The sequence below is a fragment of the Ctenocephalides felis genome, unplaced genomic scaffold, assembly GCF_003426905.1.
Source record: "Ctenocephalides felis isolate EL2017-DRISC unplaced genomic scaffold, ASM342690v1 CF-g0.4_SCAFFOLD_03570, whole genome shotgun sequence".
Lineage (NCBI taxonomy): Eukaryota > Metazoa > Arthropoda > Insecta > Siphonaptera > Pulicidae > Ctenocephalides > Ctenocephalides felis.
Window position 1 is genome coordinate 26,650,705 of NW_020539724.1, and position 144,179 is coordinate 26,794,883.

The 144,179-nt window shown below is 30.6% G+C and overlaps 3 protein-coding genes and 1 non-coding gene across 4 annotated transcripts; 2 read left to right on the forward strand and 2 right to left on the reverse strand.

Annotated features, from left to right (window-relative positions):
* Positions 1-31,918: 31,918 nt before the first annotated feature.
* LOC113383690 lies at positions 31,919-69,782 on the forward strand. The gene is made up of 4 exons (XM_026621940.1): positions 31,919-32,072; positions 65,668-65,831; positions 66,556-66,712; positions 69,715-69,782. Exons 2-4 carry the CDS (start codon positions 65,670-65,672, stop codon positions 69,780-69,782), a joined length of 387 nt encoding a protein of 128 aa, XP_026477725.1. The 5' UTR covers positions 31,919-32,072; positions 65,668-65,669.
* LOC113383984 lies at positions 63,050-63,261 on the reverse strand. The gene has a single exon (XR_003367932.1). It is a non-coding gene; the product is annotated as a small nucleolar RNA U3 (small nucleolar RNA).
* Positions 69,783-70,813: 1,031 nt separating the features above from the next.
* On the reverse strand, positions 70,814-79,171 carry LOC113382759 (serine protease HTRA2, mitochondrial-like). The gene is made up of 5 exons (XM_026620990.1): positions 78,651-79,171; positions 72,832-73,060; positions 72,606-72,773; positions 72,161-72,344; positions 70,814-71,023 (listed from the first exon to the last, which is right to left on the reverse strand). The coding sequence occupies exons 1-5, from the start codon at positions 79,155-79,157 to the stop codon at positions 70,861-70,863; spliced, it is 1,251 nt and encodes a 416-aa protein (XP_026476775.1). The 5' UTR covers positions 79,158-79,171; the 3' UTR covers positions 70,814-70,860.
* A 52-nt stretch (positions 79,172-79,223) lies between these two features.
* Positions 79,224-99,753, forward strand: LOC113382760 (mitochondrial E3 ubiquitin protein ligase 1-like). Its single transcript, XM_026620991.1, has 7 exons — positions 79,224-79,327; positions 79,402-79,586; positions 89,398-89,713; positions 92,220-92,357; positions 95,617-95,749; positions 97,225-97,432; positions 99,634-99,753. The coding sequence occupies exons 2-7, from the start codon at positions 79,482-79,484 to the stop codon at positions 99,751-99,753; spliced, it is 1,020 nt and encodes a 339-aa protein (XP_026476776.1). The 5' UTR covers positions 79,224-79,327; positions 79,402-79,481.
* The last annotated feature ends 44,426 nt before the right edge of the window (positions 99,754-144,179 follow it).

Here is a 144,179-nt window from a genome sequence, read left to right on the forward strand (position 1 = left end):
TCAGGTGTGGATGTTATGATGCTATGTGTTTTATTATGCTATAAACTAAAGTTAGCGACCTTTTAATAATGCTTAGATCAGTATTGAAAATCAAAATATTTCGAAGACAAAAGTATCAAAATACAAATAAAATGTTCACATTTATATTTATTACTTGTCAAATTTAAAAAGATTGTAAATGAATAAATTAAAAATATAAAATTTGTAGATCATTAAAGTTTCACTTGCTGAGTAATATTTTTGAATTGCATGTTTGCGCTTTTTTGTCCATTTAGATGAGTTCAACAAGAATATTTTTAAAATATTTAATTAAAGTACTGAATTTCTAAGCAAAAAATCAGACTATCTATTTTTTTAACCTACGATGCCATACACTAGCTTCTCTTCACTTTCAATCATTTTTTGGAACACAGAAATATTTTCAAAGAGAACAATAAATGTTTACAGGTTTGATATTTGCATATGTTATGAAACACCTAACAATTTATAATATTGATTACACAAAATATATTTTGTTTGCACTAGCCCGTTAACCATTTTGCAACACAGTAATGAATGCATATATTTAAAATGTGTTTGTGATTCATCTCAGTAATAAGGGAGGACAAAACAACTCTAGTATGTTTCCATTCATTCATTCATATTGTTTTGAGATAAATTTAACAGGGCAAGTTGCATAATTGTTCAATATTGCTTAACTCGAAACAAAAAATAACTAGTTGGTATTAGTATTTTGCCCTGAGGCAAGTTACATGAACTTTCCGATATGTGTAAATAATCGACTTAATCAATGAAAAATAAATTGATTTATAAGTGATTAAAAGTATTCCGAGTGGATTTATTACACATAATTGAAAACGAATGAAAACGTTAATTCGGAGTACTTTCTAAAAGCAAATTTTCAAAAATCAATAATTTTTATAATTGAACCAGTTTCCGTATGACTTCAATGCTTTGGTATGTTCATTATGACCTTATTAAGGTACTCTATCGTTGTATCAATTAAATCGTCTAATTTTAATTTTAACAAACGTCAAAAACAACGAATAAGACAAAAAATCACTAAATATCACGTGGGGAAGGGAGAGATATAGTAAGAAATCACGTGTATTTATTTTTATCTGATTTTTTTTTAATCCAAACATTCACAACAAAACAAAAATTTTACATTTTTTCGCGGAATCAAAAATACACGTGATGTTTGATTGGAAAGGGGGGTTAATTTTGAATATTACCACGTATCACCAAGGGGGAGGGGGGGTCTTAAATTCTCTAAAAAATCGATCACTAATGGACGCCCCCTAAAAGTTTGCTTATGGGATTCGAAAGGCTTGAACAACCATATTTACAAACTTAAATAATTTTTATCGAACAATAACATAGACAATATGTTAATCTCCGAAACACATTTCACCGATTTACACCATAACATACGTTTTTTAAACTAATTACTATACTACACTAACTATCCGGGTGGCAGACCAATTGGCGGAACAGCAGTTATTATCAGGACTAACAGCGAATATTACGAGATGGAACCATTTAAAATAATAAAAAAACCATAGCACTTAAAAGAAAATTAAGAAAAATTTGGCGAATTACCAGATCACCCAAAGACAACAGACAACAAAAATGCAACAGAACATGCAAGAATCTCAAATCTTTAATAATAAATTACAAAAATGATTCTCTCAAAAAAAATTTTACATAATAATTCAGGAAGCTGTGATACAAACTATTACCACTGGTGAGCGACCAAAGATCTTTAACGGCCCACATTCTTGGCCAAGGAGACTAAAGAAAAAACTGACAATCTCGCCGAAGATTTACGCCTTACTTTCCAGCCTCATCCGAGCAAATGCGATCCAAAAAACATCCATGTTTATTTTCAATTTTCTTCAGCACTCGCCGTCGACCCTAACCCAGACCGTTAAACATTTTACTGTAAATGAAGTAATGCAACTAATTTTAAATGCAAATACAAGAAAATTACCAGGACTCTCACCTAGTGTCATCTTATAGACCGATCAGCTTGCTACCTTGCATTTCAAAACATTTTGAAAAACAAATTCTTTGTCTAATGGAAGAGATACCGCTAGACCATAATCTAATTCTAAACCATCAATTCGGGATTCGCCACAAACATTCAACAATAGAGCAAGTTTATAGAATTGTAAACATAGTTAATAATTTATTACAGAAGAAAGAATACTGCCCTACGGCCTTTCTAGATCTTACGCAAGCATTCGACAAGGTCTGACATGCAAGCCTATTATATAGAGTTGAAAGTTGCTTGCCAGATACTTTATTTCTATTAATAAAATCAAATTTACAAAATAAAAAATTCTTTGTCAGTGTCGCCGATTCCATATTTAATATCACCAATATAAATTCCGTTCTCGCCCCCACACTGTTTCTAATCTACACATCAGACTTTTCAATCTCAACTAACGCGAGCTTAGCCGCATTTGCCTATGATACGCGTATCATCGCCGCAAACAAAGATCGACTGACAGCATCAAGTAATCTTCAGCAACATCTCAGCATAGTTGAAAAATGTTTCTCACTATGGAGAAAAGAAGCCAACAGCACAAAATCGGTTCATCTGACATTCACGCTTAGCAATCAAAGTTGCCCAGCAGTTAAGCTTAATGATTCAGTTATTCCGACCAAGGAATCTCTAAAGTATCTTGGGATTTACTTAGACCGAAAATTAAATTGGAAAATACATATAATTAATAAAAGGCAGCAAATAGATAAATCTTTAAAAAAAAATTACTGGCTACTAAATAAAAATTCTGAACTTTCAGTATACAATAAACTGTTAATATACAAGGTGGTACTCACGCCTATATAAACCTACGGTTTCTAATTTTGGGGTCCGCAAAAAAGAACAACCTAAACATCATCCAACGTGCTCAAAATAAAATCCTAAGGCAAATATTATTAAGCATTAATAATATATATTAAGCATTCCTCGCAACACCCCATCATGGATCATCCACAACGACACAAGCTTGCTCACAATAGAAGATCAAATTACAGTGGTTGCTTCTAGAAATAAAAATAAAATATAAATAAAAATGAAACGAAATAAATATAAATGCCAATAAGTAGAGACCGGTAACTATAAATATCTTACAATATAAACAAGAAGATAGTAGCAACGCCCAACGGCGTGTTACTAGGTATATATAACACATATTAATGAAATAACAATATTTTATTAATATGTGTTATATATACCTAGTAGACACGCCGTTGGGCGTTGCTACTTCTTCTAGTTTATATGGTAGGATATTTATAGTTACAAGTCTCTGCTTTTATTGTTCATAAAAAACAGATTGCAACATGAAATTAAATAAAAAACTAGTGGTGTGTATGGCATCGCGTTTTAAGGCAAATTGCTGGAACTTCCCGTACCGTAACGAAACGTTCGAAGAATATTAAATGTTTTCAAAAAGATTATTATAAATAAATACTGTAACATTGTCTAATATTTCAAATTTAAAAATATTTGTTTAAAATATATAAGAACTTACGTCAAAGTTACAATTAAAATCAGGATTATTTTCTATATACAAAAAAAATATTTTCTGAAAAAAAAAATTCTTGAAAAAAAAAAATTGAAACAATTTTTTTTCCAAAAGCAATTAATTTGTTAAAACAAGCAGAAAGTTCTTTGAACCATTCAAATCGGACGATTAGTTCTCTCAAAAACTGCCATTTATTGCACATTTAGCTTTATATCTCTGAAACAGCTGGACCTGCCTTTGCCAAAAACTAATAACCACTTCTTCCAATCATGCTCCGTTCTCTCAAAAACTCGATATCTATTTTCTGCACTCTTTGCTCTTTATCACCGTAACTGCTGGACCTGCCTTTATCAAAAACTAATCAGCACATCTCCCTATCAATAGGAATCGAATGTTCTTTGAACCATTCAAGTCGGATGAAATAAAGAACTTATTTGACCTAATTTGGAAATTCTGAACTTTTTTTCAGAGCAAACGTACAGCTTTAACAGCATAGAGACGAAATATAAAAGCGCGTAAGCGCCGCGTCGCCGTCTAACGGAACCGATAGGAGTGTAAACAAAATTTATACTTATTGTTAAAATCTCTATAAAATATCTGATAATTTGATGTGCATATGACTAATGATCATTTTTGACCGCAAAATGACATTTTTTTTTTACTTTTTTTATTGGATCTCCGAATCCGCTAGGCTTGACTTCACGAAAGTTGGATCAATTCTTCATCTTGTCAATACAAGTAAAATGTTTTTTGAATTATTAAAATCGGACGCTCCGTTCTCTTAAAAATTGAGTTACCATTTTTGGCACTTTTTGCCCCGTATCTTCGAAACGGCTAGACCTGCCTTTGCCAAAAACTAATCAGCACGTCCCCATATCAATACGAATCGAATGTTTTTTGAATTATTCATATCGGTTGATCGGTGTTTCCAGAATCGCCGACGAAAATTTGTATCCGCACACACACACACGCACACACACATACACATACACACCCATACATACATTTTTTCTAAGGTATGCCAAAATATTCAGAAACCTTTGAAACAAAAAGATAAATAAAAATTTTCATTTTCGATTTTTTTGCGATTACAATAACTTGCCCTACGGGAAGTTAAAAAATTGTATCCATAAATACATACACACACACATTCATTTTTTCTGAGGTATACCAAAATGTTCAGAAACCTTCAAAACGTCGAGAAATGCAAAAATTTTCAATTTCGATTTTTACAATAACTTACCCTACGGGAAGTTAAAAAGCATTCAATTTGTAATGATAGGGAGAAGGAGTGATTAGTTTTTGGCAAAGGCAGGAGCTATTTCGAAGATACAGAGCTAAATGTGAATCAGATATCTCATACAAATTTTAGTAATAAGTACAAATACTGTTTACATTTATATGGATTCTGTACAAGATTTATAATGTTCAATCGCTAGAATGCGACGTGGCGCTTATGCGCTTCCGCATTTTACCTTTAAAACAGCTAAGCAGCGAGGTCATTTTGAAAAGGAGTCAAAATTTCCAAATGTTAAAAGAAAAAGTAAAATTTTCAAACAGTTTCAAAATTTTCAAAATATTTTTTTTTTCAAAATTTTCAAAAAACTTTGAAGCTTTTGAAAAGAATTAAATTGCATTACAGGAATTTACCATAAGGCACAATGCCTTGCACCACTATTTTTAGAGTTTTGCAGCATATATTTAATGAACGATTTTTAGTAGTTGTTGATGCTGTGCGGGTATACAACGTGAATGTTTTTGAAGTAAAACTTCTTTAGGCGCGACTATGGTGTAAATCCGTACAAATGCGACGAAAGTTCGTTACGCCCGAACAGTTCGTCATTCGCTCTCGATGACTCATTTTTATTCGGGTCGATTGTGATTAGTAGTACAAATCTTGATTTAATGAAAAATGCCTGTATCAGAAGAATATTTTACCCTGTTCCTTGAAAATAATAAAACAAATTAAAGATTTGGGCCGTGTGCTAAACGTAAGTTTATTGATAAGAGATTATTCGTAATTTCAATAAATCTTTGAAGTTATTATTAAAATGGAAAATATTTTTTAGGCAAGACAGATGACATTATATCGCCAGCAAAAAACTAAAATAAAATACAAGCAGTCAATGAATGTATGTTAATTTTAATTACATGAAGTTCTTCAAACACAATTACAAGATGAGTGAAGTTGCAAAAACAATATTTGTTTAGGCGTTGTTTAACATAATCCGAACGAACGTGTGAACGAACATTATAGAATATATTAATCAGCACTTACTTCATTTCTCTAACGAAGGTTCATTTCTAAATGATGATTACAATAACAAACATATCATGTCATATTTGAAGTAAGACTTTAATTACATTATTGTTTTTAAATATATAATTTATAAATTATCATTATTTAAATGTGTATAATGGTTGACACTAATAAATGTGTGCACCACGAGTGTTACCATATTACTAATAAACATTATTCAAAATTGTTATACGATGTATTTATTTTTACTTAAATGCCATCTTGTACAGAAGCAAATAAGTTTTACTTCAATCGCGTGTGAACCCTACGCGCACTTTTTTTTCTGTGCGTAGTATACTTAGTTTAGCTAAAATGAACTAACTTTTTGAGCTTATGATTACAAAACTTTTAAACTGTATTCAAAATTAATGCCCATTAATAAACGATACGAACATACGTAATATAGCCGGTTTCCCTATCAAGTTTTATCTTCTTTTATGACCTATATCAATGTAATAATTATAAACTGAATGGATCTATTTCGAACAAAGTGAAATTGCGTAAATGAATGTTTATGTTCCATATATAAATGTTATGTACCTTATTTATTAGTTATAAAAGTGTCACTGAGCATCAGAAATTATTTTATCAACATCCCGAATATGATAAATTACAGCCGTGCCGAAATATATAAAAAACAAAAATTTATTATGTTTTCAACTTCATTTCACATAATCAAAAACTCGTTTCTATGAATTGGACTGATGAAGTAGGCATATATGTAAATGATTTCTAATAAAAATATAAGAAGAATGAAAATGTTGATATTTGAAGCTACTCTAAATTTCAATATATTTGTAAATTATCTAATAATATATTAAAAGCTTATATAAATCACGGTTAGACATGTGGTAAAAGTGAGCCAAAACTAGCAGTGTATGGCATCGTTCCTTAAGGCAAATTGCTGGAATTTCTCATACCGTAACTAAACATTCGAGAAATAGGAATCAAAGCAACAATTGTTTTAAATATTTTCAAATAGATTATTTATTATAAATACCGTAAGTTTATAGGTGCTCGTAAAATTGGGCGACGAGCGTATTCTGCAAACAACTTATGTGTATATTCACAAGAAATTTGTCCATTTTTTTAATTTTGAACAATTTTAAAAAATTTCAAAACATTTGAAAAAAATTCATTATAGAAAAAATGCATTTTTTGTAATTGTTAACTTCCCATAGGGCAAGTTATAGTAATCGCAAAAAAGTCGAAAATGAAAATTTTTATATATCTTTACGTTTCAAAGGTTTCTGAACATTTTGGCATACCTTAGAAAAAATGAATGTATGTGTGTGTGTGTGTGCGGATACAAATTTTTGTCGACGATTTCGAGAACACGGATAAACTGATTTAAATAATTGAAAGAACATTCAATTCGTATTGATAAGGAGACGCGCTTGTATTGACAAGATAAAGAACTGATTAAATTTTTGGAAAGACAGGTCTAGCAGTTAAGGACTCTCAATGGAAACAAGTTAAACTAGTGGTGTGTATGGCATCGTGCCTTAAGGCAAGTTGCTGGAACTTCCCGTACCGTAACGAAATTTTCGAGGAATATTAAATGTTTTCAAATAGATTATTATAAATAAATACTGTAACATTGTCTAATATTTATAAAAATTATATAAACTGAATTGCAACGTTGAAAATATTTGTTTGAAGTATAATAGAAAATAAGTCAAATTTACAATTAAAATCAGAATTATTTTCTATATACAAAAAAAATGTTGAAAAAAAAATTTGAAAAAAAAAATGTTTGTATCATAAAAACATTTTTTTCCAAAAGCAATTATTTTTTTAAAACAAGCAGAAAGTTCTTTGAATCATTTAAATCGAACGCTTAGTTCTCTCAAAAACTGCCATTTTTTGCACATTTAACTCAGTATCTTCGAAACCGCTTAACCTGCGTTGCCAAAGACTAATCACCCCTTCTCCCCGTCATTATGAATTGAATGTTTTTTGGATCATTCAAAACGGATACTCCGATCTCTCAAAAACCTGATATCTATTTTCTGCACTCTTTGCTTCATATCTCCGAAACGGCTGGACCTGTCTTAGCCAAAAACTAATCAGGACATCTCCCTATCAATAGGAATCGAATGTTTTTTGTACCATTGAAATCGGTTGATCCGTGCGCCCGAAAACGTGGACAAAAAATTGTACCCATACATACATACACAAACACACACACACATCCATTTTTTCTGATGTATGCCAAAATGTTCAGAAACCTTCAAAACGTCGAAAAATTAAAAATTTTCAATTTCGATTTTGACGATTTTTGACGATTACAATAACTTGCTCTACGGAAAGTTAAAAAACGCCTTCTGGCGGTTAAAAATAATCATTAGAAATATGCATATCAAATTATCAGATATTTTATAGAGACTTTCATAAAGTGTACACATTTTATGTAATTTTTTTTTGGGGTTCCGTACCAAAATTTTTAATTACGGTACGGAAAGTTCCAACAATTTGCCTTAAGGCACGCACCAAGTCATAATTCCATGAAAACTATTCACTATATTCTTTAGATCTATTCTCATATCAAAAAAGATGCTCGTTGTAAAAAATTTTTGCCGAATGAATAGATGATGCCGAATTTTATAGCAAATTACAAATTGAATTACAAAAATGGTCTCGAAAAAATCGAAGTTTTCCATAATTGGTATATCATCTTTCAAAACTATATAAAACTGGTTGGAATTGGTATTTTGCCTTGAGGCAAGTTACATGAACTTCCCAATATGTGTAAATAATCGGCTTAATCAATAAAAAATAAATTAATTTGTGAGTGATTAAAAGTATTCCGAGTGGATTTATTAAAAACGAACGAACACGATAACTCGGAGTATTTTCTAAAAGCAAATTTTTACAAATCAACAATTTTTATAATTGAACTAGTTTTTGTAGGACTTAAATGGTTTAGCATGTTCTTTAAGACCAAGTACTCTATTGTTATACCAAGTAAATCGTCTAATTTTAATTATAATAATAGTCAAAAAAACTACTCATTCGATGCAGAAATGCGGGCTAAAACGTGGACATTTTTTTTCACTTTTCTGCTATTTACAAAGAAACGGCTTGGTTGATCGTCCCGCAACGATTGATAAACGTCCTCATCGCAATACATCGAATGGCTTTTAAATTTTTAAAATCGGTCCAGCCGTTTTTGAGAAAACGTCGATTTACGACCAAAAATCTGTTCACACACATACACACATACTTTTTTCAAATTTGGTCTCATTCGATTCAGAATGGCTTGAAACGCCGAAAAAACATACAATTAGTACAATATTAATAATACAATTACCGGATTTTTTTTATGAAAACATAAACTTCTCCTTCGGAAAGTTATAAATCGTTTTCTAAAATAATAGCAAAATGTTTTTTAAATAATTCAAATCTGATGCTTCGTTCTCTCAAAAACTACCGTAAAGAGTGCAAAATGGCTGAACCTGTCCTTGCCAAAAACTAACTAACGTCTTCTCATCAGTGGGAATCGAATGAATATTCCAAATCGGTTGATTCCCTATGCCCGAAATCGTAAAGGAAAAATTGTATCAACACAAAATACACACACGCTAATACAAACACATATCCATTTTTTCTGAAATATGCCAAATAAATTATGCAAATGAATTCGATTAGATTTATTACTTAACAATTAACAAAAAAATGTAATTTATTTTGATGTCCTTAATTTTAAAAAATGAATTATTGACTAGTATAGTATGTCTTCGATATTAAACTTATATATTAGAAAGTAGTGTTATCTCAGTAAATTTAACATGCCAGATATTTGGAAGATTTCATACAACTGCTACGAGGTCGAAATGAAGAGACAAGATATACTTAAATATCACAATGATTTATTGATTGACTCATTAATTTTTAATTAATATTTGAAAAGTAAACAACCTAATTACGTTGGTTTAATAATGTAGAGGGAATATTTTGTTTGTTTTTTTAATAAATATTTAATAGATTAGCCAATATCATAACAAAATCAATATTTTGAATCATAATTGAATCTAGAAATGGTTATTTTCGTATCTCAAATATTATTACAAAATTGTGTTTGGACAGTTTTATTTAGATTTTATAGACGTTTGACATTAATTATTGGGTGCATTCGACTTGGACGCTTACGCGCTGTGAGCGCTCACGCTTATAAGCACGAATTTTTAGCGTTCGACTTGGCCGATAAGCGCTCAGAATCGATAACTAAATTCCGTTCGTTTTGGAAACTGTGAGCGTCAATAAGCATCAAAATGGCGGTAACGGTAATTGTGTAAATTTTATTACTTTCTGGATCATTCAGCGGGATTATAAAGAATTTAACAATTAATAAATAAATGAAATTTGGTTAGCTTATGCTTAATTAATAGTAATATTAAATTTAAAATTATTTAAAATTAATTGAACTTAAAATTAATTAATTTAATATTAATATTAATACTAAAAAATAAATGTGATACAACTCGGCATTTTTGCGGGATTATAAAGAATTTAACAATTAATAAATGAATGAAATTTGGTTAGTTTATGCTTAATTAATAGTAATATTAAAATTAAAATTTAAAATTATTTAAAATTAATTAAATATAAAATTAATCAATATTAATGTTAATATTAAAAATAATTGTGATATACAGCTTGCCATTTTTGCGGGATTATAAAGAATTGACAATAATAAATAAATGAAATGACAGATAGTAAAAACAACTGACGCTCACGCTCACGCTGCCCTACCTCTGTGGCGTGAGCATATGTGAGCGCAAAATATGTGCTACGAGCGTCCCACGATGGTGCTACGAGCGTACTTATGTGACACTCACAGCGCCAAGTCGAACGATGAAAGCGCGCTCACGGCGCGCTCACAGCGCGTAAGCGTCCAAGTCGAATGCACCCATTATGTTTGTGAAAAACATTAATATACTCTAATTTGAATTTGTTTAATGTTATTTTCAATAATGAAAAAAAACAAATAAATTGTTTCTGCATAGCATTATGAAAAATATTTCTTTCAAAATTCAATTAAAAAACTAGTGGGGTGTATGGCATTGTGCCTTAAGGCAAATTGCTGGAACTTCCCGTACCGTAACGAAATGATCGAGGAATATTAAATGTTTTAAAATAGATTATTATAAATATTGTAACATTGTCTATTTATATTTATAGGAATTATATAAACTAAATTGGAAAGTTGAAATTATTTGTTTAAAGTATATTAGAACAGAATAAAATAAAAATCTAAACTAGCTGTAAGTGGAATTCTGTCTTAAGGCAATTAAGGCATCGTGCCTTAAGGCAAATTGCTGGAACTTCCCGTACCAAAAATTATTAATTTTTTAAAAACGATTAACATTTTTGAAAAAAAAGTACTTTGAAAAAATAAGATTTTTGAGAAACTATATATATGGACAAAAATTACTTTTTTTTGAAAAAAAAAAAAATTTTTTTTTTTTTTTTTTTTGAAAAAAAATTTTTTTTCTTTATTGTGACATATTGTGGAAGATCTGAACTTTTTTTTTCAAAGCAATCGTACTGATTTAACTGCATAGGGACAGATTATAAAGCGCGTAAACGCCGCGTCGCTGTCTAACGCATAAGCATTGGTACGGAACCCATAGAAATGTTAACAAAATGTATACTTATTGTTGAAATCTCTATAAAATATCTGATAATTTGATGTGCATATGTCTAATGATAATTTTTGACCGCCAAATGGCTCATTTTTTTACTTTTTCCTCCATATCTCCGAAACCGCTAGACCTACCTTTATGAAAATTTTATCGGTTCTTCATCTTGTCAATACAAGTGAAATGTTAATTTATTTAAATCGGACGCTCCGTTCTCTTAAAAACTGAGTTACCGTTTTCGGCACTTTTTGCCCCGTATCTTCGGAACGGCTAGACCTGCCTTCGCCAAAAACTAATCAGCACGTCTCCTTATCAATACGAATCGAATGTTTTTTTAATTATTCAAATCGGTTGATCCGTGTTCCCAAAATCGTCGACGAAAATTTTGTATCCGCACATACATACACACACGTACATACATACACACACATACACACACACACACACACACATACATCCATTTTTTCTAGGGTATGCCAAAATGTTCAGAAATTTTTGAAACGTAAAGATATATAAAAATTTTCATTTTCGATTTTTTTGCGATTACTATAACTTGCCCTAGGGGAAGTTAATTATTTTCGATATACAAAAAAAATTTTTTTTGGAAAAAAATAAGAAAAAAAAATTTTAAGCAAAAAAATTTTTTTTCCAATATCAATTATTTTGTTAAAACAAGCAGAAAGTTTTTGGAATCATTCAAATCGGACGCTTAGTTCTCTCAAAAACTGCCATTTTTTGCACATTTAGCTCTGTATCTCCGAAACCGCTGGACCTGCCATTGTCAAAAACTAATCACCCTTTCTCCCCGTCATTACGAATTGAATGTTTTTGGGATCATTCAAATCGGACGCTCCGATCTCTCAAAAACTCGATTTCTATTTTCTGCACTCTTTGCTCCGTATCTCCTAATCAGCTGGACCTGCCTTTGCCAAAAACTAATCAGCACATCTCCCTATCAATAGAAATCGAATGTTTTTTGAAATATTCAAATCGGTCGATCCGTGCGCCCAAAAACGTGGACGAAAAATTGTGTCCATACATACATACACACTCACACACACACATACACATCCTTTTTTTCTGAGGTATGCCAAAATGTTCAGAAACCTTCAAAACGTGGAGAAATATAAAAATTTTCAATTTTTATTTTCGTCCCATTACAATAACTTACCCTACGGGAAGTTAATTAATCATAATAATTCTTTTGATTTCAAACTGTGATAGTTGTCGTTGAAAAATATTGAACCAAACAAACATAGTTACTAAACTAATTCACAGTTTGACATACGCAACTATGGATTACTTTGTTTGTTATTAACTTCCCGTAGGGTAAGTTATTGTAATCGTCCAAAAATCGAAATTGAAAATTTTTACATTTCTTCACGTTTTGAAGGTTTCTGAACATGTTGGCATACCGCAGAAAAAATGGATGTGCGTGTATATGTATGTATGGATACAATTTTTAGTTCACGTTTTCGGGCACACGGATCAACCGATTTGAATAGTTCGAAAAACATTCGATTTCTCTTGATAGGGAGATGTGCTGATTAGATTCTGGCAAAGGTTGGTCTAGCCGTTTCGGAAATACCGATCTAAATGTGCAAAAAATGGCAGTTTTTGAAAGAAATAAGCAATCGACTTGAATGATTCAAAACCTTTCTGCTTGTGTTGTCGAAACGATTGCTTTTGCAATTTTTTTTAACATCCCGAAGGACAAGTTTATGTTTTCATCAAAAAATCCGATTCGCTAATTTTATGTTTTTTCGACGTTTCAAGCCATTCTGAATCGAATGAGACCAAATTTGGAAAAAGTATGTGTGTGTGTATGTATGTGTGTGCGTGTATGTGAACAGATTTTTTGCCGTAAATCTACGTTTTCTCAAAAACAGTTGGACCGATTTCAAAAATTTAAAAGCCATTCGATTCATTTCGATGAGGACTAGCGTTTCTGAGTTTTGTGTGACGATCGGCCGAGCCTTTTCTTTGTAAATCGCAGAAAAGTGAAAAATTTTTCGTTCACGTTTTAGCCCGCAATTCTTAATCGATTTTGAAAATTCGAAAACTGTTCGAAAGATATTGGTTGGGAATCGTGCTGATTAGTTTTTGGTAAAGATCGGCCGGGCCGTTTTCTTGTAATAAAGTTTTTTTTAAAAAAAATTCGACTATTCGAAAATTCGATTATTATTATTATTTTTTGACTGTAGATACCATAGTCTTCTAGATCATACTAAAATATAAAAGCCCCACGACAACTCGTTTAGCTTTAAAAATTAATCAAAGTTTGCAAATATTAGTATCGTTCTTTTGGCATTTGTCAAAATTAGACCTTTGATCGACGTTTTCTCAAAAACGCCTGAACCGATTTCAGAAATTTAAAAACCATTTGATGTATCTCAATGAGGACTACGGTTTGTCAGTTATGTGAGACGATCTGCCAAACCGTTTCTTTGTAATTTGAAAAAAAGTGTTAAACTCTTCGTCCACATTTAAGCTCAAACTACCGAATCGATTTTAAAAAATCAAAAACAGTTCGAAAGATATTAGTTGGGAATGATACTGATTAGTTTTAGGTGAAAATTTACCGAGCCGTTTTCTTGTAATTAACTGTTAAAAAAAATTTAGGCCAATTTTTATGGAACTTTTTTTGGCGGTATAACGATAGAGTACTTATTGTTAGTCTTAATGAACATAATAAACCATAATAGTCCTAAGGAAACTGGTTCAATTATAAAAATTATTAACCTTTGAAAATTTGCTTTCAGAAAATACTCCGAGTTAACGTGTTTGTTCGTTTTCAATAGTGTGTAATAAATCCACTCGGAATACTTTTAATGGCTCATAAATTAATTTATTTTTTATTGATTAAGTCGATTATTTAATCATATCGGGAAGTTCATGTAACTTGTCTCAAAGTTTTGTTTATTTAATTTTCTGTAAACATATATAAGTTACAAAATTTAAAAAAATAATCTATTTAAAAACATTTAATATTCCTCGAATATTTAATTACGGTACGGAAGTTCCAGCAATTTGCCTTAAGGCATGATGCCATTCACCACATGTTTTACTGTAAGTTGAACATTAGTAGTTATTTACCAGCATTTAGTTTTTTGCTTAGATAATTTATTTCAGCCACGATGACGATTTGTTTTTAAAGGTGTGCGTTGGATGCGGTTGTGACAAATTTTCAGGGGATGATTTGTGATGTATATTTCTCGTCCTTTTCGGGTAAAGATTAAATAGATAAAAAATCTATCTTAACTAAGTCGAAATACAAAAGAGAATGGAAAATTAATATACAACATAAGAAAAAAAGTTTTCACAAAGAATTCTTGTTTACTTTGTTTAAAAAAATATGTGGTGAGGATCACTATGATTAATTAGATATTATTCGGACTGTAAATTATAAATATTCCATTACCATAAGATTTTTTTTATTATTTATTTTTTATAACCAATCTGAACCTTGGGTTCAATGTGGTTATTTGCTGATAGGTACAGTGCTTTAAGAAATTCCTCCAGTGGGGTATTTCCTTACATAAATATATTGAATGTTAATTTATTAAATCTTGTGGCCACTTTCTTTTTAATCTTCTCATAGGAACTTGTTTTTGCAGGTCTTTTATTAGAGTTTTGAGTTTTGGATGGTATGCGCTCTTTTGATGATATTTCGTACTTCTCTCCTTGATAACCTCCTGTACATATTTGTTGATGTTTAGGTCTCGATGAATTGTTTCGTTGGAGACATACCAGGGCGCGTTGACTATAGCTCGTAGTATTTTTGACTGTGCTGGATGGTTTTTATATTGGACGTGCTCGCACATGCCCACAGCTCAATACCGTATGTCCATATTGATACTATAATAGCTTTATATATTAGGATCTTGTTCTCATATGACATCTTAGGAGCTTCCTCCAATTACCAAGTAAAGTTTACGAAATTTTTTGTCCATTTGCTTACGCTTTGCCCTGATGTAGGTACTCTATGTGAGTCCTCTATCGACGTGAAATCCTAAGTATTTTACGGAGTTGCTTTTTGGATTCTCTACATTGTTGATTTTTATATTTGGGCAATCTCCTTTTCTTTTGGTAAAGGTGATATGGGTTAATAATAATTTTCCATTTATGAGTTTACTCCTCTAATTTGTGTATATAATTTTGCAGCTGTTCTGAGGCCTTTGCGGCGGCTTCATGAATTGATAAAACCATGGTATCCAAGAGTTATTTTGGGATCAGTTGGTATGTCGTTAGTGCAAATTAGGTACAGGATTGGTCCGAGTGCACTACCCTGAGGTACACCAGCTTTTAATGTTTCTATATCAGATGATTCATTCTGCATTCTGTCCCTAAAATATCTGTTCGAATATTAGGACTTCATTAAAGATGATAGTTCATGTGATAGACATTGATTTATTTTGTAGATCAAACCGCGGTGCCAAACCTTGTCGAATGCTTTTTCGATATCAATAAATATGACAGAGCAATATTTTTTATTCTGCTATGTTATAGGTATATTGTTTATGACCCTGTCCATGACCATAAGATATATGAATAAAACCACTATTTGATTTTCAAATTTTGCAATTTGATTTTATAACTAATCCATTGAATTTAGGGACAATATTTCAGAATTTGGACATTTAATTTGCTTTTCGCACAGCTATCTGATAAATTAACATAATTATACCTGATCATGAACAAGTGGAACAACCGTACCCAGTCTTCCCTACTACTTCCTTAACATTAACCTAAACTGCAGCATAAATGCAATTCTCTTCCCCAAGACACGACTATGAAGGAAAGGCAAAAAACTCCAAAGGTTTCCAGGAGATATAGAGCAAGAAATACAACAAATACCATTTGGCGGTCAAAAATGATTATTATACAATGGCACATTAGATTGAGATTTCGATTATAAGTACAAATGTTGTTTATATTTTTGTGGGTCACGTACCAAGATTTATAATGTTGATGCGCTAGACTGCAGCTCTTGCTCTTAAATATTTAGTCTCTAAAACAGCTAAGCAGCGCTAATTTAAAAAAAAACTCCAAATTTTTTCAATAAACTAAATAAACAGTATTTCTAAAAATTTTTAAATCTTTCAAAAAAAAAATAATAAAATGATCAAAAATCTTATTTATTTTGTTTTCAACAAATTGCCTTAAGATGCAATGTACCCCTAGTTTTATTAACTTCCCGTAGGGTAGTTACAGTAATGGACCGAAAATCAAAAATGAAAATTTTAGCATATCTTCACGTTTTGAAAGTTTCTGAACATTTGGCATACCTCAGAAAAAATCGATGTGTGTGTGTTTCCAGATTCGATTCCTATTGATAGGGAGATGTGCTGATTAGTTTTAACCTGATATCTAGAGTGGTGATATCATTTGTGACTTAAATATAAAGATCAAATATATTTTCCAATTGAATATAGCCCATTTTTGGGTACTACGGTGTTAACTGTCAATGAGAAATCCCTGACACCATTTTTCCCTCGCCAGCTCGCTCACCTGATGTAGGGCAGAACTGCAGAGCACCCATTAATATATATTTTGATAAGTTATTTAGAATCGGGCAGTAACACCAAGTAAAAAAAAACTAAAGTAGTTTTGAAATACTTTATTTATCCATACGTTTCGGTCTTCATCGAGACCGTCATTCAGTGGAAAAAATTCTTATAAAATTTAAAAAATTCTTATAAAAACAAATATGAAAAATTATATCAACAGAAAGTAAAAAAACGAATATATATATATATATATATGTATATATATACATATATGTATAATATATATATGTATATATATATAAACATACCATTTATATATCACATGATTTCATATTACTGAAATTTATCACATAATACAAAGAATTTCGGAACGGAAAAGATTATATGAGAAAAAGAATTATGTCTATAATATGAAACAGTTAATATAAGAATTTATAATACAGACATAACACACACACACACACACGGACACATAATATATATATATATAATATATATATATATATATGACATCTTTATATTATATTAATAAGAACATTATTACTCCGAAGTTTCAGAATGTGAACTATGAAAAAATATATGAAGCTTTATGATGTCTGTATTTAAGAGTAGAATTGTAAGTGGCATTTTGCCTTGAGGAAAGTAGCACAAACTTTCTGATGCGTGCAAATAATCAATAATAATTTAATTTGTAGAATATACCGAAAACATAAATAATAAGAGTTATTGGCATGTGTCTGAAATTACATTTATTTCTATTATCAGATTCAATAAAACTTTAAACTTTAAAATAACTTTAGACTTGGCGTTTAATTTTATTTCAATACGCTTTGACACGTTAATCAAAATATTGAAAAACAAAACAAATGACCTTTTTAGATAATGTCGCTTTTCAAAATTTTGTCTCAAAAAACTTTGCATCACTCCTTGTTCAAGTTACAACAGGCTCAACACTTGCCTAAAATCATTGCCATTATAGCATAATGTTGAAAAGATATGGGAGACTGGTTTCGGTTGTGCCACTTTTTTTTGATCAGCCATAATTTTGTTAATTTACCATATGAAAAAAGTAAATTAAATGGTAATTTGAATATTTGCCTACGTGAAAATACTGAAATATATGTCCTTAAATACGATATGGATAGTCATGCAATACAAATAAAGTGCGAGTGTCACAAAGGTCCGCACAACAAAGACGTGAGTTTGCTGAAGGTTAATTTGTGCATTCAAATGTTTTGAAAACCCGTTGAAATAGCCTCAAAATAACTCATAGAAAAAAAATATCAAACCAATTTTGAATTGAGAACCGAGATTGAACAAATATTTTGCGATTATGTGTGTATCACGGGAGTAGCTTAGGAAAATCTCTTTATCCGAAAAATAGAAAAATTGATTCATCAAATCTGAAACATAATAGTTGTTGAAGAATCCTACAAATTTAAAGCAAAGCCTCTTCTCCCAATCATTACAAATTGAATGTTTTTTAGTTTAGTTTTGAATGATAAACATTCAAATCGGATACTCCTTTATCTCAAAAACTCGATTTTCTGCACTCTTTGCTCCGTATCTCCGTAACGGTTGAACCTGCCTCTGCCAAAAACTAATCAGCAAGTCTAAAATCGATTGATCCGTGCGCACGAAAACGTAAATGAAAAAGTGCGGTCACTCAAAACACACACACACATCCATTTTTTCTGAGGTAAGTCAAAATGCTCAGAAACCTTCAAAACGTAGAGAAATGCAAACAAATTCATTTTCGATTTTTGGCTCATTACTATAACTATCATACGAGAATTTAATTATAAGCGGAAATCTTTGTGAGCGTGCACTGTTGCATTTTTTGTATTGGAGCAGAATTTGCATATCACTTAATGGAGCTATCAGAATGCCGCCAAACGTAATTCTTAGCAAAATTGCTAAACTCAATATAATTAATTTTAGGTAATACATAATACTCAAAAATGACGAATGAGGAACCACACAATATTTTCTTCTGTAATCGTAATAATTATAGTGCGCAAACACTCGCCTAATCTATATAATCTAAATAATCTATAAATGCCTTAAAAGCACCGTCTGTTATTTTGAACTTCAATGATTTTTTATAATACAGCTCTTGTTGAAGATCTTTAATATTTTATATAATTCGTTTTGATCATAATAAGTTACATTAAATACGCAAAAAAATGATTTAAGGGGGTTGTTCATTTTTTTTTTCGATTTTAAGATTTTTTGATATTATGAAAGCTAAAAAGCTAAGAATTATTTTTAAAAAAATCATCTCAACATCTCTCTATGTATGATCCTCTGAAACCGTTTTTTTCATCGCTCCGCGAGCTATTGTATGCCAGCTGTTCTCTTTTTCATTATAATACCTCATGCACATTACCTTTTTAATGTGTCATCATCTCTGAACACCATCGTGTATTTAGTACATTAAATTAAATGGTGCATTTAGTTCATTATATTAAAAACTTTAAATACGTTTTTCTCAAATTGACTTTTTTCAATGCGGTGCCAAAATAAAAAAAACTACAAGTCGGATCGACTTGCATTTTTCTAATTTGTTCACCACTGCAACACCTAGTCCCCTACCTCAAACAACTTGATAACATTACGCAAAAAAATTTTGCGAAGCTTCTCGCCCAAAAAAAGGCCTTTTTTGACACTTTTTTTAAATAGCTGCCATTTTTTCCCTTCTTGCTTTTTTTTCATTTTGGTAGGGGGACTGGATTTAAACTTCTTCTTCAACGTAGTTTCTTTTTCTTCGTTTCAAGCGATGCGCAACGGATTTATCTGTAGCACCGCAAAAGAGATCGATTTTGCAAGGCCGACTTTGGTTAAAAAATGACAGCGAAAAAAAAGAAAATTTCGTAATATTCTATGATTTTGTAATTTTTGTTTAAAAAAAATTGCATATCTCTATGATAAATACATTTCGAGAAAAACAAAAACAAATACCTTGCATTTTTTGTAAAAAAAAAACAAACAACATCCCTTAATTTTAATACGAGGAAACCGCAAAGTCGATTTTGTCGAACAATTTTTCAATTGCTCAATAGTTTATTTTTTATGCCAATCAAAGAGACGGCTCTGCTGATCGTCTCGCAACTAACGCTAGTTGCTATTAAGTTTTATCGAATGACATTTAATTTTTTAAACTCAATTCAGCCATTTTTAAGATAATATTGAAGGAAGGTCAAAATTTTACTTAAGCGCTGTCCATTTCTCTCAATTTTGATAAATTTTAAACTTCTACTACTTTTTGTAAGATAATATTTTAATAAGACCATAATCTCTATTATCACAAAACATGTAAGCATTTGTAAACTAATAACGAAGAATTGGTCCTTCTGATTTTCACTCATAACTAATCAGCACGATCTACCAATGTTTTGAACAAGTTTGCGAATCTTCAAAATCGGTTCAATTTTGCCTAAAACATAGAATTTTTTTGGCAGTTTTTAGGTAATTTAAAAAAAAAAGTGTGATCGAATATAAGACAAAAAGTTAATCATCGCGAATCCTTATTGAATTAAATGCTGAAAAAATCGCTTCAATTGTTTTTTGAGAAAACCTCAAAAAAATGTGTGTGTGTATGTGTGTGTGTGCTTTACTCGATGTTAGGAAAAATTGACTATGAAAGTAGATAGATAAACCTAGAAACTGTTAAGGTATAACTATTTAAAAAAAAAAATCAATTATTTTTAATTATAAAAATTAGAAACTATGGGTTTTCTGAAAATCATTTGTTCATGATTGTGCCAATTAAGAAATCGTAATTATTCCAAAATTTGGATATTTGTGCAAAATGTTCTCATGTAATTTTGATTTACATTGTATACTTAATAGATTGATAACTATCAATCTATAACGAATTGAGTGTAAGGGACCTATAAAACACTTTATACTAAAACAAAATCGATAATCTTCAAATCTTTAGTCGTGGTTTCGGATATCTGATATTATTACTCGACATTACAAGGGTCCTGATGACATTTGTTGTAATTTAATCCTGTTTCTATTTTTACAACAGACTATCGATAAGGTAGAGGCAATTAATTTTTTCTATTTTAACAAACATAACTTATTGTAGAAAACTTCGCTGAACTCATCAATTGTTGGTTATTGCGGGGCTTAAAGGACCCCGGGTAAAAAGGTCCACTACCAATATTTCAAAATAAGTAAAGTTATAATAGCTTACATGTGGGAGTGAACATTTACTTTGGCAAAGGAGTAAACAACAAAAAAATGTAACAAAAATGTAAATTCAGTTGAAATAGTAATTTTGCAAAGCAGAAAATAAATTATAAATTATCCCAAATAAATATATGCAGGGTTATCATAGTACAAAATGTGCCAAAAAAATATATTTTGCATTGTTTGTAAATTACTTTAAAATTAAATTTAATACATTGAAGGCGTTTGCTTCTAACTGTCGCATTTTGATTCGTCTATGTTTTAAAAATGGCCAGATAACAAATTTTAGAAAAATATGTAGTAAGAAAACACATTTCTATAATAAGAATTAACTAAGAATTTTAGGGGATATAGGATTGTTATCGCAATAAGATCAAAGATACTTTTTTGAGATATTATTGATACTCTCGAATTTTAAGTTTATATATTGATTTATTTGCTATTTAAAAACAATCGGGCTTTATTTTTGAATAATATCGAATATCTTGATGGGTACACCAAAATTTCAAAGGTGAAAGTGTTTTTTCGCTTACTTTTCTTACCAAATCTCGAATTGATATTGGTAATGGAATTCAATTTTTATGTTTTTAATAAATGTTAAACTAATATTAGTGCTGAGTATTGCAATAAACGCGAAATTTTCGGGAAGGTGCCTAGTAAAAAATTTAAAATAATGAAACCACAAGAAATGGAAATGCTGATGAGCTTTCCAAGAACGAGTATGATGCACTTGCAGTCAGAGCAAAAAATAACAAAGAGCCCAAGAAAGCTACTATTAGGCCGCAGCCATATAACTCAGGCATCCAGACCGAGTCACCTCAAAACAGTACCGCAATAGAGGAACAATTACGTCAATTTTACAAAAGGGCAACTGGAACTTAAGATCATCCGATATATCAAAGAACCACAAAAATAAACTCTAGATACCAAAATCCGAAAACCCATATGCACAAAATGGTTTAACAAGAAGTTAAAAAATTGCTTCGAGAATGCCATTATCAATTTTACACTCACACTATGCAGCAAAATTTAACCAAAAAAATTACCATACCCAATCATATCGAAAGCAGAGGTCTGCAAAGATTTTCTGCTAAAAGCTGCCAAAGCGAAACAAGACGTAAAAAACGTTATCGGATGGCAGTCAATATAAGCTGCCGATCAACATAGTCATCCTAGACAAAGATCAAGATCTTGTCGGAACCGAAACGCATCGGTAAATTTGAGAGGAATATCTTCTTTTGGAAGACCTATAAGCCGCAGAATTAGAGCGTTGCAGTGCTACAAATGCCTCGATTTCATCAAGCAGCAGCCGCGTGTCAGAAAGTTTCAACTGACGCGCCGATGTGTGTCAACTGCAAGAGTAACCATCCGGCCAACAACACCAAATGCACTGGACACCTCAATTACAGGAGAATAAAAACATACAGACCCCCACCAACACCAGTACCGTTGACGAGAAGTTTATTGTCAACTTTATATTCCACCACTATTGGCCCCAATGCGAAACCTGCGTATCCTCAATTCCTCGTTCTATGGTCATCATTCCAAACTCAGATTCAGTTTTCACCATCACCGATTTGGCCTACCACCGGTTGGATCCAGACTTTAATACATCAGAGGGTCTGTTTGCTGCTATGGGTGAGAGCAGAAAGCTGTTTGCAGATCCAGAGGTACAATAATTTTCAGTGAACTTTACAAACTAATAAATTCACTAAACACCAACATGACGTTTAGCAACAAAAACGCCACCATACTTAACTTCTTAACAATATGTCCATAAACCACACGCACACATACACTTGCACTTTAACTCGAACGGACTCAAAAACAACGCCGACAAACTAAAACAGACAACAACAATTTTTGACTCGGACATTGTACTAAATAACAAGACACATTTTAAATCCACAGACAGCGTATACATTAACATTACAAAATTTACAGAAACGATAGACAGACAGGCGCACGCGGATTCGCAGACACTGATCAAGTCTTGCATCAGACACGAGCAAGTGCCAGATCTGACAACAAATGCTTCAAAAATTAATATAATTATTATTTACAGGAGATGTTAAAAAGTAACTATCGTGTCTATTTATATCGGCAATTGGACTACTATAGACGGACATACAAAAACTACTCTGCTCAAACACAAACGATTTAATAGCAGAAGACTTCAACCCACAACACTTCAACGCACAGCACATCTCTTGAAACTGCAACAACTCGAACGGAATCAGACTTTACAAATATCTGACCGAACACAACATCAGAGAGCCACAACAGCGCGATTCTGACATTCCCACCAGATATGCCACTGTATAATAATAGCACAATAGACATTTAACAAATTTACATGTAACTTTGGAACCGACAACAAGAACACTTTTTAACTTTTGACTTTTTGATCAGACTTTTGAACGTAAAATTTTAGATTACTCCAAAGACAACTGGCCTCATTTCAGAAATATAATTACGGTCAATAAATGACACAAAATACCAATGCAGACTTTGAGGAGGCTGTGACAAGCCTGACATAGACGATCACACCCACAGAGATAATACTAAAAATTAAAGTAAAAAATCATACAAAGAGACTATGGCAATGTGCTGGTGACAGACAACTAAAGGAACACGTGAACAGACAAAGTTTGGTCCACACAAAGTATGGCTAACCGCTAAAAAACTGATTTGGAAAACAATACCTATGCCACTCAATACTCTATATTAACTACCCTATATTAATTTTTGAGTTATTATAAATATTCAGAAAAGATAACAACTACGCCGCGACACCAACAGACAAATCGAAACTATTAGCAACAAACTTTGAAAAAATCTACAAACAAAATGACAGTATTGACATATTTTGTCACGGACGATACAAACACGAATCTCTTCAAAATTTTACTGAACAATTTAATGACGAAGACTTACGTATAGACCCTGTCACAGTTTCCGAAATTAAAACAATAATCTTAAGAAAACCGAAATAAAACTACCCAATAGTAAAGCACACAGCTTAATGAAAAATGTCAAATATATTTTCAATATTGAAGGCAAAAAAACATCCAGACGTACGGTAAAATTACAGTCAATCAGCTTCGTCAATACCACGAGTAAAGTGACGAAAATGCTCAAACGACTAAACATATGCATAAGACGCAATAAAGTTATACCAGGTACACAATGTGGATTTTAGGAACAGAACTTTACACTAATGACACATCTAATTGAAAACGCTGTACTCAATTTCAAAAGACGAAACCATATCTGATTTCACCCTACATCACAAAAGTAATTTATTCATACCTTACAGACCGCAATTTTACAGTTCAAATAGACAAGATACACTCGGTGTCCCGCAAGGTTTAATCTTTGGACCTACAAAATACATACATGAACAGACTGACGCACCGACGATACTTGACCAAACTAGTGGGGCGCATGGCATCGTGCCTTAAAGCAAATTGCTGGAACTTTCCGTACCAAAAATTATTATTTTTTTTGAAGATTAATATTTTAAAAAAAAAATTACTCTGAAAAAATTAGATTTTTGAGAAACTATAAATTTTTGACAAACATTTTGACAAAAAGACTTTTTGAAGAAAAATTTATTTTGAAATATTTTGGAAATTCTGAACCTTTTTTCAAAGCAATCCTACTGCTTTAACTGCATAGAGATGAAATATCGAAGAGCGTAAGCGCCGCGTCGCCGTCTAACGTATAAACATTGGTACGGATCCCATAGTAATGTAAACAAAATTTATACTTATTTTTAAAATCTCTTAAAATATCTGATAATTTGATGTGCATATATCTAATGATCATTTTTGACCGCCAAATGGCACTTTTTTTACTTTTTTTACTAGATCTCCGAAACCACTAGACCTGCCTTCATGAAATCTTGATCAGTTCTTCATGTTGTTAATACAAGTAAAATGTTTTTTGAATTATTCAAATCGGACGCTCGGTTTTCTTAAATCCCATATCTTTGGAACGACAAGACCTGCCTTCGCCAAAAAACTAATCAGCACGTCTCCTTATCAATACAAATCGAATGTTTTTTGAATTATTCAAATCGCTTCATCCGTGTTTCCGAAATCGTCGACGACAATTTGTATCCGCACACACACACATACAAGCACATACACACACACAGACATTCATTTTTTCTAAGTTATGGCAAAATGTTCAGAAACTTTTGAAACGTAAAGATATATAAAAATTTTCATTTTCGATTTTTCTGCGATTACTATAACTTGCCCTACGAGAAGTTAATAAAGAAGCTCACTGGAAACTTTTACCTTAATATATGGATCACCCCAGTAATAACATCCAAGCTCTTGTCCAATATACGTCAGAAATAGTAGAACTAGTGGGGCGCATGGCATCGTGCGTTAAGGCAAATTGCTGGAACTTCCCGTACCGTAATTAAACATTCAAGAAATAAAAATAATAAATTATTGTATTGAATAATTTCAAAAAGCATTCTTGCACATCGTCTAAACAAACAAAATATTTTTTGAATTAATCTAATCGGATGACCCGTTCTCTCAAAAACTGACTGACCATTTTTATACCTTTTGCGCTCCATACCTCTGGAATTGCAAAATGTGCCTTTTGCAAAAACACCTCGCGATCAAGTACAAATAATACAAATCAGTTATTCCATACTGACGAAAATGTCAAGGACATTTCGTTGAACCATATAAATTAACTTCAAAATTAAAAATCTTGGTACGGAATCCAAAAACATGACACAAAATGACTAAGATATATTTTTCACCGCAAAATGGCATTTTTTTACATTTTATTGGGAGTCCATAACCGCTGAACCTGCTTATCCAAAAATTTGAACTGTTCTTCGTTTAGTGAATACAAATGAAATGTTTTTTGAATTATTCAAATCGGACGCTTCGTTCTCTCAAAAACTGTATTACCATTTTTTTTTGCCCCGTATCTTCGAAACGGCTCGATCTGCATATGCCAAAATCTAATCAGCACGTCTCCTTATCAATACGAATCGAACGTTTTTTGAATTATTCAAATCGTTTGATACATCTTCACGAAATCTTCGACGAAAATTTGTATCCGCGCGCACACACACATATATCAATTTTTTCTAAGGTATGCCAAAATGTTCGAAAACCTTTGAAACGTAAAGATATATAAAGTTTTTTTTTGGATTTTTTTGCGATTACTATAACTTTCCCTACGGGAAGTTAAAAATATCTATACCCAGCCATCATCTTGATTTTTACGCCTTTGTTATCAGAAGGAAAACATTAATGGTATAACGATACAGTACCTGGTTCATTGAGACCAGGTACTGTATCGTTATACCAAGTAAACCGTTTAATTTTAATTTTAACAAACGTCAAATAAACTACTCATTTTCTCAAACTTTAATAAATTTTCAAAATTAAACTACTTGTCGTAAGGCCGTAATATTTCAGTAAGTTCTATAAGACCATGATATATATCACCAAAAAAAAGTTCCATAAAAATCGGCTCGGAAGATTTTCACCTAAAACTATTTAGTATCATTCCCAACTAATAAATTTCGAACAGTTTGTGAATTTTCAAAATCGGTTCAGAATTGCGGGCTAAAACGTGGACAAAAAATTTTCACTTTTTTGCGAATTACAAAGAAACGGCTTGGCCGATCGTCGCACAAAACTAATAAACGTTAGTTAATCAAGATATATCGAATGGCTTTTAAATTTTTGAATTCGGTCCAGCCGTTTTTGAGAAAACGTCGATTTACGGCAAAAAAATCTGTTCACACACACATTCCAAATTTGGTCCCATTCGATTCAGAATGACTTGAAACGTCGAGAAAACATAAAATTAACGAATCGGATTTTTTGATGAACACATAAATTTCCCCTTCGGAAAGTTAAAACTACTTAAATTAAAATTAGATTTCAATTGCATAAATTATATATTGAATAAAAATTTGATTATATATAAAAAACTTTTTTGATATTGTTGTATGATTTTACGAAAAATCTAAATGTTTTATGGAATTAAGTACGCAATATGCAATTGTTTGTTAAGTAATGATACATAAATTCAGCTTTTCATAGAGATCTCGAAATTAGACAAGCTCTTGGAATCAACAATAAGGGTATTTTTACTAAGACTTTTAAATATATAATAAATATTTGCATATCATTACAATTCAAAGGTTTCTGAACATTTTGGCATATCTTAAAAGAAGTGTGTTTGTGTGAATATGTATGTATGTTTGCATGTGTCTGTCGTATATACATGCGGATACAATTTTTCGACGATGATTAAATATTGAGAAATCCGCCGAGAACACAGATCAAGCGATTTGAATGATTCAAAAAGCATTTGATTCCTATTGGTGAGGAAACATGCTGATTAGTTTTTGGTCATGGCAGGTCCAGCCGTTTTGAAGATACGAGACAAAAAGTGCAAAAGTTTTTGAGGGAATAGGGCATCCGATTTGAATGACTAATACTAACGAAATGAAGAACAGGACAAATTTTTGGGAAAGCAGGTCTAGCGGTTTTGGAGATCCAATGAAAGAAGTAAAAAAAAATGTCAATAACTTCGAATTATATTCACATTTCTATATGTCCCGTGTCAAGATTTATAATGTTTAACCGTAAGCCTGGGACGCCGCTCTTACGCCCTTTAACATTACGTTCCAAAACAGTTACGTAGTGCAATTGCTTTTAAAAAAAATCAAGATATTCAAAAATTTTAAGATATAAGACAAAATAAATATTTTCAACAATTTCAAGAAGCTTTTATTTTCAAAATTAAAAAAAAACTAGTGAGCTTAAGGCAAAATGCTGGAACTTCCCGTACCATTTTTTTTTTCAAACATATTTTAACATTTTAGAGAAAATTTAACTTTGGAAAAATTAGATTTTTGAGAAACTATAAATTTTAGACAAAAATTTACTTTTTTTAAAAAAAAGACTTGTTGAAAAAAATGTTTTCTTTATTTTGAAATATTTTGGAAATTCTGAACTTTTTTTCAAAGCAATCGTACTGCTTTAACTGCATAGAGATGAAATATCGAAGCGCGTAAGAGCTGCGTCGCCGTCTAACGGATAAACATTGGTACGGAACCCATAGAAATGTAAACAAAATTTATACTTATTGTTAAAATCTCTATAAAATATCTGATAATTTTATGTGCACATGTCTAATGATCAATTTTGACCGCCAAATGGCATTTTTTTACTTTTTTCACTAGATCTCCGAAACCGCTGGACCTGCCTTCATGATAATTTAATCAATTCTTCATCTTTTCAATACAAGTAAAATGTTTTTTGCATGATTAAAATCGGACGCTCCATTCTCTTAACAACTGAGTTACCGTGTGGCACTTTTTGCCCTGTATCTTAGAAACGGCTAGACATGCTTATGCCAAAAATTAATCAGCACGTCTCCTTATCAACAAAAATCAAATGTTTTTTGAATAATTGAATTCGGTTGCACCGTGCTCCCGAAATCGTCGACGAAAATTTGTATCCGCACACACATACGTACACACACACATAGGGCCGTGCCTGGGTATGTGGCCGCCTGCGTGCAAACATATATATGGCCGCCCTTGAAAATAATATAATAGCAAAATATCAAATATATTCTCACGAAAAAGTTCGACTTGTAATTTTTATGTTTTCTTGACCTTTCAAGTCCTTCTGAATCGTTTTACACAAAATTTGATAACAAAGTGTGCTTATGAGCCGATTTTTGACTTTCGCTAACGTTTTCTCAAAAATTCTCAAATCGATTTCAAAAATTTAAGTCATTTGATGTGACTAGGTAAGGACTAGCGTCTTAATCAACAGAAAAGTGTATAAATTTTAGTTCACGTTTTAACCAAACATCCTACATCGATTTCAGAAACTGTTCGAAAGATATCATTTGGAAATCGTGCCAATTAGTTTTGAGATATCGGTCGGGTCGTTTCTTCATATTTAATTGTTAATTTTTTTTCACGATGATATTTAATATTTATTTAAATTTAAATTTATTGCCGATAGAAATCATGGTCTCGAATATACCTAAATGTTTCGACAGTACGATATGCCGTTTGTATTTCAAAAATACTATAGAAGTTTGAACTAGCTGTAAGTGGAATTCTGTCTTGAGGCAATTATGGCATCGTGCCTTAAGGCAAATTGCTGGAACTTCCCGTACCGTAACGAAATGTTCGTGGAATACTGAATGTTTTCAAATAAATTATTATCTAATTATTTTAAAATAAATAAATAAATTATTTTCTAATATTTATAAGAATTATATAAACTGAATTGCAGAGTTGAAATTATTTGTAAAGTATATTAGAATTATAGTAAGAACTAAAAATAAAATCTGAAATATTTTCGATATACAAAAAACTAAAAAAAAAAAAAAAAAAAATGGAACAAAAATTTTTTTTCCAAAATCAATTATTTTGTTAAGACAAGCAGAAAGTTCTTTGAATCATTTAAATCGGACGCTTAGTTCTCTCAAAAAATGACATTTTTTACATATTTAGCTCCGTATCTTCAAAATGGCTGGGCCTGCCTTTGCCAAAAACTAATTAACACTTCTCTCAATCATTACTAATTGAATGTTTTTTAGATCATTCAAATCGGATACTCCGTTCTCTCAAAAATTCGATTTCTATTTTCTGCACTCTTTGCTCCGTATCTCCGAAACGGCTGGACCTGCCTTTGCCAAAAACTAATCAGCTCTTTTCCCTATCAATAGGAATAGAATGTTTTTTGAACCATTCCAATCGGTTGATCCGTACGCCCAAAAACGTGGGCGAAAATTTGTATCCATACATACATACACACACACACACACACACACACACACATCCATTTTTCTGAGGTATGCCAAAACGTTCAGAAACCTTCAAAACGTCGAGAAATGTAAAAATTTTCAATTCCGATTTTCGGCCCATTACAATAACTTACCCTACGGGAAGTTAAAAAATAAGCAGCGCTTTTTTACGTGAGAAAAATTTCATCTTTAGTCGATGTTTTCTTAAAAATACGCAATCCTATTTAAAAAATCGATGAAATTCGATAACCACTCGTGCTGGTTAGTTTTGCCTCACAATCGGCCGAGCCGTTTCTTTAGAATTATCAAAATAGTGTCAAATTTTTGGTCCACGTTATAGCCTAAATTTGTGAATTGATTTTGAAAATTCAAAAACCATTACAAAAGTATCATTTGAGAATCGTGCTGATTAGTTTTAGTCAATGATTGATCGAGTCGTTTATTTATTTTTAGTCGTCAATAACCGAGTTATTGATTAACATTTTTTTGGCGTTTTTGGATCCTCTTCTTAATGAACATACTACACATTTGTTTCTTGTTCAATAATATATAATTTTTTAACCATTTTTAAAAAATAACTAACATGTTTAGAAAATTTGTACAAAATTGAATAATCTGCGATAGTTTTTCACATTGCAATGCACTCATGAATTAATATATTTTGTATAGTTAAGTCGATTATTAACCCATTGTTGCGCCAATTTTTGAAAATCTATTCGCAACTCTTATAAAGACCGTGCCTATGGCGCTAGACACAGGCAACACACAACAAAAAGCCGGAACCTTCCGAAGACTTCCGAAGCCCTTCCAATCGAAATCCGATCGAGGACGACGAGGATCGCTTTCTCTCTTGCACTGCGGACTTAGAATAAAAATACATATAATCTTCGTCTTACAAAGTATCTGATATTATTAAATAAATTCGACGTTCTTGATATATAGTTGTTGGTGTTTGTTTTACATACTTTGTTTATTAAACTTTCTCAGTGATAATATATAATAAATGGCACAACACCATATTGGAAAGGGCAACTTGCTTGAAGACAAAGTTCCCCTTACACCGAGTTTATACATGATTTGGAAACCGAGTTTATATATAATGATTTGGAAACAAAGCCTTCAATAGCCGCTTTTTGATTCAAACTCGCTTTCAATACGGCCGCCTTCGGCTGATTTTTACTAAGGTCGTCTTTTAACTTAGCGGACTTTCAATACTGCCGCGAATTAATTCGGCGGATTTTAATTTTGACCTCTTAATCCAGCGGTCTATTAACTTGGCCGCCTTTTAATTCAGTGGACTTTTAATGCGACCGCTTTTTATTACGGCCGTTTTTTGATATGGCCGCCTTTAAATATGCTCTTTTTCTGATTTGGCCGCCCCTCGGCCGCCTCAAAAGGCGGCCGCTTGCGTGCGGTGCACGCACATACAAACATACACACACAGATCATCAATTTTTTCTGAGGTATGCCAAAATGTTCAGAAGGTTTTGAAATGTAGAGATGTATAAAAATTTTCATTAACGATTCTTTTCCGATTACTATAACTTACCCTACGAGAAGTTAACAAGATTAAAAAAAAAATCAAAAAATGAAACAAAATCAAATTTCCCAAAAATTTCTAGAAGCTTTTATTTTCAAAATTAAAAAAAAATTATAAATTAAGGTACGGTGCGAAAAGTTTCAGCGATTTGCCTTAAGGCACGACATGCCATGCACCACTAGTTGCTGATGCGATGCAAATCGAATTTTTATATGACAAAAATAATATTGTTTTATATATTCATTTGTAATTGTGCGTTTTATCAATTGGACGAGGAAGGGATAGATGTCAGAAGGCGTGGTTAATGCTTTAAATAAGACAGCGCCGTCAGCCAGCGCGCCAAAACTCAAAGAACAGCACAATACATTGTTTACCAGAAAGTGAAAATATCTGAAAAAAAATAAGTTGATATCTTGCAAGTATTATTTCATAGTAAAAATTCATTTCAATCTTCTTATTTAAGCAATATAGAGTGGTGTGGTATTAGTTTGTGCTTTTCCTGGAATTAAAATTCAGGTATGTTCAGGAACACTTGAATTCAAAATACATTTATTATATAGCGGATATTTCATGTAAATTGCACAATTTTAATTCGCAAATTATATTTATCATTTTATTTATTACAAAATGTTTTTTCGCAGTTGATTTGTGAACAAACTTTCTGAACAACAATTTCCATATTAAACTAAAAATGTACTTTAAGTGAGTTCATTTTAGGAGTGATAAAATATTAAAATGTACGTACTGTAGTAAAACGTATAGGAGCTATTCAAAAGCATCTCTTATACTACGATCTTGTAAATAACTAATATCTTTTACACAAAATATTTAGTATAATAATCATATTTAAAATTATATGGTTGATATATCAATATGTATAAGTTATATGCATTTTTTAACAATTATTTAAATCTATTCTATAATTAGAGCAATTGCAAATGTTAATTATAATATAAAATAATAAATTAAATAAGCATTCTTACATTTTTTCAATAACTTTTTAACTTTAACTAAGGGTAGTTATAGTAATTGACCGAAAATCTAAAATGAAAATCTTTGCATTGCTCGACGTTTTGAAGATTTCTGAATATTTTGGCATACCTCAGAAAAAATGCATATGTGTGTATGTGTGTGTGTGTGTTTTGTATGTCCGCATTTTTTTGTCCACGTTTTTGGGCGCACGGCTCAACCGATTTGAATAGTTCAAAAAACATTCGACTCATATTGATAGGGAGATGTGCTAATAGTTTTTGGCAAAGGCAGGTCCGGCCGTTTCGGAGATTCGGAGCAAAGAGTGCAGAAAATACAAATCGAGTTCTTGAGAAAACCTGAGTATCCAATTTGAATGATCTAAGAAACATTCAATTTGTAATGATTGGGAGAAGAGGTGATTAGTTTTTGACAAAGGCATGTCCAGCCATACAGAGCGAAATGTGCAAAAATGGCAGTTTTTGAGTGAACTAAACGTCCGATTTGAATTATTCACGGAACAGAATAATTACTTTTGGAAAAAAATGTTTTTAAAGATTTTATTTTTTTTTCAAGAAATTTTTTTTTTTTGTATATCGAAAATAATTCAGGTTTTAATTTTTATTCTGTTTTAATATACTTTGAAAAAGAATTTCAACTTTGCAATTTAGTTTATACAATTCTTATAAATATTAGACAATATTACAATATTTATAAAAATCTATATAAAAACATTTAATATTCCTCGATCATTTTGTTACGGGAAGTTCAAGCAATTTGCCTTAAGGCACGATACCATACACCACTAGTTGTTTTTTATAATACTAAATATGAGTTGCACATAAAGTTTAAAAAATCAGTTTATCATTTCTACTTTCTTTTAATTATTAACTTCCCGAAGGAGAAGTTTAGAAGTTTAGTTAGGAACATTCTAATTATATAATTTGTCGAATTTTAATCCATTCTGATAGGTTAAATTAAAAAATTGGAAAAAGAGTGTAAGCATGAGTATGTGTGTCTGTGAGCCAAAATGTTGCCTTATTTTTCATAAACGGCTACACCAATTCTAAACATTCAAAAGACATTTGATGAAACTCAATGAGAACTAGCGTTGATTAGTCTTGTGTGACGGTCGACCGAGCAGTTTTTTTATATTTAGCGACTAAGTGCAAATATTTTTGAAATTTGACATGTTAACCAAAAGATATCAGTTTTGAATCATATCGTTTAGTTTTTATTAACAACTAGTGGGGTGCATGGCATCGTGCTTTAAGGCAAATTGCTGGAACTTCCCGTACCGTAACAAAATGTTCGAGGAATATTAAATATTTTCAAATAGATTATTATAAATACTGTAACATTGTCTAATATTTATAAGAATTATACAAACTGAATTGCAAAGTTTAAATTATTTGTTTAAAGCATATTAAAACTTTAGTCAGAATTAAAATTAAAATCTGAATTATTTTCAATATTCAAAAAAAAAAAAAATTTTTGAAAAAAAAATTTTTTTTAAATTTTGAAACCAATTTTTTTCCAAAACAATTATTTTGTTGAAACATGCAGAAAGTTCTTTGAATCATTCAAATCGGACACTTAGTTCTCTCAAAAACTGCCATTTTTTGTACATTTAGCACTGTATCTTCGAAATGGCTGAACCTGCCTCTGCCAAAAACTAATCACCTCTTTTCCCAATCATTAAAAATTGAATGTTTTTAGATCATTCAAATCGCATAATCCGTTATCTCAAAAACTCGATTTGTATTTTCTGCACTCTTTGCTCTTTATCTCCGTAACTGCTGAACCTGCCTTTGTCAAAAACTAATCAGCACATTTCCCTAATAATAAGAATCGAATGTTCTTTAAATCATTCACATCGGTTGATCCGCCCGAAGACGTGAACGAAAAAATGCGGACACACAAAATACACACACACACACACATCCATTTTATCTAAGGTACGCCAAAATGTTCAGAAACCTTCAAAACGTCGAGAAATGCAAAAATTTTCAATTTCGATTTTTGGTCCATTACTATAACTGCCCTACGGGAAGTTAAAAACTAAATCTCTATTTTTGAAATAAACAGTTATAAACATTTTATCTTTATATCTGAAAGAATTGTTGCTGCAATTTCAATAATTATTAATATTATAAAGTTGATTATTTAACGTCGGGAAGTTAATGCAACTTTTCTTGAGTGAAAATGCGACCTGGTTTGAAAAATTATTCATTTAATACAAATTTCAAATGGTCTTATTTTGACGGGTTTTCACGTAATATTTACTATTATCACTAGTTATTATTTTCCATTTTACATTAAATTACTTTTACCGTTTTGATTCTTTATTATTTTAAAATAGAGATAAAAGATCTGAGTGTATTAATTTTGTTTGAGATATATTATAGAATCTACTACAGAAATATAATGATGGTTATTTTTACCAACTTGTTTTTATTAAGATGATCAAAGCTTTTTATTTAATATTGAAGTGCTAAACTAAAAGACGCAAGTGGTGATTGATATCAATAAAACAAAGTTGTTTTAAAATTAAGTAAATCTCTTTGGATATGGAAATCTAGAGTATTGCGTACATTTTAAACTTAGTCTTAATGGGTTCGTGCAAACATTTATTATTGAAAATAAATATTGTGACGTATTTTGAATACACCATAACGTGGAAAAACCGAAACTAGTGGAGCGCATGGCATCGTGCCTTAAGGCAAATTGCTGGAACTTCCCGTACCAAAAATTATTATTTTTTTTAAAAACGATTAACATTTTCGAAACAAATTTTCTTCGAAAAAATTAGATTTTTGAGAAACTATAAGTTTGACAAAAATTAATTTTTTTTTGAAAAAAAATGTTAATGAAAAAAATGTTTTCTTTATTTTCAAATATTTTGAAAATTCTGAACTTTTTTTCAAAGCAATCGTACTGCTTTAACTGCATAGAGACGGAATCTCAAAGCGCGTAAGCGCTGCGTCGCCGTCTAACGGTTAAACATTGATACGGAACCAGGGGCGTAGCGTGTCTTGGCGGGGCCCCGTATCAAAATTTGTTTGGAGGCCCCCTCATGAAAATTTTTTTTTTCATAAAATATAAATTTACATAAAATGAAAAGAATATTTATTTATCATTTTAATTATTTATCTATCTAATTCTCTCTAATTTTCTGAACTTTTTACAAATGATTCCAGATATTTATTCACTCTCCTTGCTTTTTTTGAAAAACTGAATTATTTAGTGATTTTAAATTTTATAAAGATTCTGTCTATAGAAACATACATGTCTAGTAGACGTTTCTGTCCTAAAGTTTTTAAGTAATTATTAATTAGTTTTAATTTTAAAAATATCATTTTAAAGCAGTTGCTATTGTAACTGCAATGGCCAAAGCTATGCAAACCGGTGCAAGCCTATTGCATTCATCATTGTATCTTAATAAAATAATTTTTTTAGATTTATGTATTCAAACCTATTTCTTGAACCATCAATTGAAAATTTATACTTATTGTTAAAATCTCTATAAAATATCTGATAATTTGATGTGCATATGTCTAATGATCATTTTTGACCGCCAAATGGCATTTTTTTTTACTTTTTTCACTAGATCTCCGAAACCGCCAGAAAATTTGATCAATTCTTCATCTTATCAATACAAGTAAAATGTTTTTTGAATTATTAAAATCGAACGCTCCGTTCTTTTAAAAACTGAGTTACCATTTTTGGCACTTTTTGCCCCGTATCTTCGAAACGGCTGGACCTGCCTTTGTGAAAAACTAATCAGCACGTCTCCTTATCTAGTAAGACATGACATTGCGTTTTAAAGCAAATCGCTTGAACTCCGTGTACTGCAAATTAAAATATTCATTAATATTATATTAAAATTATTTTAAAACTTTGAAAAAACTATATTGTTGAAAATTTTGAAACTTTTGAAAAAAAAATACTTTTGTGAAAGAGTTTTTTTTTAACATCCCGTAGGGTGTTGTGTGTGTGTGTGTTTTGTATGTCCGCATTTTTTCGGGCGCACGGATCAATCATTCGATTCCTATTGATAGGAAGATGTGCTGATTAGTTTTTGGCAAAGGCAGGTCCAGCTGTTACGGAGATACGGAGCAAAGAGTGCAGAAAATACAAATCGAGTTTTTGAGGGAACGGAGTATCCGATTTAAATGATCTAAAAAACATTCAGTTTGTAATGATTGGGAGAAGAGGTGATTAGTTTTTGGCAAAGCGGGTCCAGCCATTTCATAGATACAGAGCTAAATGTGCAATAAATGGCAGTTTTTGAGAGAACTAAGCTTCCAATTTGAATGACTCAAAGACCTTTCTGCTTGTTTCAACAAAATAATTGCTTTTGGAAAAAAAATTTTGGTTCTCATTTTTGTTTCAAAAAACAATTTTTTTCAAGCATTTTTTGTATATCGAAACTAATTCAGATTTTAGTTTTAATTCTGTTCTAAATTAGAACTTCTAATATATCTTAAACAAATAATTTCAAGTTTGAAATACAGTTATATAATTCTTATAAATATTAGACAATGTTGCAATATTCATAAATTTCTATATGAAAACATTTAATATTCCTCGATCATTTGGTTACGGTACGGGAACTGAAAAAACTGAATAACCATTTTTGGCACTTTTAGCCAAGTATCTTTGAAACATCTATCTTTGTCAAAAACTAATCAGCATATCTCCCAATCAATACAAGATGACAAACGTGACAAAATTTTGAAAAACAGAAAAATCACATTTCAAACACCAAAGTCCAATATGACTGAGCGATTATATTGTGAAAACCAAACCAATTAAATCACAACAAAAACACATATTAAACAAATAACTATCTGACTATGTAGTGAAATTAGCTTTTCTGCTGCTTTTTTGAAATCTGTCAGCTGGCCCTTTTGCCTAAATGCGACGGCCAGGAGGCAAACAAGTCCAATGTCTAATTTTTAATTTGAATGGGATTTACGAAATAATGGCTACATTATTCAACAAGTTCAAAATATAAATTTCATGAGTATATTTTTTACAGAGATAACACTGTATATATCCTTGATCTGGTATTTTGTCAGAAATATTTATCAGCAGAGTTGAAATAACCATTTATTTAATTTATTTCTTGTAAGAAAGTATTTTTAACTTATTTTACTTCTTAATTTACTATTTTTTATTGATTACAATTTACCAGGTCAAAAGTTCAGTTGGTTCTTTTTACCCCCCCCCCCCACGTGGAAGCTTTTATAGAGGTTAGATAACAAAAACTGTTGAATCTATTTTAAAGTTAACAATACATATAATAAAACTAGTGCTATATGGCATTGTGCCTTGAGGCAATTTGCTGGAGCTTTCCGTAAGGTAACGAAATGTTCGAGGAATATTAAATGTTTTCAAATTGATTATTATAAATACTGTAATATTATAAGAATTATATAAACTGAATTGCAAAATTAAAATTATTTGTTTAAAGTATATTCGAACTTTGGTTTAATTTTAATTATTGATTAAATTAAAATTCTGAATTATTTTTGATATACAAAGAAAATTGAAAAAAAAATTGAAAAGGCAATTATTTTGTTAAAACAAGCGCAAAGTTCTTTGAGTCATTCAAATCGGACGCTTAGTTTTCTCAAAATCTGTCATTTTTGCACATTTCAACCATTTGCTTCGAAATGGTTGGACCTGCTTTTGCTAAAAACTAATCATCACCTCTCCCCATCATTACGAACAGAATGTTTTTTAGATCATTCAAATCGAATGCTCCGTTCTCTCAAAATTTCGATTTCTATTTTCGGCACACTTTGCATGAAATCTCCGAAACGGCTGGACATGTCTTTGCCAAAAACTAATCAGCACATTTCCCTATCAATAGGAATCGAATGTTTTTTGAACCATTCAAATCGGTTGATCTGTGCGCCCGAAAACGTGAACGAAAATTTGTTTCCATACATACCACTAGTTCCAAATTCATTCGATTCAAAATAGCTTGAAACGTCGCAAAAACATAAAATTATCAATATAAATATTATATACCATACATACACACACACACATCCATTTTTTCTGAGGTATGCTAAAATGTTCAGAAACCTTCAAAACGTGAAGAAATGTAAAAATTTTCAATTTCGATTTTTGGAGTATTGTTATTTCAGGCTATGGAAAAACCAGATTAAATGTATTTCATTTCGTGTATTTTTCGGTATATACATTCCTGATTGCCATCATTCATGGCCGAAGATTGTCGTAGTTATATGAACCCTTACTATTCAATAAATTATACATTTAAGCTATTCACACTTGAACACAATTTCATGGTCCTGTATTTTTTAAGTATTTTTTTTTTGTATTTTGGAAAATACACAATGGCATTATTTTGACTCGTATACCTAAAAGGTTATAAAACTGCCTGTGAGACGAGAAAGCAACCGCTTCCTTTCCAAAGCAAAAACGCCAAAAACATTAAATGTTTGCACGAGTTAACAGATTTAATACCAGTTCAGGAAAGTCGGATATGACAAAATCTCCGACACAACTCCGCTCGGATTCACTCCGGAGTGAGTTACACATCTCTAGTATATAATAAATCAGATATAAGAATCCTTCCATAGAGACAATAAACAATAATTTTTACATAAACAACTCTATTTTCGCCAAGTCGAATATATACCTAGCAATCTATACTCGGTATTAATATTACTTTAATGGAAAAAAGTAATTTCATGCATAACTTATATGTTAAGAAATTCATATAAATGAAAACTAATTTTAAATAATCTTTTGCTTGATAAAAAGTTGCAAGAAGTTATAATTAACAAAACTAATTATTTGAGATAATGAAATTAGATATGCGTAAAACTAATTATTATTTAAAAAATGTTACAAAAATATAAGGAAACAAAATAATATTTTAAATTATGATCAAAAGTAATATTCCACTGAAACGCTCATAAATATAATAAAAATAATTTTTAGCTAATGTCTATAAAAGATTTTGGAAACTACACTTTTAATTTAAGAACAAGATTATATAACTGTGATAAAATATTTTATTGCGACAATAATTACAATTCATTTATTAATTTCCCGAAGAAGTTTGTTTTCTTAAAAAAATTCGATTCGATAATTTTATGTTTTTGCGACGTTTCAAGCTATTCTGAATCAAATGGATTTGGAACTAGTGGTGTGTATGGCAACGTGCTTTGAGACAAATTGCTGGAACTTCCCGTACCGTAACGAAATGTTCGAGAAATAGATTATTATAAATAAATACTGTAACATCTTATCTTATATATAAAAATGGAACGCAAAATGTGTTGGTAAGCGCATAACTCAACAACGCCTGGACCAATTTGGCCAATTCTTTTTTTAAAATGTTCGTTGATGTCCAAGGATGGTTCTTACGGCGAGAAAAATTCCAATAATTGCCGGGAAAACCCTAAAAACAGCCCTTTTCTTTTTTAATCGAGTAGGCAACGAAATTTGTAGAAAAAACAATGATCTATGTCATGACATTTTGTGTAGTTTTTGATAATCTAATTTTTAATATACAGTAGAATCCGATTAGTATAACGCCGGATATATTGACAACCGCTTATTATGACGTAATTTTAAAGGCAGTTTGGTTTTGGAGGACGACCTCGTGCAAAAAATTAGTAGGCTCATTCTTGGTGTTCGAAATTTGGAAGCGATAACATCTGCTATAATTTACTGAATTAGTAAAGTTCTATATTTTTTACTATTTTTACCCAGTAATTAAAATTCAAACAAAAATTACAGATTTCTTACATTAAAAAATGCATTGTTATGTCATATTTTTAATTAAATTTGTCAATTTGTCAGTATGTGTCATTTTTTACCTTAATTTTTGTATTAAATTACTGAAATTAATAACATATTCGCCAAAAATTGTTTTTTTTTTCAGTACGCTTAGTATGACGACCGCTTAGTATGACGATTTTTCGCCGTCCCTTGAATGTCATACTAAGCGGATTCTACTGTATTTATATAAACATAGAAATATCTTTCTATTGATTAACAAGCTATATTGGCAGCCAAAAACATTGATGTAAATGAATTAAATTTCGAAATTCAAGAACATATTACAGGCGAATCAGTTGATTCGACAACTAACCAAGACGATCCACCGGAGTTTTTAAACTCGCTGGATTTGCTAAGATTGTCACCTCACAATCTTCAATTAAAGATTGGATCGGCAATTATAATATTGCGAAATATCGACCAACCGCGCCTTTGCAACGGCACAAATTTAATTATTTAATTATTTTTAATTCACACCGAATTTTTACCAGGGTGACGGTTCTGTTCAGGATAATTTTTTGCAAAGAATAGAAAAAAGTAGGAACAAAACACCGCCACATTACAATTTTTTTTGAAGTCTGTCGGGTCGGCTAGTTGTCTAATATTTATGAGAATTATATAAACTGAATTGCAAAGTTTTATATTGGTTTAAAGTATTTAGAATTAGAATTGCGGGCTGAAATGTGGACAAAAAATTGGTGGTATTGGAAAGCAAAGGCAGGTCCAGTGGTTTCGGAGTTACCGAGCTAAGTGTGCAAAAAATCTTCCATTTTTGAGAGAATTAAGCGTCCGATTTGAATTATTCAAAGAACATTCTGCTTATTTTAACAAAATAATTGTTTTTGGAAAAAAGAATTTTAACTTTTTTTTTTCATTTTTTTTTCAAAAAAAATTTTTTTTGTTTATCGAAAATACTTCAGATTTTATTTTTAATTCTGACTAAAGTTCTAATATACTTTAAATAAATAATTTTAACTTTGCAATTCAGTTTATATAATTCTTATAAATAATATACAATGTTACAGTATTTATTCATAATAATCTATTTGAAAACATTTAATATTTCTCGAACATTTCGTTACGGTACGGAAAGTTCCAGCAATTTGCCTTAAGGCACAATGCCATACACACCCCTAGTTCTTCATTGAAATTGTTGCAGTACAAATTAAATGATTTCAATGTATAAATCTTATTTTTTCAATACGTGCAAACGTACATGATTGATTCTACCATAATATTATATAAATATTTCTCTATTCCGTGCCACCCACCGAAAAGTAAATATGTGCAAGCATGAATACTTCATTGAACGAAACCAAACTGACTGAAATAAGCATTTAATTGACATGCAAATACAAAATATCAAAATAATACATATTTTCCTAAAATATAAGGAAAAATATTGAGATCTTGCTTCAACATTGTTAAGAACCGATCGCTTTCAACTTTTGTAACGATCGAGAAACCGGATATATTGTGGCAATAAGACAAGATTTTAGATTATTTTTAATAATATCATTTTAATAAAAAAATTTCAAGAAGGCCAAATGTTGCTCAAAATAAGGTTGAAAGTGACATTTTGCCATAAGGCAAGTTGCAAAAACTTTCCGAAAAGAGTAATAATTTACCTAATCAACCTAAATTGAGATTATTTAGATACCTACAATTTTAAACTGTTTATCTCGAAAATCAAGTTTTCATATTTGCCATTTATATGTGCTTGTACTTTATCGCCACGTTAAATTTCATTATAAACGTCGAAACATATTTTTTAAAAACTTAATAAATTATTTGTGAAATATTATGCATCTGCTATAAAAAAATACTAGCACGATTAGATATACCATTAATTGTAAATGATAGTAATCGACCAAAAATCGAGTTTTTGAGAGTACTTAGCATCAGATTTGAATGATTCGAAAAATATTCAATTCGTAATGATGGGGAGAAGTGGTGATTAGTTTTTCGAGAAGACTGATACTGACGGAGATATTGACGAAACGATTATTTTTAGGGAAGCCATTTTTTTTAAAGAATTTTTTTTTCTGAATATAGAAAAAAGTTTGGATTTTTATTATAATTTTAGCTAAAATTTTGGAGCTCACTTATATACTTGACATAAGTAATTAAAACTTTGCAATTTAGTTTATATAATTCTCGAAATATGAGATAAAATTCTTCATACTAACTCCGTTTTGTTTATTCACATATTAAATAAACTCATACTAGTTGTGAATGGCATCGTGCCTAAAGGCAAATTGCTGGAACTTCCCGTACCGTAACGAAATGTTCGAGAAATATTAAATGTTTTCATATAGATTTATTATCAATACTGTAACATTGTCTAATATTTATAAGAGTTCTATAAACTAAATTACAAAGTTAAAATTAATTATTTAAAGTATATAAGTAAACTTTAGAACTTCAGCCAGAAATAAAACTAACATCCGAATTATTTTCGACATACAAAAAAATGCTTTTTTAAAAAAAAATTTTGAATATTTTTTTTTGCAAAAGTAATAATTTTGTCAAAACAAGCAAATTTTTTGAATCATTCAAATCGGATGCTTAGTTTCTCTAAAAAACTGCAATTTTTTGCACATTTAACTCGGTATCTCCAAAACGACTGGACTTGCCTTTGCCAAAATCTAATCACCACTTCTCCCCATCGTTACAAATTGAATGTTTTTTAGATCAGTAAAATCGGATGCTCTCTACTCTCAAAAACTCGATTTCTATTTTCTGCACTCTCTGCTCCGTATTTCCGAAACGGCTGGATCTGCCTTTGCCAAAAACTAATCAGCACACCTCCTTATCAATATGAATCGAATGTTTTTTTAACTATTTTTACCAAAAGTAATAAAAATTGTATCCAGACATACATACATACACACACACATACACACACATCCATTTTCTCTGAGATATACCAAAATGTTCAGAAACCTTCAAAACGTCGAGAAATGTTAAAATTTTCATTTTCGATTTTCGGCCCATTACTATAACTAACCTACAGAAAGTTAATTACTCATTGTGAGTGCTTAATAAGGTGGGAGTATGAATGAAAGAATTACGTATAATTGTTCATGTAGAAAATAAGGTACGACCAAATCTGAGGAGCATATATAGGATTAACAGAGAATAGAAATATTAATATATCTTCTACACTCACAATTTCATTTTTTCATCAGTTTTTGACTAAACAATCGTGGTTTCAGCAATCAATTGTGCAATATGCAGTAGCATGCATAGCAAATCCTGTAAATTAAAAACTTAGTGGAAAATTTTACAGCATTATCATAGATTTGTGGATGTCAAGAATGTTGAGATGTAAATGTAATACTATATGTAAGTATGTCAAGGTTCACAAAAAAGATTCTTAGCACACATTTCAATTTTCCGATTGGAACTTTTCTACTTATAGGTAATTGAGGACCTCAAGTTAAGGTATTTTTACTATCGATGTTGACTTTGTACCCAATTGTTCTAATATACATGAACTTTTGCTTATGTATATTACTAAAAACTAGTGGGGCATGACATCGTGCCTTAAGGCAAATTGCTGGAACTTTCCGTACCGAAAATGAAAACTTTTAAAAAACCAGTTTGAAAAAATGAGATTTTTGGAAATTTTAAAATTTTTGAAAAATTAAGAGTTTTTGAAAAATTTGAATTTTTTTGTTTCGATTTTTTTTATACTTTGAATTTTTCTAAAAATGTTTAACTTTTTAGCTTCCCTAGGGTTAGTTATAGTAATAGCAAAAAAAAAAAATCATAAATATTTTTTTATATATCTTTATATTTTAGAGGTTTTTAAACATTTTGGCATGCCCAAGAAAAAATAGATGTATGATGTATGACTGATTTCGGTTCGGTTCAACCGATTAGCATGATTCAAAAAACATTCGACTCCTATTGATAAGGAGATATGCCTATTAGTTTTTAAATGAGACAGGTCCAGGCGTTTCGAAGATACGGGGCAAAAAGTGCCAAAAACGGTAATTCAGTTTTTAATATTTCAAAAAAATTATACTTTGTATTGATAAAATGAAGAACTGATTAAATTTTGGGGAGCAAGTCTAGCGATTTTCGAGATCGACTATAATAAAAGTAAAAAAAAGCCATTTGGCGGTCAATAATAAACTTTGGAAATATGCTAATCAAATTATCGGATATTTCAAAAACAATTATGATTACATTTCTATTGGTTCCGTAACATTGTTTATCCATTAGACTACGACGCGGCGCTTATGCGCTTTGCTAATTCGTCTTTACGCAAATAAAGCAGCGCGATTTCTATGAGAACTATTGAATATTCCCGTTATAAATATGATTCAATATATCAAATCAAAGAATAAGCAAAATTAATGCAAGAAATTTATTCTTAATGAGGATAATGAGAAAATCTTCGTTCTCTCAAAAACTGAATTATTATTTTTGGCTTTTTTTGCCCCGTATCTTCGAAACAGCTAAATCTTCCTATGCCAAAATCAACTATTTGTAACAATAATAATAATTTTACGTTTTCTCGACGTTTCAAGGCATTCTGAATCAAATGAGACCGAATTTGGAAAAGGTATGTATGTGTGTATGTGAACAGATTTTTACACTAAATCGACGTTTGCTCAAAAACGGCTGGACTGATTTCAAAAATTTAAATGCCATTCGATGTATCTCGATGAGGACTAGCTTTTATCAATTTTGTGCGACGATCAGACAAGCCGTTTTTTTGTAAATAGCTTTGTAATAAAGTGAAAAATTTGTCACCCACGTTTTGGCCCGTAATTCTGAATCCATTTTGAAAATTCAAAAACCGTTCGTAAGATATTAGTTGGGAAAGATACTGATTACTTTTTGGTAAAGATCGGCCGGGCCGTTTCCTTGTAATAAAGTATTAAACAATTTTTTTTCGACTATTTTCATGATTTTTTGTTGACGGTAGATACCATAGTCTTATAGATCATACTAAAATATTACGGACCTAAGACAAGCCTTTTAATTTTAAAAATTCGTCAAAGTTTGCAAAAATTATTATCGTTTTTTTGGCGTTTAATTGTCAAAAGTCGAACTTTCATTGACGTTTGCATAAAAACGTCTGAACCGATTTCAAAAATTTAAAAGCCAATCGATATATTTTGATGTTGATTATCTTTTCTCAGTTTTGTGCGACGATCGGCTGAACCGTTTCTTCGTAAATAGTAGCAAAGTGAAAAAAATTTAAAAATTCAAAAACTGTTCGAGAGATATTGGTTGGGAATGATGCTGATTAATTTTATGTTTTCTTGAATTTAACTGTTGAAAAATAATTTTTTCCAATTTTTATGAACCTTTTTTTGGTAATATATATCGTGGTCTCATAAAACATACTGAAAATTTACGGCCCTACGACAAATAGTTTTATATTAAAAATTCATCCAAGTTTGAAAAAATATTATAGTCAAAATTTGTGTCAAAAGTTGCTTCTGTGATGTGATGAGTCAAACATTGTCAATTTATTAAAATTTGTAATATTAAACTACAATTTTAGGACTTATAAGTATTTGCCTGTGCAGTATAATTAATATAATTACAGATAATTTAAATCTGTTTGAGAAAAAGAAAGAAACAATTTTTTTTTATTGGAAATCACAATGTGTGGATTTAAAGATAACTGTATTTTAGAAATAAATAGTTGAAAATTTTATCTAAATATCCAAATAACAATTTCGGTCAACTCACACTATAGGCGGGCAGCGTAAAAATATACGTTCTGCGAGGACTGCTGCTTATCGGCGGGCAAGGTATTTTTACACATTTCGAGAAGTTCGTGCAACTTGCCTTAAGGCTAAATGCCACTTTCAACTAGTTATAGTTATATGGATTGCCCCTGAATGAAGGCTAAGATGCTAGCCGAAACGTATGGATTTTAAATAAATTTCTAAAAACTCACATACGGATGAAATGTCGGACTTTTAAACTCAGATAATATATATATATATATATATATATAAATATATATATATATATATATATATATATATATTATATATTTATATAAATATATACAGGAAATAAATCAAAGCGTCTGCCGTCAATAGCATTGGCGACACCTTAGTTAACTAACAATTCTGTTGCAGCCGAATAATTGATAAAGCACAAGTACAGAGCTATTGCGATAAATTTTAAAGAATAAAAAAAAATTAATCAAAAAACTATATGCAATAGTAATACAATGGTTAATCTACTAACTACTTTAATAAATTTGCTAGATAATAAATATTGTATAATACGTTGAAAGCAGCTATTCATTGCAAATATCCAAACTGTTTCAAAATGTATAAATTATTTATTTCTAGATAATTCTCATGATTATGTGATCAAGTTGAATCAAAATGATAAGGTTTTGAAATTCGGATTTTTTGACAAATTCCATAAGTGCGCGCGTTTCAAGAAAGATACTAGCAAAATTATATATAGGGGAGCTAGGGGCTATTTCTAATAAGGGTAACTAGTAACATGCGTTACCTAGCTCCCCTATATGAATTTTGAATAATAAGCTACAATTTTAGGACATACAAGCTCGTGTCTGTGCACTATAATTGATATAATCACAGATAATTTAGATGTGTTTTGAGAGATATCAAATTGAAATTGTATGTTTAGATTGAAAACAAAAACTTTATTTTCGAAATAAACAGTTGAAAATTTTATACAAATATTTAAATCTCAATCTTGGTAGATTAAGTCAATTATTACACATTTCGGGAAGTTTATGCAATACGCCTAGAAAGCAACCTGATGTTTGATCTATTTTATTATTAGATTTTCTTTAGTAGTGATGATTTTTAACATAATTCAGCAATGTCAGAAAAGAGCTATTTTCACATGGAAACATATCATCTATATTTTCAATTAAAAACACCTGTTCTTCCGCGGATTTTTTTTCACAATTAAATTGTAATCACATGTTAACTGATGAGAGCTGAAAAACGATTCGGCCAGAGAAATAGATGAAGTAGTTACTTGTTTAATTTTCACTTACTAGAACATATGAATTAATTGATACAAATCCCAAATAAGTTTTATTGCCAAAAGCGTTTAGAGGCGTTGCAAACACTTGAGCAGAGACGATATGAACTCTATTGAACAAAATCACTATCATTGCATTGATAGAAAAATACAAAAATAGTGGGGCGCATGGCATCTAGCCTTAAGGCAAATTGCTGGATCTTCCCGTACCAAATATTATTATTATTTTAAAAACAATTAACATTTTTGAAAAAATTTACTTCGAAAAAATTAGATTTTTGAGAAACTAGGAATTTGACAAAAAGTTACTTTTTTGAAAAAAAATGTTTTCTTTATTTTGACATATTTTAGAAATACTGAACTTTCTTTCAAAGCAATCGTACTGCTTTAACTGCGTAGAGACAAAATGTCAAAGCGCGTAAGCGCCGCGTCGCCGTCTAACGAATAAACATTATTACGGAACCCATAGGAATGCAAACAAAATTTATACTTATTGTTAAAATCTCTATAAAATAACTGATAATTTGATGTGCATATGTCTACCGCCAAATGGAATTTTGTTTTACTTTTTTCATTTTTCATTCTCAAAAACTAATCAGCACGTCCCCTTATCAATATGAATCGAATGTTTTTTTAATTATTTAAATCGGTTGACCGAAATCGTCGACGATAATTTGTATCCACACACACACATGCACACGCACACGCACACACACATACATCCATTTTTTCTAAGGTATGCCAAATGTTCAGAAACCTTTGAAACGTAAAGATATATAAAAATTTTCATTTTAGATTTTTTGCGATTTCTATAACTTGCCCAACGGGAAGTTAACTAGTGGGTATTGGTATTTTGCCTTGAGGTAACTTACATGAACTTTCCGATATGTGTAAATAATCGACTCAATCAAAAAACAATCAATTTCTTTTATGAGTAATTAAAAGTATTCCGAGTGGTTTTATTACACATAATTGAAAACTAACGAACACGTTAACTCGGAGTATTTTCTAAAAGAAAATTTTCAAAGATCAATAAGTTTTATAATTGAACCAGTTTCCGTAGGACTTTATTGGTTTAGTATGTCATTAAGACCAAGTACTCTATCGTTTAGCCAAGTAAATCGTCTAATTTTAATTTTAACAAACGTCAAAAAAACTAGAAACAAAAAGATTCCAAATGACAAAGAAACGGCTTGGCAAATCGTCGCACAAAACTGACAAACGATAATCCTCATCGAGAAACATCAAATAGCTTTTAAATTTCTGAAATCGGTTCAGGCGTTTTTAAGAAAACGTCGATGAAAGGTCTGATTTTGACAAATGCCAAAAAAACGATACCAATTTTTGCAAACTTTGACGAATTTTTAAAGTCAAACGAGTTGTCGTAGGGCCGTAATATTTTAGTATGATCTAGAAGACTATGGTAATTACCGTCAAAATAATAATGATAAAAATCGTCGAATTTTTTTTAACACTTTATAACAAGAAAATGGCCCGGCCGATCTCTACCAAAAACTAATCAGCACGATTCCCATCCCAATATCTGTCGCACGGTTTTTGAATTTTTATAATCGATTCAAAATTGCGGGCTAAAACGGGGACGAATTTTTTTTTTACTTTTTTGCAATTTACAAAGAAACAGCTTGGCTGATCGTAGCGCAAAACTGACAAACGATATTATACAACGATATATTTTCCAAATTTGGTCTCATTCGATTCAGAATGGCTTAAAACGTGTAGAAAACATAAAATTAGCGAATCGAATTTTTTGAGGAAAACATAAACTTCTCTTTCGGGTGGTTAATTATTAGAAATTCATCATAACATTTCAGGTCTGATGAGTGATTATATTCAGAATCCAAATGATGCATCATAGTCAATTTAAAGCAAAAGATTGTTTCAACAGCAAAGCAATAATTCGATCGACAATGTCAATTGGACCTTACATCATAATATTTAATCAACAATAACTTTAATGATGAATACATACATAGGCACGCAGTTCTGAATGATTTACGTATTATTATCAGACTAATAAATTATATCGGCCGCATATTGTTCGAACGAAAGAAGTGACAAGATTTTGCGATCAATTAAATGGTAAAACAAGTAGCGCGGCGCGTGATGGAAAATTATTCTCATAATATAAATTATAATGTGCCTGTGCGTGTGTGAGTTTTATTTTAATTCATACTCTTATTATCAGTGGCGGTAAAACACAGTTTTGATATAACAAATTCATTAGGTACATAGTTAAAGTAACTAACGTTTGTTTAATATCATATTTAAAATGCAATTAATTTCTCAGATTAGGTGGTTTAAATTACATGGGTTACGTTTTACGTGCTGTGATAAACTGACAAGATAAATTAATTTGTAATGTTTTGGAAAATAATACTGCAGCATTGAAAAACATATTAAATTTTGCGTATTTAAATAAAATATAAATTTATAGATTAACATAAACTTAATTGATTTTTGAAGTAAAACTTCTTTATGGGTGTCCGTACAAATGCAACAGAAGTGCGTTACGATAAGATAAGAGTCGAGTGCCAAAGATTTGCCATTCGATTTCGATGATATCATTTCTATACGGGTCGATTGTGATTAGTCGTCGCGTATGTGAATAGAGATCTGTCGTTGTATGCGTGCCGGCCTCAACGTTGTATGCGTACCGGCGTCAACGTTGTATGCGTACCGATATCAACAAGGAAACCGGCATAGATAAATAAACATTTTAAGGTTATATCGTAGTACAAATCATGATTTAATGAAAAATGCCTGGATCAGAAAAATACTCTTCTTTTACTCTGTTCCTTGAAAATAATAAAACAAATTAAACATTTGTTCCGTGAACTAAACGTAAGTTTATTGATTAGAAATTATTTCTATATTATTCGTAATTTCTATAAATCTTTGAAGTTATTAAAATGGAAAATATTTTTAGGCAAGATAAATATTACAGCTGTTCAAAGAATGAGATTATATCGCCAGCGAAAAAGTAAAAAAAAAATACAAGCTGTCAATAAATGTATGTTAATTTTAATTACATGAAGTTCTTCAAACACAATTAATGTGAATTACAAAAGATTAGTGAAGTTACAAAAACAATATTTGTTTAGGCATTGTTTAACATAATCCACTGTGTGAACAAATATTAAAGAATTTATTAATCAGCAAGTACTTCATTTCTCTAATGTAGGTTTATTTTAAAATGCTAATTACAATGAAAAACGATCATGTCATATATAAAGTATGACTTTAATAACATTATTGTTTTTAAATGTTAGACATATTTTTAAAGCTATTATAAGTATATAATTTATAATTTATCATTATATAAATGTGCATAATGGTTGACACTAATAAATGTGTGCACCACGAGTAAAAATTTTGATTTACTTGTTTTGAAACATTAAACACCCAATTACGTCAACTCGATCTTAATGGTGGGAAGTATTCAAAAAGGACAGAAAAAATTTAAGTATATCCGTTCAAATCAAATTTATATCCAATTAAGTTTTTTATAAAAAAAGTTGTTTAATGTTCTTCCTGCTGACATCATCATAAATAGAATGATGATATGCAGGGTGTCCCAGACCATGAAGTCAAACCAAAATGGGGTCATAGTATTGACCTTAACTGTCCTAATAATAACATAAAACTAGTGGTGTATGACATCGTGTCTTAAGGCCAATTGCTGGAACTTCCCGTACCATAACAAAATGTTCGAGGAATATTAAATGTTTTCAAATATATTATTATAAATACTGTAGCATTGTATAATATTTAAACTGAACTGAATCACAAAATCAAAAATATTTATTTAAAATATATAAGTGAGCTTTAAAACTTTAGCCAAAATTAAAATTGAAATCTGAGTTATTTTTGATATACAAAAAAAAAATTGAATGATTTTTTTTTTCCAACAGCAATTGTTTTGTCAACACAGGCAGATTTTTTCGAATCATTCAATTCGGATGCTTATTTCTCTTAAAAACTGCCATTTTTTGTATATTTAGCTCTGTATCTTCGAAATTGCTGGTCCTGCCTTTGCAAAAAACTAATAGCAATTTCTCCCGATCATTACTAATTAAATGTTTTTTAGATCATTCAAATCGGCAACTCCGTTCTCTCGATTTCTATTTTCTGCACTCTTTTCTCTCTATCTCCGTAACGGCTGAACCTGCTTTTGTCAAAAACTAATCAGCATATCTCCCTATCAATAGGAATATAATGTTTTTTGAACCATTGAAATCGGTTGATTCGTACGCCCGAAAACGTGAACGAAAAAATGAGAACACACAAAACACACACGCACACACACACATCTATTTTTTCTGAGGTATGCCAAAATGTTCAGAAACCTTCAAAACTTCGAGAAATACAAAAATTTTCTTTTTCGATTTTTGGCCCATTACTATAAATACCCTACGGAAAGTTAATAAATTATCACACATTCTTTGTAAATTATGAAAAAAGACCTTCTAGTCGTTACCCCTGTTGTAATAAGCCTAACACTTACCTACCTTCTAAGATAGCTTTTTGAAATAATCGTTTTTTTGTATTATTGATTGCATACAGTTTCCTGTTAACATTCTTTAATTAATTTTTTTTTCGCTTGTACTATTATCATTAGTTTAAATTCGTACTACAACCATTTATCAGAAAACAGAATAATCACCCAGAATTACTCACGTAAGCAATTTATTTGAGCCTGCAAAGCACCCGCAAAAAATAGCACTTACTTCTTTATATACTTTATACGATTGTACGCCGTTAATATCAAAGTAAATAGAGTGAGCTATTATTATATAGCATTTGTGTTCTTTCTGAGAGATTTTCTGACATATTACATTTGGTCTAATCACTTGATCCAAATGTTTATGCAAAGAAAATGATTATTGTGTTGATATTTTGTGCAAAAATGTTTATCAACTATTCATTAATATAATGAAAATTTTACGAAGCGAATAGAGAAATCAGATTTACAATGAGCAAAGTGACTAAAAAGTTTTAACTGTTAAAAATACTGTTTGAACGACTATGTAGACACATAAGACGCAACAAAATCATACCAGACACCCAATATGGATTTAAAAAACTAAACTCTGCACTACACACACTGACACAACTAATTCGAAATTCCGTACTTAGCTTCAACAGACAAAACCATAGATTGGTGTTGCTCGACTTTGAGAAGGCGTTTGACACAATCAGAATGGTGGAACTGATAAACAAACTCATAATCCTCAATTTTCCACAAAACACAATTTCACCGTGCAAATAGACAACACACATTCGACAGTTAAACAGGTGACGGCGGGTGTACCGCAAGGTTCAATCATAGGACCGTCACTGTTTAGCGTCTACATCCATGACATTCTCATTGATGCCAACACAATACTACTGGCATTCGCTGACGACACTGCCATTTCTACATCATCTAGATGACAGATCACAAAAATACAGAGACTCATAGATACATTGACAGATTAGGCAAATCAAAATAAACCCCCAGAAGACTGAAGCTATTTTGTTTACAAAGAGCTGTAAGTCTACTATATTGACTGACTTAGACAAAATCAAAATAATATACCACGAAGTTGAATGGTCCCAGAATCTCAAATACCGTGGAGTGACCTTGGACCGTAGGCAGAGCTTCAAGAAACATGCTAACATCAAAATTGGACAGACGTTTGGGATGGTAAATATTGTGCTGAGAACTCTATTGAACCATAACAGTCCGTTGAGCATGAACAACAAGCAAACACTTTACTCGACATTAACCCACAAAGACTATAGACTATACAAAATAAAGCTTCACAACTAGTTCTCAACAAATAAAGAGATCCACTGACGACACTATTACTCTTAAAAATACATTCATGAACAGGCTGACGTACCGACAGTACTCGACCAAATAAAGAAGCTCACTGGGTCTTGTACCTAAAATGTAGGAATCACCACAAATTTAACATCCAAGTCCTGGGCCAAATACGTCAGAAATAGTTTGGTATGGCAAACACTCCATGCCAAACTATAACCTGATCGATCCTTAGCAATCGGAACATAATTTTTCATTATGAACAAACACATTGTTTTGTAATCTTTCTTTATTCTCAAACAAAGCAACAGTTACTAACTAAATAAAATAACCTATAAATAAATTGATCAATTTCAATGTTAATTTCAATATTGCACAGTTGTAAACACAATTTTTTTTTAATCTATTTTAATCTATAATTATTACTTAAAGATAAAAAATTAAAAAATGTGACATAATATTTATAAATAAAACGATGTAAGATTTCTAAAATATAATATGTGACATTACTTAAATATTAATCAACTTTCTAATTCATATAAGCACATAAAATGTATCGTGTGCCTGGCAATTTTCTGTAAAAGCATTTTTTACACACCGTCTACTCAAGCAAAATGTTTTTTGAATGCCTCGCGATCGAGAATAAAATATCCGCATGTTTTTCAATCATTCAAATCGGTTATTCCATACTGTCGAAAATGTCGAGGGCATTTCTTTTATCCATATAAGTCAACTTTAAAATGAAATATCTTAGTACGGAAACCAAAAAAATTTATCTCACTATAAAATATGTGATAATTTGATGTGCAGCTGTTTAATGATCATTTTTGACCGCCAAATGGTTTTTTTACTCATTTTTCTTAAAACGTCTTAACCGCTGGACCTGCCTTTCGAAAAATTAAGTAGATCTTCGTTTAGTCAAAACAAATAAAATGTTTTTTGAATTATTTAAATTGGATGCTCCGTTCTGTCAAAAACCATTTATTGCCCCGTAATTTTGGAACGGCTAGACCTTTGCCAAAAATGAATCAGCACGTCTCCTTATCAATACAAATCGAATGTTTTTTGAATCATTCAAATGGGTTGATCCATGTTCCCGAAATCGTCGACAAAAATTTGTATCCGCACACACACATAGACTGCTCCCGATTCTGTACATATTTGGACTGCGCCCGATGGAAGGTTAAAAACGGCTGGACCGATTTCAAAAATTTAAAAGACATTCGATGTATCTCGATCGAATCGTTTGTCAGTTTTGTGCGACGATCGGCCGAACCGTTTCTTTGTAATTTACAAAAATATGTTGAACTTTTAGCTCACAAATCAGAATCGATTTTAAAAAATCAAAAACTGTTCGAAAGATATGGTTGGGAATGATACTGATTAGTTTCAGGTAAAGATCGACCAAACCGTTTTCTTGTAATTAATTGTTGAAAAAATGCCGATTTTAAGAAACTTTTTTTGACGATAGATATCTTGTTCGTATTACCTACTTATCGTACTCCTACGATAAGTACTAATTTAATTTCAATTTTCAAGTCAATTAGAAATGGCTCCGGAATTAGCAAAAAAGTAAATAAATGAAAACAAAATTTCTCTAGTTTTATAAAAAAAGTTGCCATTCATTTAAATCTTTGAATAATATCTAGAACTACGTACATGATTTTCGCAAACGTGAAGTATCTTCTTATAGCATATATTATAAGGTTTTAGTTTATGCAGTAAACAGTTCTACGAAAATTGGTTGAATTATATAAATCAATTTTGGAACAATAAGCTACAATTTTAGGACATACAAGCACACGTGTCTCTGCACTATATTTAATATAATGATAGATATTATAAATGTATTTGAGAAAATTCACTTGGAAATCGCAATGTTTAGATTTAATTAAGAGCAAAAACTTGAATTTCGACATAAACAGTAGAAAATGTTATCTAAATATTTAAATCACAATTTCGGTTGATTAAGTCAATTATTACACCTATCGGGAAGTTTTTGCAACTCGCATTAAGGCAAAATGCAATTTTCAAGTATTCAACTATCAACGCTTTCCAAGAATTGAACTATCTGTCTATAAGCATAAGAAACTCTTGTACGTTTTTATTGTAATGTTTGAGTAAAATCATATACGTATTAAAAAAAAAACAAATGTATTTTGCAGTAAGTACAAGTAGATATAGCTCTCGTGATTTTCCTATACTACCTTGGGTACATCGTTGAATGCAAAACAGTTAACCTTACATGAAACGTTCATATTTTTTTATAAATTCTTCGTGAAAAATAAACCTACATGTTATGATATTGACTCGACATTAGAATTTAGTTTGTTTTGTTCTTCTAAATAAACTCGATATCAAAATATTTTTAGGTAAAATGAATATATTTATCAATATGATTTTCAAGAATACAACGTGCTTACGAAATGATATCGTAGGTAGCAATACGTTACATAAAAATTACCTACTCTATAAAATCTTAACTAAATTGTTAATAAAATATTTAAATTTTTGTTTTGTTAAAATTTATATTTCTCAAGTTTTATGCAGTTTACCAAAGATCAGTATGTGGTAAAGTTCTATAAAATAAAATTTCAAACTAGTGGTGTATGGCATCGTGCCTTAAAGCAAATTGCTGAAACATGATTTCAAATGGATTATTAAGTCCCATAACGCCGGACGGCACTAAACACCGGGCACTCTATTTAACACGTATTATTTAAGCGAGTATAAATCTTTTCATTTCAAAATACAAGTGAAAGGGGCACAGGGGGCACAGGGGGCACACAGGTGCAGAATCTCGCGACAAGCCTGTGACGCACACGGCCACGGCGAGAGCAACCTTTTCCTGTTTTTGGCGCAAAATCACGGCATCACCTAAATATTAATGGAAGTAATTCTAGCATATTTATGCATTTACATTTGAGTAAAGCAAAGATAAAAGTTGTACTTGATTGTTGTCCGTAAAATGGTAGAATATTATTAGATGTTTTAACCAATTTTAGTAGGTGCCACCAAATAAACGAAAATGTCTGTCCTTTAGCACCGGACACTAAGTCGTCTCTTAGTGCAGTAAACATATTGATATTTCTTGTGTGAATTTACGTAATTTATTCCAATTATTTCATTTTGTTCTGTATGATAGCTAACGGTCACTGCATACACCAATCTTCGTATTTCATAGTCAAAGAATGAAAATTATGAATCATCATTTTATGATGAATGCTCCAGCTGAGAGCATCGGTGTGGCCCAGCCAAAAGGGTGAATAAATAGTGATTTTTTTGCAATGTCTCAGAATATTCAAAGGCACATGTGCAAACATTCCAAAGTGTGGAGATGACTACATATGCGATCAATGCAGGTTATTTTAAAATGTCCGGTACTAGGTGCCACTGTTTAAAATCAAATTTTTTGATACCAAAATTTGATTGATAGGATTAATTATTTTTTAACAAAGATTGCGCTTTTGTTAATTTAGTTTGATTTCTAACTTTGTTATCTAACATAAATCATAATTTAATAATCATTTCGTAAAATATTTTTTGATTTATTTATAAATAACCTTAGGTGTCCGCCACTAGGGGACTTGCCCCTATGTTTTCATAAAAAAATCCGATTCGCTAATTTCGTGTATGTGTGTGTGTGCGTGTGAACAGATTTTTTGCCGTAAATCAACGTTTTCTCAAAAACGGCTGGACCGATTTCAAAAATTTAAAAGCCAGTCGATGTATCTCGATGCCAGTCGAGGACTAGGGTTTCTAAGTTTTGTGCGACGATCGGCCGAGCCGTTTCTTTGTAAATCGCAGAAAAGTGAAAATATTTTCGTCTACGTTGTAGCCCGCAATTCTGAATCGATCTTGAAAATTCAAAAACTGTTTGAAAGATATTGGTTGGGAATCGACCTGATTAGTTTATGGTGAAGATCGGCCGGGCCATTTTCTTGTAATAAAGTGTTACAAATATTTTTTTCGACGATTTTTATAAATTTTTTTTTGACGGTAGTTTGCTTAGTTTTATAGATCATACTAAAATATTACGGTCCTACGATAAGTCATTTAATTTAAAAAAATTGTCAAAGTTTGGAAAAATTAGTATCGTTTTTGGGCGTTTGTCAAAATTAGAACTTTCATTGACGTTTACTCAAAAACGCCTGAACCCATTTAAAATTTTTTAAAGCCAATCCATGTCAATTGATGTGGATTATCTTTTCTCAGTTTTGTGCAGCGATCGATTTCATCCACATCTAAGCTCATGCCACCGAATCGATTTTAAACTAGTTGGTATTCGTATTTTGCCTTGAGGCAAGTTACATGAACTTCCCGATATATGTAAATAATCGACTTAATCCATGATAGATAAATTAATTTATGAGTGGTTAGAAGTATTCGAAGTGGATTTATTACACATTATTGAAAATCGAACACGTCAACCCAGTCGCAGTATTTTTTAAAAGCAAATTGTCAAAAATCAATAATTTTAATAATTGAGCCAGTTTCTTGTAGGACTTTAATTTTTTACTATGTTGTTATTATTTTTCACTATGTACGACAAGTAGTTTAATTTTTAAAATTCATCAAAGTTGGAAAAAATGAGTAGTTTTTTTGACGTTTGTTCAAATTAAAATTAGACGATTTACTTCGTATAACGATAGAGTACTTGGTCTTAATGAACATACTAAACCATTAAAGTCCTACGGAAACTGGTTCATTTATAAAAATCATTGGTTTTTGAAAATCAAAATCAATCGCTTTCAAATATGTGTAATAAATTCACTCGGAATACTTTTAATCACTCATAAATTAATTTATTTTTTATTGACTAAGTCGATTATTTATACATATCGGGAAGTTCTTGTAACTTGCCTCAAGGCAAAATACCAATACCAACTTAAGTCTTGAGCAATATCATATGTGAAAAAATAATTTACAAATTACTGTTATGCTATAAAAGTTAAATAAGTGGTGATAATGAATAGTGAAATGTTTCTAACTTTTTTCTAAGCAAGAAGTCAAATTATGAATATCCAAAAATATCGATTATATTCCTGATGCGTGAACTGTTATATACGGATGACAAGATGATATATATTAAATTCATTTCTTTATAATTACATGTTCCAATGTGTCAAATAAAATAAATTAGAAAAGTGTCTGCACTCGTCGATCCTATTATGATAATAAATACTTGGTTGAGATGTGTGTATAAAAATCATGCATTGATTAAACGCACATAAGCTAAACCGTATTCGAATCACAGTCTTTGTATTTACAGTAATACTTCCATCGAGATACATCGACTGGCATTTAAATTTTTGAAATCGGTCCAGCCGTTTTTGAAAAAAACATTGATTTACGGCAAAAAATCATACACATACTTTTTTCCAAAATTGGTCTCATTCGATTCAGAATGGCTTGAAACGTCGGGAAAGTATATAATTAGCGAATCGAATTTTTTGATGAAAACATAAACTTCTCCTTCAGGAAGTTAATAACGTGCGCCCCATAAATATGAACAACAGCGAATATTATCTCTTTTTTTAACTTCCCGTATGGTAAGTTATAGTAATCGCAAAAAATCGAAAATAAAAATGTTTATACATCTTTACGTTTCAGAGGTTTCTGAATATTCTGGCATACCTTACAAGCAATTGATGTATGTGTATGTGTGTGTGTGTGTGTGTGTGTGAGCGTGTGTGTGTGTGCGGGTACAAATTTTCGTCGACGATTTCGGGAATACCGATCAACCGATTTGAATAATTTAAAAAACATTCGATTTTAAGCATAGGCAGAAATAGCTGTTTCGAAGATACGGGGCAAAAAGAGGCAAAAATGGTAATTCAGCTTTTGAGAGAACGAAGCGTCCGATGTGAATAATTCAAAAAGCATTTTGCGTGAGTGCAAAGATGAGTAGACAGTGTACAAAAAATGCTTTTACGGAAAATTTCGTAATTTTAAAAATTCTCAAAAAAAAATTGAAAATTTTCATCATCTAAATATTGAAAAATCTCAAAAAATATCAAAATTTAAAAAAGAACAATTTCATACAACAATTTGAGAATATTTTGAAATTTTCAAAAAAATAGAATATTTTCAAAAAATTTCAAATTCTCAAAATAATAAAAAAATACGTTTTTCTTTTAAAAAAAATCAAATTTTGAAATTTCTAAATGATCAAAAAAATCAAATTAAAAAAAAGAATATTTTTTTATAAACTTACACAAAGTTGTTCGTAGAATACGCTCGTCGCTCAATTTGTAAAGCACTTATAAGTTTACATGTATTTATAATAAATAATCTATTTGAAGTTATTCAGATAATTATTAATTGTTTGGATACGGAAGTTCCAGCAATTTGCCTTAAAGCACGATGCCATGCGTCCCATTATTTAATAATTTAAATCGAAATTTTTAACTGTACAACAGAATACTTGGTAGACTTGTAGCGCATATAATAATGCTTCAGTATAATAACATTAATTAAATATATTGTTAAAGTAAAAATTATAAGTTTTAAACAGGTAATAACATTTCATTGTTTAATTTAACTTTTCATAGTTTAAAGTAATCACAACTATGAATGGATAAAAAAGTTTAAAATGCCCTGAAAGAAATTCGTAATGAAGAAAGCGTTTTCAATTCTTGTGAAACACCTAAAATGCATAACTTTATACTTCAATATTATGCCTCAGATATATGAGAATTTTGCATTGCTGTAAACTCAGAATAAATATTTTTTTAAACTATTCTTAATGATTGTTAAGTTCGTGACTTGTTTCTTTAGAAATAAATATTACGGTCCAAGAACTACAGCCATTTCTTCATAAGAATAATACTAGGGGTTAATTAATATAAAAGTTGTATAATTTAATTTAAAACATAAAAATAATGCTATAAAGGATCTGAGTTTTCTCAAATACATATGAAATAAATATTATTACTATACGTTTTATATATTATACGCATAATGTTAGTAGCGTTTCTGGGAAAACGCTTAGTTTAACAATAACATTGACTGAATAGTGCAATTGTAAATGTGTTACTAATTAGTTAGAGGAAGTTTAGTTTTTGGCAAAAGCAGCCCAGATGTAAGCTTTTAAAGTGGTTATATAAAAAACTGTTGAATCTCCCTTAAAATTTAACATTAACCCTGGCGATCACTACCTAAAAAACTAACAACGAAAGAAAATACTTTTATTATAGTTTTTCAAAGATTACCGTTTATCTCCCGATAGCAAAGCCATGAGAATCAAGGTTATAGCTGGTTATACAACTTTTTCCCTCTACTTTCAAATATTGCTATTGAACAATGCTTAACTTTACTTTGAGATATCGGTGGTGGACCATATTAACCATATTAAAAATTAGTGGAAAATAAACATTAGTGAATTATATTTTACATTGCATTATCAAATGGTTTAATTTAATACAAAATTCCAGTGCTGACGCTTTTCATATTTTTCAATTTGTAGAGTAGTTTAATGAATCATGATGGATGTCTGACTTTGTCTACAATGTATAGATTTTGACATTTGTCAAGCCTTTAAAAATATATATACATAGACTATGTAAACGTGATGTATATGTATATGTGACTATGTAACATAGTGAATCATTTTTTGATAAACTCCTTCTAATACTGGAACTGTTGATACATTTAATAGAATGCGAGCTTTATCTTCAATTTTCAAAATATTTAATTCCAGAGAGCAGAGAACTTGTAATTTTGTGTAATTTTACAGGTGTGTGTTACAAAGTTATATATTATCAACCAAATCTTCTTATTCAAATTGTTGTCTGTTAGTTTTTGAGCGATTCCAAATTAAGTAGGTTCTTAATTTAAATGACAAATAATAAAGTAATATAATCTAGAAAATGTTTTATAAATACCAATTAGTATAAAATTATACAAATGAGTTCTTTCAGAGCACCAAGTTTGAGAAAAATATGATTTGCAACTGTTGCAACAAAAGAGTGCTAAAACGCTAAAAAGTGCGTTTTCATATTAGGTTGTCAAATATCTCCCTTCCGCCGTTTTGTATTAAACCAAGAGCAAAAAAGCGGAAGGGAGATATTTGACAACCTAATATTAACATTTCAATAAACTTGATATTATGAGTTTCTAATATTACTTGCGGTCTGTTTCATAACTTGTGTATAAATAAAACTACAAACAAAACTACTTACTACAATTAAATAATATTCATCTAAAACATCCTATTAAATGTAATTGAACATCTGCCAAAATCATTTGACATTTGAAGCCATCGTCCTTTAAATTACGCTACGACAAAAAATTTCATATTAAAAAATGTAAAGATTCTACGCGGTTTTGAAATAATATCTCACCTTTTGCAAAACCTATGGATTAGCACGAGTTTTTCAAACTAAGACTGGCCAAATCCGTACAGCCACTTTAACGTTTTACCATACATTTGGTCGAGCTCCATTTTATATATATATATATATATATATATATATATATATATATATATATAGCATCGTTATCTTGATTTGAAAATAGATTTGAGGGTCCGCTAATGTGCGAAAACGTCAGTTGCACAAAATCGGCGAGGCAAGCGGTCACATGACTGATCATTATTTAGAACTTTGCACGTTATTTGGATATTTTATATAATATAAATTATAATTGGGTCGTAACGTAAATTACATAAAACAACAACCAAAATATAAATATAAAACAAATGTTTTAATTGTTGTAAAAATGCAACAACTATAGTTACGGTTCCAAATAAAATATTCAGTTTCATAATTCCATATGTAAGAAAAATCGATATATTCTTTCTTTATGTGATATATGTAAATGTTTTCCACTTTTACTAAATGAGATGTCAATACACATGCAATTAAAAAGTTATAAGAAAAGATTATTTTTGTCTACCACTTTAGAATAGATAAGCTGACTAAAACAACATTGTTATTAATCATATCTAAAAAAAGTTGGTTATATAAATTATTATTTACGTTCTTTGACGTACTTCGTCATATAAAAACAATTTCCAAATATTGTATAGCAAATTAAATAAACTTGGAAACCGATAATAATAGAAAATGGTAAATCAGTGTTATGGGCCCAAATGTTTCCATTGTGATAAATACATATTTACAATCAACACTTGCATAGGTACGTTGTGTTATATGAAAATACTGACTACATTGATGATACTATTTCAATAACTAGTGGGGTGCATGGCATCGTGCCTTAAGGTAAATTGCTGGAACTTCCCGTACCGTAATTAAAAAAATTGGTACGGAACCCAAAAAAATTACGCAATATGTGTATACATTTTAAAAATCTCTATAAATATTTGATAATTTGATGTGCATAAGTCCAATAAACATTTTTGTCCGGCAATTTTTTCTAACTTATTTTTATTGAGAGTTCATAACCGCTGGACCTGCCTTCCCAAAAATTAGTTGTTCATCTTGTCAATAGAAATAAAATGTTTTTTGAATTATTAAAATCGGACGCTCCGTTCTCTTAAAATCTGAGTTACCGTTTTTGGCAATTTAGGCCCCGTATCTTCGGAACGGCTAGACCTGTCTTCGCCAAAGTCGACGAAAATTTGTATCCGCACACATATACATGCCAAAATGTTCAGAAACCTTTATATAAAAATTTTCATTTTCGATTTTTTTTTGCCATTACTATAACTTGCCCTACGGGAAGACAATGACTGCCCATTTTTGTATATTGCTGAAACTTTTACTGCTCCCGAACGTCTTCTATCACTCCACTCATTCTACACTTTCTTCTATGATTCTTTTGAATATAAATGAAACATAAGGAAGACCAAGTCATTGGCGTTGTTTTTTGAATGCACAAGACAATAACGTTTAAAGAGACCTCTCAGAAAGCATCACACCATGACCATAATTCACGAGGGATTTCGGCGAACGGTCATCGATGATGATCAAACTCCAAATGAAGTTCGATCACCTTTCTCACGCTCAGGGTGCGATGCTATGACTCATCGTCGAGGTCGCATCAACTCCACTTTTGAGTGAAGAGATTGTGAAGACATACTACAGAAATGATCCTGTGAAGTATGATCTTGACGAAACGACGTTTCGACCGAAGCAAGCCAATTCCTTTCAGGTTTGTGCGGCGATTGCAGGTTAACGTGACCCAGGTACACGAGGCGGAGACATCTAGCGTTTCATTTTCAACACTTATTGTTTATAGAAGGAGTGTTGGGCGCATAGATAAACAAGTATAAGGTTGGGCGTACAAGCGCGTTTATGCTATAGTTTGAACGTTTCTTTGTAAATCAAAGAAAAGTGAAATTTTTTTCGTCCACGTTTTAGCCCGCTATTTTGCATCGATTTTAAAAATTCAAAAACTTCGAAAGATATTGGTTGGGAATCGACCTGATTAGTTTTTGTTAAAGATTCGCTGGCACAATTTCTTGTAATTAACTTGGACAAATAAAACACTGGATAGATTATTAACCCTCCGTCGGTCGGAGTGGTCTGGCCAGACTTTTTTCGACTTCAATTTAAAAAAAAAACTTCTAGTAATCCTATCGACTTGAAATTTCTTGACTTTTCCTAAAATGTCATTAGCTGTCGATCAATGAAAAAATCAGGACAAAAAATGTACAGAAGGATAATTATAAGAATATTAACTTTTTAATGCTTCAAACGGTCCGAGTGGTCTGTCGCATTTTCATCAGTCTTTTGTCATTTTCTCTGGTATTTTTCAACCTATCAAACTTATTGGTTATCGCAAAGATTGAAAATCGGATAAATAATGCGCACACAAATTTTCCACCCGTACTGCGTTCGAAACTAGTTTTTGGATAAGCTTTAGCCATAAGTATGCAGTTCAATTGAAATTATATTTTCACATTGAGTTTTACAGCTCATTCCAAAGGCGACGCACCTCATTTCGTTTTCATTTGAATTTCACATTCATTTCGAAGGCGCCAAAGAAGAATAAATATTGTTTTTATTGATATAAAATAGAAAAATTAACAAAAAAGCAAGGCTTTTTTTATATTCCATGATTTTTATTTTGAAATATTTTTTTTAGAAGCAAGCTCAACACATGCAAAATACGGTAAAAAAAGAAAAAATCAAAACTATAAATATTTATTACCAATAATCGTTAATATATAACCAAAAACTCATTTATCCCGTTTAAATGCATATAAAATGAATGGTGGTCCAGCCAGACCACTCCGATCGTTCGAAGGTAAATAAATATTCGACCGACGGAGGGTTAATATATATACACATATACACACACAGATACATCCATTTTTTCTAAGGTATGCCAAAATGTTCAGAAACCTTTGAAACGTCAAGATATTTTTTTCAGCAACTAGTCCCCGGTTTGCTGGTTCGATTCCCGCTATAATCGCCGTAGCCCGATATCAGGTAGCTTGGATGTCAAATTTCCACTTGGCGTTATAGATCACAATATAATTCCAAGTGGAAATCGTCCATCGTGCACATAGCTGCAACATCCAATCATATGTTAACTACTAGACGTAAGAGCTAATATCAAAAATATCCCACACATAAGAGAATGGTTAATCGATGGATTGCCTCTCATGAAATACATAAAAAAAGAAATACAAAAATAATTTCTATGAGCTAAACCGTACATTTATATAAGTATGATATTATATAATATAATCCAGTGATATATCTTACTTAGTTTATATAAAATCGAATGGCCATATCATTTTCAGTCTTTTATTGTCATGCGGTAGTAAAATGTCTGCAACTATTGGGTTTGGGTGGGTTTATAATTTATTTCTGTGGATTAAGGCCCGCTCTTGTATTGTTGGCCGGACTGTTAACATTTTCAGGTTATTGTGTATTGTAAAGTTTGTCACGTACCACGGCGCGTTTAGAATTAATCTTAGATTTTTATTTTGCATTTTTTCTATTATTGCAATATTTAATTTTGAAGCAGTGCCCCATAACTCTACGCCATATATCCAAATTGGTTTCATTACACATTTATACAATAGTAATTTGTTCTCTGCAGACAATTTAGTGTTTCGGTTTGTTAGCCAATATAATTCTTTGACCTTTTGTGAAATTTGATTCTTTTTTTATTAATATGATGTCCATGTTAATTTCGTATCTAGATGCATACCCATAGTACTTTACCACATCTGATTTTGGAACTGGTTTGTTGTTTAGGTAGACTGTGGGGAATGCATTTATGACGTCAAGATATATAAAAGTTTTCATTTTCGATTTTTTGCGATTACTATAACTTGCCCTACGGGAAGTTAGAAATTTTCCTAATTGACAAGGGTGTATGCTTATCTTTTTTAGAAACAAATTTTTAAACTATGTAAATGACTATATTATATAGTTTCGCAGGATATAGTCTAAATCCTTCGCATGAATTTATGCTATTTATCTATTTTGTATAATTTTGAATGTATATGTAAAAATATTGGGAAAATAACATATTATCAAATATTTCTCTTTGTTTCAGAAATGCCGCCTACCTGCCCTTGTATTCTTATGCTGTTTATGTACTCCCTCTGTACTATGGCGCAACCTCTGACAGTCGAGCAAGTTGCCATTCTCTCCAAGGCGCTTGATTCTGAATTGCCGATTTCTAATGAAATTCATTCAATTTATGATGATATAACTGAGGTCAGTGAAAAATTGACTTTTATTGTTATTACTTACCTTCATCTCTTTTGTCGGTTCGTGGTTAGAGCTTTGGAATTTTAATTAGAGGTTCGACACTCAGTTAGGACCGATTGACGTTAGGCAGCAGTGACATCGGTTTTCACATGAAAATATAGATTTCAATACATTTATTATTAAAATTCTCGTATTACAGATGTTTTTCATTGATGACAATGAGCCATGTCACCTGTAAAACCGTCGTAATTTATTAAATCAAAAACATCATAGCAGACTACAGGACTTTTAAGTTCTGATGGCTGTTCAAATAATAATAAAGAAAGAAATATTTACCATCAAATATTGCATACTTCATTATGCAATCATGTGATTCACTCATTTCAATATACTATAATAGAACATAGAAAAAACCAACACATCGCCCATAGTCTAATAATGACACCCCTGATCACATTACTATTTAGTTCAAAACCAAGAATTTTTTGAATGCTAAAACTAATTAAATGTCAATTACTTTTACTCTCCTTTTTCAAACATTTAATTATGCCGTGCCATATATATATTTAAACAATATTGTTGATAATTTAATAAAAATCAATGGGCATCCAGTGCTTATTAAAAATTAGTACAAACAACCGCTCTGTGCGACAATAAAAAAAATAACTTTATATGCAGCATCGTATAATTGTTTAACATTAATTTAAACTAATTGTATCAATCACTCCAGAACGACAAAGAGGACTTGTTCATCAACAAGCACCGTTTACTAGAGCGCTTAAAAGAGCTATCTCGCGAACCTGCATATGAAGCTGAGCAACCTGCTGCAGTAGTGCCCGTTAGAGACAACACGCTGCATCGTGAAAGCCGGAGACAACAAGGGCCTTGTAAGATTTCTTTTATTGTTTTGTTTGTATGCTCACTAGAGTTACTATATCCGAAGTTGAATCGGCTAAAATATGATTCTGTTCGAGGGAGAACGCCCCGTTCTCTTAAAAACCGAATTGCAAGTTTTTGCCCTTTTTTCTCCGAATCTTTAACTTTTAAAAATTAACCAGTACGTCTCCCGACCAATAAAGTATTGGCAATTGGAACCGAATATTTCTCCAATCATTCAAAACGTTTGATCCGTGCTACTGAAAACAAGTTGTATGCCCAAATATATGCACACTGCCATGTATGCCAAAATTTTTAGAAACCTTTGAAGCGTTTAAATATGAACATATTTTTAAATTGAATGAAATTATCTTTGTTTTATGTAAAATTGAGCTTTTTCAAAAGCTTTGAATTGATTGAGCTTTTTTTTTATTATATAATAATTCGTACAACATAGGGGCTTGTGGTGAGAGGGTAAAATTTTATATTTATGAGTTATGAGTTATGTGTTTTTATACGCATGTTAAAAAAATACCTAACAGAGGAAACACCTGAATAGAAGATACACCAAATACCTAATAGGAGATATACCTAACTGTTTTCTATTTTGACGGAGATAGGATGATTGTAATGGTATATGAATGCATCTATTCCCAGTAAACACCGTGTGATATGAAGGGCGGTAGCAATCTGAAATTCACAAAAGTGCCTTCAGCGCTGTGACATCTATGTGGAATCCATGTGGATTCCAGATTGCTACCGCCGCTCGGTGTTTACTGGGTTTTCATACGTGGAAGATTGTATTCAATTCAATTAATTGTTAGATTAAATTAATTTAAAACTGCCTCGGGCGAATATTACAAATAGCAATCGATTCTTGCTTCAATCTTCAAAATATTGATAGTACGTCAGCATGACCTTTTCTTGAACAGTAATCAAAACTACAATCTTCAAAATATTGATAGTACTTCAGCATGACCTTTTCTTGAACAGTAATCAAAACTACAATTAAGGCCTGTTCATACGACACTTGTTTTCTGGACTGGACAGCATGCTTGATTTTGTCGCGTTAGATTTTATGATATTGTTTCAAGCCATTCAAATCACACGATGCGAGAAAGCTTGTTTGCTTTGATAAACCACATGTCAAAATACTGCTTCTCTCTTGGTTCGAACGAACGAATCCATGACGGCGGGGAGTGTGGCAGAGATCGATCCTGAGACCGTCACTGTTTAACGTCTACATCCACGACATCCCCACTGACGCCGACACAACGTTACTGACATTTGCTGACTACACTGCCATATACAGATCATCACGATCATCTACGCTGCTGACTACAAATATCTTAAGACACACATAGACAAGCTAACCGAATATACTGATGAATGGCAGATCAGAGTCAATCCGCAAAAGGAAGCAATTTATTCACAAAGAGCCTTAGGTCCATTACACTGACTGACTTGAACAAACTAAAAGTAATGACCACAAAGTTGAGTGGTCCAAGGATGTCAAATACCTTGGTGTGACCTTGGACCATAGACTCAGCTTCACAATACATATTAACACAGCAGTTTCCAACCTTTTCTTCCTTGCGCCCCTCTTTCGAATGATAAATTTATTGCGCCCCCCTCCCATTCTTATTTTTCTAACAATTTAATTTAAATATACTTAATATAACTGAAATTATGCCAAATAATACACAGTATTATAAAAAATATACATACAAACATAACTATTTATTATAAAAATTTTCTGTTTCACATAAGTAAGATCTCACAAATGGTAATAAAATTTCTAAAGCATTATTTGCTAAAGTAGGAAAATCGTCCTTTACTGGTAACCAAAACTTAAGAATATATTTTCGTCCTGAAATATCTGCGTCAATGTGCTATCACTATCTACTTAGATAAATCAATTATCATTTTCTGCTCTGCTGTTGAATGACTAAAATTATCATGTTTCTCAATGACAAATGGATTTCTAATCCATTCGTATTTGGACGTAATTAGATAAAGTAATGCGAAAATTAGTTTCGTAGACTAGTCATATGACTGATATAATAATAAGATCTTTACTTACTTCTTTCATCAGTTAAAGTTATAAAGTTATTTGATACTAGCTATACACAGTTCTAATTTTTTCATTAAAGCCGTAATTTTGTCTTTCTTAACAAAAGTACGAATTTGAGATCCTTGCATTGATTTAATTAAATCGCTAAGTCTTCAAAAAATATCAACTAAATACGCAAATTTTGCGAGAAACTTTGTGTCCTAAAACAAGATTGCTCCGTCTCTTTTGTTATCAGCAAGAAATATAGCAATTTCTTTTTTGAGTTCAAACACTCTTAGAAGTACTTTAAGTATTTTGATGATTTGTTTTTGGCACTTACTCAGCATTTAAAAATAATATTTTTGAAACAGCTTCGCACCCCCCCTGAAACGGTATGGCGCCCCCCCAGGGGGGCGCGCCCCACAGGTTGGAAATCACTGTAATTAACATGAAAATTGGACAGGCTTACGGGATGATAAATCTACTGAGACCTCTCTTGAACCATAACAGCCGTCTAAGCGTGAAGAACAAGCGGACACTCCAATAATTTAGCTCAGTCATAACGATGGTTCTTTTTAAAAGTGTGCATTGAGTACGGTTGTGGCATGTATTTTTTGTACTTTTCTGGTGAAGTTAGAAAGGGGAAAAATTTTCTTAACTAAGACAAAATACGAAAGAGAAAGTGAAAGAAAAATTCAATATAAGATAAAAAAAATGTTTAAAAAATTATGTTTTGTTATACAAGTAATTATGTTAATAATATAATAGTAAGGAGATTAAATTAATTTTCCTATAATAATCATTATTGAAAAGATTTTCGCTACAAAATAAAGTCGCTTTTGTCTGTAGAAACTAAAAAAATGATAAAATATTCACTAAACATTAATAATCTTTTTTAATTAATATTGCATACTGCTGCATTAAATTAATACAAAACTAACATTTTATTATTATTTATAGATATGACTCTATGTCACTTCAAAATTTGTAACATGGGAAAGAAACGGTCGCAACACTATCCCCAGTAAGTCCAATAAAATTTACAGTTTATTCAAAAAACTTCTATGTAAAAATTTGAATTTAAATAAATTAATGTTGCAGTCAATACCGTATTTCAGTTGATCATGAAAGTGTTTTCCTTTTCAGTTAAGTCTGGGAATTCAAAACACTCGACTAGGAATTAAGTATCAAAAAAGTGATTTAAAATTAATGTATTAGTATTTTAATGTGATCCTTGTTTATGTTATGAAGTATTTTTTACAAATGATTATGTATAATTTATTTTTAATTTTTACTGTACTGAAATTTTATGCAATAGATTGTTAGATTGAAATATTAATATTGTTTGCTAAAAGTTTCTGTAGATTTCTTAATATAATAGTTTTGTATATACCCTGTACAGAATGTGCATTTGTGGATAAGGCAGATAGGTTTGAAGTCTTTAGACTAATGGAATTACTTGAATAAAGTATACTTGTGTATTACAAAGTTACTTGTGTTAATATACTAATTTTAAAACTTAGTTCATTATTGGATGCAAATTATTTTTATAATACAAGTATATAGTTGTTTTAAAGTATGACTTATTTTTTGTAAAATTAATTTATTGTATTAAATATATGAATCAATAAAATCGTGCATTTTGCAATACAACTACATATTTGAAATCCATGAAAAATTGAATTTGTATTAGAGTTTTTGGATAAGGATTAGACTAATTATCCTATCAATTTTATAAATTATTAGTAAAACTAAAATCTCGATCCATAACTTACTTGAACCAAAAAATATACCAGACAAATTGTCAACTATATTGAAGAATTGGTATAATGATTGAATAAATATTGAAGTACATTACATTTTATATTGGTTTGAAATACAAGAAGCTTGATATATATTCCAGCTGTTGAACTGAAATCAACCAATAAAACATATATTATACTATAGTTCAAAATAAAAATATTTAAAACACTTGAAAATATAAAGTAAATAAATTTCTTTATTAAAATAAATTTATATTAGAACTAATACACAACAATCTATTTATTTTAAACGGCGATTATTTGAAATACATTACTATTTTAGAATCACAGCTATTTAAAAAACTCACGTTTCTTCAGGCCTTATAATTACTGTAATTCTTTGCATAGCTCTCACAACTGTCATTTCTAAAATTTGATGTGCGGCTAAGGCAGAATAAATATCTGATGCAGTTCTTACAGGTGTTTTATTAATGTGAGTTACAATATCCCCTGGATGTAAGCCACCACTATTGAGAAACAATAAAACAAGTAAATATAGAGAAATTATAATATAAAAAATTTAAATATTAATCAATTAATATAAAATGCTGGTAAAATATGATTGAATTATACCAAATAAAAAAGTTGCCAAACTGATAGCAGAAAATTATTAGAAAAAAGTGTTAAAGAATTCAATTTAAAAACATGTGTCCACATGTATTAATAATGTCATCAAAATTTTATATAATGAAAGTATTTAAGAGCATGAATTTTATGTGAGTTTTAAGAATACTGAATAAAGATAAATAAAAATTAAAAACAGATAAATCAAATTATATTAAAAGAACATTGTTCATAGTGACAATAAGCCTATAAAGAAGATTCTGTAAAGATTTCAATTAAATCATCAAAATGGATATCGTATCAAAAAAAAAACAGTATCACATAATAATAATATTTTGATTCAAAAACTTATTATTTTGAGTTTCTGAATCTAAACATTAAGTTTCACAAATTGATTTGACAACTTCCAATCCAAAGAAGTATTATAGCGGTATAATAATACAAATAAATAATAATTAAAATTTTGAAAAATCATCTAACGTATTCTTGAAATTACCTAATCAAATTTTTGATTTCTTAAAACTACTAGACCATAATACCCCCCATAAAGTATACTGAATAATTTTAGTTATCATAGTTTGTGAAGCTTCAATTTATGTATGGCATAGGGTACATAGTCAGTACAGTGTAGAATAAAATCAGCCTCGCCCTAGTATTTAAATGATTTATAAACTGTTTTATAGGTGTTTTGTCTAAAGTATACTATTTAAAAACAACCACACTGGTAAGAAATACAAAACGAATAAATATATTTCCCTTTTGTGCACTAATAAAAAATAATTTAAGATATTTTATTATAAACAATATCGTTGAAACTAATAAAAATAAAACCTCATCATTATTTAGTTTTGAAAAAGTTTACTGTTTTTCCAGAAAGCACGTTTCAAAAGACTTCCACATGTATTCAACGATATTTTGAAGAAATGATGAGATAGAATGTACAAAATTGGTATAATTAAGCACGGCAAAGTGCCCAGCCCTTGTTGAATATAAAAAATTGGATTATATTTACTGATAATAATAATAATAATAATATTTACGAATGTGCTGGTGATCCTATAATAACTTTCCAAACTAGAACACCATGATGTACATCGGTAGGTACAGGATGATTTCTTTGTATCAGTTCTTGTAAAATATCAGGGCTCAAAGTCAGCATTGTGATACCCATGTAACGATTTCTAATTGCCGAACTAACTGTAGGATGTTTACTTCTCTCCTCACCTGCAAAAAATATTCCCCATACATGTGAGATATTCATATTTTAACACATACAAAACATAAAATAAAATATATAAAAGTTGAAACAAAGAGTTATGTAGTCTCACTACAGGATTAGCAACATATGTATCATTAAATATATAAATATAAATAAATAAATATATATATATATATATATATATACATATAATTTATATATAAAATATATATGAAGTAAGTTTTCAACATAACATTTCAAGAACAGGATAATCATTATAATATTACTTTTTTTAAGAAAATCTTTTGCATAATCTATTGGTATTGCAAAACTTATTCCAGCTGTAACTTTCATAGCATTTATGCCAATGGCTTCTCCATCCAAATTCACCAAAGGTCCACCGGAATTCCCAAATGTGATAGCTGCATCAGTCTGTATATATGTCATATCCTTTCCTAAAAAAAGAAATATATATATACTAATACTACAATGGCTTTTATTTATAATTTGTACCTCTTAAGCCAAGTTCCTGAGATGGTCTATGTGTTGTACTGACAACTCCTGAGGTCACAGTGTTACTTAAGGATAATGGACTGCCCATGGCAACCACAAATTCACCTGATCTCAATTCTGAAGAAGAACCTAGTTTCATCACTGGCAAATTTTTGACTGGAATGCGTACAGTTGCTAAATCAGACCTCATATCTACATCTTCAACTGTCCCGGTGTATGTAGTACCATCCTATAAAAAAGTAAAGTACAATGTGTAAAATATTTTTAAACATAATACTTCCCATAATTGTATATCTTGCAATTTTGTTCTTCATTATATTTTTTCATTATTTAGTTTAAATTTGAAACCAAAAAAAATGTTTAGTTAATATTGTTTATTTTCAATATGTAATTAACAAAAACATTTTTTTTATTGTTTTTCCTTGTGTGGTATGTATCAATTTTTTACTTGTCATCTTTTCTTTTAATCTATAATATATTTTAATTATAAAATTTAATTTATTTTTAAAACTTTATAAAAATTCTTTTAGATACTGAATAACAAAAATTGCTGAATGATGACACACAATCCGTGTCAAAACGTATAATATAAATAAATATTTTATTATTATCTTTTTTTTATTTTGACCATTGGCTGAAAACCAATATACAAGATATGTCTCAATATCGCACAAAAAAATCTAAATATTATATGTCATATATATATATATATATATATATATATATATATATATATTGAATGGTAGAGTCTTGGATTTGTGTATATTTTGTAGAGTTTCAAACAAGAATCCAAAAATAATACAAAATAAAAAACAAGAAAAGTTTTTAATAAACAATTTCTTTATTTAATTATTTGTTTACTGTCAACGTTTCGGAACTAGGTACGTTCCATCTCCAGGTCATCTGTCAAGAAACATGATCTTGATGAGATTTAAGCAAACAATATGTTTAGGAATAGAAAATAGATTTTTCTTAAATAATAAATTAATTGTAACAAATAATAATGTACAGAAATATGATAATATGATCAAAATGAAAATGATAAAAATAAATGAGTGGATTATCAGAACAGGATATTAAAAATGATAGAAATTTTTTGAAAGTTATGGAAAAATTTTTTTCATTAATCCTTTCTTTAAAAATTTTTTTCCATAACTTTCAAAAAATTTCTATCATTTTTAATATCCTGTTCTGATAATCCACTCATTTATTTTTATCATTTTCATTTTGATCATATTATCATATTTCTGTACATTATTATTTGTTACAATTAATTTATTATTTAAGAAAAATCTATTTTCTATTCCTAAACATATTGTTTGCTTAAATCTCATCAAGATCATGTTTCTTGACAGATGACCTGGAGATGGAACGTACCTAGTTCCGAAACGTTGACAGTAAACAAATAATTGAATAAAGAAATTGTTTATTAAAAACTTTTCTTGTTTTTTTATTTTGTATTATTTTTGGATTCTTGTTCGAAACTCTACAAAATATATATATATATATATATATATATATATATATATAAATATATGTAAATATATAACGGCACTATGTGTTATCATATTTATCATTTATATAATATAGTTAGTATTTGTGTATTTTCAATAAAAAAGGAAAAGTGTTATGAATTATAATTTTGGCAGTGAGACTGGGGAGAAACAATAGAGAGATCCCAACTGACAATTGCACTATTTTGTTTCCTCCGTGCTGTCACTATGATGAGCATATCTGTCCAGTAGAAATGCGATGCGTGTTGACAGGCCGCTACATATATATATATATATATATATATATATATATATATATATATATATATATAATATCCATATACATACATTCTTGAATGAGAGGCATATGAACATGAAACATATTACAAATTATACGTTTCACATTAGATAAGGTGAAGTTATAAGTTTGATTCTAATTTATGTGTTTTTTTTCTATATGTTATATCATATGGATAAAAATAAAAAAATCAACATGAATGATAACACAGGTCCACAAAATAAAAAAAGTAGTCTGTATTGGGTCTGCAATATATGTTTTCCAATATACTTTTTAATGCTAAACACGAATCTAATGTCCCCAAATTCGGGTTCAAACTGCAAAAAAAAGAAAAATAAAAAATAACAGCAAAATCTAGTAATTCTATTGCACGATGATTAAGATCTTATAATTTCTGTCATTTCCTAAGCCCTTTCACCTTAAATGACCTGTGTAACGCTTTCTCCGATGCTTTTTCAACTTTCGAGTTACTGTTTGTAGAATCCAGCAGCATTTAGATTTGTGTAAAAAAGTACATAGAAAAACATATGTCGCATATCCAATACAGACAACTTTTTTTATTTTTTGGACCTGTGTAATCAAGCAATAATAAGAATATATATCAAATATAAAAATTTGATTAAATGCAAACATGAAATGCAAGTCTTCTTTGGTAAAAAATATAATGTAAATTTGCTAACTTGCATGTGAATTGATAATGATTAATTATTACTAATAAATTTGGAACAGAATCATAATTATTATAGATCACTAATTAAAATAACTAGTTCATTATCTGTCTATTTATGAATGCCATATTGTGACACTTGATTCATAAAACGAGAATAATACCTATCTGGTCATAAGGAATAGAGCTTGGCGGTTGCCCATAATTGTAACACTTTATTTAAGAAACCATAATTCCTAACTGGTCATACAGAATAGATCTTTGGGGATGCTCTAGCAAATCTAATGTGGTATTGGCATGGAGGATCCAGTCAAAATTATTTAGAATGATGACAGATGCACTCTCATGATGATCTGAAGGTGCTGTATATTAAAGGCTTTATGAGAGCAAGATCTACTTATCATCATCACAAATTAGAAAATCACACCAATTCACTCATTGCTCCGCTGCTCCTTAGACAAGAAGTAAGAAGATTTAAAAAAGTATGGCTAATTAACTTGATCCAGTAAAACTGTATCTAATAGTAAATACTCATTAGGTTACTATCTAAAATTATATTCTAGTCAATCAAAATAACTCATAAAAAGTAACTAATGTTCTGAATGTTATTAATAAAAGTGTGGGTGACAAATAATTAGATGGCTAGTCATAAATTATTAATAAGAAGATCACACGGTTTATTGAGAAACAAAATATATTAGGTGCGCAACTCAATTCTCGATGTTTGTCAGTAAGTGGCTCTAGCAGTAAGGGTTGGTCGATTTTGAAAAATCCAAAACGTCTTGAACCAAGCTTAGACATATGGTAAACAAACTGTTGCGACATATAAGTGATTTCGTTTTTGCATTATATACTTCTGGTTAAGTGAATATGTCTAATTTTATGCCAAACAATCGTCATTTGCGTCATTTGCGATTTTCTTCTTCCATTTGAAAAAACCGCAGCTCTGACAATGAGCGAAACAACATGCCGAGAAGAGAAGGAGTTCTCCATCACATCGTGGCAGGTGATAAAAAGTTATCAATTGCAGCAATCCAAAAAGGAAAAAATCTCGGTTTGACCGAATATTCACTGCGAAGGTTATGCTCTGCATATGGTGGAACCAGGTTGGTGTTATTTATTATGAGCTGTTAAAACCAAGCGAAACCATCACTGGAGAACTGTATCGAACTCAATTGATGCAATTTAGCAAAAAGTCACAATACAGGTAGAGTGATTTTACTACATGACAACGCTCGGCCTCACTTTTCTAAGCCTGTTAAAACCTGCTTGGGAACGCTCAAATGAAAAGTCTTACCCCACTTGCTATATTTCCCAGATATTGCACTGTCCAATTTTTACTTGTTCCGTTCGATGGCACATGGCCTGGCTGATCAGCAGTTCAACTCATATGAAGACGTCAGAAAATGACTTGATTTGTGGATAGCGTCAAAAGATGAACACTTCTGGCACCAAGGTATGCAAGCTCTGCCAGAAAGATGGGCAAAAGATGTGTCTAGTCTTGTGCAATACTTTGAATGAATCAGATGTAAAAGTTTTTATACAATAAAGTTACATTTTCATCTAAAAACAATGAGAACTTAGTTGCGCACCTAATATGTTTGATAATCTAAAAGATTATTAATATTCTTATATATAAAAATGGAGCTCTCTTTCAAATGTCTAAGTAAAATTGGAAAACGGCTGAATCGATTTGGCCAGTCTTAGTCTTGAAAAATTCGTGCTAATCAGTAGGTTGTCGGAAAGGTGAGATATTATTTCAAAATCGCGTAGAAACTTTACACTTTTAATTTGAAAATTTTTGTTGAAGCGTAAATTAAATAAAACAATGGACGGTGGCTAACACGTGAAATGTCAAACGTTTTTGACAGATGATGTTCAATTAAGTTTAATAGAATGTTTTACGCGAATATTATTTAATTATGATTAAATAGTAAGTAGTTTTGTTCGTAGTTACATTTATACACAAAAACGTTATTAAACGGATCGCAAGTATTACTAGAGACTCATGTATTATATAGAGACTCAAAATATCAACTTTTTTAAAATTTAATATGAAAATGCATTTTTTGGCATATTTTTCTCAAACACGGTGCTCTGAAAGATCTCATCTGTATAATTATATACTCATTGGCATTTATAAAACATTTTCTAGGTTATATTATTTTTTATTTACGTTGTTTAAAATCAGAACCTAAATTTGGTATCGATCAAAGGGACATTTTGACGAATGACATTTTCCCAGTTATAATTTTCCAGAATTTATCGAAGAATAGATAGTAATATATAAAGGTCCGGGGTTAAAAAGTTCCACCACAGATGTGTCAAAAATCAGTGAAGCTAAGCATTGTTTAATAGCAATATTAGAAAGTAGAGGAAAAAAGTTGTAAAACCAGCTATAACTTTGATTCTCATGACTTTGCTATCGGGAATAAATGGTAATCTTTGAAAATCCATAATAAAAGTATTTGCTTCTGTTGGTAGTTAATAATATAATTATTTTGTAAAATACCTTTAATATTATAATAAGGCTTTGAACCTTTTTGCCACCTGCCTGTTTCAAGTTACCCTGCCAATAGGGTAGAAAGGTCTAGATAACAAATTTTTGAAAGAGATCAAAAAGGCACATTTCTACAATGATGAAGTAGAAGGCAGTTTACTGAACGTAGTCAGATAATTGTTCGTTTGATATGTGTTATTTGTTGTGATATAATTGTTATGGTTTTCACATTATAGTTTATATTTGCTCAAAGTCAAATTGGACCTTTGTGCCTCGCCCTGCTCTACATATATATTTTTTATTAAATTTACTTTAATTCATCGAATGTTACTTGAAACTTTTCAAAAAGCAGGTCAAAAAAGAAATACTTAATTCATTTTCTATCTCTCCTCGCAAAATTTGAAAATTGTGTATAAGCTCAGTAGTATTAATTACAATTTTACACAAAATTAGGAATCCCAAAAGAATCTGAAAAACTTGAAACGTAATCAATAAGTCGCAAGACCAAAAAAGACTTGGATGGATTATACTATGTTTTCTATAGAAAGTGTATAAAACTTCCAGTTTGATTGTATTGACAAAATATAGACAAACTAATGGAGTTTATTGTTTTGATAGTACCTCATTGTGTATAGCATTCAAGCAACACATCCTTATACACTTAAAGTATTATTATTTTTTATTCTCTAGAAATTGTTTAGAATATACCTTACTTAGCAAAACAACGTTTGCCGGGTCAGCTAGTGAAATATATAAATAGACAAAAAAGTAATAAAAATAAATGTTGTAACATTGACATTATAACAAATTGCATCTTGCATAATTTTTTAGAATAATGGTAATTAAACATTAAATATTTACCAGTAAACGAACTTGAACTTGGCTGTTAGGTTTGTTAATTACAACATGGGCATTTGTTAGAATAAGTCCATCCTGTCTTACTATAAACCCTGATCCATTCGAAGCTGTAGCTGGTTGCCCAGTAAAGAAATCTAATCTTCTACTGTCTTTAATTTCAATATAAACAACTGAAGGAGCTGATACTTCTACCACATCAGCTATGAAATTGTATTGACCTCGTCTTCCTTTCAAATCTTTGGAAAATATACTTGCAGCTTTGACAGAAGGGAAAACGGAAAAATCCTTTTTAAACAAACACAATCCAAAACACCCAACTGCCAGAAGGCACATGTTGGTAAATAATCTTGTACTATCCGTTTTATCATGATCTGCACCATGGCACAAATGAAAAGATAGATATTTCTGTTTGTTTAGTACGCTGCAGAAAACTTTTGGTGTTCCATAACATTGCTTGAAAATCACTCTCGACAATCCCATTGTGGGATTAAATAGTTTGACGTTTATCATTGGATAACCTATAATTCCACTCGCCTGTCAAAAATTGAATTCGCATAAAATTCTTTTGCTAGGGATTGCATTTTTGATCACATATCGCATAGTGATCTGTCAAAGTATATAAAACCAATTACAACTTCAAAGTGGAAAAATATTTGTCAATTATTAAAAAAAATGACTTGGTTGGTCTAAATGCACTAGATAGATTTTGAACCATTTCGAACTAATGTCAAATGATATTTATAAATTTCAATAGCTAGACGTCAAATATACACGGTTTATGCAAACTTATGTGGTAATATACGACCGTAATGCCGTTGTTCGACCTCAGACGAAATGGATTATTTGGGTGAAATTATAGCGATCGGCGTAGATGCTGCAATCTTAATCTTGTGCTTGAGACAATACTATCGACAGGAAAATACCATTGACAGTATACAGGTAATATATATATATATATATATATATATATATATATATACAGGTAATATATATATATATATATATATATATATATATATATATTATAGAATTTTATGATATGAGTGGAACGAATATTAATTGTTTAATATGAACAAAACAGCACTCAGATTTGTTTAACACAACTTTATTTTATGATTACAGACGTTTCGAGACCATGGTGTGTCTCATCTTTAGTGTAATTTCAAAAACAGTTACTTATATACTACACATTCTTTAATAATTTATTTAAATTTCATTTAATTTTTGATATACAAAAAACACCAACTATTCCTTGCAATGCTTGACACAGTACTAAAGAAACATATAACACTTACAGAAATATTCTAAACAAATTTGAAGTACTTATCTAGATGGAGACAGAGAGGGTATCATTATAATGTAAACAAAAGGAGTGCTATCGCATACAAAAATCAATAAAAATGAAAAAACAAATTAATTTATTGAAAAGAATAAGATAAATGAAAAAATTTTTATAAATTATTAATGATGTTTATATAAGTGTCATGTAAAATATTTGTGTCGGTTCTTAGATTTATGCTATTGTTAGTCCGAACTATTAACATTGATTCTGCCATGCTCCGTTTAAATAAGTCTTTCTCATGAAATAAATTTTATATGGAATTTTACAATCTTTCAAATTTGACAATCCCCAAATTTTATTCCATGAGAAAGACTTATTTAAACGGAGCATGGCAGAATCAATGTTAATAGTTCGGACTAACAATAGCATAAATCTAAGAACCGACACAAATATTTTACATGACACTTATATAAACATCATTAATAATTTATAAAAATTTTTTCATTTATCTTATTCTTTTCAATAAATTAATTTGTTTTTTCATTTTTATCGATTTTTGTATGCGATAGCACTCCTTTTGTTTACATTATAATGATAACCATTCTGTCTCCATCTAGATAAGTACTTCAAATTTGTTTAGAATATTTCTGTAAGTGTTATATGTTTCTTTAGTACTGTGTCAAGCATTGCAAGGAATAGTTGGTGTTTTTTGTATATCAAAAATTAAATGAAATTTAAATAAATTATTAAAGAATGTGTAGTATATAAGTAACTGTTTTTGAAATTACACTGAAGATGAGACACACCATGGTCTCGAAACGTCTGTAATCATAAAATAAAGTTGTGTTAAACAAATCTGAGTGCTGTTTTATTCATATTAAACAATTAATATTCGGTACACTCATATCATAAAATTCTATAATATATATATATATATATATATATATTATACACTACAGCCTCGGGCTCTGTCACATAAACTACGTTCTCTGTGCAAAATATATTATATATTTCACAAATATTTTGCCATACTCTGTTCAACAAATTAATATATAAAAAAACAAGTTAATGTATATATGATAGTGCAAAATTGTGTTCCTAGCGCTAGCTACTGATGTAAGACCATATTTATATCCACTGATGATGACATAAAATACTATGTCGAAACGTTTGGAAAAATTAAAGATTAACTTCTAAATCTTTGCCTTTTATTTGATGTATGCCCTTGAAGAACTTACTCATATTTCTCAACATCAAAATTAACTACTTTAACATATATATATATATACAGTAGAATCCGATTAGTATGACGCCGGATATATTGACAACCGCTTAATACGACGTAATCGCACTAGGAATTTGGTTTCCATATAAAATTCCTTAACAGCTGTCTAGTCGGATATATTGACATCGCTTACATTGACATGTCGCTTATAATGACCCATTTTTTGCAAAAAAATATGTCCAACTATAATGACCGACATGATTTTACATGATGTGGCCAAGTCTACGAAAGCAATTGCTATGTCTTTTGTGCACAATGGCATCATGGACTGTTATTACAATAAAATTATGTAAAGAAATCAATCAAAAATTACTGATTACTTACATTAAAAAAACACATTTGTATGTTTATGGGTAGGGTAGACTAATTATTAATGGCCCACCACGGATATCTCATAAACAAATAAAATTAGATTTTTTTTAACAATTATATTTGATAGTAGAAGGCGAAAAATGTATAAATTCATAACCAGCCATCACCTTTATTCTTATGACCTTGCTATCAGAAGATAAGCAGCACATGACTGCGATAAAAAGGACCAGCTGAATCTTTACTTTTGCAAAGGTGTAAGCAATAAAATAGTAAAGTTTAAAAAAAAGCAATTTCACAAGAGATTAATTGAATAAATTGTTATTCCAGCTCTTCTGATGAATATTTCTGACCAATAGCAGATCAATGTAATATACTGTGTTCTCTTTGTAACAAATGTACCCACAGAATTAATATCTTGCATTGGTTCAATAATGTAGTGTAAAATGCCTTTAAAATTTAATAGAAGAAATTGCATCTGTTCGCCCCCTGGTTTTCCACTTTACCCCGTATGTGAAGTAAAATAGGTCAGATACCAAATGTTTAAAAAATAGTAAAAAATATAATATTTATATAATTAGGAATTATGTACGTATTACGTATGTATGTAAGTTTTTCTGAACATAGTTCGATAGATGCTTCTTTGATGTATGTTATGTGTTGTTCATTGGGTTTAGACAGTGTAATTACCATAAGTCAAATTGGACCGTTGTGCCCCCGCCCTACCCTATGTCAATTTTATTTTATATTAAATTTTAATGTGTCATTTTTATTTTTAATTAAAACGTTTGTATAGGCTTTTCTTTTAAATTACTAAAGCATGTAACATATTTGCATATTAAAAAGTTTTTCTTCAGTACGCTTTTGATGACGACCGGTTAGTATGACGAGATTTCGGCGTCTCTTCGATGTCATACTAAGCAGATTCTACTGTAATTGAAAATATTATAAATTATTAATGATGTTTATATAAGAATCGTGTAAAATTGTGTTGTGGTATCCATTTGTTTACATCATAAATACTCATCCTGTCTCTTCATCTCGATACTTAAGATTTGTTTAAAATATTTCTGTACCATTCACATGTTTTAGTATTGTGTCGAGCTCTGCAAGTGATAGTTGGTATTTTTTGTATTTTCAAAAATAAATGTAATTTAAATAAAATATTAAAGTATATGTAGTATATAAATAACTGTTTTGAAATTACACTGAAGATGAGGCATACCATGGTCTCGAAACGTCTGTAATTACCAAATAATGTGTGTGTTAAAAATCTGAGTGTTGTATTGTTCATATTTAACATTTAATATATCTTATCTTATACGAGGTCTGTTCAAAAAGTACCCGGAATTTTCGTTTTTTCAAAAAAATATTTATTTATTCGTCTACATTAATGTGGTCCCCTTCAAAGTAGTCCCCCCCAGATATAATACACTTATGCCAGCGTTTTTTCCAATTTTCGAAGCACCCTTGATATTCACTTTTTGATATGTCCTTGAGCACTCTCAGCGATTTTCTTCAATCGAGGAAAACCGCCGTCCTTTCATGGGTCTCTTCAACTTTGGGAATAGGAAAAAGTCACACGGAGCCATATCTGGTGAATTTTTGCACTTTGCAACACTTTATTTCATTTTTTACGCAAAATTTAATACAAATTGTAAAAATCGCCGAGCTCAGAAAAACACGTCGAACCTTAGCCTACCACTAACTAACACGTCGAACTACCACAGACAAAGTAAACAGTGAATATAGCTGAAAATTTCATCATACTTTAGGGGCATGTATACCAACACAATAAAAAAAAAATTTCGACAATCAGACACTCCAGACCCGCGAAATTTAATTATTAGTAATTCCGGGTACTTTTTGAACACACCTCGTATATAAAAATGGAGCTCTCGATCAAATGATCTGGTAAAACTCGAAAACGGCTGAACCGATTTGGCCAGTCTTAGTCTTGAAAAATTCGTGCCAATCCAGAGAAGGTCGGAAAAGTGAGATAATATTTCAAAATCGCGTAGAAACTTTACATTTTTAATTTGAAATCTTTGTAGAAGCGTAATTTAAATAAAACAATGGACGGTGGCTAACACGCCAAATGTCAAACATTTTTGACAGATGATGTTCAATTATGTTTAATAGGATGTTTTATCTATATTATTTAATAGGATGTTCTGTTTGTAAAAACTCAAAATATCAACTTTTTTGAAATGTTAATATAAAAATGCACTTTATAATATAAGCTATAATCTTGAGTTGAAGACTTTGCTATCGGGAGATAAACGGTAATCTTTAAAAATCCATAATAAAAGTATTTTCTTCCATTGGTAGATTTTTAGCATTAGTTAAAAATGTAAGCATTTTGTAAAATCCTTTAATATCCTAACAATTTTTTGAAAGACAGCAAAAAAAGCACATTTCTACAATGCTGAAGTAGCTGGAAGTTTTACTGAACGTAGTCAAATAATTGTTTATTTGAAATGTGTTATTTGTTGTGATTATAATTGGTTTGCTTTTCATAATATAGTTTATATATGCTCAAAGTGAAATTGTGCCTCGCCCTGCTCTACATATGTACTTTTTATTAAATTTACTTCAATTCATCGAATGTTACTTGAAACTTTTCAAAAAGCAGGTCAAAGAAGAAATACTTAATTCATTTTCTATCTCTCCTCGCAGAAATTTGAAAATTTGGTATAAGCTCAGTAGTATTATTTACAATTATATACAAAATCCTGAATCAAAAAAGAATCTGAAAAACTTGAAACATAATCAATAAGTCGAAAGACCAAAAAAGACTTGAATTGGATTATACCATGTTTTCTATAGAAAGTGTTTAAAACTTCCAGTTTGATTGTATTGATAAAATATAGACAAACTAATGGGGTTTATAATACTTCATTGTATATAGCATTCAAACAACACATTCTTATACACTTAAAGTATTAATATTTTTGATTCTCTAGAAATTGTTTAGAATATACCTTACTTAGCAAAACAACGTTTGCCGGGTCAGCTAGTATGCATTGTTCTGTAATAGCATGATCATACGTGCTTTTAATAAAAATATGAATTATTGTTCAATGTTGTTCAAAGTCCAAGATCTTTACATGAACACGGAAGACGCCATTCCTAGAATTGTCACGTACAATGTATAATATATAGAGTCAGAATAATTTGTAGACCAGTGATGCCTTAGGCAGAAGTCTAGCCAGTGATGTTTTAGGAAAAATTGGAGAGTATGTCTTAGCACGAATCTATGCTAGTTTGTGAAGTGAAGTTATTAAAGATAAATAAAGTTATAGTCGAAATTAGATTCAGTGTTTGTATTCTACTTTGCGTAAAGACATCTTTCAGCCTATACCAATATAAAGTGCTCACGGTTCTGAGGAGACTCATACCAGTGTTGTTATTTTCTATTATAAACTCTAAGCTCTGCCCACGACACCAGAACAAGGTTGGACTGATCTAGCACCCCTTGGAGAGTGGATCAATCTACATTTGGAACCCAACCCAATCCAATCAACCCTACAACAACAACTCATAACATTTCATGGTGTCAAGCGGTGGTTTTACCTCGTGGTGAAGTGCAGTGTTGAGTGTGCTGTGAGTGTCGAGCAAGAAGCTGAGTAGCAGAAATTTTGCATCCGGCGCTGCAGCAACAGCTGAAAACCAGCATAATCAGGACTGGCACGAAGTATCAGAGGCATCAAAGGTGGCGGCATACCAAATAACCCGTGAGAAGGGCGACTTTACGCAGAGGGACAAGGACATACTCTACCCAAATCGACGCAGACTTCTCGATTAAGGCTCACTCCCCAAGTAAGAAAAACCAATCCTTCAACATATCCAGACCAGAACATCATAGTCGTCAATTTTTTTTTTTAAAATTTTATTTGTCAATTAGAATATAAATAATAATATTTTGTCAATTTGAATATTTTTTTAAGTATTAGGATTTTGGTTGTACTTGGGTAACATTTTTGTAACAACGGGCAGTTCGATTATTGTTCACACCACTATTATTTTGTTGACTTCACGTAACCATCAAGGTTAAGTTCAAGTAAATATTGTTAACTAAGCATTTTTAACAAAAACAATTACGAGCATTGCCAGGTCCAAATTTCATAACAGAAATATTTCATTATTTCAAAATAATTGTAATGATTAGAAATAAAGTCATCAAGTAATAATATAAAGACTCAGAAAGTAATATTGAAAAGTTAGTGACTCTAGTTAATGACTTTGAGTATCCTATCAAGAGTAAATTTACATCTGTTGATCTTTTCATTACGTCGCGATTTTTAATGTGGCTTTAAATGCCAGTATAAAGGCGAAATGCCTAAAGGATTTAGTGTAGCCATTGTGCCACTTTTCAGGCGATAGTGCCAATCCTTCATTTCAGATAGCCTAATATTAAATTGTTCAAAAGAAACAATAGGTATCTGACAAATAAATAATTAATAAGGGTAGGAAAAACCCGAATGGAGACTCGTAAGGTTAGTGAAAACCGCGAGATCTTAAATATATTTGACGTAATTTTGATGACTTATAAGACTCATGAATCCGCGGGAACGAGTCAATAAAATCTTTCAAATAAATTTATTTCGTTATTTTCATTTTAGGACCAAAACACGCTCGTTGATTTTATCGATATTATTAAATATTGCATGAGAATAAATTCCAACTATTAATGTTGAGTATAGAACAATTTTAAAATGTTACATGAGAATGAAATTTTAATCTTGAATATTACATTTAATGAACTTTGAAGTTTGGTGTGAAAATAATTGAACTTGAATATGTAAATTTCAATAATAATTAAATTTAATCAACTGCCCATACCACAAAATGTTACAGAAATGAAGGGGATAAATTTAAATTAATGTCAATAATAGCAATGTAACTATCCCCATAGAACAGAATTATAAATTGAAAAAAAAATAGGAAAATAGAAAAAGTCCATGTTTGAATTATTGATACTAAATGATTTCATTTTAAATTCAATTCAATTTGTTGGTGCTATATTGAACGAAAAATATTTCCTAAATTTCCTCTACAAATATAATAAATTTTATTTTGAAAATTAGTAAGCGATTGAGTAAGTTTGTTTTCTATTATTTGCGTAAATTGAAAATAATAATATTTTTCCTAATTGAAATTTTTATAATTGTTCACACTAATTTCGATTATTTGCGTTAATAGCATAACAAGCTTTATCATATTTCTATTTTGAAATTTGAGTAAAGAAATATCACGTAACATTCGGATTCAAACTTTAACAAGGCACGCGCAATACAAATTTGCTTATGATGTATTTTATGAATCTTGATGTATTTTACAAAACTTAATTTTATTATTATTTAAAAAAAAAAAATTGAAGTATTAATTGGCGTCATATTTTTATTCAATTAATGTTCCATTAATTTGATATTTTAATTTTGATTTTGAATAATTTTATCGCAATTAATTTTGTTTTATTTGACTTATTAATATTTTCATAGTTGTATTTTTATTTTTATTGATAATAACTATGAACTTTGACCATTCAAAGTAGATATAATAAAACCAATAAATTTCTTTGAAATGAATTTCTATCACCTTAATCATTCATTCACTTATAAATAAAGGTAATTTTTATGCATGGTATCAATAATTCACATGGAAATAAAATACAGAAAAAAAATAATAATAAATTGTATCAATTATTCTGAAATTGAATGGCCACTCATTTTTTATTAATATTGATTTTATTAATTGATTTTATTAATACTTTTATATTGTATATTTTTATAGTAAAAATAGAATGTTCAGAATAGAATTTGAAAATAAATGTTATAAAATTAAGAGGGCCCAGAAATGTATTAATGTAAAAGTATGTGAAACACAATTATTAGATTACAAGACGAATTATCACTATCTTCCATTTCTATCTAGGCATTTTTATTTCTATCTTATGTAATGCATAAGAATGGCAACAAGTGTGCAATCTATTTTTTTTTTAAATCTTCGAAGATTGATACAAGATTCTCATACAGCTTCAGTAAGAAATAATCGCGCGCGCATTTTTAAACATCCTATTAAAAATATTGAACTGAATCTGACAGAGTATTTTGATCATATTTTAAATTCGAATCAAATAAATAAATTATCATACAAAATTAAACAATTTATTATAATGTTAAATTTGTGAGATCTTGCACCTTGTTAATATTCTTATGCAAGTAGAAAAGTTGTTTTTATCGAAACTAATTAATGATAGTGATAATGGATCAAACGATTACTTTTGTCACATACATTTTTGAAAGTTTTATTGATGTGTAAATAATATAAATCAAATATGACCTATTTGATATACAAAATTTTGCATACATAATCATTTTAATGCCGTGTATACAAATCAGACACACAAATTATGCAATTATGCGAATTTTTATGGTATTAGATTGCATACTCTATCCAATAAGAATATCCTAACAATGTAACTAATTATTGTTTATAATATTTTGCTGTATTATCAAAATCCTACTTTTGAAATTAAACAAACTATTGAAGCTGAATTGAAATAATTTTAATGAACTATTAAAAATCACAATATGCAGCAAAGTATTACAACAATATTAGATTTTTTTTATGTTAATTTTTTATTCATATTATCATCAGAATTGTTATCTAATTACTATATTGCAGACATACTACAAAATTTTATACTTTTACTTTTTCATATTTTGCAAATTTTCAAATTTTTCTCTCTTTTGCTATAATCAATTGTACCATAGATTACTATTTTTCATTTATCGAGGACGATAAATTGTTTTAGAGGGGAGGAATCCCAAATAAATTGTAATTTCTTTGTTTTTTTTTTCTTTTCAATTGTTAGAGGACTAACAATATTCTTTAGGGGTGGCGTGTTCTGTAATAGCATGATCATACGTGCTTTTAATAAAAATATGAATTATTGTTCAATGTTGTTCAAAGTCCAAGATCTTTACATGAACACGGAAGACGCCATTCCTAGAATTGTCACGTACAATGTATAATATATAGAGTCAGAATAATTTGTATTAACCAGTGATGCCTTAGGCAGAAGTCTAGCGAGTGATGTCTTAGCCAAAAGTCTAGCCATAATGTCTGAGAGTAGTCTTAAATAATCTAAGTGGAGATTATGTCTGTGAAGTAAAGCAATAAATACAGTGTAAAACATTATAAGTGGATTTTTATTGGAACCAGAAGTTTGTCTCTTCCAGCGAATACCTTATTGAAAGGACCCATTAATCTGAAGAGAACTCGCATCAAACCAGTCGGTCAAATATTATTCCTACTGCTCGACCCAAGGCATCAGGAAGGGTTGGACGGACATTATTACCATATCGCATAAAGAAGCTACTACAGTAACCAATATCCCGGACTGTGGATCTTACAACAAAAGGACCTCCAACCCATACCCGAACCATACTACCAACCCCTCATATCATTTCAGCATATATATATATATAAATATATATATATATATATATATATATATATATATATATATATATATATATATCTTTTAGACTTTTTTGTGACATTATCAAATTGTAACCAAGCATAGCCAAATGAGAAAACAGGCTTTTGCAACTTACTAAGTTCTTAATGCAAGCCGATTCTTTGGTCTGTTTTTAGAAGTAGTCAGAGCAGAATTTATAGCCAATCTTTTGACTTATTATGAATAATCATTCTTTTTTCATTTCCAACTTAAAATGAAAAGTTTTTTAAAAGCCTACTTTTCATTTATAGACCCAATATTTGAAATGAACTGATTTGAAACTGTATAAAGCAATAATGAATATATTTTGTTGATTATCATATTTCATGATCATTATTTTTGTCAGGCTGCACCGACATTTGAAATATCTACTAGCTTACAAGATGCAGTCAAAAATAGTCCAGAATCAAGAATACCTTATGTTGTGCTTAGAGGTACTGTAAAATGTATGGGAGCTCCATTAACAAGCAAAAATAGTCCAAATATTTCTGGGGCAGTGCAAAGAGTGACAATTAGCGAACATATTGTGACACGAGCTTCAGCAGGGTTTTGGTCTGAGCAGACAAGACCATTACATGTTTCACAAAATGTAGCTCCATTTTCATTGTTCAAAGATAATTTTGAAGTTGAAGTCGAAGATGCATTGTCTGCTGAACTTTTAGGTAAATAAATTAATTAAAGTTAATTATAATTGATCAAAAATTTTGTTGTATATATATATATATATACACTTTACAATATATATATATATATATACACTATAAAAACCCATTTTCATATCTAGCCCAATAATGTTCCTAAAACATTGTAAAATAGCGATTTATTAAGATTTTAATTGATATAATTTTGTTCAATACATGATTTTGTTTAAAATGTATATTTTTGAAGATATTAGCAAAAAATGATGAAAAACGCAAAAAAGAAACAAATTTTCAGTAGCTAGTAACTTGAAAAGTATTTGCTTTTTTGAAAAACATTATTAAACATTTTTCTCTTATAATTAGTTTTTTTATCGATATTGGGTATATTTTGAAAAAAGTAAAATTACACCACTGAAAAGAAACGTCATCCCCCAAATGTCATACTTCTGAACTTAAGAGTAAGATGAGCTTAATTCCAAAATTCTAAACGAAATGGAAAACAGTAAAAAAAGTTCAGACCGAAAGAGCTCCATTGAGTAAATATTCCGTACCCAAAGACACACATATGAATTTTTGACACAATGAAACTTCTAAATAATTTTTTTTGTGACTTAGTATAGTAAGGCAAAACGACTGCAAATTGAATATTTTTGAGCGCAATCACTTATGGCTTGTCTCCTTTGCACGAATTCGTACGGCGAATATGTTCGCAAAATGCGCAAACAAAATTATTGCAAGCAAAAGCAAACCACGCGCACGTTGAGAACACGATTCGCCGTGGGCGTCAGACGCATGTTATATTATTTGCTTCTTATATTAATTTAATTTTTAGCACATCTCAGCTTCTTTTTGGCAATAATAATGTAGTCCTTACATTTTTCTTATTCATAATCATAAATATATTATATTTTAATATTGTCTTATTGTTAGCCTATAAGTGAATGGAAATGTTTGGCAAATGACAGTCGTCTTTTGTTTTTAATGTCAAACTATGCCTTAAATATTTTCAAGGGCAAACAATGATAAGCGGTTTTTTGTAATTTTTTCCATTTATTTCTACAATCTAACTATATTTCTATGAATCAAAACATTCTAAAAAATTTCCCGAACAAACTTCAGGAAGATTCATGAAAATCCGAATAAAAGTTCAGGAGGATTAATGAAACTTACATTGTTACAGAAGAATTTTATATATAAGATATATATATATATATATATATATATATATAACCAGTCATGTCAAACAGCCGGCCCCTGGCCTGAATCAATACGGCCCGTGATCTCAATGCGTCACATAAAAAGAATCTAGTCTAACAATAAGTCTCATTTTGATTTGTTTTAAATATTTGTTCTCTCAACTATGTTTGAGCGATTTATGTACAGTAAAATATTCATATTTGCATTAGATATACGAATTTAGTTATTTTAGGGGACATTTTAGTCTAGAGACATGAGTTTCGTGTGGTTCATAAAAAAGATCATAAAAATGGCAAACGATATTTTTACTATCATTTTTTTTATATTACATAGTTCATACCAAAAACAAGTCTATAAATACCAGAAGTCTGTAAGTAAATCGGTTTCGCACGGTTCTCTAATGTCGGCGCCATAACAGACTCTAGCTAGCATAGAAACGCAGAGACAAAAAGTTAAAAAAGATTAAATTTAAAATGTATTATAGATTTATATAAATTAAACAAGTAAAAAATTGATATATACCGCACCAGGAAAAACATTCACAAAAATTTATATATTATTAAATATATAAATATTATTATATATTTTGGCTATAATCTTAACCTTCAAATATAATATAAATAACATAAAATATTTTTTGAGTAATTCCTTACTCTAATAATTACTTATATTACCAAAACTAAATTACCACTTTATCATCTTTTACCCCATCTTTGAAACGTCTGGAAATGCCTTGGCCAAAATCTAATCAGCACGTCTACTTTTCAATGAGATCGAATGTTTTTTGAATCGGTTAATCTCTGCTTTCGAAATCCCCGACAAAAAATTGCCTTTCCACATTCATACACACACACACAAACACACACACAAAGGGTATGGGCGTGTTTCCATACAGAATCGGCCCTACCCTGGTATTTAAATAATTTTGATGCCATTTTATAGATGTTTTTGAGAAAATCGGATATACCAAATTTCAAATCTGTAGCTCATCATTTGGCCGAGATATAATTGAAAATATCAATCATATATTTACATGCATACAGAAAAATTGTATCCAAACATATAGACAAACACACACATACATCTGTTTTTTCTGAGGTATGCCAAAATGTTCAGAAACCTTTGAAATGTAAGGATATGCAAAAATTTTCATTTTCGATTTTTTGCGATTACTATAACTTACCCTACGGGAAGTTAATAAATATATTGTTATAATTATTATTGCATTAAATTAATTAAAATGAATGCTAGTAGCTATTTTTCTTATGTGTTAAAAAAGAGAAAAGAAAAATGTTACTATGTCAAGGTAAATACTTAACTATATTTGCAGATATGGATATAATTTGGGACAATTATGAACCTAGTCAACTTGGAATGATAGATCATATTTGGGGTTTCTTTTCTGGAGTTCGACAGAAAGGACTCCAAAGCACTGAGGAAATGCTACGAGAGGGTGCCCTAATAACAGGTATTTTATTTTGGGTAACTTATATCATATCACAAATGATTAAGTTTTATAAACTTGATAAAACTTAAGCCTTAGTTAAGGAAATGACTTAGCCATTAAAAAGTTTGTTTAAATATTTGTTTTGTTAAGACAATTTGGGTAAAATCACTTGTTGTAGAATCGCAATATTAGATGGACAACTAAGTGGTCAATCAATATTTAGGTGTTTGACGTAATTCTAATGAAAAATATTTTGTTATTGGGTAGGAGGTAACTCAGCTATCAATCAGTAAAAAAAAGTTTCTTGATTGGTTGCGCAGCTTTTACTGAAAGATGTAAAACCAAAACAAATATTTGCAATATTTTGCTTTTATTATTGCAAAGAGAAAAAAGTATTTTGAGTCTAAAAGAAGTTATGTGCTGATTATGGTGACGAATTCGTAAAACAAGAGCGGTGTCAAAATTGTTTTGCCAAATTTCGTTCTAATTATTTTTCACCCAAAGATGGTAAATGCTTTGAACCTTTATTTCAAATTGATGACGACCTAATCAAAACAATAATTGACTCTGATCTTTACAATAAAACTCGGGATTTGCAGAGAATCTTCATTTATCACCTAAAACAATTTGGCTATGTTTAGAAACTTGATACAAGAGTTCCTTATGAACTGAAAACGTATTTAATGCAATGCATTTGAAGCTTTTTTTTTAAAAAAATCTGCATTTACTTAGTTGCTCACCTGATATATCAGTAGGGTGCGGTGGACAGACGTGGGTCACAGGTTGAATGGGGTTCCCAAATAATAATACTAGTGACATGTATGTCGAATCCCGCACATATTTATTATATTTTGATACTTGCTCAATTTTGAAAGGCATTTGGAGGTTATAAACCAACTTTCGTACAGAGAAACGCGCTAAAAATTTCGCCGAGAAAGTTTTTACCCTCGAACGCTCTTACGTAATTTGTCATCGAATTATCATGAGACAAAATCAAGTAAATATGCAATATATTATATAGACATATACTCTTCAAAATGCAAAGTGATTTTTATCGATTGTTTACATTGTGTTTTTGTGGGATGCATATACTCGTAGATCGTCTTTTCAACGCATCATTACATCCCCTGAAAACAGAGAGGTTGCGGCAGAAACAGCACAGCGTCAAAAATCGCAAGTATCAGCGAAAGACTAATTCTAAAAAAGACTTCTAAGAAGACCAATACTTCATAAACAGTTGTGAAAAATAGAAAAAAAGAAAGTTTTCGGTTTCTTCAAATGGAGACATCCATTTTTGCATGATTTGCTATAAATTAATGCCGGCAAAGCTGATAAGAAAAAGCTCCATCGAGTGCGATAACGGCGACAAACCCTTCCATTTGAAGTGCGTCGATATGACCAACTACACCCACTTGATGTACATCAATTGCGCCTAAAATGTGTGCTTAAATGTTTTTCTCAACAATCTTATCATTCCGACTTTATTACTTCTTTTCAGACATTAAAATAGCATTATTACGAAAGTCATTGTTTTTTTTAATTTCTATAGTTCATTTTGTTTTACCAATTATGAATTTTGTAAATTTGACAACGGATTCGTAATTAGCGCATTTGAAAATTTTCAGGGTAAGAATTTGTAGCATATAGCAGGCTTTTTTCAGACAAAAATTTGGGTGGTCCACATCTTCCTCCACACGGTAAATGCACTTTTTTGCAATTCAAAAAGATAAATATTTCCAAAGATAATTGCAAGCATCTGCTATGATAACAAGTTGCATTTTGGAATACTCTTGCAACTAAAAAAATAAGAAAATATTTTCATTTTTAACCATTTTACAACCAAAAATAAAAACTATGATCGATGGAAAGGTCAATACGATTAGTATATTTTTTTTATAAAAATTGTTAAAAAAATAAATCGTTAAACAAAATAAATGACATTTGGCGGTCAAATATAATTTTTATACTTATCCATATCTAATTATCGAATATTTCGTTTCGTATCAAAATTTATAATGTTTAGCCTTTATACAGCTATCATAGCAGCTCTCATTTTAGTGCCAGTTTTTTGTGCAAAAAATATTTTGAGGTTTTTTAGAATTTCAAAAAAAATCCCCAATAATTTCGAATTTTAAATTTTATTAAAAATCTTGAAAAAATTTATTTCAAATTATTGATTATTTTTATTCCTTCGAATGTTACAGGAATTTGCCTGAAGACATAATACCATGCACTAGTGCGCTAGTTACAATTTATTCAGAGAATGAATAATTTTAACTAAAATTAACATTTTTTTAACTAAAATAGTAACGCGGTCATAGTGGAAACTTGATTATTGTTTATTATATTTATTTTTATTCCATATATTAATACTTTCGGATCTTTTCCAAAATAATCTAATTAATATGTTAAACAGTCAAACAAACTATAGTTGAAAATATATCATAATGTATTAAAAGTAAAAATATTTTACAGTATATTCAAGTGTTATATATAAATACATTACTTATCATTTCAATATGAATATAATTTATCCACTAAATATAATAAAAGGATTTGTCAAAATAATTAAACTATATCTTAATTAATTTTATTTAAATTATTGTTTCGGTTGACAACTCTTTTTCTAACTTTATTTTCATATTTGTATTATCATCATTTGTTCTGATAATTATTTACATACTAGATTTTAATGTATATAAAAGTGACAGTAAATTGTTTTTATAAATGTCAAAGCCTTGGTTAAAGCCAATGATCAACCAAGATTATTATATTATTTATATTATCAATGATTATCTCATTCTATATGAATAAATAAAATTCATTAATGTTGCCTACAACATTTTAGCTTTTAATTAATGTGAACATTTTAAAATGTTCATAAAATTATCTTATAAAAATATATATAAAATTATTGTTATAAGCATTTTTAGATTATAATTTTTCATCGTTTTTTTAATTTAAAAATTACATTGAAAGTTTTAGAATTTTTAAGAATTTTAAGGAATACGTTAATATTTAAATTTTTGCTTATTTTTACTCTTTATAAATATACTTTATAATAAAATATTCCACTATCATGTAATGTACTGATATGGTTCCAAGAGAATTTTCATTATTAAAGTCTTTCATGATCTTCCAAAATAATGCTGAAATTCTAAAAAATGTATCATTTTCCAACATATTATCACGTCTTTATTCTTGATGATCCGACAGTGGGCAAGAAACTCAAATTGGACACTGAATGATCTGAAATGAAATATACATTCACTTCTACTAGGTATTGGAGAGTTATCAACATGTGATGGGAGTTTGAAACTGCAATTACCAAAATCTGGACAACCTCTGTTTCTAACAACAATGACGAAAAGTGGACTAGTTTTTAAACTGACTGCTGGGCAAAATAATATCAGGTTATTATTCAAATACGAATACTGTTTTGATTGTACTTTTTTATCATATTTTTATTTTGGCTGAGATACTTTAAGTCGTGTGATAACTTGTATTATTATATTCATTAATCATTAACTCCTCCGCTACATGGTTCGCCCATAGGCGACATTTGCTTGACGATCTGTGTGTACGTGTGTCGCCTATAGACGATATAAAGAAATAAATTATTGGGAATTCTAATTTGTTATTGCAATGATTAGGTTCTGTAGAAACGCAATTGTTAATTTTTAAATATATTTTTATTGATAATGATTAGAGAATTTTAAAATATGATGTGTAAAAACACTAATGTCAAACCCCTGCAGAAGTGTCACTTCCGCCCAGCGTAAAACATCGTAGCGAAAGGGTTAATTGATTATGCATGTACATAACCACAGCATATATATATATATATATATATATATATATATATAACAAATGTATTCTGAGTGGATAATAGATATTAATTTGGAAATATGAACAAACAACACTCTTTTTTGCACTAATTTAATAAATAATAATTTTCACAAACGTTTCGAGACTAGGTTTGTCTCATCATCAGTGTGTTATAATTTAAAATTTAAAATATGGAAACCTAAATTAGCATTTTGTGTTATCTATTACAAGTCGCTCGATATACTGTCCTCTGCCACATCAACGGTCGTCGGTATCCGCATTCTCTAACCACTTGAAAACCACTTATGTGATGTTTTGTACTTTGGGTCCACTTTACAATATTGATGAAATGTACAAGAAATCATGGTTTTCTTCATTTATTGGTTTTTATTATCAATGTTTATGAAAAAGTAATCACTGTTTTTTCACAATATTCACAAATAAAACCGCAAATATTTATCTATTTATTTCATTTTTTGAAATAACCGGCTTTTGCTCGTATAACAGCAGCGCATATTCTGGGCAGCGCACATCCTTTCAATCAACTTATGCAGTAATTCCATTGTTATTTTAATCCCGCGATTCTGTAGGAACGTGCAAAGCTGTTTTGTATTATTCGGTTGCAATTTTCTCACTTATCGGTCCAACTCGTCCCACAGCAACTTATCCGAGGAGGACAATCCATATATTTGAGTTTATTCTGTTTCTCTTTTGTTGAGTTGTAATCCCGGCAAAATTTTGAAATGTGCTTACAATCATTATCTTGCTGCACAACGAATCTACGAATTGTATATTGGACAGCACAATTCTTTTCCAACACGGAAAAGCGTGCCGTTGAAGAATGCTTTTTTGTTCATGATACTTTCAATTTTCGTCACCAACAATGTTTCCATCAAAACTTCCCCGGACTATATTTTATTCCCAATAGTATATTGAAAAACAATCCAAATATAAAGATTACATTCAACAAACATGATTTTAAATATTATTATGATTTGACATTTTTATTAAATTTTTACATATATTTTGTGACATAACAGGATCTGAATCTATTTTTCAGAATGATCTGTGTATTCTTAGGAGTTATAGGTGTTGTGTTATGTAGCTTACTAGCTAGAAAATTTTTGGAGAAAAAAGAAAAAGAACGTAAGGATTTGAGGCTTAAAGATCGCTTAGAAAAAACTAGGCGAGAACGAAGAGTAGCTGCGAGAGATAAAAATTTATCTGGAGATCAATTATGTATAGTTTGTGTACACAATCCTAAAGAGGTAATATATATACCTATATATTTATATGTAAAAAACACACATACACACACTGATATATATATATATATATATATATATATATATTATATATATATATATAGGGTGGCTGATAAGTAATGCAAGAAAGCTTTAATTTTCTTTTTAAATGTTATTGTTCAAAAGCAAAAATGTCGAAAATAACATCCAATTATAGAATCAGTTTAGATTTGTTCTAATATGCCACGTTTGGCACGAATTATGGTCTTCAAACTGCCGAAAAAAACAAAACACGAGCACACAAGCTGCCCAATTTGGAATGACTTCTCATCGTAGAAAACCAAATTCGGTAACTAGTCACTTTCGTGCAAGCGAAGCAACTCCTTGGCTCTTTCCCATCTAACTTTTTCCTGTGCATCGATAAGCTCTTGCACTTTTTGGAACTTCAATGGCCCTAGTCCAAGCTCATTTTTCAATATGAATTGCACCCATTCTTGCGATATGTTCAACCCACGAGCCATTTTTTTTACCACTGCGACACGAATTTTGTTAAATTTTTGCCTTCACTTTTCGGATAATTTCTGGTGTTGTTAGTGTTTTTGTTCGTCTACTTTTTGGACGCGGTGCGACACAGAGAGTATCACGGTTATGAGATATGGTACGAGAAACAAAATATTTGTTCGCATTTAAATGCTGGAGGGCTCTAACGATAGCCACTTGTGTTTTTCCAGCCTAATATAAAGCAATCACACTATCACGCTTGACTTCCATCACGAATAACGTTTTTTTTCTGAATGCAATTGATCAAAATGCTTTTGTACGCTTCTAAAAAACTTAATGAACAATTACTGGAATAAATCTGTCAGCTGTCTGATGAGCGATTTAGAAATGATAGCAGTCTGAAGTTGGTTGGAATACTTATCAGCCACCCTGTATATATATATATATATATATATATATATATATATATATATATGTTACATTTTTATAATTTTGATGTTGAAATATATATATATATATATATATATATATATATATATGTGAAAATAGATAGTGAAAGAAAAGAGTTCGAATAAATAAAAATAATACATTTTTAATAAAAAAAACTTAACTTTTAATTAAATAACAAAAAAATAGATACGCACTTGTTAATGTCAATTTTAGTTCTAAAAACAATTAAACAAAACCCTGAGTTTATTCTGTTCCAAACAATTTTAATTAATTAATTTTAAATATTTAATTATTTTTTGGTTTAATGAAATATGATTGCTAAAAGCTGAGAACGTCTATCGATTTGTTATTTAGAAGTGTCCTTTGATAACTCACAAAATTTTCCGAAATAAAAAATACTCTTCTAATTGCAACTCAACTAGGCTTAACCGTTAAAGCCTAAAAATATGACAATTCTGAAAATTTTGTTCTTTTATTTGTGGCTAAAAACTTTTTTTTAAGTTTGAGTAGAGCAATTCAGTCTTTCAACAAGAAGTTGCATTGATCTAAATTAATAAATACATTGATATAATAATGTAAATTAATATATTTATTAGACAATAGATAACACAGACTAATATGATTCCAAATTTTTTTGAACCTATATGATTCCAAGTATCAAAACGCTTGCTTCCATCTAGTATATTTGTCTTTTTCCATTTATACAGAAAAAAAAACAATTTTTCTGCTTCGTAATATATATTACGTTCACTTCGAACCGTCCCGCCCCAAAGGGTTAAGCGTTACCATTCTATATACAATGATCACAAATAAATTGATATTATAAAAGTATGTTCTTTAATTACCTCAAAATTTTATCAAACCAATTGCATAACATACACAATGAAATCAAGTTTACAGTCGGTACAGTAGATTGTTTTGAAATCGGTGCCGTCCCGTGAGAGTTAAAAATAACAATACTTATTTTTAAAAATTATATTCAGTTATTGTAAGCGCCTCGAAACCAAAAAAAAAAAAAATGCGTTTTTTGTAATATTGAAAATGTGGCAGTTTATCTCGTCATCGCCCGATTTGATATGATGGCTGGTTACCCCCTTTGTGCTTTCTAATTTAAATTTATATCGTTAAAAAAATCCAACTTACTTGTTTTTGGGTAGTCGTGCTTGACTTTTCACCTTTTAGATTTAATACTCTAAATATTCCCTTCAATGATGCTACCCTTATTTGTAACTAACGAGTTTTTCTACGTCTTATTGTATATATTTATTTTTCAGATTATTTTACTTCCCTGTGGACATGTTTGCTTGTGCGAAGATTGTTCTACACAAATCACCGATGCTTGCCCTGTGTGTCGTGAGGCAATTGAACAAAAAGCAGCTGCATATATATCGTAATATATATATATATATATATATATATATATTTGTTAATATAGTGAGTTCATGAAAATTATATTTTAATGATGTTATTTAAATATAAAAATTTGAAAGGATATTTCATTTTTAAATTTTAAAGAAAACTTATATAAATTTATTTCAGATTTTTGGCAAATGTTTCAATAAAGTTTCGACCTTTCGTTCAGAAAAGTTTGCAATAATGCTTCTTCAAATGATAAGAAGTTGACGTGAACGTTTTCTGAAGGTTTTTGAGAATCTCAACCGAAAACAACGGGCTTAGTAATGATTCAGTATGATCTGTAATAGCCTCAAAACATTATCATCTTTCGATTCCCTCCTATTCTTTTTTTTAATTTGACATAGAATAACACAATAATGCAGTGCTGATTGGATCATTGTGTACTGAATGTCGCTATCTTACACTGACATTAACAATGAACAGAAAAGTAACAGATATTACAAATTTTTCTACAAAACTAGCTACAAAACTGTAAAAAATGATACATATGCGAAGAAAATTAAACATTAGATATGTATATTATAATTAAGAATTTGTTTTTCTGCTATTACTTAAGTAATAGTATTAGGCAATATTAGTTTATTAAGGACCTTCAGTTAATAATTGTTATGTACTCTGTAATCTGAGATTCCTGAACCTGTGGTTGTATTAAAATTTGACTCTTACGTTGCTTCATCCAAAATTTAGTCAGGCGCTAATTATTTTTTTAACTTCCCGTAGGGTAAGTTATTGTAATGGGCCGAAAATCGGAATTGAAAATTTTTACATTTTTCGACGTTTTGAAGGTTTCTGAACGTTATGGCATACCTCAGAAAAAATGGATGTGTGTGTGTGTATGTGTATGTATGTATGTATGGATACAAATTTCCAGTCACGTTTTAGGGCGCACGGATCAACCGATTTGAATGATTTAAAAAACATTCGATTCCTATTGATAGGGAAAAGAGCTGATTAGTTTTTGGCAAAGGCAGGTCCAGCCGTTTCGGAGATTTGGAGCAAAGAGTGCAGAAAATAGAAATCGAATTTTTGAGAGAACGGAGTATCCGATTTGAATGATCTAAAAAACATTCAATTAGTAATGATTGGGAGAAGTGTTTATTAGTTTTTAGCAAAGGCAGGCCCATCAATTTCGAAGATACGAATCTAAATATGTAAAAAATGGCAGTTTTTGAGAGAACTAAGCGTCCGATTTGAATGATTCAAAGAACTTTCTGCTTGTTTTAACAAAATAATTGATTTTGGAAAAAAAAAATTTGTTCTATTTTTTTTTTTTTTTAATTTTTTGTATATCGAAAATAATTCAGATTTTATTTTTAATTCTGACTATAGTTCTAATATACTTTAAACAAATAATTTCAACTTTGCAATTAAGTTTATATAATACTTATAAATATTAGACAATGTTACAATATTTATAATAATCTACTTGAAGACATTCAGTATTCCTCGAACATTTTGTTACGGTACGGGAAGTTCCAGCAATTTGCCTTAAGGCACGATGCCACCCACCCCACTAGTTTAATATAAGTATTGAATAAAAAACAGAAATAATGTTATTGGTACCGCTATCACTCTTCACTGAACTTTTACTTTACTATTCTCCTGGAGAATTTCTCCATGCTCAAAATCGCAAAAAATTGAAAATGGTTTATTTTATATATTTACGGCATACCTTAAAAATGTATATATACATTACACCGAAAGAGTTAATTCTGCCTTTACTAAATCAGTACGCCTCGGCGTTAATAGAGAATTCAAATACAAGCTCTCGAAATTGGCGACAAAATTTATTTTCCACATATGCATGTGGAAACATACGTACTACAACTATATATAGTAAAAAATTATTCAAAATCGAAATTTGTTTGAGCAATCTAATTAATTACAGGCATTGATAAATACCATTTTTTTTTAAACAAATATTGATAAGACAAAATTTGAATTTATTAATAATAACCGATGTAAAATTTTATAAAATTACTAGCAAACCCGACGAACTCCGTTTCGCCGCCAGATGGTTTCGTGGGAGAGATGAAGAAATTTTTTGTATGTTTTATAATTGAAAAAGAAAAATTTGATTTTATTGCACAACAGTAATGAATTTATTTCGATTACAAAAATGAAGTGTTTTTTAGTTGAACTTCTCTAAGTAAATAAAAGTGAATCCGCAAATTATCCGTTTCATGGAAGTGATCTTTGGTAAACCACATTTTTTGTTTTTTGGTCTGACGTTAACACAAACAAAGCGGATGGTTTTCCAACTCGTGAACAGGCAACGTACGGAATAAATTTCAAATAGATTATATAGAAAATCATTGTTTTTCACATGGGCAGTTATACGTATAACTGCCCAAGTGAAAAACAATGATTTTCTATGTAATCTATTTGAAATTTATTCCGCAAACACTAAGCGATTGGCCTTGCGACTTGTTAATTGTCATTGCAAACGCAAGGCGAACTGGAAATTGCAATCGTTTGAAGTCAAACCAAATCGACAGCAATTTTTGATTGAATGGTGAAATTCAGTGCGTGTACATCATTTTACTTTGCGGCAAGAATTGTTCGTTGACTTCAACCAAGCATAATTCTGATAATTCTCACTAATGTCATTACTCGAATTTTTAATTACGGTGCGTGAAGTTCCAGCAAATTGCATTAAGGCAAGATGCCACCACTAATTTTCTTAGCTATAAACCTTGCGGAGCTCGAGACCTTTCCAACGAATGCAAAATTGTCGAAATCGGTTCGTGCGTTCTGGAGTTATTTCGTCAGGAAGAAAAACCCGACTTATTTTTATATATATAGAAGATATTTTGAAACATTGAAAAATATACCATAAAGTCTAGATATAAATAATTTTATGAAATCCAAACAAGTTACAATAAAAATTATTATTTTTCCGTAGCAAAAGTCATGATAATATCTCAAAAAAATCGAAAATAAATTTGTTTATATATCTTTACGTTTCAAAGGTTTCTGAAAATTTTGGCATACCCATAGATAAACAAGTATAAATTAGAAAAAATGGATGTATGTGTGTATATGTGTGTGTGTGCGGATACAAATTTTGGTCGACGATTTCGAGAACAAGGTTCAACCGATTTCAATCATTTAAAAAACATTCGATTTCTATTGATAAGGAGACGTGCTGATTAGTTTTTGGCAGAGGCAGGTTTAGCCGTTTTGAAGATACGAGGCAAAAAGTGCTAAAAATGGTAACTCTTTTTTTAAGAGAACGAGGCGTCTGATTTTAATAATATAAAAAGCATTTTACTTGTATATTAAATGAGATGACTACCTTATGAAATTTTTGAGAAGGCAGTTCTAGCCGTTTCGGAGATCTAGTAAAAAGGTGCAAAAATGCCATTTGGCGGTCAAAAATAATCATTAGACATATGCACATCAAATTAGCAGATATTTTATAGAGATTTTAATAATGTGTATCAATATTGTTCACATTACAATGGGTTCCGTAACATTGTTTGTCCATAAGACGGCGACGCGGCGATTACGCGCTTTGATATTTCGTTTCTATGAAGCTGAAGCATTGCGATTGCTTTGTAAAAAAGTTCAAAATTTCCAAAATATTTCAAAATAAAAAAAATCCAATTTTTTTCCCGAAAAAGTCAATTCTTTTAAAAAACTTGAAATTTCTCAAAAATCTTTTTTTTAAGTTTAAGTTTTATTTAAAAAAATATTTTGGGTACGGAAAGTATTGCAAATCTTCATAAAGTCCTAATATAAAAATTGTACTGTTAAAATTTCGCCTAAATAGTATGCATTAGGCGACGACTTACGTGGAAGTACAGTATACTGAATATATGACAGTAATAAAAAAATTAAAACAACATAACTCACTCAGTTTTCCAAGTTAAGAGTAATTATTTGTATAAATCATTACAAAATTAAAACAAATTAATATTTCATGCGAAAAAAAAATTTCGGTCTATCTGTATCGGTTGGGCTGCGACAAGGCACGCACTCCCGGACGCGATCCCACTACTGCTCACCACGGGGGCTCTTGGCTGCTGGGTGTCCCCTCTGGCCCGGTTCGCCCCTCCTTAGACAACCTGAACACCCTGAGCTCCCTCGGGGTACCCATGTCGATGGCGAGCTTAGTGCGGACGTCCGGTCAACATGCGCCACCAGGCCACAGTTGATCCCGACCTCAAGACATCCACGAAATCTGACCTCCGAGTAGCCGGATTACAAGAGACGCCACGCTCCCAGTCGAGGAAAAGACTTTATATCGTTGTTATAAGCGGCTAAAATTTTAAACTTGAATTATAATAATTAGAACTTCAATTAGAATAATGGTAGTACAGTTATACACTTAGAATGATTTACCTATAACTTGAATAGTATTTTCTTGTATAGTTGTAATACTACCATCCAAGGTGGCATTTCATAATTTATATGTTTAATAATTATTGTTATTGATATTAACATATATTAATAAGTTGTAAAATCACGTTTTTTAATCTTTCAAGTCCGCTGTTTTATGCAGTCGAAAAAGTCGAGTACATTTATTTGAACCATGTAAGTGAACTTTGAATATTATAAATCCTGTCACAAAATCCAAAGGAATTGAACAAAATTTGTACTTTTTATTAATGCGCATATGTCCTGCGATCATTTTTAACAATAAAAGGCAATTTTACCTTTCTTTCTGCATTCATGAAACTACTGAAAGTACTAAATTCTTTATTCGCTTCAACAACTATACAAGAAAATACTATTCAAGTTATAGGTAAATCATTCTAAGTGTATAACTGTACTACCATTATTGTAATTGAAGTTCTAATTATTATAATTCAAGTTTAAAATTTTAGCCGCTTATAACAACGATATAAAGTCTTTTCCTCGACTGGGAGCGTGGCGTCTCTTGTAATCCGGCTACTCGGAGGTCAGATTTCGTGGATGTCTTGAGGTCGGGATCAACTGTGGCCTGGTGGCGCATGTTGACCGGACGTCCGCACTAAGCTCGCCATCGACATGGGTACCCCGAGGGAGCTCAGGGTGTTCAGGTTGTCTAAGGAGGGGCGAACCGGGCCAGAGGGGACACCCAGCAGCCAAGAGCCCCCGTGGTGAGCAGTAGTGGAATTGCGTCCGGGAGTGCGTGCCTTGTCGCAGCCCAACCGATACAGATAGACCGAAATCTTTTTTTCGTTTGAAATATTAATCTGTTTTAATTTTGTAATGATTTATACAAATAATTACTCTTAACTCGGAAAACTGAGTGAGTTATGCTGTTTTAATTTCTTTTATTACTGTCATATGTTCAGTATACTGTACTTCCAGTAAGTCGTCGCCTAATGCATACTATTTAGGCGAAATTTTAACAATACAATTTTTATATTTGGACTTTATGAAGATTTGCAATACTTTTCGTACCAAAAATATTTTTTTAAATAAAACTTAAACTTAAAAATAAAAGATTTTTGAGAAATTTCAAGTTTTTTAAAAGAATTGACTTTTTCGGGGAAAAAATTGGATTTTTTTTATTTTGAAATATTTTGGAAATTTTGAACTTTTTTACAAAGCAATCGCAATGCTTCAGCTGCATAGAAACGAAGTATCAAAGCGCGTAAGCGCCGCGTTGCTGTCTTATGGACAAACAATGTTACGGAACCCATAGTAATGTAAACAAACAAACACATTGTTAAAATCTCTATAAAATATCTGATAATTTGATGTGCATATGCCTAATGATTATTTTTGACCGCCAAATGGCATTTATTTACCTTTTTACCGCTAGAACTGCCTTCTCAAAAATTTCATAAGCTAGTCATCTCATTTATACAAGTAAAATGTTTTTTATATTATTAAAATCAGACGCCCCGTTCTCTTAAAAAAAGAGTTACCGTTTTTAGCACTTTTTGCCTCGTATCTTCAAAACGGCTAGACCTGCCTCTGCCAAAAACTAATCAGCACGTCTCCTTATCAATAGAAATCGAATGTTTTTTTAAATAATTGAAATCGGTTGAACCGTGTTCTCGAAATCGTCGACCAAAATTTGTATCCGCACACACACACATATACACACATACATACATTTTTTCTAAGGTATGCCAAAATGTTCAGAAACTTTTGAAACGTAAAGATATATAAAAATTTTCATTTTCGATTCTTTTGAGATATTATTATGACTTACACTACGGGAAGTTAATAATTTTTATTATAACTTGTTTGGATTTCATAAAATTATTTATATTTAGACTTTATGGTATATTTTTCAATGTTTCAAAATATAATTTTATAAAATTTTACATCGGTTATTATTAATAAATTCAAATTTTGTCTTATCAATATTTGTTTAAAAAAATGGTATTGATCAATGCATGTAATTAATTAGATTGTTCAAACAAATTTCGATTTTGAATATTTTTTTAACTTATTGTCTTGAATTATAATTGCATCTTCTGATATGTTTTATTTATAACATTTTTTAAATATATTGTGCGAATATCCGAAGTATTTACAAATGTTGATAAATTAAATCGATTATCTTTTTATTACAAGATTTCGGTCTTTATCGAGTGGTTGCTAGAAGGCGCACACTCCTGGGCGTGATCCCACTACTGTTCGCCACGGGAGCTTTTGGCTGCTGAGTACCCCCTGGCCCGATTCGCTCCTCCTTAGACGACCTGAACACTCCAGGCTCCCCAAGAGGTCCCATGTCGATGGCCATCTTAGTACGAACGTCCAGTCAACACGAACGTCCATCTAACAGATGATCCAACCTCAAGACATCCACGAAATCCGACCTGCCAGACACTAGGATTACAAGAGGCGCCACGCTCTCGATCCGGGAAAGGATATATATATATATATATATATATATATATATATATATAGCGTGACGACTCGTTAGTTCTAGTGAAAAGCAGACCTACTGTATCAGAGATACGGGGCAATAAGTGCATATAACTAGTGGGGTGCATGGCATCGTGCCTTAAGCAAATTGTTAGAACTTTCCGTACCGTAATTAAAAATTGCGGTACGAATCCAAAAAAAAAATACACAAAATGTGTACCCATTTTTAAAATCTCTATAAAATATCTGATAACTTGATGTACATATGTCCAATAAACATTTTTGACCGCCAAATGACATTTTTTTGCTTGGCTTGTTATGATAACGATGTAAAGAAATGATTAGTCTTTGGGGAAGGCAGGTCCAGCGGTTTTGAAAATACAGAAAAAAAAGGTTAAGAAACTTGCATTTGGTCACCAAAAATGATCATTCCATATATGAGTCATTGTTTTACGCCGACCAGACCTTGATATTGTAGAATTGTCTGAATTTTTTTACAGATATTATACATAAAATCATTTGACACATATTTCAGGATTTTGCCGAAATTTTTTTTTATACGTTGATATTTACGATTGAAATATGGATGATTTGCTCAATTTCTATGAACATCACCTGCGTTAAAATGAAAATTTCCAATTATGCCTATCGGATCAGTATTGTGCTTATTAACTTCGCGTAGGGTAAGTTATAGTAATCGTAAAGGTTCCTGAATATTTTGGCATACCCTAGAAAAAATTGATGTATGTGTGTGTGTATGCGGATACAAATTTTTGTCGACGATTTCGGGAACACCGATCAACCGATTTGAATAATTCAAAAAACATTCGATTGGTACTGATAAGGAGACGTGCTGATTAGTTTTTGGCAGGTCTAGCTTTTCCGAAGATACGCGGCAAAAAGTGCCAAAAGCGGTAACTCAGTTTTTAAGAGAACGGAGCGTCCGATTTTAATAATTCAAAAAACAATTTACTTGTATTGACAAGATGAAGAACTGTTCAAATTTTTGGGAAGGTAGGGACAGCGGTAATAGACTCTCAATAAAAATAATTTAAAAAAATGTCGTTTGGCGGTTTATTGAACATATGTACATCAAATTATCAGATATTTTATAGAGATTTTACTAATGTGTATACATTTTGTGTTTTTTGTTTGGATTTCGTACCAAGATTTTTAATTACGGTACGGAAAGTTCCAGCAATTTGCATTAAGGTACGATGCCATGCACCCCACTAGTTGTTATTCTGTTTATATATATATATATATATATATATACTAGCATACCCAGCCTTGCGTTGCAACGGCCCCTATTAAAATCCACCTGATTGAAATTTGAATCCGTTTGACAACCAAATTTCAAACCTTTTGTTATAAAAAATTCATATCAATCCAAAAATAAATAAAATCCGGATTGAAATTTGAATATGATGGATCAATCCTATTGATTAGTGTTTTTTCTAAACTTAAATAATAAATAAACTGAAATAATTAAACATTTGAATAAATGAGTACATTGCAAAATGTATAATGAATAACCAAGCGATTTTTATAAATTTGTTTTATCTTATTTGGTATTACGTCCTATTTACCTTTAGCTAACATTTTAACATGTTCAACGATGCTTTATTTAGAAATGGTTTCGCATACTATTGGTCAATACTATTGGGAACTTGCTATAAGCCTTTAATATGTTCTTTGAAAATTTTCCATAAATTAATGATTAGACAGTCATCGATTTCAATGCATTTTTTTTAAATTTGTGTTTATTTACAAAACATAATATAAATTTCCGACTATAAATTCATATTCATACTATCCCTGAAACTAACATAGATAAAGTTGTGAGGAATTCGAGTTCAAATCTATGTTTGATTTTTGGCACTTAGAAATTTAATATAATATGATATGATATATTTAGTTTTCAATCATGATTTATATTAATTTTGTGATGTTTACCTGAATGAACAACTTAAGCAAATTAAATCTTAATCATAAATCAATTTATTCATAAATTTCCCGGAATATTAACAAACGTCATTTTCGGCATTTGTTTCAAATTCATAACCGCCCAAATTTATTTAAATTTGATAAATTTTATTATTCTGTATCTTAAATATGATTTGTAATATAAGTTGGAATAATTAATGTATTTGTTCTTATTTGAATTCGTTAAAAATACTAATTTTTTTGACCTGTCAAAATTTTGTTTAAATTTATAAACATTATATATTTCTATTATTTTTAATATAGCATTTTACCTAATTTGGATATAACTGTTGGATATATTATAATATATCTGTTTCTTTTTCAATAAGTATTAAATAATATATTTTTAGAATTGTCAATTTTTTTTTCAGAAATCATAAATCGTTTTTTCTCGAAGTTTCCATAAATATTGACATTTGTCATTTTAGTGTTTTGTTTTTTTTAGTAAATTTCTGTCAAAATTTATGGAAATTTATAAAAAATATAAAACTAATAAATATTTCCTTCTTGGTCGAAATTTAATATAATATGATATAATATATGTTTCAATAATGTTTTGTATCTACAATATTGCCTATAACAAAACTTTGAATAATTAATGTATTTGTTTCTTATTGAAGTCGTTAAAAATTCAATTTTTCTGAACTGTCAAAATTTTGTTTATTATTAATATTAAATTTAATATGTCGTTTTTTTATTGTGATCTATAATGTTTTGAGGAAGTTTTGGTATTCGAATTAATTTCGTAAGCAAATCAAATAAATATAAATTATAAATCTATTTATCTAATAATTTGTATAAATATTGTCAAATGTCAATTCACGTTTTTTTAATGTCAACTTTTATTTAAATTTATAAACATTGATTTTTAATTAGATTTAAAACTATAAACAGTGATTTTGAATATAGCATTTCATCAAATTTGGATTTAAATGTTGGATATTTCTATATATGTACATGTTTTTGAATTTTATTTTTTGAAATGTCAAATTTTTCTTTCAAAAATTATATATCGAAATTTCCTTAAATTTTGACATTTGTCATTTTAGTGTTTTGTTTTTTTTTGGTCATTTTCTGTCAAAATTTTTAGAAATTTTTAAAAATTATATATTTATATTTCAAATTTACTTTTCAAAATTTCCTATAACCTAAGTTGGACATATATGCACACGATGAGCCAATAAAATTTAAAATCGGTTCAGTAGTTTGGGCGTCCATCGCGAACCAACATCGTGACACGAGATTTATATATATATAGATATATATATATATATATATGCTTTGCTGTATGTATTTGCTACTGATTTTGTAGTTTATTATCCAAATTGTTTTTATAATTATCAACCGATGGTCCGGAATTTTCGACACAGAGTTAGGTCGAGGACAAGCCGGACTAAAGGACTTCTATAGTATTTTATATACTATATAAATTTAAAAGCTTATAAATTGGATGATGACGTTTATATAAGTTGACATGAAAGGTAAATAAACAATACCTTTTCAGTATGAAGGGTTTCGTCTAATATTTCAAACAAGGAGAATCACAGGTTTGCTCTTCTGTAATTTAAATTAATCTTAGGATAATGATAGAGTATATAGTCAATTGGTAGACAGATAGACAAGTGGACAAGTAAACATGTGGATATTTGGACAGGTAGACAACTAGAAAGATACATTGACAGTCTGTTAGACAGATATACTCAAGTAGACAAGAAGACAGGTATACGGGTATGCAGATAACTAGGAAAATATATGTTTATAAGTAAAGAGGTGGAAACGTAGATAAGTAGAAATAAATAAAAATTGAGATCGGAAATGAAAGAAAATTTAATGGTTAAAAATTTTATTTCAGAGTTATAAGCTTCCTAGTCCGATATAGAATAAGTAAATATTTCTTAATTACAGATTTGGATTCAGTATCTTGGAGTAAGGTCCTTCACATGTGGCTAGGACGTCTTCAGGTGCAAATATGTTCTGTAAAAGTAGCGTGTTAATTTTAATTTAATGCACATAAAGATATATATAAATAAAACTGTAGTATCGGTTTGTAATATTGAAAAAGCAGTTTTTTACTACTTGCATATAAATATATCTTAATATATATATAAAGTTAGTGTCACGTTGTTTGTCCGCGATGGACGCCTAAAGTACTGAAACCGTGTGCATGTGGATCCCATTTAGGCGGTAGGGTATATTCAGAATCTCAAATTAAAGCCAAAATTTTATATTATTGAAAAAAATATTTTGACGTTTCTCCGAGAAATCGTAGAATCATGAAATCAGTTTGAGCCCTAGACAATATTAGAATACGATGTGTTCATATGTGATTCGAGCTCTGTCGAGAGTCTAGGGCATAGATAAATAAGGATAATTGGTCTAGGCCTAGGGTCTTCTAGGCCAACGACCGTAGAGCAACGAGCATTTGCATCATAAACTCTTGCGGACCTTACGCAAGAGTTTATGATGCGTTTTTATGAGCTATGATGACGGTTGGTAACATAGATAAATAAGCATACGGCCTTAAATAAATAAGCATACGGCGAAATATACTTGTAAGGTTATTGAAGTTTATTCATGGATTCGTATCTGAAATCAAATGTGTTTGCTTGAAAATCGTCCTGTATAATAAAAGAAGAATTTTAGCAGAGAATATTACGATTCATGGTATGTATGTTCACATTGTGACAAGTGGGGGTTGAAGCCCCCTTCTTGTGATTGCAATGGCTGCCAAATACTATATTTTAGCATTGCAGCCCCATTACGAAGGGTTACCTTAACACTCCAGTCGCCCGCTAAAGTACCTGTAATTACCTGTGTGGGTTAGTAGCTACTACGCGAATGAAACCAAGATTACTTAATAACTAAATCTATCCAATCATTAATCATACATTACGCATGTATTTGTGGAACATGACTGTACTTGCATACAGTCCTGTTCCCTAACTAATACCACTTATTCTTATATCATTCTTATTGCGCTTATATGAGTATATGGGGGAGAATAGCTACAGCTTATAATTTACCCGGCGCTTCCAACATTGTGACAAGTGGGGGTCGAAGCTCCCTTCTTGCGATTGCAATGGCTGCCAAATACTATATTATAGCATTGCAGCCCCATTACGAAAGGGGGAGAATAGCTACAGCTTATAATTTACATGATCTAACCTTTAAGTTGGACCTGTCTTGTGGCACAACATAGCACAGATGGCTGTAACTTCTTAATTGCCCAGGATCTCCAGAGCAACTTTCTGATGGACCCCAGAACCAATAAATAGTTAAGAGTAGGCATGGTGTACTCTGGGGTTGATGACCATCAGGCGACAATAATTATCAATAAGACGATAATATTGATTATCGTCACAATATATTGATGGGCGTTATATTATTACACGGATCAAATCAGGCATTATCATGAAATTTATCAATTTTCTAACAGCAACTAAATCTAATAAAGCATTGTGGTAAAATTTAAATATTTAAACGTCTACTATTGATGATGAACTTGCAGTTGATTACTACTTATATTAATTAAGTTAATTGTATTGATGATGGTCTATTTATTGAGTCTATTGTTTGAATAACCTTGTAAGTATTAAAAGATGGTAGAGTTTGATAGTAAATTCATTAAGCAAAAAAATACAATGAATAAAATGTGTTAATATTACAGCATGCAACAGGTTGCTTTGAGTAGCAGAGTTGCACGAGAATGTTACATAGAAACAGCAAGAGCACGAGCATCATTTGTTCGTCTTGCTTTTGGATATTAACTACTCTGCTCATTCAAAGATTGCAATTGTTGCAATGGATAAAGTATGCCAATATTGTCCGGCAATGAACTTTAGAATTGAAACAGAAGTCAAGTGTTGCAAGGAAGTTTTAAAGAAGAAGTGGTTCTTCTAGCACGGATTTCTATGATACCCTCAGATTTTATGATGCCATTTAAGAGGTTACAATTTTTGATACGATTGGCATTTGCGATGACCATCAACAAGGCCCAGGGACAAACAATGCCCGTTTGTGGACTTGATTTAGAAAATCAATGTTTTTCTCACGGGCATTTATGTGTGGCATGCTCACATAAGGAATAACCGAAAACTTTATTTGTGTTGGCCAAAGACAATTTGGTCAAAAATTTTGCGTATCAATTAGTTTTAAACTAGATTTATAAAAGCATTCATTATTGAGTGATAATAATTGAATGAGTATATGTAATACGGCTATATGGAATGTTAGATGTTGAAACATGTAAATAATTGAAATTATAATAATGTATGTAATGTAATTTTTTTATATATTGTGATATTTAAGTTTAGGATAATATTGCGGAGTTAATTGTATGTTTGCATAATGGCGTTTATTAAATATATATACAGTAGAACCTCGATTATCCGGACCTCAGTTATAGAGTTTTGGATTTGTAAGTATTTTGTAGAGCTTTGAACAAAGAATCCAAAAAGTAATAAAAAGCAAAAGTTTAAAAAAAATTCTTTATTCATTTACTGTCGACGTTTCGGAACTAGGTACGTTCCATCTTTAGGACATCTGTCAAGAAACATAATTTTAATAAGTTTTAAATAAACAATATATTTAAGAAAAGTAGAAAAAGGTGGATTTTTTATATAAAATGAATAAAATTGTGGAAGAAATAATATTTCAGAAGTATGATAATATACTCAAAATGAAAGTAATGAACATAAATGAATGGATTATATAACAAAATATTAGAAATGTTAGAAAATTTGAAAGTTTTTAAAAAAAAAGGTTTAAGAAAAAACAGAATTAATTACCTGTATGGTTGATAATATACTAACACTTTTTCACTAAAAACGATTTTACCAAAAAATGTTTCAAATTCAAATATTTTTAAGTTATATCTTTTTTCATAACTATTTCGTAACAAACTGATTATACTAACTCGTTTTCTTCTTGTATGATTTGATTTTATGACTAATCTTTAGGACCAGTGGCGTAACTAGGCCATCCGGGGCCCGTGGCAAATTTTTTTGATGGGCCCCCCCTATCAGTAAAATCAAGTGGCTTTTAATTTAATTTAACAAAACTCGAAATTTTTTAACGTGTTAAATGTTATATATATCCACAATTTGTAATGAATTGTATTGAAAATGAGTAAATCTACTTCGACTTATTCATATTTTATGGTTTGAAATTAGGAAATTATTTAAAATGTATGTACAAAAATTTAAAAAAAAATTAAAATGTATAAGTACAAAAAAACATAAAAATAAAAATAATTATAAGTCAAAATTAATAATTTAAAAGTACAATTACTGCTTTGTTTTGAAAATCAAACATATTTTTTTTTTAATTTTTAATTAGTTTTATAAGCTACATGTTAAGTTTGATATTTTGTTTTTACAAACAGTCTTTACAATCCATTCCTTTGCTAATTTTTGAACAAACTACTAAATTAATTTTGATTTTTTAATTCGCATAATATATTCAAAAAATGACTTAATAAAAAATTAGTTTTCTATTAGTCATTATTTGCATATTATAGAGCTTCATAAATATTAAAGAAAATATTAAAAAAAATCACAACACTCTAAAATTATATTTTTGCATTCTTACACGCTCATGGTTTTTGTTAGAAATTAAATTTATTTAGAAGAAAATTTTCATGTTTATTCTAACTTTTGTTATTAGTGAAATAAAACCAAAATTTGTTAGATTTTACTAATTTTTACGCGTATTTGGGGCCCCCGTGGCCTGGACAAAATAAAAGTCTTTAAAATAATAATCTTACATTCCTCGCGTACTTTTTTACACGTATTTGGGGCCCACGTGACCTGGACAAAATAAAACTCTTTAAAATAATAATCGTACATTCCTCGCGTACTTTTTTTACACGTATTTGGGGCCTCCTTGGCCTGGACGAAATAAAACTCTTTAAAATAATAATCTTACATTCCTCGCGTACTTTTTTCACGCGTATTTGGGGTCCCCGTGGCCTGGACAAAATAAAACTCTTTAAAATAATCTTACATTCCTCGCGTACTTTTTTACACGTATTTGGGGCCCCCGTGGCCTAGACAAAATAAAACTCTTTAAAATAATAATCTTACATTCCTCGCGTACTTTTTTACGCGTATTTGGGGCCTCCGTGGCCTGGACAAAATAAAACTCTTTAAAATAATCTTACAATCCTCGCGTACTTTTTTACACGTATTTGGGGCCCCCGTGACCTGGACAAAATAAAACTCTTTAAAATAATAATCTTACATTTCTCGCGTACATTTGATTGAACGAAGTTTTCATGATTAAGGGGGGCGATACATGTAACAAGAAAAAAAAATCGATTTTTTTTTTCATAAATCGTTACAATAACATCTCAATAATATGCCTGTAAATATTCAAAACAAAATTATCATTATTTATACAATAAAAACTCATTTAAGTGCCACGCCTCAACTCGACGCTTGAGTGCTATTGTACTCTTATCTGTTTCTGTGTCGAAACTTTAAACGCGTTTTTCTCAAAACGACATTTTTGTAATTTGCGGGCGGGATAACTCAAAAAGTTCTCAACCGATTCCAATGAAATTTTGCACACATCTACTTTACAGTAATAGCTTCTAGTTAAACCTCAAACATTCCAAAAAATTTTCAAAAATTAACCCTTTTACCAAAAAAAAACCATTGAAAAAAAGGTGAAAAATCGAACTTTTTTTTCTAAGGTGTGCCAATTTACGATTTTGTGACTTTTTTAATTTTTTTTTGGTTTAACTAGAAGATATATGTTTTATGAACACGTACAAACTATTTTTTTTAAATTCAGATCACCGTACGAAAAGTGAGAACGCCCGCAAATTGATGGCGTTTTCCGAGAGGGTCTTGGCAAATTGATTTTTACGGCAGCCATTTAAAAAAAAAATTAAAAAAATTTTTTTTTTGTGTATTCTAATATATAATAAATAACCCTAGAAAAGTTCAAAAAGATTCAATCATTCCTTCCCAGTTTAAAAAGTCATCAAAAAATGGTAAAAATTAAGGCGATTACATGTATCGCCCCCCTTAATTTGTTTTTCAAGATTTTTTTATATTATTAATGTTTCATACGGACGTTGGGGGCCCCCTGGTTCGGGGGTATATTTGATACGGCTGATACGGCGATAGTTACGCCCCTGATTCTTACGAAAACATACTTTTCAAATGAAATAGAGTATTAGAGTATAATGTAGAAACAATATTTCTGAGAACGCGTCCTCTTGAGCCGGGGCCCCCTTGGGCCGGGGGCCCGTGGCATTTTGCCACCCACGCCACCCTATAGTTACGCCACGGTTTAGGACAGTATTTTATTATTACTTCGTAGACAAATGTTGAAAAAGCCATTCAATTTACTTTTCTCCCAGATAATTGCTAATTTAACAAAATTATTGCTGATTCAAAAAGAGTGACACAACCTTATCTGGCCTCCCTTTCTAGCTTACAATAGTATACGTTTACTAATATGGCGTTTAAAAAGTATCTAGATTATTGTTAAAACTTAAATTTAATTTATATTAAATCACCTTTGCTCTATTTAGTATCATATCTTCACTTGGTTCATATGGATCATCTTTAGAGGGCAATAATATAATCGTAGATTTATGCTGATTTTGTTCAATTAAACTTTTTATTTTGCTGAGATATTTTTTTGCGAAAAGTACTATTTCAATATCTGACCGATTAAAAAGAATATGACAGCTTTCTTCGAAGTCGCTATTTGACATATCTGTTTAAGAAATAAAAATAATTAGTTGTATTAGTATTGTTAGAATCTTAAAGCTTTTACTCAAACATTTATTCAACAATGCAATGTTTTTGTTTTCTAATTAGTTCAAATTGATGGATTGATTGATTCGATCGTTAGTGTAAATTTGTCAGTCTTATCACAACTTTATTGTGTTTTGCATCATTACTATAATTTAATGAATAATTCAATAGTATGTTGGACATCAATGATTTCTGATAATTGATGTCGTCAGAAAGATTACACCTCATAAAAAGCAAATCATATTTAGTTTTCGTATTTTACAAACACTAGCCCGATTTGGCCAATTCAGCATTTTTTACACGTGAACAATCCTTCTGTGAAGATTTTAGAAATTTAGCATTTTAGTTAAATTTAAATTATTAAAATGTATAACAGGGCAGTCTGCTGTTGGCTGTCGAACCTCCAAAATATAGAATTGTAAATCATCTTTTAACAATCATTTGGTAGTTTCTGAAATTTCTGTATATTTATATAAACTTCATGTGAAAAAAGATAAATTATAAAGTTGTTGTGTAAAATCATGTGATTAATTGTAAAATCCTCACAACCTGCGGCCTTAAATCTTTACAACAATAGATATAATAATATAATACACAAACCTTTAATACAAACCTTTTTCAACTATTTTGAAATTTGTTTCATGATCATTGTTAACTTCGCCTAATCCAGCAAGTAAAAATCCCACGACAGTATCCTGCTTGATGATAATAAGACTTAGTAATTTTGCCTTGAGATAAGTTGCAAAACTTGCCGATATGTGTGAATGATCGACTTGATCAATAATAATTGAGATTTATCTGTTTAGACAATGTTTTGAACTATTTATTTCAATTACAACTTTTGCTTTCAAAAAACTAATTAGTGCGATTTTAATTACTATATGTAATTGAATTAGTACGGATATTATTTTAATACTACGGATATTATTTTAATGTAAATTCTATCCTTTATACTCTTATTTACTTAAATTTATGTTATTATTTATTATTATTGCTAGATGTTAATTATTTAATAGTTGTAATAAATATTGTATTTTAAAAAAAAATGTAATTGTATTACATATAGTATACGAATATGAACTTGTATGTTTTGAAACCTCTTTCACACTGTTCTAAACTGTAAACAATGTTTATAATTCAACAATTTTTCTAGTACTATATTATTAGCATATTTGTTTAAGCCTTGAATGAAAAAACGACTAAACCAACCTATGATAATTTTCTACAAATCATAAAAAAACGATTTGACTGGTTGTCACCTAAAACTAATCAACGCTAGTCCTTATCGTGCTTCATCTAATGTCTTTAAATATTTCAAATCGGTTGAGTTGTTTTTGAGAAAACATCTACGAGAGGTCGAAAATCGCACATGCACTCATATACTTATTCAAAATTTGGTTTGATTCAAAAACAAATTACCACATCGGATTTTCTGGCGAAGAGTAAAAATTTTATTAAAACTTACACATATCGGAAAAATACTGCATTTTTTCACATTCTATTAGTTTTTAGAGTGTATATTTAGAGTGTATATTTCGCTCAGGAGGCATTATGTTAACATCCCGTAGAGTACGTTATAGTAATCGCGAAAAAATCGAAATTGAAATTTTTTATATATCTTTATGTTTCAAAACCTTCTGAATTTTGGTATATATTAGAAAAAATTGTGTGGATAAATATATGTAGACATGCGTGTGTGTGTACGCATGTAGGCGTGTGTGTATTTATGCATGAATACAATTTCTCGTTGACGATTTTGAGAACATAGATTTTAATGATTCAAAAAAACATTCGATTCTTATTATTGAGAAGACGATTTGAATAGTTTTTGGTGAAGGCAGGCCCAGCCATATCGATGATACGGGGCAAAACGTTAAAAAAACAGTAATTCAGTTTTTAAAAGATCCAGGCGTCTGATTTCCATAATTTAAAAAATAATTTACTTGTATTGGCAAAATGAAAAACTGATTAAATTTTTGGAAAGGCTGGTCCAGCGGTTTCGTAGATTCAAGAAAAAAATTAATAAAAAATATGCCAAGTGGCGGTTAAAGTTGACAGAAAATAAGTACTAATTTTCTTGCAATTTTTTTTGTGAAAATTTTTAATTTGTAAAGCTCTCTTTCAAAATTTCATACATGCAAAGTTTATACTTTAAACATAAATTTGAAATTTATTTTCAAATCGTAAAAATTATATCATCAGATGGATTTATTCGGCATCTCTTAATGTAAACATTATTAAGTGTTTTGTGCGATAAGGTCGTTAGTATATAATATATGAGCGATAAAATATATAGTATTTATAATTGTCTATTTGAAAATATTCAAAACATTTATTCATCATTGATCAATCTTTATTGATTGCTGATTTTTTTTTTGAATTTTGCCACATGGCACGAAGGCACCACTAACGTAGACCTTTTACTACTTATGTAGTATAATGTCATTATACTACTTATGTAGTATAATTTCTATGACCACTAGTTACAATATTAATTGCGTGCAAAAAATGATTTAATATTTTACGAACCTCATCTCCCACTATAGCGATACGTTTAGATTCTTTTGAATTCATATTTAAATCAAGCTGAGATATTTTTTAATATGATTTTATTAATGGATATGCTAAGACACCATACAATCAAAACCTGTGCCAAAAGCACATTATGTTCATTTAAATGTATTTTTTTAAGTTTGATTTTGAGTTTGACCTTTTGTTTTACTTGATTGATTTGACACATATATTGAAAGACTAGCTGACCCGGCAAACGTTGTTTTGCTAAATAAGGTACATTCTAAACCATTCCTAGAGAATCAAAAATATTAATACTTAAAGTGCATAAGGATGTGTTGTTTGAATACTGTATACAATTAGGTATTATAAAAACAATAAACCCCATTAGTTTGTCAATATTTTGTCAATACAATCAAACTGCAAGTTTTATACACTTTCTATAGAAAACATCGTATAATCCAATCCGAGTTTTTTTTGGTCTTTCGGCTTATTAATTACGTTTCAAGTTTTTCAGATTCTTTTTGGATTCTGGATTTTGTGTATAATTGTAAATAATATTACTGAGCTTATACAAAATTTTCAAATTTTTGCGAGGAGAGATAAAAAATTAATTAAGTATTTCTTCTTTGACCTGCTTTTTGAAAAGTTTCAAGTTACATTCGATGAATTAAAGTGAATTTAATAAAAAGTATATATGTAGAGCAGGGCGAGGCACAAAGGTCCAATTTGACTTTGAGCAAATATAAACTATATTGTGAAAACCATAACAATTATATCACAACAAATAAGACATATCAAACGAACAATTATCTGACTACGTTCAGTAAACTGACTTCTACTTCATCATTGTAGAAATGTGCTTTTTTGATGTCTTGCAAAAATTTGTTATCTAGACCTTTTTATCCTATATGCGGGGTAACTTGTAACGGGCAGGTGGCAAAAGGTTTAAAGCCTTATTATAATTTTAAAGGTATTTTACAAAATAATTACATTTTTAACTGATGCTAAAACTATCAACGGAAGAAAATACTTTTATTATGGATTTTCAAAGATTACCGTTTATCTCCCCCATTTCAAAGATTATCGTTTTCAAATCAAGGTTGTAGCTGGCTATACATCTTTTTTCCTCTACTTTCAAATATTGTTGTTAAACAATGCTTAACTTTACTGATTTTTGGCACATCGGTGGTGGACCTTTTTAATCCTGGGTCTTCATATATTACTATCTATTGTGCGATAAATTCTGGGATATTATAACTGGAAAAATGTTATTCGACAAAATGTCCATTTGATCGATACCGAATTTAGGTTCTGAATTCAAATAACACAAATAAAAAATAATTTAACCTAGAAAATGTTTTATAAATACCAATAAGTATATAATTATACAAATGAGATCTTTCAGAGCACCGTGTTTGAAAAAAATATGCCAAAAAGTGCATTTTCATATTAACATATCAAAAAAGTTTATATTTTGAGTCTCTAGTAACACTTGCGGCGCGTTTACTAACGTTTTTGTATATAAATAAAACTACAAACAAAACTACTTACTACAAATTTATCATAAATAAATAATATTCGCGTAAAACATCCTATTAAACGTAATTGAACATCATCTGTCAAAAGCGTTTGAGATTTCACGAAATTGCCACCGTCCATTGTTTTATTTAAATTACGCTTCTACAAAAATTTTCAAATTAAAAATGTAAAGTTTCTACGCGCATTTGAAATAATTTCTCACCTTTTAGACTTTCTCTGGATTGGCACGAATTTTTCAAGACTATGACTGGCCAAATCGATTCAGCCGTTTTCGAGTTTTATTCGGACATTTAAAAGAGAGCTCCATTTTTATATATAAGATATAAGATTAATATACATCATAAAAGATAAGTAGTTTTTACTCTATGTATGGATATTTTTTATCTATATTTTTACTTTTTGATCTATGTTTCCCAGCTTCACTAGCTGTAAAAATAATAAATTTACACTAGCTGTAAGTGAAATTATTATTATTAAGACAAGTTCAAGTTGCACGGACTTCCTAATACTTGTAAATAATAAATTTAATCAATAGTTATTTGAATTGACATGAAATCGTCTACCTATCTGTTAACCTGTTTTACATAAATACTTGTCTACCAGTCTACTTGTCTATTTGTCTATCTGTATATTTATGCACCTGTTTATCTGTTTATTTATGTACGAGTCTTCCTCTCAACATGTATGCCAATGTACCAGTCTTTCTGCTTACCTGCTTTCTTCCTACCTATCTGCCTGTCTACTTACTATTTTTCAAAGATATCTAAAACATAAATGATAAGACATAAATGATAATTGAAACCGAACTACATTTACTTTTATATTATATATTATTTAATTGTATATATTTTAATTCTAGAACAATCTAGTCTAGAACTAATCTAAAACATTTGATTTAGCTTTTTGTAAGAAAACTTCGACGAAAGATGAATGTCGGCTCACATACACACAGGCGCAATCACATACTTTTTCCAAATCTGGTCTTGAACGATTAAGAATGACTTGAAACGACTACTAAACATAATTTAGTAAGTCATTATACTACTGTTTTTTTCGCAAAAACATAAATTTTGGAAAAGTAAAAATAGATAGAAACTTTTTTTTTGACAGACAAAAAACATATTTATACATATTTATATATTTCGATATATAGAAACCATTGTTACATACACGATATGTTTACTCGGGTTTGTTACCCGAGGTTATTATACTCCAAATTTATATAATTTTATCGGTATACATTTTTTTATTGGCTATCAACATAAATAATATTTGGGCAAAAAAGGAAAATGTTTACAGTTCCCAAAAAAAGACCACATTTCATTAATTGCGAAAAGATTATGCATGAATTTGCTACTAAGAATCGATCAGGCAATAGTTTGGCATGGCGTGTTTGTCATACCAAACTATTTCGGGTGTATATTGTCCTAGGGTTTGGATGGTATTATTGGGGTAATCCCTACATTCCTGGTAAAAATTTTCAGTGAGTTTTTTATTCTGTACGATTATCGTCGCCACGTCAGTCCGTTCATATATAAGTTTTGTAGGGTAATAGTGTCTCGTCAGTGGGTCTCTTGATTTGTTGAGTACTAGTCATAAAGCTTTGTTTTGTACTATTTGTAGTCTCCGTCGGTTAATCTTTGTTGCCGCGTTCCATGCTGGAGCGGCGTACAGCAGAGTCGGTCTTATTAATGTCAAGTATAATGTCTGCTTGTTCTTCACGCTTAGCAGGCTGTTGTGATTCAAAAGTGGTCTCAGTTAATCTATCAACCCGTAAGCCTTTTCGATTCCCATATTGGTATGTCTCGTGAAGCTGAGTCTATGGTCCAAGGCCACACCAAGGTATTTGACATCCTTGGACCATTCAACTTTGTAACTCATCACTTTTAATTTGTCTAATAATCCAATAGTCAGTGTAATGGAATTACGGAAAATAGCCTCTGTCTTCTGTGGATTGATTTTGATTTGCCACTTGCCCGTATAGTCTGTCAATGTATTTATATGTCTCTGTATTTTTGAGGTCAGTAGTCTGGGTGATCTTGATGATTTAAATATGACAGTGTCGTTAGCAAAAGTTAGTAGTGTTGTATTAGCGTCGGTGGGAATGTCATGGATGTAGACGTTAAATAATCACGGCCCCAGAAATGACCCTTGAGGTACTGCCGCCGTCACTTGTTTAATTGTCGAGGGTATATTGTCTATTTGAACTGTGAAATTGCGGGCTGTAAGGTATGAATGAAGTACTTTTGTAATGTAGGGTAGAAAATTGAGGATTATGTTTGAGAAGTTTGTGTATCAGTCCGACCATCCAGATAGTGTCGAACGCCTTATCGAAGTCGAGCAGCACCAATCCGGTTTGATTTCGTCTATTAAAGTTGAGTACAGCGTTTTCTGTGAGTGGTGTGAGTGCTGCTCTCCAAATCCGTACTGTGTGCCTGGAATGACTTTGTTACGTCTGATGTGTTTGTTTAATTGGTTGAGAAAGTTTTTTGCCCATTGTATTGAGAAGGCTGATTGGTCAGTAATTTTGCGTGGCTGTTCTCTTGGCTCCAATAGAGGAGATATGGTAGAAGTTTTTCACGAAGCAGGAAAATAACCTATGGCCATTATACGGTTCACTAGTCGTGCAAGGAGTATGTAAGCGTTTGTTGGCAGTTATTTCAATTTGATATTTTGTAGTCCATTCAGTCCCCCAGTGGTCAAAAACACCAAAAAGCTGGCCTAAAGTAGCATTTTTTCTGCATTTTTTTCCAAAGAGAATGTCTTAGGTACTATTCGCATGATCAACATCTCGTCTTCATAATCGTTTTACTTCGCAAGGAATCTATTCGTATTTTATATTGGCTTTGCATTTATTTCCGTTTTATACATGCGTCTTAAACTGAAGATAATTTTCTAGATTTTCGAGGATAACACTAATTTTAAAAAAGCCTTAAAAAAAGTTCCATCGAGTTCCACTTAGTTGTTTTATTTTTTTGTATTAGAAATATCTGTCCCTATAGGTGGTGTAAAATTCAGCTGCACAAAGTTGCACATTTTGCTTTGGTGCAAGGTTTTATCTTGATATTTCAATAAACTTTTTTCGGTAAAAGTAATGATTTTCTAGTAAGTATCGTATTTTTACCGATAATAGTACTTCCTAATTTATCCTACATTTCATTTTTTGTATAATCGATATCAAATTTGCAACTAGCAACTTCGAAGACCTTCGAAGCTTACACTTTAAAGGGCTTATAAATTGCAATTTCTCAGAGATGGTCCGTCATTTTGAATCCGCCATTTTTTTTAGCAAATTGAATATCTTAATTGTAATAGCAACTTCGAAAACCTCGTATAAATTGGCATTATGTGTCGTGTCTTATTTTTGAAATATGGTTTATTGGCTTTGGAGTAATCCAAAATATTCTTCAAAGTATTGAAATCGGTCCAGTATTTTTTCTGTTCTTGGTTGGATATTCAAAAAGTCATCTTTTGCGTTATTGTAGTAACAGTTTCATAGTTTATAGTTCATAGTTTGGTTAAAAGTCTTAAGCATAAAGAAATTTTACCACTAAACGCTCTATTGTTCGTTACATAATCATGCACATTACCACTCAACTTCTAGGTGACTGAACATGCGTAACCGAATTTAAGTTGAAATATGAGCAAAGAAAATATAACTGAGATCATGAAACCGTTCGTGACGCGATCCGAGTCTGGAATGGAAATAAAAATTAGATGTTCAGTTGAGACTAACTGAAACATTTTAGATAATTAACGCATATTTCAGTATAAAATTCACAATTTAATATCTTCGTTTTGAGTATCATTAAAAGGTGAAGTTCTAATAAAATTATTAAATAGAATGTGCACAGTTGTTAATAGAATAGAATATTGAATTAATCCGCTTCGTCAATGTTATTCTAATGTGGATCTGCAGAAAGTTAGAAGCCCAGTATCAAAAAAGTTAGTAAAATTTATTAAATAATAAAGATTAGGAAGTAGATGATATTGAAGAGAGACAGATGGTTATTATATTAACACTGGTTAGCAAAGTATTGTTTAATATCAAAATTAACAAATTCTGAAATATCATAGAATTTTTGAGATTTTAAGAACTTTACTGTAGTGATGTGAAATTAATGATTATTCAATTTACGTGTGTGTAGTGATAGTAAGTTGAAAAGTTTTATTCCAAATTCGTCAATTGAGTTAAAAGACGTCGCAAGTACTAATACGAGTGATATAATTGTTAAGTTTCTTATCATGTAGTAAGAATTTTACAATGAAAATAAATTGAAACGTTCGGGATTATTTTTAATGAATAGCAAAGTAATGAGCAAAAATATATTGGAAATGGTAAAGAGCCTATACCGAGAAAAAATGTTTTTACAAGAAGATAAAGAACTAATAGAAAAAATTATTCTTAAAACCTTTCCTTGAAGTTTGAAAATGCGGTTGAGTGATGGAGAGAACACCCATAATTGGATTCCATACGCGAGATGCAAGTAAAAATTAGAGTAGTAAGCTGACAATTTAGATTGACCTTATTTAAGGACTCTTAACATAAAATAAGTTTTCGTTAAATTAGGTACAGAGTCAATGTGATAGTCCCAGTTTGAGTTTTTATGTAGTTGAATGCCTAATAATTTCGAGAAAGACGAAACTTCAAAAAGAGTGCCATTTATGATCAGCGTGTTTGTCTCATTATTTATTTTATTAACAGACATGACTATTTGAGTTTTATCATTACTGAGTATTGAAGATTATTGTGTTTAACCATCGATAGCACTTGAAGTCATTAATAAATTTAATTTGTTACTTATTTCTTCCAAAGAGTTTTCCTTAACAATAATACTAGTGTCATCAGCAGAAAGAATAAATTCACGAAGATCAGAACAATTGAGAAAACATTTATGTTATAAGAAATAATAAAGGACCAAGTATTAAACCACGAGGTACACCGATCTTGATATTTAATTTATCTGAAATTATTATCGAACCATTATCTTTGTCCAAGTAAACAGATTGAATCCTGTTTGATAAATAAGATCAAGAAAAATAAGTCAAGAGCTAAACCACGCATGCTATTAAAAAGTATTTTATAGAAAATACTATCAAAGGCTTTGGACAAGTCACAAAACATTGTAACGCAAAATTTACCATCCTCATAAGAAGGAACATCATGTAATAAAGAGGCTCGCCCGTGGGTAAGCGGTTAAGAGCGACGGAACCTGAATCAGAGGTCCCGGGTTCGATACCCACTTCGAGCAGTCTGTTGTCAGGCAGCAGTGACAACGATTTTCACTTGGAAATATAGATACCTATATGTTTCCAAGTGAAAATAGCCCTTGCCGGGAATTGCTGCACGAATAAAAAGTCAGCCCTATTAGATTAATTCTAATAACAAAAATCATCAAATATGGATGGTTTAACCGTTGGGTTACCATCTAAAAAATACGAAGTAAGGAGAAGTTTCAGCCCAACAGCTCATAGGACGTAAGGTTCTGATTGCTGTTAAAAATATAAAACAAAAAAATGTAATAAAGTGTATATTTGATGATTTGGATAATTACCTTTGTCGATAGCGTAATTAAAGCATATGAGAAGTTTAACAATAAATAATGGAAAAAAATGTTTTAAAATATCAGATAAAAGTTCATCTGATCCTGAAGAATAAAAGTTATTAAGAGAGTAAATAGCATGCGACAATTCATCAGAAGATACAGAATATAGGTAAGAAGAATTTGAATTTGTATTTATTTTAGAAAATATTGCATTTGGAATGAACGGATCAATAGTTATATTTGAAGTCAAATTAATCGCTTATTAAATGCATTGGCAATTGAAAGCATAATAAATTTTAATATTATTAATCTTAAGGCATTTAATATTGGTAGAATTTGCTTTAAAGTTAACTTCCGATTTTACAAAGATTTGTTTTGATACATGAATGACGGGCTATCTCTAATACATTTCGAATAGCATAATTAGATTCAGTATCATTCGTTCCAGACAAAACAACTATATGATCAAAAGCACTAAAATTTGCAACAAGATCCGAGATACCAGCAACCACGCTAGAGAACCCAGCGCCTGGATTGACCATTCCAAACACACTGAACTTAGTACCTATCAGTCCACTTAAGAACTAGGACCAAGATCTGCCGTGGCTGTCAGATAAAATCAGTAGTTTGGGAGTGGTCTGTGAAGAGGAGGAAGAAGGAAATATGGGAAGCGCTTTGGCCGGTTTACCTGTACTGTTAACTGCAATGGATAATATTTTTAATCCAGATTGCATGTTTAAACTCTCGCCATGCAACTTGGAATTGGCTATTGCCAACTCTTTCGTTAGCCTGGTAATAATTCTGACCTTCTCTCGGCGTATACAACGGTAGTGTCTAAATTAAAGGCATAGTCAAAAACAGTATTAACAACAACGGTATTAACCATCTTGACCAGATATGGCACCAGTAAAAACTTGAATTCGCAGGTAATAGAAATCTTCAGTTTAAGTGAGTTCACAACACAATGGAATTAAATGCACCAGGTATATTATGTTTCTTAGGAGGTAATACACTAGCTTATTTTGGAAAAGACGTGTTAAATCGTTAAAGGTCGGAGAAGGAATGTGTGTTTTGCATGACATAATGTGTGTGGTGCGTTGAAGTCTCCTGCTATCAATACTTATGCGTTTGAATCTAATAGTTTATGCAAGTCTGTGTGTAATCGTCCTCTAGCCGGAATGTATATTAAAATTAGTTGGTTTGGTATTTTGCCTTGAGGCAAGTTACATGAACTTTCCGATATGTTTAAATAATTTACGACTTAATCAATCAAAACTACATTAATTTATGAGTCATTAAAATTATTTTGAGTGGATTTATTACACATAATTGAAAACGAATGAACACTTTGAATCGGAGTATTTTCAAGAAGCAAATTTTAAAAAATCAACAATTTTTACAATTGAACCAGTTTCCATGGGACTTTAATGGCTCAGTATGTTTATTAAAATATAGTACTCTATTGTTACACTAAGTAAATCGTCTATTTTTAATTTTAACAAACATAAAAAAAAACTACTCAGTTTCTTAAAATTTGGTGAATCTTTAAAATAAACTACTTGTCAGGTCGTACTTGTCAGTCGTAAAGGCGTAATATTTCAATAAGTTGTATAAGACCATGATATATATCGCCAAAAAAGTTCCATAAAAATCGGCTTAAATTTTTTTTCAGCAGTTAATTACAAGAAAACGGCTCTGTAGATTTTTATCTAAAACTAATCAGTATCATTCCCAACTAATATCTTTCGAACAATTTTTGATTTTTTAAAATCGATTCGGTAGTACGAGCTTAAATGTGGACGCAAAGTTTAACACTTTTTTTCAAATTACAAAGAAACGGCTCGGCAGATAGTCGCACAAAACTGACACAATAGGCCTCATCGAGATTCATCGAATGGCTTTTAAATTTCTGAAATCAGTTCAGGTATTTTTGAGCAAATGTCGATCAAAAGTCTAATTTTGACAAATGCCAAAAAAACGATACCAATTTTTGCAAACTTTGAAGAATTTTTAAAATTAAACGACTTGTCGTAGGGCCAAAATATTTTAATATGAACTACAAGACTATGGTATCTACCGTCAAAAAAAAAATCAAAAAAATCGATTTTTTTTAACTTTATTACAAAAAAACAACCCGACCGATATTTACCAAAAACTAATCAGCACTATTCCCAATCAATATCTATCAAACGGTTAAAACGTAGACGAAATTTTTCTCACTTATCTGCGATTTACAAAGGCACGGCCCGGCCTATCGTCGCTAAAAAAACTGAGAAACGCTAGTCCTCATTGAGATACATCGAATGGCTTTTAAATTATCTAAATCGGTCCAGCCGTTTTGGAGAAAACGTCGATTTACGGCAAAAAATCTGTTCACACACACACACATACTTTTTCCAAATTTAGTCTCATTCGATTCAGAATGGCTTGAAACGTCGAGAAAATAAAAAATTAGCTAGTCGGATTTTTTGATGAAAACAAACATTTCCTTCGGGAAGTTAATAATATTTACTTTCTAACTTTTCTTGTTTACATGACGCCATGATTGTATCAGAATGCTAATTACTCATTTCATTCTAACTGTCAAACAACTTTCAAATAGTTCTTGAAGCTGCGGAAATTACAAATATTAATTTTGCATCGTTTTGGATATGTAAATATCAACAAAAAACATAAATTTTTGTTCTAATGTTATTTTGATAGTTCTACACAATGATTTAAACAAACTGAAAAATAAATTTTATTGAAGCATTATATACTTTGTTCTAATACAGTTAGTATGATAAACAGAGACAATACATAATTATTTACAATTAGTTGTTTCGGATTACTACTTCTTAATCCTTTAAAATGGTGACGTATATATGGAAAAGTATTTCTTCTAATTTCGTCCAGCTTACAGTTTCCTTTGGCACTGCATATCCCCAGCTTACCAAATGATGTGCAATATCCATCTGATAAATCAATTCATTCATTATATTTATTTATTGATAAATTGACTGAAAACATTTTTGTTCATTGTAATTACTACATACTCTATATAACAAAATTCACTATTGTTTTAAAAACTATTAAAGCAATTGTATAATTTAAACATAAACTACACTATTATTTGAATAGAAAATATATATGTATTTCCTAAAAGAATTAGCTGAAGATTAATGTGTGTAAATTTTATTTGGTATTTTAAATCAAGATTGGAGAATTACAGAAAATGATTCCATTTGAAGCCGAACACTTGGATAAAGTTGTCAGATAACCGTTTACTTTCACAATTGCTATATTTTCTGGCAAATTCTTACATCGAATTTTAATTTTTATGCTACATTAACTACAGATATTTATAAATAATATAGTTAAGAAGCGGTTTGACCGATCGTCGCGCTCTGACAACCGATTGTCACTATCATTTAAATTTTTGAAAGTGATTTAGCCGTTTTTGAGAAAACATCGACAAAATGTAAAAAAATTGGCTAACATACACATACACACAGCCATGCATACAAACAAACACTGTGTGTGTACATACTTTTTTCAAATTTGATCTCGATTCGAATGGCTTGAATAGTCATGAAAACATAAAATTAGCAATACGGATTTTGTTTCGACAACATAAACTTCTCCTTCGGGAAGTTAATAATATACTAAATTTTTACGACGATGGATACATTCATATAATTTAAAAGAAACTTCAAAGACAGTTAAAATCAATAAAATCAATAAAATAAAATAGGAATAGGAAATGTGAAAAAATAATTCAATAAAAAATGAAATAAGTGGTGTTCAAATATTACCAATTGATTCGTGATAAGAAGGTGATTTCCGACTCATATACGAGTATGCTTTAAATAACGCATTACAGAATAAAACATAAACTTCTCCTTCGGGAAGTTAATAATATACTAAATTTTTACGACGATGGATCATTCATATAATTTAAAAGAAACTTCAAAGACAGTTAAAATCAATAAAATCAATAAAATAAAATAGGAATAGGAAATGTGAAAAAATAATTCAATAAAAAATGAAATAAGTGGTGTTCAAATATTACCAATTGATTCGTGATAAGAAGGTGATTTCCGACTCATATACGAGTATGTTTTAAATAACGCATTACAGAATAAAACCTTGGTCCAAACATTACATTTAAATTTATGGATATATGTGTTTTTTAATTACGCATGATGAGAAGATAAACTAGTTGTGTATGGCATAATGCCTTAAGGCAAATTGCTGGTACTTCCCGTACCGTAACAAAATATTCGAAGAATATTAAATGTTTTGAAATCGATTATTAAAAATACTACAGCATTGTTTAATATTTATTAGAATTACATGAACTGAATTACAAGATTAAAATTATTTATTCAAAGTATATAAGTGAGTTTTAGAACATTACAAGTTGAATGTTTTTTGTATCATTCAAATCGGATACTCCGATCTCTCAAAATCTCGATTTCTATTTTTGACACTCTTTGCTCGGTATCTCCGTAGCGGCTGGACTTGCTTTTGCCAAAAACTAATCAGCACATCTCCCTATCAGTAGGAATCTTATGTATTTTGAACCGTGCAAATCGGTTGATCCGTGCGCCCGAAAACGTTAACGCCAAAATGTGGACACACAAAACACACACACACACATCGTTTTTTTTTTGAGGTATGCCAAAATGTTCAGAAACTTTCAAAACGTGAATATATGCAAAAATTTTCATTTTCGATTTTTGGCCCATTACTATAACTACCCTACGAAAAGTTAAAAATATAAATTGGTCCAAAATTTAAAAAAAAATCAGTGGTGGCCAACTCTCCACTTGTCTGTGATTTACGCCTCAATATTAAACGAGTGAATAGCTAAAGGGCTGCAAGCAGGTTTCAGAAAAGGTAGAAGCACAATTGATTCGAGAGAAGCTTTATTCGTCTTTCGTGGATCTGAGGTCGGCGTTTGATTCGGTAGATTGAGTTAAATTATGGGAAGTTATGGAAAAAACAGGAATAAAAAAGAGCTTAATAAAAAAAACAAAAAAAAAAATATAGTGAGGCGATAAATATAGTAATAATAGGAAACAATATAACAGAGGTATTCTGGACCAGAAAAGGAGTTTGTCAAAGATGGCCAAGACTTTTTACAATCCTGATGAGTCCAAGACTTTTTACAATCCTGAGAAAGAGACAAACGGAGAAGGGGGAGGGGTTTGTAGTCGGGAAAGAGAAACTGTGGAGCCTAGCATGCGTGGACCACCTTGCAATATTGGCAACAAGCAAAGAAGACCTAAAAGAAACAATAAAGCGGTTGGAGCGGTATTTGTGCTGAATGAGAAAAAGTCCAAAGTTATGCTTTCTAAAAAAGGCGGGGGAAGGACAAAAACAAACTGGCTATGAAAGGGGAGATTAAAAAGTTTACGAATCTAGGGTACCATTTTACAAAAGTGGAAATATGGAAGACCATATCCGAAATCTGACTGGAAAAGCAAATAAGGTAATGAGGAGTACATGGAGTATCGGCGTAAAGTTTTTCATAATAACTTTAGTAAAAATTAAAATTGTTTGACAGCCTAGAAATCGAAGTGATGGCACATGGTGCAGAGATTTGGAGATGGAAAGAAATCGCCTAACTCGAAAGAATCAGAGGAAATATCTGAAATGAATACTCGACTTGGTGTCTTGTACCCTAGATTACGTACTATACGAAGAAATTAATCGGGATAACTAACAACTCAGATTGGCCAAGAGGGCTATAAACTATAAACAAAAACAACTAAAGTCTGGAGAGAATGGCAAAATGAAGGAATGTATAAGGGAAAGAAAAATAGGTAAAGGTGATAAAGAGATAAAATTAGATGAAAATTAGATGAAAGGCAAAAGGTACCTTAATAATTGTGGATTTGGCCTAGAGGAAATAGAGCGGCTCAGCGCAGCCGAAGCGAATGTTGGATAGGTTCTACGGGAGAGACGGAGCGATGTTTGAAGAGAGAAACAATGAAACAAATTGCAGGAAGTCTGCCGGAGTACCTGCTCAACAACCGCCGATGAGGTCGGATCGTAAAATAAAATTATAAATCAGTGTAGTGACACCACATTTTACCTGAAGTGAAATGTTATTTACATTTACTTGTCACTGTTGGACTCATGTTCCCTAACGGAACATGCCTAGTTTGTGCTTGATAAAATTTAAATCATATTAATTATTTAAACTGAATATTGCAAAAAGTCATTCATTCATTCATACATTCATTCGAGTACGAAGAGAGTCAAACCGAAAAACTCGGAGCGTGTATTTCAAACGCCACTGACGCAGTATACAACATACCTAATCAAGATGTTTCTTCAATTGAAGATGCAAAAAAAAAACATTCAGATCAATCAAAAAATCTAGCATAATAAAAAACACCTAAAAATATTAAATCAATGCGAAACCAATCCAAAAAATAATAACTACGGGCATCGTAGACACACATAAAATCTGTATCAAACTTAACAAATTAGGGGCTCGCTCGTAGGTAAGTGGCTAGAAAGACTGGACCTGGATCAGGAGTCCCGGGTTCGATACCCACTTCGAGCAGCCTGTTGTCAGGTAGCAGTGACAACAATTTTCACTTGGAAATATAGATAGTAATATAATCGACACTGAAATGTTATGCGATGGCGTCATGTACAGTCAAGGCAAATCACAAACACTGCACACATAGTCTACCAGCGCCGATACAGACAACAATTGGAAAATTGTAAATGATAAAAAACACAAAAATGACAGCGCAGATTCTTCTATCCCTCCACAAATAAAAATCTCTAAGGAATATGTTTCAATGTATGTATGTTCAGCAAAAAATTTCTTGGAAGTTCTGAGTAACGAAACAATTTCTACTAGTCAAAATACAACAGTCGCCCGCCATTTTCGAACACAAAGTGCGTGATATAAGACCTTTGCAGCAACTTCTTGAAAGTGAAGTAAAAAATGTATATAAAATTAAACTCATAACTGCAACTCAAGTTAAATTAAGCTTGGAGAATGCTACGACCTATAATAAAATGTTAAAACTCCGAAAAGACAAAACAAAGCGCTCATTCAAAATTATTGTGAAGAATATACATTATAGCACGGATGTTTAATTACTAAAAATGAAATAACCAACAATAAATATATTTATAAAATAGAATATTTATATAGAACAAAGATCGAAATCGAAGCAAAGAGACATCCGGCAGAAGTTGTATAGTGTGCTCGGTGCCAAAGGTTGGACCATACCAAAAACTATTGTTTTGGAAACCAACGCAATGTAAAATGTGCTGGTGACCATTGGACAAATAAATGCGAGTGCTCAGAATAAATGCAAAACTGAAATGTCTTTTGTGTACTAATAACCACCCCGCACACTATAAAGATTGTGAAATTTATCAGAAGCAATTTGAACAAAAATATCCACAACTGAGCAGTAAAACATTATCTTTGATTACTGATAACGCCAATAGAAACTCTACGGTTCGAACCGGAATTAGCTTTCCTCATTTAACTCAACCGTCAACTTCAGCAGAAAACGCTAGTAACAATAATAGTAACAACAACAATACTGAAAATTTTAATAATAACTAGTGTGTGCAGGGCATTGTGCCTTAAGACAAATTAATGGAACTTTCCGTACCAAAAACTAAATTATTAAAAAAAACATTGCTAAACTTTGGAAAAAATAGATTTGTGATAAATTGAAAAACATTGACTTTTTCGAAGAATTATATTTTTTTAATATTTTTGTTTTTTTTCTTGCTTCATATCTCATTAACGGCTGATCCTAGCCTTTGCTTAAAACTAATCAATACTTCTCCTTATCAATAAGAATCGAATGTTTTTCGAACCATTCAAATCGGTTGATCCGTACGTCCCAAAACGTTGTCGAAAAATGCAGACACATAAAACACACACAAGCGCACACACATCTATTTTTCTGAGGTATGCCAAAATGTAACCCTACGGGTAAGTTATAGTAATGGTTAAAACAATTGCCAGAGTACCTCAGAGGCTGTAATAATGATTGCGTTCAGAGGCTAATGGCGCGGATTAGATGTGGCTCTGCAGAGAAGCAAAACAAACATTGACTGTGCAAGGAAGAATAGAATGAGATCTGTGTGAGAAGGAGGAAGACATAGTATACCACTGGAGAAAAAGGTGCATAGTGCTGAACAGAACGAGCCTCTCGGCAGATATGTATACATAATTTCAGCGGCAGTATGGTAGAAAATACTTCACTGGTTGAAGATGGTTGACAGAATGAAAAAAAGCAAAGAAGATATAGTCAACCGTGGAACCAGTCTGCGGGCGATGATGTTGAGTTTTGCTGTGGTAGTTAATATGTTTGTGTTTGTGTTTATGTTTTATTTATCCTTGGTGCTAGATATAACATAAATTTAAGTTAGTAGGTAACGATGAATAGGTATAAGTGAAGAATATTTATACTTTGCAAAGTATTTGTATTTATAGGCCGTTAGGCTGAAATAAATGTAATAATAATATTAATAAAAAAATACCAATTTTCCATGCTAAATATTTAACCTTGGCGCAATGTGTTTTATTATGTAGTGTCACGCAATGAGTATTTTCAAACCTAAAATTTTGCTCTGAAAAAAACAATAAATAGTTATAAAAAATATTATTTAATTTCAAAGTATGTAGCATATAATAAACCTGAGTTTTTAATATGATCCTTGAATCTAGGATCGCTTCGGCCATTCATTTTTTCTGCAAATTCTCGCAAATCTTGATCAGATTGTAAAATCATATCAGCAGCCTCATATGCAGGAACACATGATTTATCTTGTAAACGGCAGCAGGCCATGCATTGTTTTAATCCCTGTTTAAAATTCATTTTTTTGATTATAAACAAATGTATTAGTAATAATAAGACTCAAAAACTTAGCAAATTTGAAACTTTCAATTTAATAATAGGAGGCCACACTTTATTGATTTTGTTGTATTTTTTTATTTCTTATATAAAAAGCTAGAAAAGCTGTCTTTTTTAAAACATCGAATGAACAAAACATTTTTAGATATATATTTGACTTTTAAACAAAGAGCCAGTAATTAGATTTTTTTATAAATTATTAACTAAATAACTGATTCGCAACTGAAACAGAATAGAATATATTTTTTTTATAATATTTGATATGAAAAACCTGCATCTGCGGACATTGGCATTCTCTTAGATTAAGCCACACACATTCTTGGCTATTGCAATCATCTTCTGTGCAAATGCCATTAAGGCCGCACGAACAGTCTGTTTTTGATCTGCACGGACATTTTTTTTCAATATCAGTACATCTCTGTAATGTATTTAAATCTTGAAATATATATTCTTAATATGTATAGACAACTAAACGTAATAATGTGCCTATAATAGGATTCCAGTAACTGACAATTCTGCATAAAATAATAATTTATCGAATTTAGTTATAAAAACTAATTCGTGCCATTTGAGGAACATACATTTCAAATTTTAGTACACAAAGTTGCTATATTTCATTCAGGCCGTTACATCAAAAGTATTTTTATAAGCCAACAAATACCATAGTGGTATCTATTGCTACGTATATAAATATAGGTTGTCATTTAGCTGATCAAAAAGCCTACGTTCGTCATAAATTAAACAAAACATGAATCAATCTAATATAAAATAAATATAACAACATAAAATAAATATATATTGATCTAAGTGATATTAGTTCACGCTTGTGTTTGAAAATTCGAATCTAAGATGTGACGATAACGATGATTAGAAATAAAACCATATTTGCCAAAAAGAATGGGCTTTTTTTATAGCATCCGCCTGCGCTTGCAATGTAATATTGTACAAAAAATAATTTTGTAGAAGTTCACGTTCAATTTATTGCGCACTTATAAATTTAGAGTATTTATAATAATCTGATTGAAAATATTTGAAACAAAAGCTATTTATCATTGATAAATTATTATAGATTATTCATAATATTCATTCTTTGGAGTAATTATAGTACGAAGTAATTAAGACACAATGCCAAGCATTCCTGTTGTTAACTTCCCGAAAGATTAGTTATAATTCGCAAAAAAATTCTAAATGAAAATTTTCATATATCTTTACGTTTCAAAGGTTTCTAAACATTTTGGCATACCTTAGAAAAAAAATGATATATGTTGTGTGTGTATGTATGTGCGAATACAAATTTTAGTCGACGATTTTGGTAACATGGTTCAACCGATTTCAATTATTCAAAACACATTCGATTTCTATTCATAAGGAGACGTGCTGATTAGTTTTTGGTAATGGCAGATCTAGCCGTTTCGAAGAAACGGGGCAAAAAGTGCCAAGAACATTAACTAGTTTTTAAAAGAACGGAGCGTTTGTTTTTAATAATTGCAAAACCATTTTACTTGTATTGACAACATAAAAAACTGATTAAATTTTTGGGAAGGCGGATCCTGCTGATTTGGAGATCGAGAAAAAAGGTAAAAAATTCTTTTTGGCGATCAAATATAATCATTAAACATATAAACATCAATTATCAGATATTTTTTAGAGATTTTTATAATAAGTATAAATTTTATTTACATTTTTTGGTTTCTACCAATGTTTATTCATTAGACGGCGACGAGGCATTATTTCTTCTCTAAAACAGCCACGCAGCACGTTAGCTTCAGAAAAAAGATCAACGTTTTCAAAAAACTTCAAAACTCTGAAATTTTTACTTTTCACTTTTTAAAAAAAAATTTAAAGCTTTTTTAAAAAAAAATTAATTGTCGGTACGCGAAGTATCAGAAATTTGCCTTAACTATGCCATGCACCAATAGTTTATTTTTATAATTGGCTTTGAGTTGAGTAAGTTAAAGAAATCGCAAAAAAAATCGAAAATGAAAATTTTTGCATATCTTTTCTTCATATATACGCATAACTATTACGAAGAAGAGAAATAAGTCTAAGAAGACGACAAGGGACCTAACAGATTGAAAAGCAAAGTAGAAAAAGCAATAAAGGACACGAAAAAAAAGTAACGAGAGAAATTGACCAAATTTTTGAACCAAATATACCGAACAGGAAATGACCAGAGGTCCTCTTAGATGTCACATTGATAGCTCTTCAAAAAGAGCCCAAAGCCAATAAGTGCAGCACACAGGATAAGTACGGGCTAAAATTCTTACTAAAGCACCACATGAACGAAGACCAGTTCGGTTTCAGAAAGGAAAAAGGAACCATGGACGCTATTGAAATATTGAGAATAATGTTGGACAGATGTCTTGACGTTAACGAGGTCATACGCTTCTGTTTTATAGATTCAACTGGAGTATTCTATTTATTTAACGTCGATTGGAGAGACCGCAGTCTGATCCAAAATATGTATATAGAACAGAAAATGAAGGCTCGAGTAAAAACAGGGAGATACTAACAGCGTTGAAATAGGTAGAGGGGCGCGGCAAGGTTGCTGCATGGCACCGATAGAATGGCTTGTCTACGAAGCACTTCAAGACGCTGGAGATTTCTTGATTAAAGGAAGAAAAATCACCACGATATAGTACGCTGATGAACAAAATATGATGAGAAGACTCATCGAAGTGGATAGAAGATACGGAATGGAAATCAACATCGACATGTTTAAAGTAATGATAATCACGAAACAAGATGAACCACTAAGGATAACGGTGGAAAATTGAGAATTGTGTATCGTTTCAAATACATACTTGGTAAGCATACTGACCAGGGACGGATAGTGCTCTAGATAGATTACGACAAAGGAAGAAAACGCCACTGACAAGAAAACTGAGTGTTGACTTGCGGTAGGGACTAATTAAGTGCAACGGATCAGAGACATGAACTCTAAGAAAATCCGACAAGAACTACCCGGTGAGTTTGATTCTGAATAGATAAGGAAACTGGATCGGATCCATTCTGCACTTAATGCGCCTTTCACACGGCGTAGTACAAGGTAAAGTAGAAGGATTGTAAGGACGACTTACGCAAGAAGAGCAAATACAGGAAACTGAAAGCCGAAGCAAAAGTTTGGAATGAAAAACACATAAACAAATGTAAAAAAGTGGAGGCTAATAGTAATGGAAACGATTGACGAGGAAGTGTAAGCAAATCATTGATTTGTGGTGGTTCTCACACTATGAACCTGCCTTCAGGCGTACTACCATTTATCATTATTATTCTCTTTACATTTCAAAGGTTACTATTAGTAAACCTCAGAAAAAATTGATGTATGTATGTGTGTGTGTAGTATGTATGTGTGGATCAACTGATTTGAATGATTTAAAAAACATTAGGTTCCTATTGACTGGAAAACGTGTTGATTAGTTTCAAAAATTCGGTGCAAATAATGGAAATCAATTTTTTTCAAATCAAAATAAATTTTCAGGATCTTAAATCAAAATAATTTTTTAGGGAATTTCCTTAAGACACGATGCAATGCACCACTAGTTTTTTGACAGAATTATAAATTGTATTCAATGGAAGAATAGAATTAGTACTTACGAGACCTTCGCTGGTTAGATTTTTATAGGTGCAGTCCATATTACAACATGTTCCTTGTGCCGGATGGCATTGAGCATGCGGTTTGTTGACTTTACAAGAAGCGCCCGGATAGCCTCTCGGTACACAACAAGGATCCAGGCTGTGACAAGATATTAACAGTCCACAATCGCAATCTTCTCCACGTTCTACTACACCTTATGAACGAATGATAAAATATATGAGTATGTAAAATTTATTTAAATTTACAGAATCTGAATTTAATCATTGGTTTGATTAATATTGAGACACAAATTCCAACTCATTCTGCATAATGCCGCAACGTTCATAATCAAATCAAAATTTAATAATTTATTATAAAAATATAACAACCATGCATCTTTACTACCGTACCAACAAACCAAACACGTGTGAAAATATATAAAAATAAACTAGACTAACAAGGAGAACCCCAGGCTTACTCTTCTAAAATTTTCATGAAACTTTGCATGGTGATAGAGTTTATAGTTAAACCGAAAATATTTTGATTAGATTCGAATAACCAAAATACTAATTTTACGATTAGGTTTAAAAAATTGTTAACGCATAATTTCATTGTTTTTAATATGTTATGTTGCGAAGCTACACAAAATCATACCATTGCCACAATATGGCTTAGAAGATTCATGTAAACATTGAGCACGGAACTGTAGCACATCTTTCATTTTTGATCTACTGCATTTACTGAACATATAGTGTGTTGTTATATTGCCAAATCGAGATGTGGGTGCCATTAAATAATCTCCACAATCGGGTGTATCGTGATCACTTCCAAAGCTGTGTCCTATAATTTTCAACTATCAATTAACACACAAATGTAAATATATATTGTTGTGCATCCCTGCTATAATTTAATAATTAATTTAGTATTACGTTGGACATAAATGAATTCTAGTATATTCTGTAGCAAGAATATTTTACTTCATGGAAATATTATATTTCCTTTTTCAGTACATCCCGAAATTCATTCATACGAATGCATCTGGTTAATTTAGCATAAATTTTTCTCGTGAACAATTATTCTGAAAGGATCTGTGCAACTATTCTTAACTAAGCATTTTAGGTTTAATTGAAATTATTAAAACATAAAACAGGGCAGTCTGCTGTCTGTTGTCGAGCCGGCAGCATCTTCTAATGTAGCTTTTAAAATAAAAAAGTTTAATCGTGTTTTCAATCATTTGCTAGTCTTCTGTGAACGTCATTATAATTTAGAATATTTTATGTAAATTTTATGTAATAAACGTAAATGGAAAATCATGTGTGAAATGTGTTTAATTGTGAAATCCCTAATACACAACCAGTTACCAATTTATTTTTCTAACATTTTGTGATAGCGGTATTTTCTACCACATTTTAAAGCAAATTATTGCTACTTGCAAAAACGGCGTTATGAAATAAAACTGTCAAGAGTACAATAAAGGGCTGAAAAACAAAGCCTTACCAAATCGGACAGAAAATTGTCGCACGGTTACAGGAACAGAAGTGGATATCAAAGTTAAAATATTGAAGTGAAATATTAAAGTTGAATTATTGAAGTTGAAATATAAAAAAATTATTTATTGAAATGAATTTTTTATCAATCATTTCTATCTTAATCTATTTTAATGATTCAGTATGTTCATTAAAACCAAGAACTCTATCGTTATACCAAATTAGTCGTCTATTTTTAATTTTAACAAACGTCAAATAAACTACTCATTTTCTTGAAATTTGGTGAATTTTTAAAATTAAACTACTTGTCGTAAGGGCGTAATATTTCAATAAGTTGTATAAGACATTGATATATATCGCCAAAAAAAGTTCCACAAAAATCGGTTTCAATTTTTGTTTCAACAGTTGATAACAAGAAAACGGCTCGGTAGATTTTTACCTAAAACGAATCAGTATTACTCCCAACTAATATCTCTCGAACAGTTTTTGATTTTTTAAAATCGATTCGGTAGAATGAGCTTAAATGTGGACAACAAGTTTAACACTTTTTCTCAAATTATAAAGAGACGGCTCTGCCGATCATCGCACAAAACTGAAAAACGATAATCCTCATCGAGATACATCAAATGGTTTTTAAATTTTTGAAATCGGTTCAGGCGTTTTTGAGCAAACGTCGTGAAAGTTCTAATTTTGACAAATGCCAAAAAGACTATACTAATTTTTGCACACTTTGACGAATTTTTAAAGCTAAACGAGTTGTCGTAGGGCCGTAATATTTTAGTATGATCTAGAAGACTATGGTATCTACCGCCAAAAAATAACCATAAAAATCGTCGAGTTTTTTTTTCAAAAACTTTATTACAAGAAAATAGCGCGGCCGATCTCTACCAAAAACTAATCAGCACGATTCCCAATCAATATTTTTCGAGCGGTTTTTGAATTTTTAAAATCGATTCAGAATTGCGGGCTAAAACGTAGACGAAAAATTTTTCACTTTTCTCCGATTTATGAAGAAACGGCTTAGCCGATCGTCGCACAAAACTGACAAATAATAGTCCTCATCGAGATACATCAAATGGCTTTTAAATTTTTTTATTTATATTTATATTTATATTTATATTTATATTTATATTTATATTTATTATATATTTATATTTATTTTTGAGAAAACGTCGATTTACGGCAAAAAATCTGTGCGTGCACACGCACGCACACACATACATACTTTTTCCAAATTTTGTCTCATTCGATTCAGAATGGCTTGAAACATCGAGAAAACATAAAATTAGCGAATCGGCTTTTTTGATGAAAACATAAACTTCTCCTTCGGGAAGTAAAAATGAATTTTAATTTCGATTTTCGGCCCATTACAATAACTTACCCTACGGGAAGTTAATAAGGTTAATTGTACATTATGTTTCATTTGTGCAGTTAAGCCCGGTGCACACGACGCCAGTTTTCATGTTGGACAGTTTTTGTTTGTTTGTTACTCTAGCAACGACATGATAAGTCATAATTTACGATCTTGCGCGACATAATTTGCGATCTGGCCTGCTAGATTTCATGCATTCACAATGGCGGTATACTCATCATAATTTCTATATAAAAACGTTGCCTTAGCAACATCGGAATTTGATTTCATAACAACTTATGTCCTCGCAAATTCCTGCCGTATTTTAGGAATAGAGCATGTCCTATTCGGCGAGAGATGAACTATCTCGTGGCCGATACCTTCAGTGTCCAATAGGAAAGCTGTATTTTGTCACGGAAATATCAATGCGTACTTGATTCATGTACTTCGATTTTGAAAGCGTTTAGTTTTTATTTTGTAAATAGATATTTGTGTATATATAGCGAACGCCGGCATGAATAAATGATTAGTTTAGGAAACGCAGTTCAGTAATTTTAAAATATTCAAATTTCCGAAAAAATTTAAATATGCATTTTTTTTTCAAATTTTCGTAATTTTATCTGAAATATCAAAAAATTTCAAAATTTCCAAAATATTGAAAAAAAAATCAAATCGTTTTATTTTAAAAATTTCGAAATTCGCAAAAATACTCAAAATTAAAAAAAAACTAGTTGGTATTGGTATTTAGCCTTCAGGCAATTTACCGATATGTGTACATAATCAACTGAATCCATAATGGATAAATTAATTTATCAGTAGTAAAAAGTATTCGAAGTGGATTTATTACACATTACTGAAAATCGAACACGTCAACCCGGTCGGACTATTTTTAAAAGCAAATTTTCAAAAATCAATAATTTTTATAATTGAGGCAGGTTTTTGTAGGACTTTAATGGTTTAGTATGTTCATTAAGATACATCGAATGGCTTTTAAATTTTTGAAATCGGTCTTGAGTTTTGAGAAAACGTCGATTTACGGCAAAAAAATCTGCTCACACACACACATACTTTTTATAAATTTGGTCTCATTCGATTCATAATGGCTTGCAACGTCGAGAAAACGTAAAATTAGCGAATTGGATTTTTGATGAAAACATAAACTTCTCCTTTGGGAAGTTAAAAATAAAATTTGCGAACCTTTTTAATATTTTTATATCAGTATTAATCATCCGATAAAAAATAAATAGAGCACGTCCTATTCGGCGACAGTAACTATTTGGTGGCTAGTACTTCCAGTGTCCAATAGGAAAGCTGTATTTTGCCACGTGATTCAACACATGTACTTGATTCGTGACCTTGGGGTTTGGCAATTGTTCGGTGTTTAATATATATCCATTTTTATGCCTAATAGGCTTGTATGAAAGACGGTTGAATCATGCATACGGCCGTTTCTTCCCACATCAACAAACAAAAATTTATAATCTGCATCGGCAAGAGCTAAGAGTACTATGCTGTCATATCCTTTATAATTTCTGTATTTCGAACCATCACTTCGTGATGGACGAAATCTTATATGCTTTCCATCCAATGCCCCTATGCAGTGAGGAAAATTCCATGTTGTCTCAAATTTGTGTGCAACAGCTTCCCATTCTTGTGCTGAAGATGGAAATTTTATAAAATGATCTTGAAGAACGGTTACAATTGCTTCAAGAGTTTCTCTAACGATTTGGGATATGGTATTAGGTGCAATTCGAGTTGAATAACTAATGTCTCTAAACGAATTTCCTGTTGCCAAGTACCGAATTGTAATACAAAGCCTGTCTCTCGGTGATATAGCTTGCCTCATAACTGTATCCTCTTTCTTTATATATGGTGTTACCATTTCCAACAAATCATTCCAAATACCATTTTCCATTCGCGTGTAATTTGAGAAACTGGCCGGATCTTCTGCACTAAAAACATTAAATATAACAATAACATTACGTTTTATCAACTTTCACTAATTAAAATTAACTCACTCTAGTTCATTAAAAACCATATTTAAGGAAGTCGTTTGCTGGTCATGCCGCAGCAACCAAGAACGACTCCATAGCCGTTTACGTCTTTCCTTTTCTTCCTTTTTTTTTAAATTATTAAAGAACTGACAATAACTGCAGTCCTTTCGACACGATCGTTGTCAGACATTTTGACATTTGAGGTTATAGCGCATGCAATAATTTAGACATATATGTTACAGCATGAAATTCAGGCGCTAAATTCTTGCGCGCCAGAATTTAAATTACAGACAGAAATTATATTTCTAGAAATACTGGCGTCGTGTGCACCGGGCTTTAGTTATATTTGTAGTCACAGGTAATTACAGGGTGTTTACAGAAGTCGGGTTAAGGAGTTGAAGTAAACCCTTTCGTAGTGGGGAGTGCAATGCTAAAATATAATAAGTAGCAGTCATTGCAATACCCCAGAAAAGGGTTTTCAACTTCAACCTTAACTCGTCACAATATGTGAATGATAAGATATAATATATAAATAACTAGGATTATCGTGGCCGAGGTCGTTAACGCGCGGACTGATGCGAATGTGGCTACCGATTTCCCGCAATCTCACATCAAGCAAAGCGATAGATCAAATTATGTTTCCAATTGAAAATGTGACCATATCGGGCACTGCGGTGTGAAATGGAAATGGGAAATACTCTCACACTACTTCTTTCCTGAATCAACTTGGAGTTTAACTCAGCTCACACACCTGGCTTAGGGCAGTACAACATTATTATTATTATACATTATTGAATAAATAACTAACCTAATTCGTGTGCTAAAGCCATATTATTAGCTGCTTGAGATATTCTTTCTCCTGTATCCATAATAGTGCTTACTACTAAACAATTAAAATTAAGACCGTCTAAAGTTGGCCTCTCGCACATTC

Coding starts and splice junctions, on each gene's coding strand:
- LOC113383690 (XM_026621940.1), top strand. CDS start 65,670: ATGCCGCCTACCTGCCCTTGTATTCTTATGCTGTTTATGTACTCCCTC. Junction 65,832..66,555: donor TTTATGATGATATAACTGAG/GTCAGTGAAAAA, acceptor CAATCACTCCAG/AACGACAAAGAGGACTTGTT. Junction 66,713..69,714: donor CCGGAGACAACAAGGGCCTT/GTAAGATTTCTT, acceptor TATTATTTATAG/ATATGACTCTATGTCACTTC.
- LOC113382759 (XM_026620990.1), bottom strand. CDS start 79,157: ATGATAAACGTCAAACTATTTAATCCCACAATGGGATTGTCGAGAGTG. Junction 72,774..72,831: donor TCAGGAACTTGGCTTAAGAG/GTACAAATTATA, acceptor TTCTTTTTTTAG/GAAAGGATATGACATATATA. Junction 71,024..72,160: donor ATAGGATCACCAGCACATTC/GTAAATATTATT, acceptor GTTTCTCAATAG/TGGTGGCTTACATCCAGGGG.
- LOC113382760 (XM_026620991.1), top strand. CDS start 79,482: ATGGATTATTTGGGTGAAATTATAGCGATCGGCGTAGATGCTGCAATC. Junction 79,587..89,397: donor ATACCATTGACAGTATACAG/GTAATATATATA, acceptor TATTTTTGTCAG/GCTGCACCGACATTTGAAAT. Junction 92,358..95,616: donor AGAGGGTGCCCTAATAACAG/GTATTTTATTTT, acceptor CACTTCTACTAG/GTATTGGAGAGTTATCAACA.